At 45.3% G+C, this 144,179-nt stretch overlaps 2 protein-coding genes and 1 long non-coding RNA gene across 6 annotated transcripts; 2 read left to right on the plus strand and 1 right to left on the minus strand.

Moving 5' to 3' along the window:
• The first annotated feature begins 11,526 nt into the window (after positions 1–11,526).
• On the plus strand, positions 11,527–19,015 carry LOC124690832 (nuclear pore complex protein NUP1-like). Its single transcript, XM_047224160.1, has 8 exons — positions 11,527–11,608; positions 12,293–12,730; positions 13,063–13,109; positions 13,502–13,620; positions 14,968–15,130; positions 15,438–15,704; positions 16,014–16,097; positions 18,449–19,015. The coding sequence occupies exons 1-8, from the start codon at positions 11,527–11,529 to the stop codon at positions 18,557–18,559; spliced, it is 1,311 nt and encodes a 436-aa protein (XP_047080116.1). The 3' UTR covers positions 18,560–19,015.
• A 33,446-nt stretch (positions 19,016–52,461) lies between these two features.
• Positions 52,462–56,312, plus strand: LOC124693337. Of its 4 annotated transcripts, none has more exons than XR_006999985.1 (6): positions 52,462–52,910; positions 53,282–53,450; positions 53,737–54,075; positions 54,175–54,309; positions 54,446–54,520; positions 54,789–56,312. It is a non-coding gene; the product is annotated as an uncharacterized LOC124693337 (long non-coding RNA). The 4 variants fall into 4 exon arrangements; XR_006999987.1 differs by having other exon boundaries at positions 54,175–54,241; XR_006999984.1 differs by having other exon boundaries at positions 54,175–54,520.
• Positions 56,313–70,742: 14,430 nt separating this feature from the next.
• Positions 70,743–79,953, minus strand: LOC124690833 (RRP12-like protein). The gene is made up of 20 exons (XM_047224161.1): positions 79,741–79,953; positions 79,411–79,584; positions 78,757–79,279; positions 78,371–78,625; positions 77,550–77,641; positions 77,089–77,286; positions 76,799–76,990; positions 76,484–76,705; positions 75,914–76,080; positions 75,723–75,816; positions 75,573–75,629; positions 75,348–75,476; positions 75,178–75,252; positions 74,654–74,767; positions 74,282–74,443; positions 74,059–74,187; positions 72,135–72,236; positions 71,947–72,023; positions 71,641–71,763; positions 70,743–71,559 (listed from the first exon to the last, which is right to left on the minus strand). The coding sequence occupies exons 1-20, from the start codon at positions 79,951–79,953 to the stop codon at positions 71,007–71,009; spliced, it is 3,651 nt and encodes a 1,216-aa protein (XP_047080117.1). The 3' UTR covers positions 70,743–71,006.
• Between the last annotated feature and the right edge of the window lie 64,226 nt (positions 79,954–144,179).

Consider the following 144,179-nt stretch of genomic DNA (forward strand, 5'->3'; position numbering starts at 1 on the left):
TCTTGATATGCACATCTCCATACCATGCTTGTTTCCTAAAGATATTGGGGGAGCTTCTCATGTTCCACAAATGGTGCACTTTGCATTCAAACGCAAATTCTCCAAGTGCACACATTATGGGGGAGCTGTCGTAATATCTTATATGGAATCAAGGTTTAGAGCTTATCATAATATCTATTTGTGACTATAGCTCGGTTTGTCATCGTATACCAAAAAGGGGGAGATTGTAAGGGTATTTTACCCTTATCCATTATTTTGGTAACAATGACACCGCGCTAGAGTATTTGACCTAATATGTTTATAAGGATAATCTCAGGTATTAGGCAATGAGGCATAAATGGTGTATCAAAGGAACAAGAAGGCTAAAGGAGACCCCCCACTTCAACAACAATCAAAAAGGGGTCTACAGCAGGAATCCGGTCTGCAGCCCGGTCCAACCGGGCCAGCAACCGGACTGTCCGGTGCCCAGCTCGGTCAACCGGTCGCCAACCGGGGAAGTCCGGCGTAGGACCTGGTCGACCGGCCGCCAACCGGAGTCTCCAGCAGAACACAAGAAATCCGGTTGCCGACCGGTCAACCGGCCTACTGACCGGCGGGTCCGGCGCACGGCCCGGTCGACCGGTCGCCAACCGGGCGCCAACCGGCCGCCAACCGGAGGAGCTCCAGAACCAGCAAATGGAGTCCGGTCACTGGTCCGGTCAGACCGGTCTCTCCACCGGGCTGTCCGGTCTGTGGCCCGGTCAAACCGGGTTTCTCGAGGAAAATGCTGAGGTGGCAAGTGACCAACGGCCATATTTCGAAGAACACTATAAATAGGTCTTCTCCTTCCTCTGAACAGTTAGGCAACATACTACAAGCTGTTCTTGAGCTCTCTCTCTCTCTCTTACTCCATTGCTAGAAACACCAAAAGCCTCAGATCTCCCTCCTCCTCCACCCAAACTCAAATCCCTCTGGGGAATCATTAGAGGAGGACCCGATCTACCGTTCTACCAAGCCAAATCTCATTCCCCCTTGTATTCATTGAGAAGCTTGCTTCCTAGGGTTCCTTGGAAACCCTAGGTGGGCAAGAGGAGTCCGGAAGCATCCGGGCTGTGGATTTGCTCCGGGCAAGATTGTGAAGGTTTGGAGGCTACCTCGAAGTCTACCACAAGTGAGTGAGCTATTCCTTCGTGGGATAGGCTCCGGAGAATAGGGTGAGCCTTCGTGGCGCGGGAATCCTTCGTGGGACCTCCACTCCTCCAAACGTGACGTACCTTGTTGCAAAGCAAGGGAACACGGGAATACATCCTCGTCTCCGCGTGCTATCGGTTATCTCTAACCGAACTCCTTACTTGTGATTTAACTGCTCTGTGAGAGCCTTCGTGCTCGAGTTAGTTGTATCCTCATATAGGTTGCTTCACCTAGTTTGCATTAGGCTCACCTTTATATTCCGCAAAGCCTAATATTGCAAAGAAAGAATTAAAATCTGTAGAAACCTATTCACCCCCCCTCTAGGTTTACTATCTCTATACTTTCACTCGGGTGCCTTCCAACATTCACATACCATGAAGGAGTGTCTATTTGCAAAATTAAGTTGCTTACTGATGAATCAGAGAAAAACATGTGAAGAGAATTATTAATGAAGGTTGATTAATTGGGGGCTGGGAACCCCATTGCTAGCTCTTTTTGCAAAATTATTGGATAAGCGGATGAAGCCACTAGTCCATTGGTGAAAGCTGCCCAACAAGATTGAAAGATAAAACACCACATACTTCCTCATGAGCTATAAAACATTGACACAAATAAGAGATAATAAAGTTTTGAATTGTTTAAAGGTAGCACATGAAGTATTTACTTGGAATGGCAGGAAATACCACATAGTAGGTAGATATGGTGGACACACATGGCATAGGTTTTGGCTCAAGGTTTTGGATGCACGAGAAGCATTTCCTCTCAGTACAAGGCTTTGGCTAGCAAGGTTGTTTGAAGCAAACACAAGTATGAACCGGTACAACAAAACTTACATAAGAACATATTGCAAGCATTATAATACTCTACACTGTCTTCCTTGTTGCTCAAACACTTTTACCAGAAAATATCTAGACCTTAAGAGAGACCAATCATGCAAACCAATTTCAACAAGCTCTACGGTAGTTCTCCATTAATAGGTTTAAACTACATGAAAAAACTTAATCATGATCTACTTGAGAGCTCAAAACAATTGCCAAGTGTCAAATTATTCAAGACAATATGAGGCATTTTCTGTTTCCAACCAAATAACCATAAGTGATGTAGCTTCCAACTTTTATCATTGAACATTAAAAGTAAAACGAAGAACAAATGTTCATATGAAAAAGCGGAGCGTGTCTCTCTCCCAAACAAGGATTGCTAGGATCCAATCTTATTCAAACATAAACAAAAATAAAACACACGAGACGCTCCAAGTGAAGAACATAAGATGTGACCGAATAAAAATATAGTTTCAATAGAAGAAACCCGATAAGTTGATGAAGAAGGGGATGCCTTGGGCATCCCCAAGCTTAGACGCTTGAGTCTTCTTGAAATATGCAGGGATGAACCACGGGGCATCCCCAAGATTAGACTTTTCACTCTTCTTGATCATATATCATCCTCCTCTCTTGACCCTTGAAAACTTCCTTCACACCAAACTTCTCATAAACTTCATTAGAGGGGTTAGTACTCAAAAAACTTGAATTCACATTGGTCCTGTAGTGACACATTGCAAGAACTCAATAAAACATTAGCTACAGCTCTCCACGTCTAGAAAGCCTTGCTTAAAGTCCGCAAGAGACAATGCAAAAAACAGAGACAGAATCTGCCAAAACAGAACAGCCAGTAAAGACGAATTTTAAACAGGTACTTCCGTTGCTCAAATCAGAAAACTCAAAACTAATGAAAGTTGCGTACATATCTGAGGAACACGCACGTAAATTGGCATAATTTTCTGAGTTACCTACAGAGAAAACAGCCCAGATTCGTGACAGATAGAAATCTGTTTCTGCGCAGAAATCCAAATCTAGTATCAACCTTCGATTAGAGGCTTCACTTGGCACAACATTGCAATAAAATAAAGATAAGGAGATGTTGCTACAGTAGTAACAACTTCCAAGACACAACAAAACAGTAGCAAAATAAACACATGGGTTATCTCCCAAGAAGTTCTTTCTTTATAACCATTAAGATGGGCTCAGCAGTTTTAATGATGCATTCGCAAGAAATAAGAGTTGAAGCAAAAGAGAGCATCAAAGAGCAAATTCAAAACACATTTAAGTCTAACCCACTTCCTACGCATAGGAATCTTGTACACAAATAAATTCATGAAGAACAAAGTGATAAGCATAAGAAGATAAAACAAGAGTAACTTCACAATTTTCAGCATATAGAGAGGTGTTTTAGTACCATGCAAATTTCTACAACTATATTTTCCTCTCTCATAATAATTTTCAGTAGCTTCATGAACAAACTCAATAATATAACTATCACATATAGCATGCTTTTCATGATTCCCAAACACATAATTTTTATCAAGCTCAAAAATAGTGCGATTAAAACTTTCAAACACACTTTTATCAATAATATAACAAGATGGTTGATCAATCTCAAGAGATATGAGACTCATAGATAATGTCAAGACCTCTCCAATCCCATTTTCATTAGTAGTACAATTAATATTATCAAGTAACATAGGACCATCATCAAGAGCTTTATCATAAACATTTGCTACGCAAAATTCTTTAGTACCATGCATTTCGACATCGAGCACAAACAAAGCATTATCATAAGATTTATCAAAGTAGCATGGATTATCATAAATAACGAGTAGCATAATTATTCTCACAAGTTTTACTCATAGGGAAAATTTCAAGAGAATCCACAGGAACATAACATTCAACCTCTTTCGGTAAGCATGGAGGACAATCAAATAGGGTAAGAGATAAAGAGTTACTCTCATTAGAAGGTTGGCATGGGTAGCTAATCCATTCTTCCTCCTTTTGTTCATCACTCTCCTCTTCTTTTTCATCCAATGAGCTTTCAGGTTCATCAATTTCCTCCTCTTTATCATCCAATGAGCTTTCAAGTTCATCAATTTCTTCCTCCACGAGTCCTCGCAAATTGTGAGTGCATTCTTGTGCATTAATGAGTCTCTCTTTATAATCAATGATATAAGGATTATCAGTGTAACTTTCATTGCAAAAATTAAGGATAGAAGAGACATAATCTTTAAGGTCCTTACAAACAACACAAGTTTCATAATTTTTAACCATGAAGGATTCTATCTCGAGAGGCTCCCATAAATATGACAAATTGTTCTACCTCTTCAAACCCAAAATGAATATAGCTATTCCGATTATAGTTCTTAATTAAAAATTCCTCACTAAAGCCACATTGAAATTTAAGATGTTTAGTGTCCTGTTGAGAGCAACAGTTTATATCATGGCGTTTAAGCAAGATTTTAGCAATTGTATTCAATTTTTCTATCACGGCACTCATCACTTTTCCCGCTCTTGATTCTCTATAATTATTATAATATTCTATAAGCTCCAAGTAGGTTATGGGTTCTCCCATAACAGCAGTTTTTAATTTTTAGGTTTTTCAAATTTTTATGGATTTTTGGGTATATGAGAAAAGAGAGGGGATTTGGTGACTAGGTGTATACGTGAGCATCCTCTAGATGCCACACGATCTGCGTTGAGATCCGGTTCTCGTCAATTGGATCTGTTGCCTTGACGTTGTCTTATCCATCGCTAAGCGTACTTGGCGTGGGTCCTACGTGATTTGAAAGTGCATCTAGCCCACTATTTGAATTCAAAAATGTGGGTCCTACGTGATTTGGAAGTGGTGTTAGTGGTTTACTAACCCAACAATGATTGTAACAGTGGATTGCTAGATGTGACACGTGTCAACCAATGGATGCGTGCTCACGTATACACCCGGTCACCAGGCTTCATCCGTATGAGAAAAATAAAACAAGACAAAAAGAAACTAGAAAAAAGTAAACTAAGAAAAATAAAACAAGACAGAAATAAACTAAGCACAAATAAACTAGGCAAAAGTAAACTAAGCAAAACAAAGTAAAACAAAATAAAAACAGAGAGAGAGGTAGAGTGTACTCCCCGGAGTGAACTTATGAGTAGAGCTATGCCTCCCCGCAACGGCGCCGAAAACGAGTCTTGATAACCCACAAGTATATGGGATCGCGGCAGTCTTCGAGGAAAGTAAAACCCAAATTTATTGATTCGACACAAGGGGAGGTAAAGAATACTTATAAGCCTTAACAACTGAGTCGTCAATTCAGCTGCACCTGGAAAAGCACTAATAACAAGGATGATGTGAAAGCAGCAGTAGTATGAGAGTAATAGTAACAGTAACACAGCAGCAGTAGCAATAACACAGGAGCAATGGCACCGGAAAATAGTTGATACTACTTCCAATGACATGTAGAACGAGTATATGATGATGAAAGATGGACCGGGGTTCCCAGCTATCTACACTAGTGGTAACTCTCCAATAACAAGTGTTGGGTGAACAAATTACAGTCGGGCAATTGATAGGATTGAAATAGCATTAAGACAGAATATCAAGATCATTAATCATGTAGGCATGTTTTCCAATTATAGTCGTACGTGCTCGCAATGAGAAACTTGCACAATATCTTTTGTCCTACCAGCCGGTGGCAGCCGGGCCTCTAGGGAATCTCTTGGATATTAAGGTACTCCTTTTAATAGAGGACCGGAGCAAAGCATTAACACTCCGTGAAAACATGTGATCCTCACATCACCGCCATCCCTCCGGTTGTCCCGATTTCGTCACTTCGGGGCCTTTGGTTCCGGACAGTGACATGTGCATACAACTTGTAGATACAATCTAAGCAATAAGTATAGAGCTTAAATCTAAGATCATGCCACTCGGGCCCTAGTGTCAAGCATTAAGCATAACAAGATTGCACCAACAATAACTTCATAAACTTTGTAGATAGACAATCATAACGTAACAATCCATCGGATCCCGACAAACACAACACCGATTACATCAGATGAATCTCAATCATGTAAGGCAGCTCATGAGATCATTGTATTGAAGTACATGGGAGAGATGATACCAACTAGCTACGGCTAGAACCCGTAGTCCATGGGGGAACTACTCACGGAGCATGATGGAGGCGGTGGCGTTGATGGAGATGGCTTCAGGGGCACTTCCCCATCCCGGCGAGGTGCCGGAACAGAGACTTCGTCCCCGAATTGGAGTTTCGCGATGGTGGCGGCGCCCCTGGAGTCTTTCTGGAGTTTCGTCAAAAGGTCCTGCGTTTTTAGGTCGAAAGGGCTTAAATAGGCGAAGAGGCGGCGCAGGAGGGGCGACAGGGTGGCCCCACACTAGGCCGGCGCGGCCAGGGTGTGGCCCGCGCGGCCCACGTGTGGTGGCCCCTGGCTCTCCTCCGACTCCCCTTCGGTGTTCTGGAGCCTCCCGGGAAAAATAAGAACTTTGGCGTTGATTTCGTCCAATTCCGAGAATATTGCCCGAACAGCCTTTCTGGAACCAAAAACAGCAGAAAACAGGAACTGGCACTTCGGCATCTCGTTAATAGGTTAGTTCCGGAAAATGCATACAAACATTATAAAGTGCAAGCAAAACATGTAAGTATTGTCATAAAACAAGCATGGAACATCAGAAATTATAGGTACGTTGGAGACGTATCAATATGCTTCTGGATACAATCATAAAAATGGTTTATATAATTATCTGTGATTCAATTATTGCTTAACTGTGGCTGTTTAATTTATATGATTCATGTGTTGATGCCAGTGATGCCCTAGCATGCCCTGGCATGCTCTTGCAAGCTTCTGATGATCATATGATCATCAGTTGCTTGTAAAAGCTACTGTGTTTCTTCAGTGCTTCAATTCTGTTCAATCTATGATGTATGTGTATCACACAGGCTGGTCCTGGTGTGTGTTGGTGCTTACTAAAGCAGTAGCTGTTGCTTGCAATGATCCATTGGATCATCAGCAAAGCCCTGGTGCTTTGATTTATTTGTTTTGTTCACTTATCTGTATTGCCTGAATTTTACTGAAGTGGATAAGTGATGTGAGCTGCTTTGCAGTTGTGATCATCCTATTAAATGTGTTAGGGCTAGATGGATGCCAACACTCAGTTGTGTACCTTAGCCCTCTACTGAATCCCAAATGGATAATGATGTGTGGTTCTTGTGCTGGCTCAGGGTTGAGGTGGCCCTGACAGCACTTGTGATGCTGTCATGGTTGCTCCCCTCTCTGTGACTTGCTATGATTTATGATTGCTTCTTTGGATTGGGATAACTTTTCATTGGCTTGATCCAATATTGGACTTCCAGTGACCCTTTTGATGTTGACAAAGTATATAGACAAAAATTTGTCTATAGTCTGATGGCATAAGTAGATGTAGGTGCTAAGTGTGTGGCTAGGCTAGCTGTGACTTCATCTTTTCTTTGGATTTCTTCAGTTATGCATTAATTTGCATAAGCTCGCTGTTCCCATAGGATGATTGCCTAGTAGTCTATGCCCAAATTTGCTTGCACCAAATGGCTTTACGACCAAATGATGATACAAACAGGGTTTCCTACCCTTTTGGTGTGCTTGAGACCATGCCTGTGCAATTTATGAACAAAACCCTCTGGTTTGTTCATGATGATATGTATACCTCACTCCAGCTCCTAGATTAAAGTGTTGTTGTAGAGGATTTGCTTTTGTGATGTGCTTGAGCTTGCCCTGCTCCTCCTTGTGAGTTTGATACTTGGTTAATTTCTGGTGATTGGGGAATAGGTGAGACAGCTCTGGCTGTTCACCTGTTCTTGGTGTTCTTGAGCTGTTCTTGCTATCTGGTGACTTACCCTGCTGCTGTGTCGATGAATGAGCTAGGGTTTGGGCTATGAAAAGCTTATATATGATCCCTGCAAGCTCTCCTGGTCGACAGCTGAACCTGGCACACTTGGGTGACTCACTAGCTGTGTGTGTGTGCTGTGCTCCATGCACAGAGCCTTGTGAGCAGGCTGTGTGTGTGTGTATCCTGATGCTTTGCATCTGGCTTGGGACTTGGCTGGGAGCTGATCAGCTCGGCAGCTTTGGTCATATCCTCTCTCTTTTCATTTAATTTCTAACTTGCCAAGTGGCTATGCCACTTGGCATAACTTGCTTTCTTTGTGTTTGTGTGCAGGAACAAGGTGATGCTCTGGATGAAGATCAAGATCCTATTGGCAAGATCTCCATGATGATCATCTTGTGTAGTTTAGGGTAGATCAATCCCTTGTAATTTTCCTTTATTTTCTTTCTTCTATTTTGCCAATTTATGTAATGGGTTGTAATGATTCATATTACTATTCTGGATATTGTAAATAACAATGTATTATGTGTGATTATCAATAAAGCTCCAATTTTCCTTAATGAGCTTTATATAATTGTTATACTATTTACATTCTTGATTACTTATAATTGTTTATTGAATTATCTCAAGTTTGAATTATGGAATAACAATTTTGATGTTTGAATTTGAAATTCAAATTCAACTTTAGGTTTGAATTCAATCATGCAACTTAATTTTGAATTCAATCATGCAACTTAAGTTTGTGATGCAACATCCCTTCTCTCTTTTCCAAAACCCTAGTTTAGTTGAATAAGAGCAAGTTTGTCGCACTCTCGAAACCCTAACTCTGTAAGGTGTCGAGAGAGAAACTTGTCCCCCTTCGATGCAGTTTTTGTTTAAAAGCGCGAAATTTCCCCAGAATTTACGATGCAATGCACATCCCTTTCTAAATTCTACCCCTCGATCGTCTCTAAACCTGGGACATTACATGTTATTACTACTATTACGTTCAGCAAGTCCCTTTTCTCCATTGTTGTGAATGTGAATGTCTCGGCGTGGCCATCTGAAGGCTGTAACAAATTGAAGTATAAGTAAGTTTCTAACATGATGTAAGGTCGTTTTGTTCTATTAGTTTGTTTCTAAATTTAGATTAGATGTTCCGTGCCTGCTCTGAATATGCATTCTTTGTCTGCTTCCAACTAGAGAAACACTTTCATGTACTGGTCATCTAAAACACTACAAGTACCCTAGCTGATATAGTATTGACAATTGGTATTACTGGTGGAGTCATCGCTGCTGGTTGATTTGTTCCTTGCTCTTTATCCATGTCCTTCTTCTTTGAGATACAAATGGTAGTTTTTAGTAATCAGTAGCAACAACAATGCAGACTTCAGAAAGAGATTCATACTATTGACTTATTGTGGCAGCAAGGTCAAGCTCTATGGAGGTGTGCAAGGTCACTATCATCTTAAGAATTCATGTTGGGTGTTTTTCTCTAGGTTGTTTCTTTGTACATATACTGTTGACGTTTTGTTTTGAGTATACCCATGAATCAGATAAAAGAGACTTTAAATGTATAATAGTGGAAAGAGAATGATCTATTCCAGTGTGAAGTTAACTGAGATAAATCCGCTCATTGTTTCGCAATGTATGTGTCGGTGATCCCCACATCCGTTTTTGGTACATGTATTAGTTACTTGTTGATTTGCTCTAGCAGCGAGTGAATGGTTGAGATAAGTTAATAATTTTAGTACAAGGTTGTATCTTTTGGTGGAATTCCAGTTGCTACTTGCAGATGGTGAATGTGCAGGTGTAGGCGTATGCTTTGATGTATTTCTCGAAGTGTTGTACCAGCCGACGTCTTGGAGCATCCGTCGCCTCGAAGCTCCACCGTCGGCATGTTCTCAAGCTCTTAGATTTGTATGGATTTAGTTGGTTCTACATAGTTCAACTTCTGTATACTAGAAGATATGCATTTTTCCAGATGGTCCTGATGCATTTTTTTAGATAGACCTGATTATATTTTAAACAGTGAATGTTTATATGCAAGTGAATTCTTAGTCCTATGTGGTCCTCTAAATGAGCAAGCTCCAGCAGTCAAGCCCGGATTAAACTCTAGCATCGTTGATCGGTTCCTGGCGCCTTGTGATGCAGATGACAGTACTCGTTTGGCTGCTGATGCTGTATCAACTACTATCGAAATCACCATCAGAAGGCAAAATGATTGGTAAAATTTGCTTGGCTAATATAATATTATTTTCTTAAATTTCCAAGCCTGGCATTTAGAGGGCCTTGTATACATCATTATATTATGCATGATTTATAGCTTGTTCCAACCGAAGTGGTGCCTTTACTGGCTAATATTGCATTCTTTTCAAAAAAAAGTGCTAACCCAGAAGGTATACCCATGATTGCAGAAAATGTAGGCAAGACCATTCTACGCGACGCATAAACGCACTCATGCTCCATGTAGGTGCACTCCTGTGCACGAGAGAGTTTCTTTCATTTTTTTTGTGTGCCTCCTGTAGATGTATAAACTCTGTATGCATCAACTACTGAATCTAATTGGTAATTTTTCATTTTTTTTTTGTATAAACAAAGTCAAGATTTCTTTTGCATGAGAAGATTTACTTATATTTAGGGTTACCAATTACATACAGTAGTCTGTCTTTATTATTGCAAGAAATTGTATTCTATATATGAAACCGTTGATTTATGTTTTGCTGTTTTACACTATTCTCTGCTTTCTTTAGAAGGTGAGCATGCTATCCAATAGTAGGCTTTGTTTTTTTTTTTTTGGTTTCTCCTTTTTGGGGATGAGATTATGGTGTACATGGAAACATAACTTTTCATTTTGTAGTCCGGGATAATTAAAGCAAACTTATTTGGCTTTTCAGTTTTCTGATATTGTAGATCTTGAAGTGTGAAACTAATTTTCGGTGAATACTGAGATATTGTCGGCCAGGACGAGTGTCGACACCAACATTGGAGCCTAGAACGCTTAGCTGATAATCAGAATTTATGGAAATTATTTTTATGAACTTAAGCGCCTGCATAAGCAGCTAGCCTTGTACATGCCCTAAAACCTCTGAATCTTAAGTCTACTTTTCAGTAATGTTGCCTAACGAGCCTTTTTATCCTTTGCTATCGAGAGATGCATTTATTTCCTTTTCAATTATTCTGTTAGAAGAACAGTAGCACCATCTGACACTAACATCCTGCCTTTTGATTTCAGACTCGTTATTCTAAGAAGCACATGCATCAGCTTTCACTAAAGAAATCGGGACCTTGGAGATATATCACTTTACATAGCCTTTAAAGTACATTTAGTTACAGAATAATCATCGAAGCATTACACTCTTTAATCAACGATAGTGTCCCCTCTTAAAAAAAAATCTGCGTGTGTGTGGGCGCAGACCATTAGTTCTCTCAGGTCCATGTGATGTCTGCAAAGAGCTTTGTTTTACCTTGACATGAAACATTTAGGTTGAATCAATATTTGATGTTGTATGTACGGAAAGTTGGAAGCCATGTGAACGGAAATCACAAGACATCAAATTCGGTTTACATTTATGAAATTAGAACAATTGTTTGCAATTGTGTATATATTTTTTCGTTATTCCGTGGCAAAGCACAAACATTTGACTGAATTGTGGTACTCTCCATCCAGATGCGATAGGGTTGGGGCTTGCCATGGATGCAGTCGCTGATGTTGCTAGGCCGGGGTGCATTGTTCCCGGCCAGCAGGCGCAGCCGCGACTCAGCAGAACAATGTGTAAAGTTTGCGAGTGTGATCTTCGTGGAAATTTGTTACCAGTGTCGTTTACTTCTCCTTCTGAGCCCTACAAGCTATGAATACAATTTACACTACATCTATCTAATATGTAAATGGTTATTATGTAGTAACTACTTTATGATGACAAACTCACTCTTTGATGTGCGTTTATCCATTCGAGTGCGGGGAGGTAGAGGAATCGCGTGGTTGCCGCGACAGCAGGGCCTCCTTCTGTTTTCGCTGCACTCGGGGAGCCGTCTTGGTGAGTCACGGTTTAAGTTGATGCATTATGTTTGTTTATCTTTCAATAACCAGTCACGGTGTATCTCAAAATATCAGTATTTCACTATTTCTCAAATAATAGAAAATAAAAAGGTCGCATGCTAAAAAGTGCTCACTCGTAACCAAAAAAGAATAGTGCATTAGAAAAATAAATCTTCATGTTGTTCAACAATTGTTCACAGACAAAAAAATGTTCATTATTTAAAAAAATGTTCTATTTCCGAAAAAGGTTCACCAAGTTGAAAAAAAATCATGCATGTCAAGAAACATACATGTGTTGCATTGAGAAATAAAATTTGAGAACCCGTAGAAAGCGCACGGGCAGATTTACTAGTATATAGTTAATTAATACTAATAGATATAGATACGTTCACAATTTAAACCTTTCCAAGCCCTAATCAGCATTCCACCCCTCCCCTCTTCGATTTTCCCCTTCTCGTCTCCAAAATCCTAGCCCACAAGATCCTGAAACCCTAGCCCCACATCGACGCCGTTACATGGCGTCCCGCGGAGGCTACGACGGCGGCTTCACCGCCGGGGGCAAGATCCGTAGGCGCCCTGCTTCCCGCGCCGCAGCTGCATCACCATACGCACCCCCTGCTGCCGCCACCGCCACCGTCCCGGCGGCGCGCGGCGGTGAAGGGAGCGGCTGGCTCACTCGTCTCGTCACCGGCAGCGCCGCACGTCTTATCTCCTCGGTGTTTCGCAAGCCGCCTCCGCCTCCGCTTCCGGAGCCGTTCAATGCGCAGCCTACGCGGCCAGAATCGCTTGACGCACGGCCCTCGCAACCTGAGTTGCTCGACGCACCTCACTCGCCGCCGCCGCCGCCGCCGCCTTTAGGTTGGTGAATGCATTCTCCGGTAGTTCTGTTTGCAGTTGGTGTAGTCTGATGGGCGCAGCGATTTCTATCATCTAGTAAAGGCCAAATTATCTCCAAGCTTTTTTCAGCTACTCAGCATAGCTTGCTGATGCGCATAACGGCCGAGAGGTCAAGTTGATGGCGTGGACCATGTTTACTGTCTTTAACACATTAGCGGTTAACGATTTATCGCCATGAATCTGGAAATTAGGTGCTAGTGTAGTCTATCCTGTGAGATGAGAGATAATTCTAGCCATTTGTATTGTCATTGGTTTCCACCAAATTTCACACAGCTGTTTTTTTTCATGTATAGAGGATGACATTCCAGAAGGAGAAGAAAATGGCGGACAGACTGCTAAAGTAAGCTTGTTCTGCAGTCCAGATTGTACTTGTTGCGTGGCCTACTATTCTTTATTTAGTTATAGTATACTATCCTGACTAAATGCTTAATCTAAGCTCTTTAAGTGCCTATAGTTTACTAAATTGCCATTTATCCTGCCAGGCACTGAGTTTAACTTTGATCAGTGTTTTGCAAGGATTCTCAAAAGACAAATGCCTTTTCAATTCTTAGTTCTTAGAGCAGCTAATAACATGCCCAACACCAGGAAAAAGCTGCATTATTATTATTATTATTATTATTATTTTAGATTATTTTTTTGTCATGTCACTCTGCTAATTACTTTACTTAGCCCGTTGGATTTTTTATTTCAACGTATAACTGAACCTCCGAGCATTTATCGGTGTCCATGCAGAACCTGTATACTGATAATCCTGAAAACTCTATCAAGGATAGAGATGTCATGCTCAGAAGTTCTGATTGCCATCGTGGTATTGAACTTGAAGAATTATTGAAACAGACAACGTCTACAAGGCAAGTATTGGATAATCTAACTTATCATTTGAGCACTATCAACATGGTACTTACCTCAATTTTTTGTGAGCTTTTCAATCATTCAACATTCTGCAATCTAAGGAATAATGATACAATATGTGGGAACCTCACAGCACCACCTTGGCCATATGATCAACAGATCAAGAATGTTTCTGCCAACATGCTACAAAGAACTGTGGATTATCCTTGCCTGATTCTTTTGATATTTTGTTGATATTTAATGGAATCAGTGATAAAATGCTTATATTTTTCATTTTGGTGACAAATGCTATTTCGGTGCGAGTGACTCGGAACCAAGATGTGGAAGGTTCTCTGTTATTTGCTTGAAGGACAATTGCAATTTTTGACAGGTGTATACATGTAATTTTGTGTTGTTATCTGTGTATGTCAGTTCAGTCACCGTAGCTGCTGATTTTCATTTCCATTTTCCTCAAATCCTAGTCTGTATTGCCATTTAGAGCAGAGATTCTCTTTATTTATTTTTTTGAATTTATCTTACGTCCTTTCGGTGCTTACAAAGATTTTTTCTGTTTGTGCACTTGGGAGTTCATGATTTAGTGATTTAATGTAGTTCCTTGAGTCTGGAGTAGCTGGGCACAAGCTGTAAGAAAGTTATTGCATTTTCTACAAAGCAAGATCACCAACTGCTGAACTAAGTTCTCGGTTCTTTTTTTGTGTTGCAATTTTTGAATACTCCCTCCGATCCTAAAAAAGTGTCCAACAGTTAGTACAATTACTTTTTATAATTAAATCCTTCTAAAACAAAGCATATTGCCGTCGTTCCTGCCGGAGTCTACGCCGCGCGCATGCGTGCGCCCCTTGCCGCGATGCCCCCGCGTGAGTCTGCCCAGGTCAGACTTCAAAGTGTACCCATGGCTCCATTCTCCACGCGCGCGAGCCAGCTACGGTGTCCCTATCCCTTTCCTGATCAGTGCATTTGGTGGAGTGCGGGTTGAGACCAAATAATTTTCGAGGTTGTTTTTGCGAAATGTACCATCAGACATTTTTTTAGGATCGGAGGGAGTAGTTGTTATGCGTATGGCATGAATAGCAATATCACTAGGGAATCCCTTATTGTCTGATTCCATGTTTATCATTCATCTCTATGGGTTTTCCTGTTTCTATAACTCAAATCTCACACTTCGTTTTTGCTGATTCCCCTATCTGTTAATGTTGATCTCCAAGTCCGTGTTCTTCTGTGTTGCATGCATTCTGCAAGTTACAAATGTATAAGTTGGTTTGGGTGTTGTGTTTCACAGTGTTTTGTTTATCTTTTATAAACAACTTACATATCTCTCTTCAATAATTGTCTGTTATGTTTTGTAGGAGTGAGTTTGAATATTTGGCTGGGCTGTTGCGATCCAGAACTGTTGGATACAATACATCGCAGGCAGAAGTTGGTAATATAAAGCAAACAGAGTCCGGCAAGAAGGAAAATGGATCTAGAGGCTTACCTGTTGATTTCTCCATTAGATCATACAGTGTTGCTGTGAGTATGCGATTCATGCGGTCATTCTTCTCTTAAATTTTGAGGCTGACTTTCTTGCTGTTAACCATATTGTATAATATCAAATTGCTTCAAACTATCCAACTACAATTATAATTTTCTACTTAGAACTCAAGTGCACCATATTATGTATTTGGACTTAACTAATAGGTATCTCATATTTCCATCCTGTTGACAGAGATTTTCATCTTAATCAGTAGATATCTTCATGTCCTGACACATTGTTACTTTTATGTTGATATGTTCCTTTCTGATCGCACTCTTAATGTAAGCTTATGGATCCCTGCAGGATCAAGTTGCTTCACCTGCAGAACTTGCAAAGGCATATATGGGTTCAAGATGTCCAGAGGGGTCACCCTTGCGCCTTAGATTGCATGACCCCTCTTTTCTACCTAATAAACCAGTAGAAGCGATCACAGTAGATAAATCTCTGAACCCCACACTTCTCCAAAGTTCAAGATTGTCTGCTTCCACGTCCTTTGATCATCTTGGAAGCAACTATATGACTCCAAATAAATCAGCAATACACAAAATGTCATCGTCTTCTTACTTCAAGGTTTTTATTTCTCATTTACTCTTTTAGTATATTGCTCAGGCATGCTTATGGTATGCTCAAGAGTACACCCAATTTCTTACGAGACTTCTCTGTAAAAAAAATCAGAATAAGCTATCATAGACTAATTGTAAAGTCAGTTATTTATGTATTGTACCTTAATCAAATTCTTCTAAGAGCAGTATCGGAAGTTTGAAAAGACTACAATTTACTGTTTCTGTATCATAGTCTGTTTTTTTTATTGCACACACTATCTTAATTTTATCCATATAAGCAATAGTCTTTGTAACTAATGTTCATCAATCTATTCAGGGTCCTGTTCCTTCAAGGGACATGTCTGGTACCGTATCTTCATCTTATCAGACCTCAAACAGTGTCCATACATTTGGCAGGCAGGTACTCATTATTGAACCACAATCTACCTTCTTATTTCATTGTAGGGGGTTAGCCATGAGATGAAATCTTAGAATCTGAATGCAGCACTTCAAGTATACAAACTCATTTCTTTTTATCACCAGTTAATGTCACTCTTTCAAGCCTCAGGAGGATCCATAAACCATAATTTCAGATTTTGTTGTCTGCAATCAGCCTATCTACCTGTGTAAAATAAGCTCTAAATACCGACGTAAAAGGCTATTATTTTAAAATTCTTTGAGCATTTGTTCTTGACACCCTTAAGTCATGATTATGGTATGCGATATTGAGGTCTTAATAAACTATCTTTCAATCGTTAAATACTTAATTGACATGATTTAGCTGAATCATTTCTCATTTAGACATTAAATATCATTAGCAGCTAATGATATTTCTCATTTCTACATCGGAGAGGCCGCCCACGTCGGCGCGGCATTGGAGCCACCAGTGCTGCTGGTGCCGAAGCCGGAGGGCGACGACCCGGAGATGCGCGCTGGTTTGGCGCCGTCCAAGGCGGAGGACGAGGCCAACTGGAGATGCGCGCTGCTCTGGCATCTCGCGGCGGTCATCCGCACCTCCGCAATGGAGGAGGAGGCCCGGCAGGCGGTCGAGGACGCCGAGGCCTAGGCGTTGCTCGACCAGGCCCGCCGGGAGGAGGAAGCGAGGAGCCCAGGCTCCGGCGCGAGGAGAGGCGCCTGGCGGAGTAGGAGAGGCTCCAGGAGGCCAGGCGCCTTGCGTGGCAGGAGAGGCAGCTCCGCCTCAGGGATGAGGCCAAGTGGTCGCCGTGGCCGGACTCCCCGGCACGGCCGAGCCACAGCAGCGCATAGCCGCTCGGGGACGTCGTCGACGCCCACGGCGACGAGGCCCACAAGACTAGGCGGCGCACCGGCGGCCACCTCGTCCTCCTCAAACCCTAGGATAGGGTTTTATTTAAGTTTAAAGCCCATATAGAGGGCTTTCTTTTGTAGTTTAAATTTGCCCAAAATAGGACATGTATAAATTTGCCCAAAATTGGGCATATGTTTAATGAAATATGGTTTAGGTTTAATTGTTTCAATTTTTTCCTTTTTACCTAAACGGACCGACGGCTAGGTCCACCTGTACGCGCGGCCACCCAAACGGCCCAAAACGGACGGCCCAATGCAGCGACCCAAATGGACGCGTTGGGCCGTCCGTTTTGAGCCGTTTGGGTGGCCGCGCGGACAGGCGGACCTGGCCGCCGGTCCGTTTGGGTCGCGCACTGCGCCCAACGTGCGGACGCACCCCATAAGTGAAATACAACAAAAAAAGGAAAAAACTAAAACAATTAAACCTAAACCATATTTCATTAAACATATGTCCTATTTTGGGAAAATTTATACATATGCCCTATTTTGGGCAAATTTAAACTACAAAAGAAAGCCCTCTATATGGGCTTTAAACTTAAAAAAATATATAAAACCCTATCCTAGGGTTTGAGGAGGACGAAGTGGCCGCCGGTGCGCCGCCTAGTCCCTGTGGCGGCGATGGCGATGCGCTGTTGTGGCTCGACCGCACCGGGAACTCCAGCCACGGCGACCACTGGGCCTCTTCCCAGGCCGAGTGGGGGTCCGGAGCCGCCCGCTGCTCCGCAGCAGCCCGTAGCTCCGCCTCAGGAGGCGGAGCTGCCTCTCCTGCCACGCGAGGCGCCTGGCCTCCTCGCGCCGCCGCCTCGCTTCCTCCTCCCGGCGGGCCTGGTCGAGCAACGTCCAGGCCTCGGCATCCTTGACCGCCTGCCGGGCCTCCTCCTCCATCGCGGAGGTGCGAATGACCGCCGCGAGATGCAGCCAGTTGGCCTCGTCCTCCGCCTTGGACAGCGCTAGAGCGGCACGCATCTCCGGGTCGTCGTCGTCCTCCGGCTTCGGCGCGGGTTGCGTCAATGCCGTGTCGACGCAGGCGGCCTCTCGCCGGGAGCAAAAGCCCTCTTCGGGGCCATGGCGGCGGTTTGCGCGTGCGTGGGGAGTTGTGGAGTGTAGTGGGAAAGTGGACTGGACTGGACAGATCCCTCCCAGTCCACATTTAATAATATTCGCGCCCCCCACCGACAGCCGGGCCCAGGGAGGCGAGCAGGCGGACACGAGAGGACGCCGCGTGCCATCCGCGGCCACGCAAACCTGGGCCGGGTTTGGGTCATCCCGGACACCGCGGCCATCCGCATTTGCGATGCGTGGCCGCGTTGGGCCGCGGTTTTGTCCGTTTCGACCCATCCGGACGCGCGGGCGTGGGATGGTTCGCCGCGTTGGAGATGCCCTTATGCAATATGTGCCTTTTGAAGTTCTATGCAACATTGCTGGCTTTGCCTTGCAAATCAGAAGATCCTGAAGAGGAAGAGTGTTGCTCTCAACAATGAGACTTGCTCCGTCATTTCCATCACCAGCCTCGCCTCCTCGGCTACTACATCTCGTTTGCTTTGTCAGAGGGGCTAGATCCCCCTCGTTTTGTCCCAATGCTGCCACAGCCCCCAGAGCTTGCCGCTGTCATCCGACACGTAGCGGGCTATAGGTTTGATGCCCAGAACATTATGCACTGTCGGAACAGCAACATCTTCACCAGTCTCCATGAAGAAGGGGGATTAGCACCTGAAGTTCACCACCTGCTGTGCCCAGATAGAGGCATGCCCATCATTCCATCATTCCCACACTTCCATGACCGCAGTCTCGAAAATTTCCGTTCAATCCTCTCCAAAGAAGAAGGCAGATCGTCCTACTTGTATGTGTTTGGGGAAGTTACCAAGGAGGTAGGAAAGACCATGACACGTGTATATATGTTGCAAGATGGTGTTTGGGCGCATGCTTACCTTGGTCACATGCCAGCTCCCTCCTCTGGTTGGACCCGAAAGGTGTGCTGAGGTGCAGATAACCCAGGTGAGAGACGATGGTCAGTGTGTAAAGTCTATGAGAACACTGTAAATGGTCCACTTATTAGTGATATCCATCCTTTTATGATGATCTGGCCACCCACATTCTCTGCCCTCAAGGATGATCGTACAAGGTTTGCCTTCTGATCAATAGAGATATATGTTGTGTGCTTGGACGTGACAGAATGTAACACTGTGCATCGTCCATCGCACTCTTTGGTATAGTTGTGTATTGGTGTTAGCTGCATGATCGATTACTTAGGTTATTTTGGCAATACTAGTTAAGTGACATTTGAGAATTCTTGTGGCAAGATCATTTGAAATCACTTGTGTACTGATTCCTTTGGGCCTTTTGAACAATACTAGTTAATAAACACTAGAGAATGCTTGTTGTAAGATGATCTGAAACCATTGCGTAGTGGGGTAAATTAATATTACAAGGCGTTTACTTGTGGGCTTGTGGCCATAGTAGGGGACCCTCACATGTGGGTGTGCATTACTTCTGTTAAAGCTTGTTTGGCACCCGACAACATATTTACTGAACGTGTTATTATCCTTATAGGGCTTCATAGTACCAGTACCAGTATGCAATGGTGCTGAAAAGGGACTTGTTTGGTGTTTTAGCATGGACATCTCGTTGGACTGTATCACTGTTTTCTGAACTATCAGCGCGAACTGCAAATATGGCTTACAGAACTACTCATAGTCTTGTTATCATGCTGGCATGTGTATTTTCTTGTCTTGAAATATTATCAAAGACCCAACAAGATGCAACTTTGACTTCATGTTTCTTAAATATAATCATCATGTAATTTTTTGCTGCCTACATTTGAAATCATCAATCTGAAGATATGTTTGAGATTGTCAGTACTTATTTTATGTGAATGGTTCTTAGTGGATATCATGTTTCTTTCTTGAACACAACTTGACCGTAGATTATACTTCTACGCCGGCATGCTTGAGCTCATGAATTATAAGTGGCTAATTTGAGTTTATGTGGCATTTCTCCTTCTGTGATCAGAGTTTGTTTTCCTTGTTGTATGATAGAATTTTTATTTCGATATGAGTGCACATTAACATTTGACTATTGTTGTATCAGCCACTGGCTTTGTTAGTCTGTTTCATGCATTGATGCTTAAAGTGGTAACACATGTCCTGATCTTTCCTCTGTTTTCTCTGATAACAGAAATGCCATGTGAAGAAGTATATCAAGAAGTTTTTGGATGGTCAGTGACAAGGGGTGCTCGCGAGGACAGGAAAAGCAGAGAGCTGCATTTTCTTAGTATCAGTTCTAACCGGGTATGCTATAATTTGGACGGGATTAATTAGGATGCTATGTAGCCAGAGCATGTACTCCTGTCATCCTATGATAGATAGGTCTGTATGTGACCGATCCTTATTCTGTGCAGAAGACTCCCTATGTAATCAGCTCGCGTCCGCACTGCTTGCCTGCTTGTCATGTTTGATGTCCGCAGAAGTTTCTTCATGTACCTTTGCAGAATCGGTATTAGTTGGCAATATGTAGTCTGTAACGTGAGAGTAAGAGTCTGTTATGGAATTTCTGAATTTGCATAAGTGTCTTGTGCATCGGAGCTAATTAAGTTTGAGGTGTAGGCGTGTAGCTCTTATGCAACAGTAACTAAAACGGCCATTTTTCTTCGAACCATGCAGGAGAACTGCATGTATTATTTACAGGCCACATGCCTACTTCGCATGAACTGTGATGCAGCAATTGTTCATTAAGGATCGGATATCAGCCCTGTGGTAATTTTGCTTGCATAGTATGATACAATGATCTGGTAATGGAATGAAGTGTTCTATATTGACGAAAAACCCCAGTAGGTGGACTGCCTTTTTTTGAAGGATACAAGGAACAGAACAGCAGCCAACAAGCTCTGCTTGTGAAAGTTTTATTCTTTTCAGGAAATAGGACATGTATAGAACCAAAGTCAGATCCATGGAAAAAAACCTTGTTTCCGTCAAACTAAGACAGGTTTGCGTTCCTCGATCCATCATATCGTACCGGAGTCATCCTACCAGAATTGATTGAATTGCGTATTGTCTGTTGAGGAATCATTCTAGAGATGTATACCCTCACCGTTTCCTATTTTTCTAGCCTCCGACTCTCGTCCCGCATTCCCGTCCGTCGACCCCATCGTACCGGAAACATGGCTACTATTTGCAGTGCAGGGAAACCAATAGTACTAGGATGAAAACCTGAACTGACTCTTACTTTCTCCATGGCTCTCATACCCAAAGGCTCAAAACATTTCTCCCTTACAAAGAAACAAGAGGCCATACACGCACCCCCTATCCCCCAATTTATACTCTCCTTCAGGTTGCGAGGAAAGGACTAGACGAGGGAGAATCGGAACCAAGCATGAGATGCATATGAAGGTGAGAGCAAAGAGATTAATAGGAAACCAAGGACCAATGTAAGATAGCTAGGAAGATCACACGGAGCCAAGCATATGCTTTAGTTCAACTATAGCAGGTGTGTGATGCAAGGAGGAAGAGGAAGTTTTCTAGAATGTAGAGCTCGGGAAGGTGTGCGACAGTGCGAGGGACATGTACAAGCTACGACCTATATAGTGGTGTGGATGGACTGGAGTCAAGTGTTGTAATTAAGCGTCAAAATTCATTTCACTTGAGCATGCATGTATGATCAGTTCTTACATTTTCAGGTAGTACTACTCTATCAAGGGTGGTCTCATAAGTTATCAAGACCCAGCTAACATCAAACAAACCTGCCACGGGCCACTACCTCTTCTGTTGTTGTTGTGTTGGAAGAGGACGACACACCATTACTTCTTCATGTGTTGCTGCACTGGTGATGCTTAATGACTTTTGTTAATGGTTCAACAACTATTGTATTCATTGTAATTATGAGAAAACCAAGTGTGACCAACAAACTCATTATGTAGATCGAAAGTGTGTCATCACCGCTGTTTCACCACCTTTTACTGAAAAGTCCGTTTACACTCTCAGGAAACAAGATGAGTGAATGAAGACGACCATTCAAAGTTTCAAACACATCGTACACGATCCTGCCAGTTTGAGAGCAGCCGGGCCATTGTTAGTTCTGTGTTCCCGTTATCCCGTTATCCCGTTATCCCGTATACCCAATTACCCATGGTACCTGGATGAGTACCCCTACCACATTTGTTGAATTGTTGTTCTTATCAGCCGATCTCCTCATAGCATCCATAATATGAGTAGCAGAAGAAGCCTGAAGTTGTCTAGTCATCTGGTTACCCCTGCGTCGCCTCCCCGATATAGGCGGCCCTCCTCCCCGCAGCGCCAAAGCGCCTCCCCACCCTCCTTCCCTCTTGTCGCCACCGGTGGGTGCCGCCAGGCATTGCCTGCATTGTGTCGATGCAAAGCTGACGGTGGCAGATCCTTCTCCTAGTCGGCGCCGACAGCTTTGGCTTGGGAGGGCACAGCCTGACGGTGGTGCAGCAAGGCCAGCGGTGTTCCGGCATAGTTCCAGGTGGCTTCTTGGTGATGGCGCTGCCAGTTGGCGGCTAGGACGGCTTGTTCACGAGCATGATCAGTCAGTCCTGCAAGCCCAGATGTTGGCCCTTCGGGCCCGATCTAGATAAGGGCGAGCTGGGTCGGGCTCAGACGCGCCGCCTCCGGTTGGATTGACATTGACGAGCAGCTCATGATGGGGGTGGCGGTGACAAGGCCGCGTGCTGCAGCGCGGGAAGCTTCACGGACCCGATCTAGGCTTGCTTGGAGTGGACCTTTGGCGCCGAGCTCGAGGGTAGCAGTGGTGGTGTGGATTTGTTCTTGCTGCCGCGTCCGTTCTGCACCTGCCGATGGCGGTGGAGGAAGTCCTCCGGGAGGTTGTGCTACTGCCAACCTTTGGTTCTAAGTGGTCTGGTGTGCTTCTACTACTACCTCCTGCCGGCCTCCATCTGTGGTGGTGGAGGTTGTTCCCTTGGGCGTGGTTGCAGTATTGCCGCCTCTTGTCTACGGCTGTCTGTACTCAGTCCGGCCGGCCTCACACCTTCTACGTTTATTTATTTGGCAAAAAAAAATTTAAATGGGGAAACATAAATTTTTTTAGTGTACTCACCCTCTAATTTTTTTCCTACGTTCGCCGCTAATGACTGAAGAGTGACACATTATTAGGCCAATTGGGAACCAAACCTTAACCAAACATTTACCTCTGGAAACTGTGTCATGATTTTTTTGAGGCCATAGCTGCTCGATCTATAAGCACATTTTACATTTGCATTGCTAAAGATTTTTGGCGAGGCTACAGGTCTCTACCAATATTGCCAAAAGCAACATTCTCCCCAATTCATGTCTCCTGCTGATCTTGCCTTCTCTGAAGAGAAAGCTGGATGCCCCTGTACCTATTTAGGCCTCCCTCTCTCAGATAAGAGGTTGAAAAGTTGAAAAGAGCTCACTTTCAGAAGCTTCTTGACAAATTCATGAAGAAGCTGCCCCCCCCCCAGTGGCCGCTCAAACAACTGTACAAGTTGACGCGTGCATTCCTCCGGGCTTCTAGCGACACGGTCTCGGGAGGTAAATGTTTGGTTAATTTAAAGGCGGTCTGCATGCCTAAGGAGATTGGGGGATTGGACATGGAAAATCTTCAATGAAGCAGGTGCGCATTGCGCACCTTCAAGTTTTTCACATTTTTCTTTTTCATTTCTCTTAAATTATGTAATATTTTGATTTGATTTTTTTTCAAGTAGCTCAAAAATAACAAATAGAATGCGGGAAAAATAGTTTGGAATTTTTTTTGCAATTTAAAATTTCAAATTATTTTAAAATTCAAAATAAATTCTTGAAATATATATATTCATATTGACATAAAAAATCCAAAATATTTTTCCCGCATTCTATTTGTTATGTTTAAGTAATCTGCAAAATTTCAAATTCAAAGATTGTTTGGTGTGAGAGATACAAAAATGAGAAGTTGTTTGAGAGAGCAAAAAAAAAAAAGCTAGCACGAATCTTGATGCAATATTGACGGTCCTGATAGGGGTGCGCACCAAGCACCTGCTCTAAAAGTCCACTCTCGTTGGACATTCCTAACTTGCACTTACAAAGAATTTCGCTTCGGCTATGGACAACACGAAGCCATGTCAAGGGCGGCCTCTTCCTATGGATCTATTAGAGAAGTGTTCCGGTTTTTCACGGTGATCAACATCCATGACGGCAGATCTACAAGTTTTTGCAAAGGGCACTGGATCACTGGGTTTCCCCTCAGCTGTCAGTTCCCAAACATGTTTAAGGCTTCAAGCACTGCCGCCGTCGGAAGATTACAGTCAGAGATGCCCTTCCGAACAGAGCTTGGATTTGGCTGCATAAAACCCAACCCGTCTGACTAGGTTATCTCTGAACCTTTGGCAGTTGTTGGAACAGGTTCAGAAATTTCTCCTTTGATGATCAGCCGGATGTGATTTCCTGGCGTTGGACAAACAACGGAGTTTACTTTGCTTCTTCTGCTTATTCTGCTTAGGGCATCTTCAACGCACGACGCATTTCAGCGTCCGAAAATATCCGCGCGCGCCGTTTGCGTGGGTCGAAATGGTCGAAATCGACCACGTGTCCGTTTGCGTCGGGGGTGGCTCCAGCGGCACGACGCATTTTTTGCTTGAATTTCCATTTTTTATAAAGAAAACATAATTTACATAGTTGAACACATGGAAATAAATCCTAAACGCCCGCGCCTACTGCTTCTCCTCGTCGTTGTCGAGCACGACGAGCTCCGGTACCACCCACGGCCAGTTGGGAACCGGCGGAACGTACGCCGGGCGCGCCGGCGGTGCTGGAGGTGGAGGCGCCCAGGGTTGTGGCTGTGGCGGAGGTGGAGGCGCCCAGGGATGTGGCGGCTGTTGAGGAGCCTAGGGCTGAGGTGGGGCCCCCACGGGTGTCGTGGTATCGTCACGGCATATGCCATAGGGTGGCTAACGAAGGTGGTTCCTAGGTGATCTCACGGCGGTATCCGGATGCGGGTATGGGGACGAGCGACACGGCGACGTACCCAGGTTCGAGGCCCTCCGATGGAGGTAACACCTCTACTCCTGCTATGAGTGTATAAGATGATCACACAATACAATGATGCTCCTAGAGCTGAGTCCGGCTGCTCCTGGGAGGCTAAGGGAGATGATGATCTCTCTCATAGGGCAGCGCTAAGGGTGGAAATGGAGTAAGAGTGATCGATCCCCTGCACGAGAGGGGGTAGTGCGGCTTATATAGGCACCGGCACTTTACATAAAAGACCCTATAGTCTACTGGCCGGCTTGGCCGGCTCCGGCTTCCGCTCCTTCCCGAGGCAACGACGTCGGGAGCCGTTGAGGCCTCATGGCCTGTCCCATCCGGCTGCCGAAGTCAGCGGTATGGAGAGGAAGTGTCCCTGTCGCCGTCAAGCACTGTAGCCGGTACGGATTGACGTACGCCATGATGGTCTATCCGGCGCGTGGCACTATTGCTCCACGGTGCCCCGCGCCGGCCGGCTGCTCCGCGCCCATTGCCCTACCCGGGGTCTTCCCCCCGACATTAGCCCCCGAAGCTGGCAAGGTCCTGCGTTTAGAGGGACCTAGGCAGGTTTTTCTGGCTTTTTGATCTCTTGAATATACTTGACGGCACTCGGAGGGGCCGACTGAGAATTTCCATTCAGCCGGCTGCACCCTCATCCGGCTCGTTTCGGCCGGCTGCTCCTAGCCGGCCGCTATTTTTACTTCTGCAGCTTTTGCTTTTTCACAAGTCTTGGTGATGTCTCCGCCTTGCTGGGAAAGTTTGGGGCCGAATTGAATTTAATGTCCGGCTCCGGCTTGAGCGCGCCGAAGTCTCCGCCGCCTCGGGTCCTGCGCCCGACTTGACCGGTCTGACGTCAGGCCGCTGCTGCCGCTTCGTATGGTCACATCAATGTCTCCTCCGGATCCGGTGCGGTCGTGGGAGACGTGGTGTGGCGGTTTCCGGTAACTGCAGCGGTCGTGGGGGAAGTTATGGCGCAATAAATCCAGGCGACGTGGCCACGACTGCCACTTGGAGGCTAACCGCCCGCTGCGGACGGCTATAAATGCCGCGCGGGAGGGTACCGAGGCGGCCACTGCCCACTTCGTCCTCTCCGCACTTCTTCTCCTCGCGCTCGAGCTTCTTGCTGCTCCGGCGAGCGTTTCTCACTGGCGAACTCCGGCGAGCACATCTCCGCCGATCCGCCGCCGCTACTCCGACGAGCCGGCGCCACGGGGCCCCGCGTTTCAACGGTGCGTTCTCCGCCGCCGCCGTCGCCGCCGTCGCGAGGTTCTTCTTCGCCCTTCCGTCTTTCCTGGTCTTCTTCCTCCTCCTCCTCCTCCTCATCGATGGCCGGTGCGAGCGGGTCTTGGAGGGGGTCCTACATGAGGGAGGACGACATCGAGCGCCTGGTGCGCCTCCGCCGGATCCCGTCGACGGTGACTACGAGGGCGCCCGGCGCGGAGGTGGAGCCCAAGCCGGAGCCCGGCGAGCGCGTTGTCTTCGGCGCGCATTTCGATCGCGGGTTGGGCCTGCCGGCGTCCAACTTCTTCCGCCAATTCCTCGACTACTTCGGCCTGCAACCGCACCACCTTCCGGCCAACGCCTGCATCCTCCTCAGTTGCTACGTGGCTTTCATGGAGGCGTATGCCGGCTTGTGGCCGGACATCGACTTCTGGAGCCGCCTCTTCTTCATCAAGGCGCAAACGACCGATGGCCATCTGCGGACCTGCGGCGCCGCCTCGATCTACTCCCGGCCGGGTACGCCCTTCCCCAAGATTCCGACTGTCGACTCGGTGAAGAACTGGCAGATGTCGTTCTTCTACGTGCGCAACGAGAATCCGGGCTTCGACCGGATCAACCTGCCGGAGTACAATCCGGCTCCTCCAGTCGGCCGGATCAACTGGGGCTACAACGCCCAAACGACGGACCCGGACGCGGAGGTGAGCCAGCTCTGGGACTTCCTAGGGGCCGCCGTCGCAGGCGGGCTGACTGCTGAGGACCTCCTCTGCACCGTCGCCGAGCGCCGGGTGCTGCCGCTTCAGCTGCGCACCCACAAGATCGGGCACATGTCCGGCCGGTTCGATCCGACCCGGACGTCCAAGGCGGAGCTCAACAAGGCCCAGGTGGCCCGCCGGGTGAACAACATCACCAAGGCCAACATGCCGGACGCCTGGAACTATGGGCTGGCGCCCAACAACCGGGATTCGCCGCCTGAGCTGGTAAGTTTCGCTGTTTTGGCCGACTTCCGGCTTGCGGCTGCGTGGCCGACTTCGCTCTTTGCCGACTTCCGGCTTGCGGCTTACTTATATTTCTTCTGTCTTCTAGCTCTTCGACCGCCGGAACGTTGAGGACGGCGACCCGGCGACAAGGAGGTGGACGCCGGATCACGCCGATCCGGCTGACCAAGCCGGCGACCGGGCCGGCGACGACGATCTGCCGCAGGCGCCTGACCAAGGCGGCCAAGGGGAGCACAATCCGCCTCCTTCGCCAGAGCAGCAGGAGGACGACGAGCCGGCGACGTCCACCACGGGGCCGATCCCCGCAGTGCCTCTGCGCGCGAGGCCGCCTAGCACCACGGCGACTTCGGCGCCCAAGGGGAAGAAGCGGGTCGGCGACCGCTCCACCGCCGCCTTGGAGGCGAAGGTGAAGAAGCAGCGCCGGCTGCAGCCGAAGAAGGTTCCGGAGCAGGCCGGGTGAGTTTTTCTTCTCTTCTTGTTTGATTCCTTTTCTTTCCTTTCTCTTTATACTCATCTTTTTCTTATTTGTTCGGCTAGGGCTCCCATCAAGTTCACCCAGGGCGGCGGCTCCCGGCAGGCTCCCCGTGTCGTGTCGCCGCCTCCGCGACAAAGGAGGGAGCCGACGCCGCAGCCTTCGGCGCGCGCGCCCACGCCGCCACCGGTCGTTGTGCCGCCTGCGGGCACTCCGCCTCCCGCAGGGGCGCCTTCTTTCACTGTGCCTCTGGCTTCAGCGCCTGGCCGCGGCGCACGGGGTGAGCCGACGCGCCAGCCGACTCTGGACGATATGTTCCCGCGCCGCGCTCGTCTTTCGGACCCGGCGGCTGGAGCCGGCAGGGGCATGCCGCTCGCGACCGGGGCCGGAGCCGGCGGGGCTGCGCCGCCTTGACCGGGATCGGTGGTAGCGCGCCCAGCGTGGTGGTGCTGGAGGAGAGCCCGGAGGGGGCACCTCAGGCGCCGGAGACGGCTGCCCCGACCGGGCCGACTGCTTCGCCCGGAGCGCCTCCATCTTCGGAGCCGACAAGGGAGGAGCCGGCCAGGGACGAGCCGGCGCGCACGGGGGACACCGGCTCGCGCGCGTTGGTGAGGATGGAGGGCCCGTCGGCGCCGTTGGAGGGCCTTCACGTGGCTAAGGGTGCCCGGCTTTTGCATGTGGCATCCGCCTCCGACTCCAGCCTTGGCTCGGCTGGCACTATGGAGCAGGCGTGGCTCAGCGCGGACTCCTACGAGGTGACCAGCCGGGAGGGGAACCCGGCGTGGCGTCGGTGAAGATGTTCTTCTCGGGGTTCCAGGCCAACCTCAAGGCCAGGGCTGCTGAGACCGCAGCCAACCTCACCAAGCTGGAGGAAGCCAGCAAGGTAAGTACTTCGTCTTTTTTGCAATTTGGTTATTATCCTGGTAGCCCTCCGAGGCGTGGGCCGGCTGCTTGGAGCCGGTCCGGGTATCGTCTGGTTGACTGATTCTCTTTTTCCTTAGGCGGTTACGGAGCGGCGTACTATCCTGTACAACCGCGTCGTGACCCGCTACCACAAGGCCAAGCTTGAGTGGGCCGACTTGGCTCGCGAGCTGGAGGCCGTCAAGGGTAAGGTCTTTTTCCTTCTGACTTGATTTCTTTTTTCTCGACCTTGGTTGGCTGACGCTTTTTCTGGCCGTCTTACAGCTGAAGCCGCCAGAGTCCCGCAGCTGGAGGCGGATCTTCGGGCCGCCCGCGCTTAGTGCGCCGAGAGCGAGGAGGCGGGCCGGGCTGCTGCCGCCAAGCTCAAGGTGGCTGATGGGGAGCTTGGACGGCTGCGCCGGCTTGAGGAGAACCACCTCAAGGATCTTGCCCTCCTCAGGACGGCTGAGAAGGAGAAGGTGGACGACCTGAGCAAGCGGCTGCATGAGGTTGAGAAGCAGCGGCTTGCGCTTCAGGAGGAGGTGACCACCAAGTCCGCGGAGCTGTCGGCCACCGCTAAACGCTGGGTGGAGGAGATTGGCTCGCTTGATCGCGGCTTGGCAGGTAAGCCCTTTATCTTTCTCTCTTCTTCCCCTTTGCCGACTTTCGGCAGTCGGATGCCGGCTTAGGTAGGCAGCCAGCAGCAGAAACTCTGATTTTTTTGCTATCTCCATCTTCGGGCTGGGGGCAGTCGGTTCGTGCCGGCTGCCGCCAGGCTTTTTCTTCTTCGAAATCTCCATCTTCGGGCTGGGGGCGGTCGGCTCGTGCCGGCTGCCGCCAGTCTTACTTTAGAGCTTCGGAATCTCCATCTTCGGGCTGGGGGCAGTCGGCTCGTGCCGGCTGCCGCCAGACCTACTTTAGGACTTCGAAAATTTGCATTTTTCAGCTTTTTTCGGCTTTGACAGACTTCTGACGTGTTTCTCCTTTGCAGCGGCCTTCCCGGAAGCGCAGGATGCGGCGCTAGCAGCCGTTGGTGCTGCGCGCGATGCTAGGCGGCGGGCGACTGGCGAGGGCAGCGCGGAGTACTTCACTATGGAAGATTATATGGCATCCATGGCCGCCCGCGTCGAGCCCATCACCAAGCTCGGCTGGGAGCTCCGGAAGGCGGCTGAGGAGCTGATCCAGCTGCTGTGGCCAGCGGAGACGTTGCCGCAGGATCTCTCCAACCTCATCGCCTGGCTGGAGCGGGCGCCCGACCGCTTCCTCGACTGGAAGGAGTCTGCCACGCGCGCTGGAGCCGACATGGCGCTGTCCTTCGTGCTCTCCTGGTACAGCAAGGTGGATCTTGGGCAGCTTGAGTATCGGCGGGCCGGCGTGGAGGATGCTCTCCCGGCTGAGATCAAGACAGCCCGGCTCGCCCGTGCCTGCGCCATCGCTGACTTCGTCGACAAGGGCCTCTTCATCCCGGACCCGAACCCGCCGTCTGAGGACGAGGACGAGGAGATGGAAGACGAGGAGGCGGAAGACGTGCCTGAGGATGACCCGGCAGCCGGCTCCGCTGACGCTCCTCCGGCTGGTCCTAATCCAGCCGACGCTTAGATGTACCTGTCTTTAGGTGTTGCTTTTGAAGAACAATTCGTTAAATCCCCGGAATGCCGGGTGCATATGTATGAATATTATTGTCCTTTTATTATGTCACACTTTTAATGTGTTTGTTAATCATTTGTGTGCCGACTCGCTTTCTTTCGACTTGTTCGCTTTTTCCCATCCGCCCCACTCTTTGGCTTTGCTCTTGCCGATCATACGTCCGACTTGCGATCCGTCGCCGGATCAAGAGCGGGCCGCTGAGTGAGGCCGACAGTATTTCAGTCGAACGAGCCGAGTTCGGCGATCCGGCACTTTTATGAAAAGTTGCAAGTCAATTCGCTTTCACTCTTTCCCCTAGTCGTCTTTCGCGTGCCGGCTCCCTAGGCCTTACTCCCGCCAGCCGGACAGCCGGGTTGCGGTCTGTAGCTGGATCGGAAGCCGGCTGTCGGAAACCGGATCACGTTACTTAGCCGGCCACGTGAGAGGGTGTAAGGCAACTGGCGAATAAAAGTGGAGTACGCGAAAAACTTGTCGGAAACGGCGCTCTTGGCGCATGCTTTTTTATAGCTTACAAAAAGGAGTACAAGGGATACATACATTCCTGCTCTCAAGTGTAAAATGGGCGGAGCAAGTTGATATTCCAGGGACGTTTAGTCTCCTCGTCAGCCTTGTCCGGCTTGTTTTCTCTAGCCTCTTGGGCATCTATGAGATAGTAGGAATCATTGCCTACTGCCTTGCTCACGATGAAGGGACCCTCCCATGGGGATGACAGTTTATGCTGTCCGGCTGTCCGCTGGATCAGCCGGAGCACTAGGTCTCCTTCTCGGAATGCTAAGGGCTGGACCTTCCGGCTGTGATAGCGTCGGAGACTCTGCTGGTAAATAGTAGATCTGGACGCGGCCAGCAGCCGGGCCTCTTCGACCAGGTCGACTCCATCTTCGCGAGCTTCTTTGGCTTCAGCTTCTGTGTAGAGCTTGATCCTTGGCGCGTCATGCTCGATATCAGTCGGCAGGACGGCTTCGGCCCCGTATACGAGGAAAAATGGTGTGAAGCCGACTGAGCGATTCGTAGTTGTTCGCGGGCTCCACAGCACAATGGGCAGCTCTTCAATCCAGCAGCCGGCTGCTCGCTCGAGCGGCTCCACCAGCCGGGGCCGGATGCCGGCTAGGACCAGGCCGTTAGCCTTCTCCACTTGTCAGTTAGACTCCGGGTGCGCCACAGAAGATAGGGCCATCCGGATCCCCATTTCCCCGCAATAGCGAGAGAAGATGCCTTGGGAGAAGTTGCTGCCGTTGTCGGTGATGATGCTGTGGGGGTAGCCGTATCTCACGATGATTTCCTTGAGGAATGTGACGGCTGTGGAGCCGTCCAGCTTCTTGATTGGCTTGGCTTCGATCCACTTGGTGAATTTATCAATCATCACCAAGAGATGTGTCATGCCGCCTCGCGCCGTTCTGAACGGGCCCACCATGTCCAAGCCCCATACGGCAAACGGCCATGTGATGGGGATGGTTTTCAAGGCGGAAGCCGGCGAGTGCCTCTTCTTTGCGAAACGCTGGCAGCCGTTGCATTTCTTCACCAGTTCTTCTGCGTCTCTGAGCGCAGTCGGCCAGTAGAAACCGTGCCGGAAAGCTTTGGCCACTATGGCTCTGGATGAGGCGTGATGTCCGCACTCTCCTTGGTGGATTTCTCGTAGGAGTTCAATCCCTTCAGCCGGCTCGACGCACCGCTGGAACACCCCACTTACGCTACGTTTGTACAGCTGGTGGTTGATGATTGTATAGGCCTTGGCCCTTCTCTCAATCTGCCTGGCCTGGACTATATCATGAGGCAGCACACCGTCGGTGAGGTAGGAGAGGAATTCTTGTGCCCATGAAGGTACGCATCTTATCTCGAATACGCTAACCAACAAGGCCTCCTGCGTGGGAGCTTCCGGATTCGACTGCATGGTCGCCGGGTTCGGCCTGCTAGCCGGCGGGTTCGACTTGCTAGCCCCCGAGTTTGGCGATGAAGCCCCGGGTTGGACTGAGAAGTCCCCGGGTTCGGCATGGAAGCCGGCGGGTTTGGCTTGTTAGCCCCCGACTTGGGCGATGAAGCCCCCGGGTTCGGCTGAGCAGCCCCCGGGTCAGCCGGCACGAATATTGAATCCGAGTCCGGTGACGGTGTGATGGACGGCTTCTTGAGAACCGCCAAGGCGACACCCGGCGGAATGGCTTGCCGGGTTGAGCCAATCTTGGACAAGGCGTCAGCCGCCTCATTGTTTGCTCGTGGCACATGGTGAAATTCGCAGCCGTCGAAGAAGCCGGATAGCTGCTGGACGTGGAAGCGGTACGAGGCCATGTTGGCGTCCTTCGCGTCCCAGTCGCCAGATGCTTGCTGTATAACCAAGTCGGAGTCGCCGAAGCAAAGTATGCGACGCACGCCGATCTCCTTGGCCAGCTTCAGCCCATGAATGAGCGCTTCATATTCCGCCACATTGTTGGATGCGGCGAAGTGGATCTGCAGGACGTAGTCCAGCCGGTCTCCCTTGGGAGAGGTGATGACGATGCCGGCTCCCAAGCCGTTGCGCATCTTCGAGCCGTCAAAGTGCAGCTTCCAATGTGTGGAATCCGGCACAGGCGGCAAGTATTGCATCTCGGCCCAGTCGACGAAGAAGTCCGCGAGGATCTGCGACTTGATGGCCGTGCGTGCCTCGTAGAGGATGGTGTGGGCGGCTAGCTCCAGAGCCCACTTGGCAACCCGGCCGTTGGCGTCCTTGCTGCCGATGATTTCCGCCAAGGGCGCTGTGGCAACCACCTTGATGGGGTGCTCTTGGAAGTAGTGCTTGAGCTTCTTGGCCGCCATGTACACGCCGTAGGTGACTTTCTGGTAGTGGGGGTAGTTTTGCTTCGACTGGGAGAGCACTTCGCTGAGGTAGTAGACTGGACGTTGAACCAGCTGTTCCCTGTCGGCTTCTTTGCGCTCCACCACCAGGACGATGCTAACCACCCGATTGGTGGCTGCGATGTACAACAGCATCGGCTCCATTGAAGCCGGCGTTGCGAGGATTGGCGCGGTTGAGAGCACGCGCTTCAAGTCACGGAAGGCTTCATCCGCCTGCGGTGACCAGGTGAACTTGTCCGACTTCTTCAGCAATTGGTACAAGGGCAGTGCCTTCTCCCCCAGCCGGCTGACGAAGCAGCTCAAGGAGGCCAGGCAGCCAGTGAACTTCTGGACGTCCTTGAGGCACTGCGGCAGTTCCATCTTCTCCAGGGCACTGATCTTCTCCGGGTTGGCTTCGATTCCTCGCTGAGAGACGAGGTAGCCAAGGAGCTGGCCAGACGGCACGCCGAATGTGCACTTGGCCGGGTTGAGCTTCATCCGGAATCTTCTCAGATTGGTGAAGGTTTCTCTCAGGTCATCAAGGAGGGTAGTCGTCTCCTTGGTCTTTACAACGACATCATCCACATATGCGTGAACGTTTCTGCCGATTTGATCCTGCAAGCATTTTTGCATGCACCTTTGGTAGGTGGCGCCCGCATTTTTCAAGCCGAACGGCATAGTCGTGTAGCAATAAGCCCCATACGGGGTAATGAACGAAGTCTTTATTTGATCATCCGGATTCAAAGGAATCTGGTGGTAGCCTGAATAGGCATCTAGAAAAGACAACAGTTCACAGCCGGCAGTTGAGTCTATGACTTGATCTATGTGCGGCAGGGGGAAGGGGTCCTTCGGGCACGCCTTGTTCAGACTGGTGTAGTCGATACACATGCGCCAGGAGCCGTTCTTCTTCAAAACCAGGACCGGGTTCGCCAACCAGTCCGGGTGCAGCACTTCCATGATGAAGCCGGCTGCTAGCAGCCGGGCGATTTCTTCACCGATGGCCTTCCTTCTTTCTTCGGCGAAGCGCCTGAGAGGCTGCTTCACCGGCTTGGCTTCAGGCCGGACGTGGAGGTGGTGCTCAGCCAACTCCCTCGGCACACCCGGCATGTCTCTTGGAGTCCATGCGAAGATGTCCCGATTCTCACGAGAGGAAGCCTGGTGAGCTCGCTTTCCTATTTCTTGCTCAAGCCGGCACCGATGGTGACGTACTTGTCCGGCTGCGCCGGGTCCAGCGAGATCTTCTTGGTGTTGTCGGCCGGCTGGAAGTGAGTCGTCCCAGCCGGGTTGCCTGCAGCCGGCATGTCCGTCTGCGCGGCCTTGGCGAGGGCGACGGCGTCGTGGATGAGCTGCTTCTCGGTGGCGATGACCATCGTCTGGGCCATCTTGGAGCTCTGCGTGGCGCAGTCCATGGAGCGGCGGTAGTCGCCGGCTATGGTGATGACCCCCTTAGGGCCAGGCAGCTTCATCTTCAGGTACCCATAGTGGGGCACTGCCATGAACTTGGTCAGGGCCGGCCTGCCCAGGAGCGCGTGGTAGGGACTGACGAGGTCCACCACCTCGAACTCGATCTTCTCGGTGCGGAAGTGATCCGGCTTCCCGAACATCACCTCCAGCGTGATCCGGCCAATCGGCTGGCAGCAGTGGCCCGGCACGATGCCATGGAAGACGGTGGGGGTAGGACGCAGCTCGGCTTCTTGGATGCCTAGCTTGCGGGCGGTGTCGCGGTAGAGGATGTTGATGCTGCTGCCGCCGTTGATGAGGACGCGCGAGAAACGCACACTGCGCCGGGTTGTGCCAATGGTGGGGTCGAGGACCATGGCGTAGCTGCCCGGCTTCGGCAGGACAGCCGGTGTGTCGCGGCGATCAAAGGTGATGGCCTGCTCTGACCAGTTTAGGTACTGGGGGACCGGCGGTATGACCGCGTTGACCTCGAGCGAACGGCTCTGCTGGCTCGTCCTGTCCTCGGGCTCGGAGGTGAAGATGATGTAGGTAGCATCTTCGGCCAGATATCGGCCATGGTGCACTTGGTTAGCCTCGTGGTGCTCGAGGTTGGCGTTCTCTGCGCCGGCTTGGCCACCCGGCCCGCCGGCTGGAGGGGGCGGGGGTGGAGGCGGGAGAGGTTCGCCGCTTGTCAGCCGCTTCATGAAGTGGCAGTCGCGGGTGGTGTGGTTGGAGGGGTTTTTGCCGCTGTGGTACTTGCACGGCGAGTCGAGCATCTGCTCGAAGGTGTACTTCGGCTTCCATTGCCGGTCTTGCTTCTGGCGGCGGCTACCGCCTGCCGCGTTGTCTGACACGACTGCCACATGGGCAGAGCCGTACCGGCGGTCCGGCTGGTCGCTGTGACGCTTGCCGCGGTAGTTGTCCTGCCGGCTACCATGAGAGGCGCCGTCTGCCGGCTTGTGCTCAGCCGACTTGTGGTGGTGCCGCCTGGAGGGAGCCGGCGTTGGCTCAGCCGTCGCCTTGCCGGCTTCTTCAGCCAGCGCGTACTTGTCGGCGATGGCCGTGAGGGAGGCCATGTGCTGGAAATATGCCCAAGAGGCAATAATAAAAGTGATTATTATATATCTTTATGTTTATGATAAATGTTTATATACCATGCTATAATTGTATTAACCGAAACATTGATACATGTGTGATATGTAAACAACAAAGAGTCCCTAGTATGCCTCTTAACTAGCTTGTTGATTAATGGATGATTAGTTTCATAATCATGAACATTGGATGTTATTAATAAAAAGGTTATATCATTATATGAATGATGTAATGGACACACCCAATTAAGCGTAGCATAAGATCACGTCATTAAGTTATTTGCTATAAGCTTTCGATGCATAGTTACCTAGTCCTTATGACCATGAGATCATATAAATCACTTATACCGGAAAGGTACTTTGATTACATCAAACGCCACTCGCGTAAATGGGTGGTTATAAAGGTGGGATTAAGTATCCGGAAAGTATGAGTTGAGGCATATGGATCAACGAGTGGGATTTGTCCATCCCGATGACGGATAGATATACTCGGGCCCTCTCGGTGGAATGTCGTCTAATGTCTTGCAAGCATATGAATAAGTTCATAAGAGACCACATACCACGGTACGAGTAAAGAGTACTTGTCAGGAGACGTGGTTGAACAAGGTATAGAGTGATACCGATGATCAAACCTTGGACAAGTAAAATATCGCGTGACAAAGGGAATTGGTATCGCATGTGAATGGTTCATTCGATCACTGAAGTCATCGTTGAATATGTGGGAGCCATTATGGATCTCCAATCCCGCTATTGGTTATTGGTCGGAGAGAGTACTCAACCATGTCCGCATAGTTCGCGAACCGTAGGGTGACACACTTAAGGTTTGATGTTGAAATGGTAGAACTTGAATATGGAATGGAGTTCGAAGTTTTGTCCGAAGTCCTGGATGAGATCCCGGACATCACGAGGAGTTCCGGAATGGTCCGGAGAATAAGATTCATATATAGGAAGTCATATTCCAAGTTTAGAAATGATCCGGTGCATTTATGGCAGGTTCTAGAAGGTTCTAGAAAAGTCCGGAAGAAAGGCACTATGGAAGGTGGAGTCCCGGAAGGACTCCACACGCTTGGCCGGACAAACCCTAAGGGAGGAGTCCCAGGTGGGCTCCACCTGAGGTGGCCGGCCACCCCACCTAAGGAAAAGGTGGGAGTCCCACCTTGGGTAGGACTCCCTCCTTGAGTAGGTTTCCCACCTTTGGGAAGTTTTGGTGTTGGGGTCTTATTCGAAGACTTGGACTACAACTCTTGGGGCTTCCACCTATATAATGAGGGGCATAGGGGAGGGGGCCGGCCACCACAGAGCCATAGCTTGGCCGCACCCTTTGAGGCCGGCCACCCCCTCTCCCAAACCCTAGCCGCCCCTCTCTCCTCCACCTCTCCCGCACACTTAGCGAAGCTCCGCCGGAGTTCTCCATCGCCACCGCCACCACACCATCGTGCTGCCGGATTCAAGGAGGAGCTACTACTTCCGCTGCCCGCTGGAACGGGGAGAAGGACGTCGTCTTCATCAACACCGAACGTGTGACCGAGTACGGAGGTGCTGCCCGATCATGGCACCGTGATCAAGATCTTCTACGCGCTTTTGCAAGCGGCAAGTGATCGTCTACCGCAGAAATAAGAGCCTACTCTTATAGGCTTTGGAAATCTTCAAGGGTTAGTATTGATCATCCCCTCGTTGCTCCCGTCTTCTAGATTGCATCTTGGCTTGGATTGCGTTCTCGCGGTAGGAAATTTTTTGTTTTCTATGCAACGAATCCCTACAGTGGTATCAGAGCCGTGTCTATGCATAGATGGTTGCACGAGTAGAACACAATGGTTTTGTGGGCGTTGATGCTCTTATTGTCTTTAGTTTGAGTACTTTGCATCTTTGTGGCATAGTGGGATGAAGTGGCCCGGACTAACTTTACATGACCGTGTTCATGAGACTTGTTCCTCGTTCGACATGCAACTTGTATTGCATAAGAGGCTTTGCGGGTGTCTCGTCTCTCCTACTATAGTGAAGATTCAATTTACTCTTCTATTGACAACATTAGTATCACCGTTGTGGTTCATGTTCGTAGGTAGATTAGATCTCTCTCGAAAACCCTAAACCACGTAAAATATGCAAACCAAATTAGAGACGTCTAACTTGTTTTTGCAGGGTTTGGTGATGTGATATGGCCATAATGTGATGATGAATATGTATGAGATGATCATTATTGTATTGTGGCAACCGGCAGGAGCCTTATGGTTGTCTTTAAATTTCATGTTGAGTAGTATTTCAAAGTAGTTGTAATAGTTGCTACATGAGGTAAACAACCATGAAGACGGCGCCATGAACCTTGACGCTACGCCGACGATGATGGAGATCATGCCCGTTGATGATGGAGATCATGTCCGTGCTTTGGAGATGAAGATCGAAGGCGCAAAGACTAAATGGCCATATCATATCACATATGAATTGCATGTGATGTTAATCCTTTATGCATCTTATTTTGCTTAGAACGCGACGGTAGCATTATAAGATGATCCCTCACATTAATATCAAGATAATAAAGTGTTCTCCCCTCGTATGCACCATTGTAACAGTTCGTCGTTTCGAAGCATCTCGTGATGATCGGATGTGATAGACTCAACGTTCACATACAACGGGTGTAAGCCATGTTGCACACGCGGAATACTTGGGTTTGCTTGACGAGCCTAGCATGTACAGACATGGCCTCGGGACAACGGAAACCGAAAGGTTGAACACGAGTCATATGGATGATATGACCAACATGTTGATGTTCACTATTGAAGCTACATCATCTCACGTGATGATCGGTTTTGGTGTAGTGGATTTAGATCGTGTACCACTTAACAACTATGAGGGATGTTGTATTAAGTGGGAGTTCATTAGTAATTAGATTAAAACATGAACTAATTATCATAAACATAGTCTGAGTAGTATTTTGAATTAATTTTGTAGTATTGGCATCCGTTTTCTACCATGCGCTAGTCTTGTAATTGAGATAGAAATACTGTTAAGTCTGATAAGAAACTTTACAGACTGGTACCGTATTGTTAAAGAATCAAGAAATGATTAAGTCCTATTGCAAACTTTTAGTAAACCTCACATTGTTGATTTATAGAACTATGGTTTCAATTAGTACCTAAAGTTATCTTGTCTCCGTGAAACTTGAAGTTCAAATTTGTTTGAAAAGTAAGGAGCTGAAAATTTAGTTTTCAGAAATAATCAAGGTATGAGATATATGTGATATCTAAAATGTTATTGCAAGATGATAGAATATAATTTGGTGAGACTACATAAACTCATAAGTTTTATGGGAATGTACGAAGGTTGAAGACGCAAGGCGTCCCAATCCTCCAACTATTGGGGCACTAACAATACTCGCATATCCATAAAGATATCGTCCTTAGTATGCACCGTTGCTAAGACTCGTCGTATCGAAGCATCACGTGATGATTGGGTGTTATAGATTCTACGTGTGCATACAACGGGTGCAAGCCAGATTTGCACATGCGAATACTGAGGTTAAAACTTTACGAGTCTAGCATGTACAGACATGGTCTCGGAAAGTCATCATGATACAATGGATAAAATTATGAGTGAAATTGTTCATCATATTACAAGGTTACTAATAGTGAAATCCGGAACACTTGTCATATGATGATCAACTTAAAGTAAAAACCTCAAGGTTATTGGTATTTGACCAACAAACCTAGAAGTTAATAATGTTAAAGTGTTTTTCTGAATAATGAGGAAAGCTAAAAGAGAAACTGCAAAAGATATTTTGGCAAAAAAAGAAAAGAAAAGACTAGAAAGTCTAGCTCAGGTGTATATAAATGATATACATGTTATGGTTGTATTTCTAGTTAAGTCACACTATGAAATTCTTGGGTATTAGTACTATATTGGTTGGTATGAAGTGTCATACAAAACAACGCAATACAAGAATACAATGGCCTAAGTGACTGACAAGGAATATGATAGGAATGCACGTCTGGAACAAAATAAAATGTTATTATGTTCGTCGTTGGCATTCTATCTAGCCCTTAGAATTTATAATAAAGAACTTAATAATTGTTATTTTGCTCTTGTCAAATAAAAACAATGAGTTGTTCAAATTATGACATTACTCCATGTACGATGGATAAGTTATTATAAATTTTAATGGTGAAACACACATACATAATACTGACACTAAAATATCGTAAGACAAATGATTTGAATTCCACTTATTTGTGGAACCGCCATTTAGGTCATGTTGGAAAGGAACGCATGAAGAAACTCCATGCAAATAGATTATTGGAGCCTTTTGATTTATGAATCATTTGGCGCTTGCAAATCTCTTCTAAAAGGAATGACTGAAATACCGTTCATAGGCCAAGAGTTGAACGGGCAACTAACTTAGTGAAAATACATGATGATGTATGTGGTTCACTAGACATAGTTGTGTGCGGTAGATTCTTCTACTTCATGAAAACTTTCAACAGTGAATTGAGTATATGTGGATATATTCGATAAGGAAGAAGTTTGAAATATTTGAATGGATTCAAATAATTTTCAGCATGAAGTGGAAATCATCGTAATAGAAAAGTCAAATATCTATGATTGGATCATGGTGGAAATATTTGAATTACGAGTTTTAGCGAACATCTAAGAGAGTTATGAAATTGTTATACAACTCACGTTTCTTGGAATATCATAGTGATGATGAAGTATCCAAGAGATGTATCCAAACTTTGTTGGATTAATGATGAGATAAAATAAAATAAAGCCATTATATTTTTGTGGATTATGCTTTAGAGACTACCGCTTTTACACTGAATAGAGCATCATCATGATCCGTAGAAATGACACCATACGAGTTATGGCATGGGTATGAACCCTAATAGTCCTTTCTTAAATTTTGGTATGCATAGCATAAGTAAATAAGTTTACAACCAAAATCGGATAAATGTCTTTGTTGGTTATCCCAGAGAATTGATTGGGAATTCTTCCCACTATGGAGGCAAAGACAAAAGTGTTTGTCAATGTTTCTTATTTCCAATAAATTGTTTCTAGCGAAGTTTTTGAGTGGGAGGACAATAGAACTTGATAAAGTTTATGAACCTGAGCATAATGATCAGAGTAGTGCAGCATCGGAATTGGTTCAGGAAGCGGCCACGACGATCATGGCTCCCATGACTACAAAGTGTTTTAGCCATGGAGATCGAAGTACATATTGAACCTTGTAGGTATGGTTTACTTTGTGATCAAACAAATGATTTGTGGACAAAGTATTGATTTTGAACAATGATAAACCAACTACAAACAAAGAAGTTATGATGGGCCCTGACTCCGTTAAAATGGCTATACGCCATGAAATCCAAGATAGATAAATACTTTTTGAAAGTAAATAGATCTATAAAATTGATGGACTTGGATGAAATATCCTTGAAGAAGCTCGACTTGTCGAAAAGTTGTTTATGACAAAGTTCAAAAGTTGACTACGATAAGATTAGATCTTCCGTAGCAATGCTTATAGTCTATATGGATTATTCTAGTAATCACTACATATTTCTTTTATGAGATATGTTAGTAGGATGGCAAAATACACTACTTAACAGAAGTATATATTAAAGGTGTATACAAGATACAACCAATTGTTTTGCTAGTTCTTGGAATACTAGATAGGTATACGAACTTCAATTGGATGAAGTGAGTATCACGGAGTTGGAATCTTCACCGGATGAAATAGTCAAAGAGTTTTTGATTTCATTAGAGACGATGAAGAGGCTTGCATTTGCAAGAAATTAAGTGGGAGCGCTGAGACATATTTATAATACTTATGTAGATGACATATAGTTGGTTATAAATTATGTAATTATATACTTGATTAAAAAGGTTTCATTGAGAAATTAACTTCAATGAATGAATATGGACTGAAACAAATTTTGTGTCAAGATCTATGAAGATAGATTGAAACACATAATATGTTTAAGTCAAATTACATAGAATGGATATTGAAATAGTTCAATATAGAAATATTAAGAAAATATTCTTGTCATGTGAAGTTTTAACAAGACTTAAGTGTATCTGACACTTGATGAGTAAAAACACATGAGTGATTTTAGATCACGAAGAATATGTACAAAAATCAGATGTCCTGTGCTCTAAAGAGTTAGGAGCATATACCAGAATGATTCATGTGATGATCATTGAAAAACAGTAAAGAATATTCTTGAGTACTTAAGAAGAACCAAGGATATATATATATAGTTTTGTATGGAGAAATGACAAACAAATCACTGTAAGATGTTGCACCGATATTTGTTTTGTCACATATGAAAATAAAATTTCAATCTCAAATTAGACTAAGTGTTGTTTAAAAGGTAGCACAATGAGCTAGAAGTTGTCTATGCTAGATTTAGAAGAGTTCTAAATATTGTGACGGATTCTACAAAAGAAGGCAGAGTATGTCATTGTTTTGACAATGACAAAGGATGTTAAGTCAAGAGGTTCTTTTAGAACTTGGTGTAGTTCCGACAGAGTCAGAACTTTGAAGCTATATTGTGTGTGATAATATTAGTGACATATTTCAGACCGCGGATTTAAGGTTCCACCAGAAGACCAAACATATTTAATGCCGACTCATTTGGAAATGAGTGATGCGTTGAGACGAAAATGAATTACAAAATACATACGGTTCTGAGCATATCAGATCCGTTGACTAAAACCTCTCCCGTGAGCAAAACATGATAAAGCACCGGAAGGCCAAGGTGTTATATCTTTACAAATGTAAACTAGATTATTGACTCTAGTGCAAGTGGGAGACTGAAGGAGATATGCCCTAGAGGCAATAATAAAGTGGTTTGCGTCGGGGGTGGCTCCAGCGGCACGACGCATTTTTTAGGACGAATCCTTTTTTTAACATGAAACATAGTTTACATACTTAAAACATAAACCTAAAACGCCTACTGCTCCTCGTCGCTGTGCTGCTCCTCATCGCTGTCGAGCACGATGAAGTCCGGTACGACCCAAGGCCAGTTGGCATCCGGGGGAGCGTACGCCGGGCGCGCTGCCGGTGCTCGAGGTTGAGGAGGTTGCGGCTGTGGCGGCGGTGGAGGGGCCCAGTACTGCGGCTGTGGCGGCGGTGGAGGCGCCCAGTACTGCGGCTGTGGCGGCGGCGCCTAGGCCTGCGGCTGTGGCGGCGGTGGCGTAGCGGGGCAGCGGTGGCTGCACAGACGCGTCGTGCTCGGAGACGAGGACGGCGACCTTCGCCATCTCGTCGTCCATCATGTTCTCTGGGAACTCGAAGTTCCGGCCCTCCGCCAAGGCCTGCTGCCATTCGTGGAAGACAACAGCGACGTAGTCGTCGCTGTCGTCCTTCGCCTCCTCGCTATGGTACGCGAGCGCCTCGACGTAGTCGTCGTCGTACACAGCGTAGGCTTCGTCGTCGTCGGCGGCGTCGTTGTGCTGCGTCTAGTCATCTACTGTGACAACATGGGTGCCATCGCCAATGCACAAGAACCAAGGTCACACCAGAGGCTGAAGCATATCAAGCTGCGTTATCACTCGATTCGCGAGTACATAGAAGATGGAGAACTAAAGATTTGCAAAGTACACACTGATCTGAATGTAGCAGATCCGTTGACTAAAGCTCTCCCTAGGGCAAAACATGACCAACACCGGAATGCCATGGGTGTTAGGTACCTTACAATGTAATCTAGATTATTGACTCTAGTGCAAGTGGGAGACTGTTGGAGATATGCCCAAGAGGCAATAATAAAAGTGGTTATTATATATCTTTATGTTTATGATAAATGTTTATATACCATGCTATAATTGTATTAACCGAAACATTGATACATGTGTGATATGTAAACAACAAAGAGTCCCTAGTATGCCTCTTAACTAGCTTGTTGATTAATGGATGATTAGTTTCATAATCATGAACATTGGATGTTAATAACAAGGTTATATCATTATATGAATGATGTAATGGACACACCCGATTAAGCGTAGCATAAGATCACGTCATTAAGTTACTTGCTATAAGCTTTCGATACATAGTTACCTAGTCCTTATGACCATGAGATCATGTAAATCACTTATACCGGAAAGGTACTTTGATTACATCAAACGCCACTACGTAAATGGGTGGTTATAAAGGTGGGATTAAGTATCCGGAAAGTATGAGTTGAGGCATATGGATCAACAAGTGGGATTTGTCCATCCCGATGACGGATAGATATACTCTGGGCCCTCTCGGTGGAATGTCGTCTAATGTCTTGCAAGCATATGAATAAGTTCATAAGAGACCACATACCATGGTACGAGTAAAGAGTACTTGTCAGGAGACGAGGTTGAACAACGTATAGAGTGATACCGATGATCAAACCTCGGACAAGTAAAATATCGCGTGACAAAGGGAATTGGTATCGTATGTGAATGGTTCATTCGATCACTAAAGTCATCGTTGAATATGTGGGAGCCATTATGGATCTCCAGATCCCGCTATTGGTTATTGGTCGGAGAGAGTACTCAACCATGTCCGCATAGTTCGCGAACCGTAGGGTGACACACTTAAGGTTTGATGTTGAAATGGTAGAACTTGAATATGGAATGGAGTTCGAAGTTTTGTTCGAAGTCCCGGATGAGATCCCGGACATCACGAGGAGTTTCGGAATGGTCCGGAGAATAAGATTCATATATAGGAAGTCATATTCCAAGTTTAGAAATGATCCGGTGCATTTATGGCAGGTTCTAGAAGGTTCTAGAAAAGTCCGGAAGAAAGGCACTATGGAAGGTGGAGTCCCGGAAGGACTCCACAAGCTTGGCTGGCCAAACCCTAAGGGAGGAGTCCCAGGTGGGCTCCACCTGAGGTGGCCGGCCACCCCACCTAAGGAAAAGGTGGGAGTCCCACCTTGGGTAGGACTCCCTCCTTGAGTAGGTTTCCCACCTTTGGGAAATTTTGGTGTTGGGGTCTTATTCGAAGACTTGGACTACAACTCTTGGGGCTTCCACCTATATAATGAGGGGCATAGGGGAGGGGGTCGGCCACCACAGAGCCATAGCTTGGCCGCACCCTTTGAGGCCGGCCACCCCCTCTCCCAAACCCTAGCCGCCCCCTCTCTCCTCCGCCTCTCCCGCACGCTTAGCGAAGCTCCACCGGAGTTCTCCATCGCCACCGCCACCACGCCGTCGTGCTGCCGGATTCAAGGAGGAGCTACTACTTCCGCTGCCCGCTGGAACGGGGAGAAGGACGTCGTCTTCATCAACACCGAACGTGTGACCGAGTACGGAGGTGCTGCCCGATCGTGGCACCATGATCAAGATCTTCTACGCGCTTTTGCAAGCGGCAAGTGATCGTCTACCGCAGCAATAAGATCCTACTCTTATAGGATTTGGAAATCTTCAAGGGTTAGTCTTGATCATCCCCTCGTTGCTCCCGTCTTCTAGATTGCATCTTGGCTTGGATTGCGTTCTCGCGGTAGGAAATTTTTTGTTTTCTATGCAACGAATCCCTACAGCATGGACTTGGGCTCGCTGCGGCGCAGCTTGTGCCACAGCATGGTGTTGGGCCGGCAGCCGCCCATGAAGAAGCTGATGGCCTGGATCTCGTGCACGCCCTCGCAGGAGTTGCGCATCTCGCACCAGCGCGTCAGGTATGCGCGATCCGTCTCGTCCGGGCCCTGCTTGCACATCTCTAGATACTGGGGGCGACCCGGCCGGCGGTAGGTGCCGGTGAAGTTGCTGATGAAGGCCTCCTCGAAATCAAGCCAGCCGTTGATGCTCGCCGGGCTGGCAGTGTTGTTGAGCCAGGTGCGGGCGGAGCCGACCGAGCATCGTGGGGAGTATCGCACCGCCCAGCGCTTGTTGCCTCTGGAGATTCCGACTGCGGTGGTGTAGTCCTGCAGCCAGTCCTCCGGCTTGGCGGTGCCATCGTACTTGGGCGTGTCGCGGGGGAGCTGGAAGCCGTCGAGCATGGGCTCGTTGGCGATGCGGGGCCCGAAGCACTTGGGGCAGGCCGGCGCCTCTTCTTCCGCTATGCGGGATTCGACCAGCCGATCGAGGCGGTCTCTGGCGTCGGCGGGCTCGATGCGGGGGCCCAGCCGGGAACGTGCCGGCTGGCGAGTGCCGGCTCGCTCTGGAGCCGGCCTGTGCTGGCGCCTTGGCGCCGCCTGCTCGGAGTCATGCTCCTGGTTCCGGCTTGGTGGTGGCCGACTGCGGCCACTATGGCCGCTGTCCAGCCGGCTTGTCCGGCTTGAACCTGCGTGCGTGGCGCGGGAGTCCTTGTGCCGGCTTCGTGCAGGCGAGGCGGACTCGGCCGTGTCCCTGTGGGGGTCCTTGCTGTTGCCTGCAGCAGCGCGGACGTGAGGAGCTTTCGGAGCACCATACCTGGGGTCCTTGGTCTGCTCAGCTGCAGCCCGGCACAGGTCAGCTACGCGCTGCGTCTGGCGGCGCAACTCTTCTACTTCGAGGAGGGCCAGCTCCTTCGCAGCGGCTTCGGCTGCGAGGATGTTCTTGTCGGGGGTGTTGTAGACGGGTAGCTCCATTGATGGAGCCGGCGCTTCCGCGCCGTCGCGCTCGATCTCGGCGCCTAGGCCGCCTCCTCGCCGGCGGATCATGCCGGCTCGGCTGGGGTTGTTGCCGCCTGGCGTGAAGCCATGGGCGTGGTCGTACTCGCGCTGGGTGATGGCCAGCTGGCGCTTGGCGGTAGCCAGCTCGTCAGCCTGCTGGAGGAGGAGCTGGCGATGCGCCTCTAGGTCCGCCTCGACGGTGGTGGCATCGCCGCTTGCGGTGAGCGGAGAGCTCAGCTTCGCCCGGACTTCGTCCAGCCGGGATGGTGGCGGTGGCGCCTTTGGGCCCGAGCCGGATGCGTTGGGGTCGACGTTGCGCTCCAGGTTGGGGCCGCGGATGCGCGTGGACTTGATGGGGGGCTCCTCGCCAGCCATCATGACTTGCACGACGGCGGGGCTGGCGGGAGCGCTGCTGGCGCCGGCTCGCGGAGGAGGGCTTGCGCATCGCAGCACCTGCCGCGGGTAGCGCGGCGGTGCGACGGTGGCGACGTAGACGTCGTGGCCGCCGAAGGAGATGACGCTGCCGCCGGCTGGGAAGGGCCGGTCGGCGAAGCAGCCGAGCGTTGTCGCCGATGCGGCCGAGGGAGCCGAATCTCCGGATCAAGCCTCGAAGCGACTCGCTCGCCGGTGGTGATGGTGAGGCCCGTCCGGATGAAGACACCGGCCGAGGATGCCGAAGGCCCCACGGTGGGCGCCAAATGTCGTGGTATCGTCACGGCATATGCCATAGGGTGGCTAACGAAGGTGGTTCCTAGGTGATCTCACGGCGGTATCCGGATGCGGGTATGGGGACGAGCGACACGGCGACGTACCCAGGTTCGAGGCCCTCCGATGGAGGTAACACCTCTACTCCTGCTATGAGTGTATAAGATGATCACACAATACAATAATGCTCCTAGAGCTGAGTCCGGCTGCTCCTGGGAGGCTAAGGGAGATGATGATCTCTCTCACAGGGCAGCGCTAAGGGTGGAAATGGAGTAAGAGTGATCGATCCCCTGCACGAGAGGGGGTAGTGCGGCTTATATAGGCACCGGCACTTTACATAAAAGACCCTATAGTCTACTGGCCGGCTTGGCCGGCTCCGGCTTCCGCTCCTTCCCGAGGCACTGACGTCAGGAGCCGTTGAGGCCTCATGGCCTGTCCCATCCGGCTGCCGAAGTCAGCGGTATGGAGAGGAAGTGTCCCTGTCGCCGTCAAGCACTGTAGCCGGTACGGATTGACGTACGCCATGATGGTCTGTCCGGCGCGTGGCACTATTGCTCCACAGTGCCCCGCGCTTTACGGGAGATGAAGTCAGCGTGGACTTACGAACCCGGACCACCTACCCGGTTCCTTCTAGTGCAAGACTCGCCAGCCTCGAGTCGGTCTGAGGTACAAACCCCCAGTCGGATATGGCTTGTAGAAGCCGGCCCAGCTACAGCATTGGTGGCCGTAGCCAGGCCGACTAGGACCTAGAGCCAGCCGGCTTCCGGACCAGCCGGCCACGGCTCCAGCCGGCTGCTCCTCAGCCGGCCTTTGCCGCGAGCCGGCCGGTGGCCAGCCGGCTGCTCCGCGTCCATTGCCCTACCCGGGGTCTTCCCCCCGACAACGGGTTGTACGGCGGCGGTTGTGGCGTGGCCGAGCCCTATAGCGCCGGTCGTAGGGCTTCATCCTCCAGTGTCAGATAGGCCCGGCGGCATGATGCCGGTGGCGTACCAGGGCAGCGGCGGCTGCACAGGTCGGTCGTTCTCGGAGACGAGGACGCCAAGCCTCGCGATCTCGTCGTCCGTCATGCTGTCCGGGTACTCAAACTTGCGGCCCTCCACCATGGCAAGCTGCCATTCCTTGAAGACGACCGCGACATAGTCGTCGTTGTCATCCTTGACCTCCTCCTTGTGGTATGCCAGCACCTCGATGTAGTCGTCGTCGTCGTACGGCGCAGGCGTCGGCACCTGCTGTCTTCGAGGACGAGGCGGCGGTGGACGGTCGAAGGGAAAGTCCCTATCGCCCATGAAGCCCACCCTCCTCCTCCGATCCCTCTCGGACACGAGATACGTGCGCCAGGTGTCGGAGACGATGGCGTATGCCGGATTGGCGCGGATAAGGATGCCAATGGGCAGGGTATGGGCAGGATAGAGCAATACCATACCCATGCCCGTATAGTCAATGGGTACAAACTTCCACCCATACCCGTACCCGCGGGTATAAAACTTTACCCATACCCATACCCGGCGGGTATCCGTACCCATTGGGTACCCGGTGGGTAGGTCAAATTGTATACAAGTCACTCGTAATTCTAAATTTCTCGACAACAAATTTCATTGAAAAAATGAATTATCTCAACTCAATAATAGCTAGTTGAGTATATAAAAATTAACAAAATATAAAAAGCACATTCTTATATTTTAACTCATAAGTTCACAAAATTAGACGTATCAATTGATAATAAACGGGCAGGGTATGGGCATACCCGCGGGTACGAGACTATACCCGTGCCCTACCCATGACTTAGTGGGCAGGGTATGGGTACTACCCATGGGCATAAAAGTGTACCCATACCCTGCCCATATGGGTATGGTACCCGCGGGTACCCATACCCGTGGGTAAAATTGCCATCCTTAGGCGCGGAGGTCCGGCGGCAGGTACTGCCTCCTTCGCCGGATCTCGACGCTCCTATCTGGCTCGGGCGCAGGCACGGGAGGGACGGGCACCCGGCGGTAGCTGAGCCGCCAGCCGCCAGGCATGTGCACGTCCCTCCAGGCGTCGCATGGCATCCAGTGCGCGTGCATCAGCCTCCCCACGCTGACGGGCAACGCCACCCTGTTCGACCGCTCCTCCTTCTTGGTGCTGCTGCCGGAAGCCTCGAAGTCGTTCTTCTTCTTCTTCCCCATGGTGCTGCGGCGGTGGTGGTGGGAGTGAAGGTGTGGGCGATGGAGGAACGATGCCGGTGGACTTTTAAGGCCGGCCGCACATGGGAAACGATGCCATTGAAGGCGGCGCAGAAGCCCAGCCGCCGCCCGCCAGTGCGCGCGCAGAAGAGGCATCCGCGACATTGATGGTGAAGGTTGCGGTGCAGACGCGGAAGCGCTGACCGCGGAAGCGATGCCCTCGATAGAGGCTCGCTGCTAGACGGGCCCGGTGGAGATGCGAGCGGTCACTTAAAGAGTCCGCGCGGCGTCCGCCGCAACGCATTCCAGGCGCAAGTATGCGCCGGGTTTGCATCGCCACGAATGGCCCGGTCACGATCCGTCGCCCACTAGAGGTGGTACCAGACGCATTTTCGGGCCGGATGGACGCAAACGGTCGCTGGAGTTGCCTTTATAGCGTCCTGTTTATTGGGCATACTAGTTCTGATGCTCTTCGCAAATTTTGGAGCTCACGTGTGCCATAGCGAAGTGCAAACCATGCTTGGTTGTTGCTTCTTAACAAGGTGCTGACTGCTGACAACTTGGTGAAGCCAGGCTGGCCGCATTCCCCGATGTGCAAGCTTTGCAATGGTAGCCCTGAAACTGGAGTTCATATGTTCGCCACTTGCCCGTACAGCGGCCAGGTCTGGAGCAGCGTTCTGGGCCGTGTAAACCTGTCAGCGTCTCTCTCTTCGAGCAGCAACCATCTGAACCTGCAGGATTGGTGGATTTCAGTAATTGACAATCTACCCTCTCAGCTAAAAGACAGATGGAAATCCATCACTCTCCTCACCCGGTGGATGCTCTGGAAGGAAAGAAATAGCCGGATTTTCGACAACAAAGAAAAAAGACCTACAGCAGCAGAGAAGATCTTTGTTGAGCTTAAAGAATGGAGTGCTAAGCGAGTGGTCAAGCAGTTGATCCCCCTAGGAGAGTAGTTGTTATTCTGGTGGTGGTCTGATCAAGGCAAAGCATGATCATCACCTTCTTTTCTTTTCCCTGTATTTAGCATTCTATGACTGTACTTGTATTTAACCTTTACCCCTGTACACTCTCCGGCATTTGTCCCGGTTCTCTCTTAATGAAACCAAGAAGTGTTGTATTTGTATTTAACCTTTACCTGGCCATGGGAGACGCCGGTCTTCGTCGACCTGACCAAGGACGAAGATGACGAACAGTAGTCACGAACAGTAGTCATCGGTGCGTAGGCTAGGGTTTGTAGGCATTGGAGGCCCGCTTTATTTTTTCTTATGTTCTTCATTTTTTAACCTTTCAAAATTATGTTGTTTGACAAAAAAAAATACGTCGAATCACTGGCCTACCCTGGCCCAAACAAACAAACGAGACCGGGCAGTCATTACTGTATCCTCTGCCGCAAACGGATCAAATCGGACACTTTTGGTGACCCAAATGGGCAAATGAGGCCATGCAACCATTTTCGTATCCGTGGCCCGCGGCAAAGGAACCAAAATTGACACTTTGGGTGTCAGTTTTTTGTTGGGCCGTTGGAGATACCTTAGTGACTAAATTAGTGATTAAGCTCTGGACTTTATGGTAGGAATGACATATGCTTTGGCAAAATTACTTTATTGAATTTGCTGGTGTTGATGTGGAAACTGATAAGAGCTCCAAAGATGTGTACTCATGTCTTTCCAATTCTGAAAAGAACTAACTTGTGGAGCTGCATATGCGCTTAATTTGGAAACCAGAGCAAAGAAATATCTAGGATGATTTGCCTATCTTATTTTGATGAGATTATAAAGTAAGCTTAAAAGGTAGTAACAACCAAGGTTTCTCGTTTTCAATGAAAAGTTGGAAAGGCGTGATGGGTCGCTGTCACCCTTTTGATCTATGATAATATTAGTTACTGTCCAATTTCAAGCGTGGGTTTGACGTGATGGAATGCATCACTTGCAGACAAGGGCAGCAAAGACTCGACGAGGGTGGTGAGGAAGATACATGGACCATGATCTGCCCAAAGAGATTGTTCGTCGTCTAGAACCTCGGATACTGTAGCCACTGTCGATGTCGGGTGCTACTTTGTTTCGCAATCCAGACATGATAAAGTTACAACAACCAGTGTGAGCGTTGGTGAACCGTTAACAGACATAATTAAGCATCAGCGATCTAGCAAAGCATGGAGGAATAATGATGTCGTCCTCTTCGAACACAAAAGCAGACGAAGTTGCATGTGGTAGGCTTGTTTGATGTTAGCTGAGGATTGATGACTTATGAAACCAGCTTTGATGGAGTAATACTACTTGCATGTGCCAGAACTGGTCATATCTACATGCTCATCTGAAATACATTTGTAGGCATGAAGTGCTTGACTCCATCCACACCGCCACATAGGTCCTAGCTTGTAGGTAGCCTCACACACCTTCCCGGTCTCTACATTGTAGTTAACTTCTTTTTTTCTCCTTGTGTCGTAGTCTAGCTATAGTTGAACTAAAGCATACACTTGGCTCCAAATGATCTTCCTCGCTATGTTACCTTTCTCCTTATTTCCGTGTTAATCTGTCTCCCCTCACCTTCATATACATCTCATGTTTGGCATCGATTATCTCTTGTCTAATGGTCTCCTCGATACGTGAAGAAGAGTGTGAATCAGGAGATCGAGGCCTAATGGATGGACTCTATAAGATGGAAATGTTTCGAGCCCGTAGGCATGGGAGGAACAGGGAAAGGAAAAGTCACTTCACCCATTCTGTATTGTACCTGCGGCGAGTATGCGTGATATGTGTATAGGGCTCAAAGATGTGGAAGATTGCTTTACCGTGAGATGAAAACCATAATATGTGATTAGAATTCTCGAAAAAAATAATATGTGATTAGACGAGTGGCCACACACCTTTGTTGTGGGTTAACATAACATTTTGTCTAATAATGACTACACTAATATATGGGGTTTACATGATAACATACTACAATTTGATAACTATGAGAACTGATTTTTTTTTTGCGAAGTTATGAGAACTGATAGAATTGTGTCATTTGTATGCTCAATAAGTTGTGTTGGTTTCAATTGTTGCTTCACTCCCAAACTGCTCAATATTCAATGATTGTTTACATATATTGGTGCTAATTTAGTTAAAATGATGGTACTATACAACAATTATAACCTATATAAAAGTCAATCAACTTAACGTCCTTCTTATTGATTTGGCCACTGTAGATGTGCAAATTATCCCTTCGTTTCTTCAATTGTATCATGACACGTACCCCTTAAATAGTTTCTACGGTGGGTTGATTTCTTTCCATCTGCATTTATTTTGCTAGATCCGTTACCGGTTACCGGCTGTATGCGTTGTCCTTCTTTCTATCGCTATGCACCATTCCGGTAAATGCGTTTTCCGTCCAAAAAAAAACTCCCACAGCAAAAAAAGAAACCAGGATAGACGCCACCTTCCGCCGTTTAGACTGCTCCTTCCATCTGCATCTCCAGTTCTCCACACCGCTTTGACCAAAAAATCTAGAAGCACCGTCTCTTTCCTCGATGCAGGCCATCCACTACCCCACCTCCCACACCATGTCGCAGCTATGGACCTCAGCTCTAGGGATCCCTTCCGTCGCTCGGAGATCGGCCCTGCCGGCGCTGCGACTCGGGGCAACGCGTGGAGAGCGGCCTGAAGTTACATGGGCGACAGTGGTGGCCGTGGGTGGCGAAGTGCCGCTATGGCCGGTGCCAGAGGGAGGTCCCTTCGTTCCCACCCTTTCGTGCTTGAGCCGACGCCAAATCGAACCTCCTAAGATGGGATCCCTCTTGAGTAAGGCACAAACTGATGTCATCGCATTCGACTGCCAGCCCCGTCTGCGACTGCAGTGTCGAGTCTGGCCACCGCGCTACAACGGCAGGTCGCGGCAGCTCGATGAGACTACAAAGGCGACGACATCTTCGATTGGATAGGCCAAGGTTCCCTGTACGACCTCCTCTTTCTCTGCTCCTTTTCCTATTCCTGAAAAAAAACGTTGACCAACGGGGGAATGATCCCTCCCTTGGCTATACGTTGTTAGGTAGAAATGAGACTCTCCCCGCGGATGGACGCTAGGATAATAACCCGATTAAAGTTCGCCCCTCCCGCAAAATTACCGCGTGATGGGGATTCGAACCCGGGTGGGCTGGCTGCGCACTCGCCTTTTCCTATTCCTGATGCTCGGGAGATTATCCATCTTTAGATGCACAAGAAACTGCGTGTTTTTCTGAGTTCAGTTGTTTACCATTTGATAATTGATATCCCATTAAGCAGTATGCCTCTCCGTTCTAAAAATATCCCGTTCTCATATATGTCAGGAGAGGGGAAGTGCATATTTTGTTGGGGCGGCCATTTTGTTGGTTAAGGATGTCTCACCCCATAACTATGAGTGGAATATTCTTGTGCGCATTGCACGAGCTGGGAATACAGAGATTAACCGACGCCCCAGCTTTTCTATGAACTAGACATATATTCATAGATCACGAGGTATGTCTTCAGAAAATAAATTACTCAATCTGTTTTCTTTCAGATACAATGGATGTGCTGTTTGTGTTGCTGTTAAATAGAAAAACGATCTGTCCGAGGCATTGGATTTAGAAAAAAAAGCCATCTGCAATGCACTTTAATCGAATATTTGGTTACACAGTATTAGTTAATTTGATTTCCCTTTGTAAAAAGTAAACAGACTAGCAATCTTCTTTCTAGGCGACAACAGCCAAGGGAGTTCTCCTCCTGACTTTATTTTTCTCCTTTCCCCCTTTATTGCATATAGGGCGAAGTGGTCATGCCCTCGCACTTTTCGACGGTGCGAGACCAGCCGCACAGAGGAAGATGATCGGTTTCCACCGCCGCTGACCTGCTTCTATTCTCATGGGAAGCGACACCATTGCTGCTTTTCACACTGTCGCCTCATGCAGCCAGTGATCCACCACCCCTAGCCGACTAGGTGTTCCGTGCAGGTGCCTAACTGCAAAGTCCCACTCAGACCCGCCAACTCTCTGATTTGATTGCAGCATTTCCAGCGACAAGAATCCTGAAATAACGATCTCAACATCAAAATTTTGTGTGATATTGAACAACGACTTTGAAGAAAAGGATCCATGAAATAAAAGTGTGTTCTCTTCCCCTTTTTCTGCACAGAAGCACACCCTCATTTGTCTCGCTTACTTGCTTAACTGATGTCTTAACATATCATATCAATCCACTGCAGGTGCATACATGTCAGAGGTGTCTAATGGGAAGAATTGCATCAGATGAAAGCTGCTTCTGTACCAGAGGTTAATGGCGTGTTGGATACTCAAAGATTTGAGAAATTCCAATTCAGATTATTGATCTTTGCATGGCAGTTATGTGTTTATAATTTTATACCACCATAAAAGCTTTTTTGTCCCATGCATTAATTATCTATTTTATCTTCAAATTTTAGACCTCCAGTTCAGATAATGGTCTTTACATGCCATCTTCTTTAACTTCTCAAACAGGTAATCTTACAGGGAAGAACCTCAAGTTTTAGAAATATGGAGGGAAGATCACATGTACGAGCAACGGTGAATATGGTCAGTTCTTTCCATCTAAAATATGTAATTAGCTTCATGTTTATACATGTGCATTAATACAAATATTACAGTTGCACCACATGCCCAATATGATATGGCGTCAAGTGTATTATACCATGATGAAGAGAAACCTGTAGTATCTGGTAATTTATTAACTGGTCTTAACTTTATCTGGCCAAAAGAATGTGCTTTTTATCAACTGAAAAACTGATTAAGAACCTGACAATTTTCAGAAAAGCCAATACTAATTTCGTTTCTTGCATTTCAGACAAAGATTTAAAGCATCATAGACAGTTGTGTTCCTCTGCTCGATCAAGGAAAGAAGAGGGAGGTGTTGATGCATCTGATCAAACAATAATGTCTGTACCAGGCACAAGTGATACTTCATGGGAAGTTTTGTAAGTTGGTCCCATCAATGATCAATCCAGTGAGTCGACTAAACCGCTTATTCTGAGCCGTAAACAGGTTCTCATGCTGGACTTCATGAATCACATGAATGTCCAAATACTGATGCACATCAGACTGTTGCTGATGAAGAAAAACCACCACCTCTGGTCATCTAGCGAAGCACGCAGTTTAGTTCCTACAAGTGGTGATGAGCCAGTTCTTTGTTTGTTTCTATTTGTTCGCTTTTTCTAGGATGTATCGTCAGCTGTTACTTGGCTGTTCGAGGAAAAAAAGGTTGCTTTTCTCCAGATCTCAGAAATCATGAAATCGTAAAAGTTCTGTTAAGAATTGGATTATTTATTTGCAAAAAGTTGTTCTTTTGTTAGTTGTTAGTTAGAAAATTTGACTTAACAATTCAAGTTTCATTGCAGTTTTACACAACTTCTCTTACATATATACATAACATCATATTCTTGCATGTCACAATGTCCCACTTTCTGAATTCTCACCTCTTGGGTTTTCTCTTTTTGGCAAATCATTATCTTAAATAGTCAGCTGCTATACACAGATTGTATATCAATCTACCTAGGTAGTTCATGCATGGTCTTATCATTTCTTACCGAATACAATACTTGAAACTAGAGTTCACAGTACCTATGTACTTCCTGATAAGCCAACCGGTAAGATAGTGCTAATATGGATCCATGTGTGTTTACTTTCTCGGCTCTTCTCCTCTCTCTCTCTCTCTCTCTCTTCTCTTCTCTTCTCTTCTCTCTCTCTCTCTCCCTCCTGTGTTTCCCCAGGCTTGCATGGGAATCCTTTCATTGCTGCTGCTTTTACCTCCTTGATTCATGGTTTTGCTTTTTCTGTCAGTTTGCTTCGTATGGGTAATTCTGCACATGCGCCCTCCCAATGTCGGGGTTCTTGGTCTGTTGTCCCTTCAGTGGCTGGTGATTTGGGTGGGTCGTCTTCGCCTACATATGGTTGCATATGGTTCTCAGGTTTCTGACCCCGCTCATTCTTATGCTCCTGCTGTGGTCGATCTTGCCATACCAGTTGATCCGCTGCTTCACACTTTGTGCACTTTCTGCTTTTTCTGTACATGTTTTATTTTTATTGGTTGTTTGCTGATTCTTCTTTGTTTTTTGGTTTTATTATCTGCTACTCCTTTCACAACTTCTCACAGGCCTGTTGCAAATCGTTGGCGGCATTTTGATGTGCGTCTACTTACTGCTTCTGTAGGGTTGTGCTTCCGGTTTATTGATTATAGAATCTGCAATTTGCTGCAATGGAAAGAGAATATCAGAAAGTTAAGATCTATGATGTGATACAACTACACTTTGGGACTATGTACACCCAAATATACTATGTTCTGGATCTTTTGAGCTTAGCTAGATATAACCATTGACACACCATCGTACCCGTTCTAACAGACCATTGTTGATTTGGTTTCATTCATGTTACTCATCAGTATTAGTATACCATCAAGGAAATATCATAAGAGCTCACATGGGTCTATAATAGAAGCTCAAAGTAGTGTGATTATTCTAAATTAGCTAATGCAGCCCCTTAGATTTCTTTGTTTTTTGTATTTTTCAGTCAATGTGTTGAAGACCATCTTAAGGCTGTCCTCTCTACTTCCTGTTCTTATATTGCTGTTTACCAATTCGATTAGTTAACTTAGTGATGATCCAGCGTCATTGTGTAATTTGTTTTTACAACTCTTCTGTGTTCATTTATTCATCAGGCTGCCAAAGAGAAGCTTTAGTGCAATGAGCATACTGGAAGTAGAATTCAGAATGTTATAGTGTGATAGTTGTTCATTTATCCATCAGGCAACCAAAGAAAAGCTTTAGTAATAGTGAGCACACTGGAAATAGAATTCAGACTATTATAGTTCAATAGTTTCGAACACGCAGACATGACGTACGTTTCAGTTGGTGACCAGCTTGGTCTTGAGAAGTACCTAGATTAGCTTATTTTTAAGAACTGTCCAGATCAATTCAGAGTCCTTGGAGCCCTTCTAATCTACAACCACACAAACCATTGAAGATGCACTTAAGGGTAAACTGAACATTTTTTTGTGTGCTGTCACGGACTCACGGGATTCTTCCAACAGGAGATACAACTACAGATTATAAGCCATGCATATATTTTTCAGCTTATGTCCATCAAACTGTATACAACCTATGCTTCGAATTGATTATGAGAATGAAAGCAGTTTACCTTTTGCATTCTTTTGAGCTTTTCATGTTTGTACATGTCCTCCTATACTACATGAGGTATAATGTTACAGACGTGGATGCCTGATTAAGTTATCTGCTTGGCCTCCACCGTGTAATGTATTGTACATACATATGCTACAGTTACAAACTACATCGATGTTGCCTTTCATATTATGTGCCACGTCCACTTCAAACTTCATAGAAAGATCAGTCTACACACAACTCTGTCATCATTGTTCAGATATTATGCACACGGGTGCGGCGTGCCGTCGCGCCAATGCCTCCTAGTGTACGCTTATCAGCCTAGTATCTTTATGCAATCATCAACTCGCAACGTAGTTAAAATGTAAATGTACTTATGGTCATGAAGTTTGGAAGCCACTAGTGTCTCACAGAGTGCCGGTGTGGTAGTGGTTGACTTACAAGAAAGTGCTTGCTCATCTTGACCAGTAAACAGCATCTATCTACTCTGTCATGGTGTTTTCATCAATGGTAATGGAGGAGAGGCGTTAGAGCATCTCGAGCCGTTTGGGCTCCCCACGCCCAAATCCGGCGATATTGTCGTCCGGATTAGAGGAAAATTTGGCCTGGGGAGGCCCATTTTCCCAGCCGCGAGCCCAGGATGGATGTAACGGACTTCGGCGAATTCAGACAAAATTGGCGAGTTCGTTCAAACATAAGCGAAATTTAATGATATTTAACATATAGAGGCGAGTTCGTACATATATATTTGAATTCGGCGATTGGCAAACTAAAACTTTAAACTAAAGAACGGCCTACTACATGCCGAAATGGCGGTAGAAGGACGTGTAGTCACCGCCGTCGTCGTCGTCGCTCGAGCCGGCGTCGTCCTGGGGCGGCGGCGCCTCGTACCAGCGGCTCGTGCCCTGGCCAGCGTCGCCAGCGCGTGGCGGCGACGGACGGTAGATGTCGTCGTCGCTGTTGTCCTCGAGCTTGACCACCTCCCTGGGCGCGGCGTTCCGCGCGGAGGACGGTGTGGCGGCGCGGGCGGCGAGTTGACGCGCGGCAGCCAGATCCAGCAGCCGCTGTTGCTGCTCCGCCTCCTCGCGCTCCCAGTCCCGCCTGGACCACTCCAGTGCGGCGTCCTCGGGGAGGTTGTTGTCGGCGGGCACCAGGTCCTTCAGCGACCTGGCGATCGCCTCCGCCACCGCGGCGTCCTCCGCGCGCTTCGCCTCCTCCTCGGCGAGCTGGTTTGCGGCGTCCTCCTTCTTCGACGCCTTCCTCTTCCGCCCGCTTTGCGGAGAGGAAGGCCGGTCGCGGATGACGAGGGCGCCACTGCTGCGCCGTCTGCTCGGTGGTGGCGACGCCGGTTCCTTCTTGACGGTCGAAGGAGACGCCCATTCCTGCTTGACGGTGGCCGGCGTCGACCCGCCGGACCTGGATGCCGACCGCGAGCCAGACGAGGAGGAGGATGGCGCCATCCTCATCGGCATCCAGGAACTACCGTGCCGGCGCGACACGGGTAGCCGCCACCGGCGGCGGCATCCCCAGGACGGGGGAGTTTCCGTCCTCGATGTGCGTGAGCACATTCTCGAGGGTGTGTCCAGGCGCGCTCCACCATCGTTTGCGGCCGGCGGCGTTGTTCCTTGCCGGAGGAGGAGGAGGGCCGTCGTAGGCCGCCAGTTTGCGTTCATACCTGCGCCGGAAGAACGCGATCCACGATTCGTGGTTGTCGGGGAAGAAACGCAGATCCGCGCGCTGCTCGTCACTGAGAGTGACGAGCACCTCGTCGATCCCCGCTTCGAGTAAGGCCCCACCCGTTGGCGGCGGCGGGATCGGCACGCCTCCTGCGCTCAGCCTCCATCCCCCCGGTGCGCGGAAGTCCGGCGGCGCCGGGTAGCCCGCCGCGTGGAGGAGCCGTCCCTCCCATTGGTGGAGAGAGCGGTGGCCGAAGCCGTTGTTGGCCGCACCGTCGTTCGCCATTGCTCGTTCCAGTTCGGGGAAGATTTGGTGGAAGGCGAGCGAGGTGAATGCGGGGCAGACGCGGTAGTTCGGCGATAAATAGAGGTAGGCGCGCGTGATACCGAGGCGACGGCATTAACTCGCCGCGTGGAAGCTACGCGGCCGGCGAATACTGACCGGCGGCAGGCTTTACAGCGCGCGGAAGACGATGCGATGAGGACGACGATCGGTGTCTCTCGCCGACAAGTTGGGGCCACCAGACGCGCGGGAAGTTTCCTCGACGTTTCGCGCGCTTTTGTTTCGTCCGGAGTCCCCGAGAGCTCCCCGGGGGGGGCCGGGGATGGCGTGGGATCGCCGGATGAATTTAGGCCCAAATCCGGACGATATCGAGGAACCGGGGGCGCGACTGGACCGAATTTCGCCGTCCGGATGGAAAAAACGTCGTTCGGGGGCCTCGTCGGGGAGACGAGTGGAGATGCTCTTAGTATCTTCATGGAGTTATATCTAGACTTGCGAGTCCGTAGAAGAAGCGAAAACTCTAGCAATGGTCTAGCAGAAATATGCTCACTAATTTTTAATCTGATTATGTACGTAGTGATAGGGTCCATTACCCTCACAAACGAAGACTGCAAGGTATAAAGCTTCATTCGGAGGAAAAAATGACATTTGGGTCTCTTCGCGATACCGGAGTCCGAAAGAGTGTAAATTACAAAAAAAAACACCACAATTCGACCAAAATTACCAATGTTTCAGTAAAAAACCTACCACTTTTGAAACATTTTGGCGGGTCTTTTACAACTTTGCCTGAATTGTGGTGTTTTTTAATTTATTATCTGAAAAGTGAACAAAAACTGTAATAGAGTAGTAGCTCACAAACTTTCTCTGCAGATAAAAGTGATGTGCACATTGTGATTTGGTGGTTGCTGGGTTGATTTACAATGTTTTGGAATATCTAGAAGTCCAATAGCTTACGATTTGGCAAAATAACTTGGCCGAATCTGCGGGTGTTTAGGGGGAGGCCATTAAGAACCGTAAAGATCAGTTGGGTGCACTCATCTATCCAACCATAAAAAAAACTTTGCTGGAGTTTATTCAACAAATAAAAAACTTTGCTAGAGTGGGAACTTTTTGATGCATCCTTGAAATTTGAAATTTGAATTGTGGGTATAAGAGCATCTCTAGGAGATCCCGCATCCGACCCCCATCCGCATAATAACTGTCGATTTTCGGTTTGGAGGCGAAAAAATGAACCGTTCAGATCCCGCATCGGACCCCTATTTCTAAAAAAAAATCCAGCTTGCCCCGATTCGCATCGCGCAAACCTCAAATAACCAGTTCCGCGATGCCTTTCGAGAGCGAAGCCCATCCCAACTCTCCTGTTGGCGCCAAGAAAATTTCAGCCTGTACGCTGGAGTCTACCAAAATTCGCCTGAGTCGGGCTAAAATTCGCCGGAATCTGGAGCGGGAGGCCGGCAGGAGCGGACGGGCTTGGTGCTGCTTGGCGTGGGGTTGTTGGGCACGGCGCGGGGGCGGCCAGCTAGCGGGCCGGCGGTGCGCGTGAACGGGCGGCACGGCCGCAGGCGAGGCTGGGGCGGGTCAGGCGAGCCTGGGCCGGCGGGCACGGCCTGGGCACAGGCGTGGCCTGGGCGCGGGGCGGCGAGGCTTGGGCGGGCGCGGGCGTGGCCTTGAGCGGGGCAGCGAGGCTTGGGCGGGAGCGGGCGGAGGCGCGGCCGGCGGTGGGTGGGGGCGGGCTCGGCCAGCAAGCGCGGGCAGCGGCGGGTGGGGGCGGGCTTGGCCGGCGGCGGGTGGGGGCGGGCGGTTGGGGGCGGGATCCCCGGCAGGTAAAATTTGAAAACATCAAACATCTATCTTAAAATTGAAAACAGAGTCTCAACGCAATAAAATCACTATTTCCTCCTCCTTGGAGTTAATTTTTTCTTGCAAGCATTTGAACTTGAAGGCACATCAAAAGTAGGTCTCGCTGGAGATTTAGTAGGTGTCACAGGTGGCGGTGATGCACCATCTCCAGCCATGGCCATAGCAAGTCTCCTACAATTGAACATTAGGTTAGAAAACTTCTATTTCCCATGGTTTTGAGCATATGAAAACAAGCAGAAGCGTTACCTTCGTGTAATAACCCCAGGGCTGTAATGAAGGCTAGGGGGCAGTGTGATTGTGTCTCTTTTCGGTGTCCCAACAACTGTTGAAAGTAACTCTTGCTCAAGTACCTCTCTAGGTAGTTGATCGTCACCTTCATGAACTTTTTTAGCCCTCTTCTTTCTGTTTCAGTACGCAATGAAATAAGAGACTATTACAGATGTGATACTAATACAATAATACAAATATTACCTTTCTCCAGGTTCATTTTCTGGACATTTTGTTTGCCTATGCCCCAACTCTCCACATTTTTTGCATCTGTTTGTTGTGCCAAATCTCTTTTTCTCTTTTGGCTTCCCTTTGACTCCATTTTTTTGTGCCTTCTCTTCACCACCATCGTCCTTCTCCTTTCCTTTGTCATGTAGCTTTTTCTTCCCTTTACTGCTACTACCACCGTCTTTAAGGCAACCTTTGATTCTAAGTTTCCTCTGTCTCCCTATAGGCCTCTTTGAAATCGGTGGCACCATATCAAAATCTAATTTGACCTGAGGCCACTGAGACTTGTCTGTGATGGGTTCAATCTCTCTAGCATATGCTTCTTGGAACATACTCACTGATGCACATATGGATGAAAGTTTGTATTTGCCGTCCCTATAAGGAATGCAAGTGCATGATCGCAAGGTTTCCCGGTGTGCTGCCATTCTAGGAAAGTGCACTCTCGACTACCTATCTTCACAACATGCCTAAGATTATTCTTGTTCGTGTCCTTAACCTCACAAATTTCTCCTGTTGATCTTCCAACATCGAAATGATCAAGTTCTCTGGTCCTATTATTTATCTGTTGAATGATCGCAGGTAGTATATTTCCACTGAGAATTTTCCCAACCTCTCTCCGCCTATGAAAAAGTTTCATGATTTTCTCTCTTAGTGTGTCAGCTAGCTCATCCGGAGGAAGGTCCTTCATTCCTTTAATCCAGCTATTGAAGCTCTCAGCTAGGTTATTGTGAATGTAATCACACTTTATTTCAGTGTTGAAGTCACATCTCATCCACTTCAAGTTATGATAAGTACTCAAGTAGGTAGCTACCTCGGGTTTAGCTTCAAATACCTTTGCCATATGGTAGTTAAATGTTTCTACACGATAAGCCTTGGCTGTTGGCCACATCCGACCAAAAACGTCTCCATGAAACTTTTTTTTTGAAGTTTTCCATTAGATGCCTAAAGCATTCCCTCTACTCAGCTTGAGGAAACACTTTATTAACTGTATTCTCTAACCCTTTGCATGCATCTGTACAAATAGCAAGATTTTGAAGATGTCCTATTGCCCTATGCAATTGTTGCATAAACCAAGTCCCATTATCCTCCGTCTCTGAAGCAAAGAATCCAAATGCCAAAGGAAACATCCAGTTCTGTCCATCTAGTGCTTTACATGCTGCTAATTGACCATTCCACTTTCCGTTCATGAAGGTGGAGTCTATACTAACATATGGTCTACAACCTTTCAAAAATCCATCAATGCTTGGCTTGAGTGCCATAAAAAATCTGCAGAAATACACTTTACCTCCTTCACTCTTCACATCAACCTCTACAATGCTACCCGGAGATCTCTTCTCAATCTCAGCTTTGAAGTTACAGAGATTCTGAAAGCTCTCTCCCCATGTACCATATAATTTATCCATGGCCTTTTCTTTGGCCCTCCAAATAGTTTGATATCTAGTAGTAACTTTGTACTCGTCTTTTAACCTTTTTTGGAGATCAGTAGCACCTATATTTGGTTCAGTTCGAAGTATGCCAATTTACTTTTCTACCACCCATGCTTGATCTGCCATGCTTGAGACCGGTTCAGCTGTTGATGAACAATTATGAGGCTTTACTATTTTGTTAACCTGCATGAAAACACAATATAATCTGTAAGTTGCATGTAACTTTATAAAATAGTTGCAACATACAACATCAAAGTTGATGCTAGATGAGTTACTACCCTCACTGTTTTTCCATCTTCTGTTGTCCTAGCCGTTATTCTCCAACGACATATATTTTCTTTACAGTGGCCTATATATCGAGTAGTGTCACTATCCTGTATCTGAATGTCAAACTTGCCTCTAATAGCAAATGTTCTCAAGAGCATCCTAAACTCTTCCATTGAAGTAAATAAGGAACCTTCCTCTATCACAGGATGCTCTTTGTCATACCAAAAGTGTTTCTCTTCAGGCATATGGTCAGGCACAGGGAGAGCTGCATCAGCAAGTAAATGTTGGTCAATATCATCCATACTGACATTGATGTTTGCAATGGAAGCTTCGATCGCTGCTCCAGCTATAGCTCGTTGATGCCCGAATTTATCGTCAATTCCAAGTATCACGCACAAGTTCTCTTCTGCTACAGGAACTTCAATTTCATTTTCATTCGCATGTGCTATCTCAATTTGAGACCAATCGATGACTCTATCAACTGAACTACTTTCATCATTGGATTGGGCAATATTCAAAGTAGACAAGTCGGTAGTATCTATCGTCGATGCCCTAGTCGAAAACAAAATAGCAATTCATTAGTTTATGCGGAAACATAAGTGAGCATTGAATGTAATATTATGCTACTGATACTGACATCTAATATCTAATATGCACACACAGGAACACATGCCGGTATGGTGCAGTACAGAAACAAAGGCATGATGAGGATCTTGGCAAGGTGATGAGATTTCTAGTAAGTCAATTATCTTCCATGCCATAGATCGTGGCTGCCATTCAAGGGAAATAGGGCAAATAATGATGGGAAGGAGGGAAGATCGGGAGAACATTGTGTTACATGGACCGTGGATGTCCTTCATGATCGCTGATCATGGCTGCGCCACCGGTGGTCCGGCCGCTGCCGCCGGCGGTGATCCCACTCAGCTTCTCTATTTCGCGGATCCTGTTTCTCCGCTGCTGCAAAAGGAATAACTGTAGAGGACGGTTTTGTTCCGTTTCAGGATTGATTTGGTTGACCAATTGATTGAGTGCAGATCTAATCCGTTAGGTTGATCGTTCCAGCCACATACGTACAGTTACGGTATTTCACAAAGTATTTTGGAGTAAAAAATTCTAATAGAGCTGTAAAGGGAGGTATAGGGCAAATTATAAAGAAATGAGTGTAATGTGTGGCAAATGGTAGAAGATAAAGTAATGTGTGGCAAATTATAAAGATCTAATGTAATGTGTGGTAAATTATAAAATATCCCGGCAGGTTGGTTGGGGCAGAGGTTGAGGAAGAGGTTTGTGAAGAAAAGGAAAGAAAAAATCTGACTGTGGGCCTGGATGGAATATACTATTTTGGAGGCTCTATTTACGGTGTCTAGACTGCGAGCTATTTTTTCGATCCCAAAACGCGTTTGGGGTGGCCTGCATACACCGATTTGAGGTTTGCGGTTTGAGGATCTGTTAGAGATGTTCTAGAGGATAACTACAACCCGATAACCCACTTCATCGTCACACATCTCCATTTTTCCCGCACAAAATAAGACACAACCCAACGCATCGACCCAGTTCAACCAGAGTACACATATTGGTTTGTTCAAACGCATTTCGAGACATGTCCTCCCTTGGCACAGAATTTGGAAATCCCAGACCACCATTTCCAATCCAACCTCTCCCAAAAGAACCCGCCCACCCTAATTCAGTGGTCGTAACAAGAAAACCATGGAGGACGTGCCGCTCACCGTTCCGCCCCCCGCCAGCCGCGCCCCAATTGAAGCTGAAGAAGGAGCTGTGGGCCTGTGGCCTCATCTGAGATTCAGTGATACCAATTCAAGAAGCAGGCGACTATCTGGAGGAAGAAGGAAAAGCTTTGGGAGATACAAGAAACTGCCGATGTTGCCCTGGCTCTAGCCTTGCAAAATGACGGTCGTGCGCACCCATGCGTTTATTCCGACCGTTTGGTTCTGGAGGGAGCGACGCGAAGCTCTTTTTCTGTGTTGACATCAAGTGACTATGGATCCATGATGAAAGTCGGAAGAAGAGAATTTCATGAAGGCCGGAGGGGAGGACTAGCTAAGGGAGGTTCAAGTCTCCGCGCTATTGAGGGGCTTGCTTGGTGTCCCGGCTTCACAGCAGCGGTATGAAAGTGGGGGCGACAACACAGGTGAAGCGCAGAGTCCTACCTTTCAGGGTGAAAACCCAAGGTCTGGCCTTAACCTGGTTGTGCCCGGCGGTGACCTTGGTGGAGACATTGTTTTGAGAGCGGGGACTATCTTCGGGGTGAAAACCTAAGATCTTTGATCGGGCGACGACGGTGTTTGAGCACTCGTTCCCTTCTTGGAGGCGTCGTTTTTTGGAGAGTCCGTAATTCAGGTGTTGTCATGGCTGTGGATGTATTGTTGTTGTTAGGCCCGAGATACTCGTAGCGGGACTTTTGTTTCTTAGTTTTCTTTTCCTTTTTTTGGCTGTGTGCATCCGTAGTGCCATTAGGGTGGTGCGTTGTTGCAGAGGCTGGGTGTAATTGGTATCTTCTTGATATTAATATATTCCCTTTATCGAAAAAAAAGCCTTGCAAAATGTCACCGCTCTTAAGGACCACTCTATCGCCGCCCAAACCCTGCAGCAGGATATCCTCGTCCTAAGGAGCGTGCTCTCTTCCATGCCATCGCCAATGCCAACACCACGAGCCATGATAGGTAGAGGACGACACAGTGTGCAACGATGATTTAGGAGTTGACGCCAACAAGGAGCCTCATGCTCCATCACATTACCGAGCCTAGATACCTCGAGCTTCTGCTCAATGACGCCAGCCTCTTGTCGGGTCAAAAGAACAAGCAAAGACGAAGAAAGGTCCCCAATCTGATCAGAAGAGACACACCTCATAGCGGCACAACCTATCGCGGTGAGGTTTTGAATTGACCACCACCGAAGTCCTCTCTCTGATCCCTAAAACGGTTCGGGGAGCTCTCAAGGACCCTAATTTTTTTTTTCGAAATGAAGGACCCTAATTGGTGTGCCTCTAACTGTTTCCAAACAAAAGTTCAGAGCAAGACATGACTTTTAGATATCCAGGCAAGCAAAAATTAGATCAGAGCAAAGCAGGGAATCAATTCTCGTGACTTGTAATGCAGAAAAAAGTGCTACAATTTCCAATAAACTGAACAAAACGTGCCGTAGCAAATCTACTTTGTAAACGAATCTAGAAGTATTGTCATGAAAATCATCATCTAAGAGAAGCTACAAGCCACTCTATGGAACAATGGATCAAATTGAGTAGTAGAAGAAACAGTTTTGCGAAATAAGGTAGCACAAGCACAAATCGGTAACTCAATCTTGTGGTTGGGAAGAACATCAGTCCATCTCCATCCGTTCTGACATACTCCGTATATGCTAGAGAACCTCTTCCTAGTGTATTCTTGGTTGTTCTGACCGTGTTGTCCCAGATGATGGAAACTGAAGTCCACTCCTTTCCTAAAAGCTAATCTACATTTAGTGGTCAAAGATTTTGCAAGAACTTAGACATGCCTCGGCCATCCATCCCCAAATTGCGACGGGTCAAGTACACCGAGAAAAAACAGGGGAAGGTTGATCGACTAGTTTGTTGATCAGTTATGTCTAACTTTGTGGTGTTTCACCAATTCATTTCATTCAAAAATCAGATTCTCATAAATTAGTACGTTTGAAATTGGGCCTCTGAATTACCTATATGTTTGAACCACAATGGTTAGTGGAACATCTAGAATAAAAGAACTATGAATGTACATAACAAAAAGTAATTGGGCGCATTTCTTATTTGTTCTATGTGAATGACAATGTTTCTCTCGGCAACGAGACCTCTATTCGGTCTCCTCTCGAATTTTGAATCTATGTACTATAGTTTTTACAGTCGAAAGCTTTGGTATTCTTTATAATCAACGCAGCTCCACTGTGTTGGTCTTGCTGCAGTTTGAAACTGTATACATCTATCGGCTGCAATCCCGTAGTAATCCCACTCCGTCTGTTTTATATGCTGGAGTCTGATAAAGAAAAGTTGCTTCGACATGTCAATATCACTAGCTGGTCAAGGTTCTCATTAGTGGTATCTCTATTACTCCCTCTTATTTGAATAAGTATCGAAAACTTAGTGCTCTCTTCATCTATAAAAGATATCTTAAATTTATCTAAATTTGAATGTATCTATACATTAAACAATGTATACATACATCAAAATATAGATAAATATGAGACATTCTTTCATGAACAGACGTAGTCTAAAAGTTATACTTCTTAGTATTAAATCCCAACACTTTAGTATTAAATTGCAACACTTACTATGGATTGGAGGGAGTAGAATCAATTAGTTGACAATATTGCTAGGTATAGTTTGCTTTCAAGTGTTTGTTGCAACTGGATATGCTGTTCTATCTTAGGTGCACACACCAAGCATTTATTACCAGACCTTCTGAAGTGGGTGACTAGGTCGGAAACTCGTTTCGGCTCTCAGGTCCATCTAGTCCCGTTATCTGTACCGCTCAAGAGTAACAAGATTCGAGCCAGCGCTTGTATTCCCATCATATTTTGGATACTCCCCTGACTTTGGAACAGTAACATGGCCCGCTGCAGTAGGACCAATTAATGCTACCGTCGCCGTTTGTTTCAACGGAGCACGGCAGCTAGAGAGTTGAGGTCGGCAGTTAGTCAGAAAAATGGTTGTGTAGGCTGAGAGGGATGCACTGAACGAGAAGAAAGCATGGCCTGGTCCACCGGCTCACCGGAAACGGTCGAGGCGACAGGATCACGCCGGAGACGAAGAAGACAACTCGTCATCGGGATCCCGTGCATCTCCGTTACCGGCTTACCGCTACCTTGCAGGTGGTCACTCAGGTCAATACTTTCGAGGACGCCGATTCCTCTTTGCAGTTTGCCTACCTCGTAGCACCATGACATCATGATTCCCTATGTTAAAGACATCTCTAATAAGGTGACGTAAAATCGGATGTTAAAATTGTTGGCTACTTCAGCATGCAGACACGAAAATGATTATTTTAGCAGAGCGTCTGATTGCGTCTAGGTGTGTCTCCAGTCGCCCGACGCATATTATTTTTCCAACAAATTTTTCATCCAACTAAAAAACATAAGGTACATACGAAATAAAGAAAAACAGGAAGGAACAAGGCCCCTAGAATACATGTCGCCCTCGGAACAGTTGGCGACTCAGCCATGTCGTTGCCTCCCTCCCTCCCCAGCTTCTCCGCCGCCCGCCGCTCCATCTGCCGCGCGGTCGCAAGACCTCGGTGGGCCACCGCGTCGTCCAATAGCCGCTGCTGCAGCCCCTCGTTGGCGTCATCCTCGACCTTCTTCAATATCTCGAAGGACGCGACTAAAGCCCTTTGCTCCACTGCCTTCTCCTCCGAGTCAGGCTCGCTCTAGTCAAATTCGTCGTCGTAGTCAGACTACTCATGTGCGGCCGCCACCTCCCTGCGGTGTTGCTGCTCTGCGTCGAACGCCACGTGGGCCACCGGATCCTCCTCTGCCTCGTGCTCCGCGTTAGCCATGAACTTGGCGTTTATGGTCGCGTCGATAATGTCATCGGCTATCATCGTTCTTGTCATCGAACTCCTCGGTGTTAGAGTTGTCGGTCGGGGGAGGTGCAGTCGACGGTGGATACAGAGGTGGAGGCGGAGTAGCATTGGCGCCGCTGGCGCTGCTCATCGTGGAAAAGTTGGTGGCTACGGTGGAGGGTGTGCGGCGGCTAGGGTTGAGGATGGCATGAGGCAACCGAGCGCACGCCCCTCTTTATATACATCTGAGGAAGGCGGGGGGCGCGACACGTTTGGCAACGGCATTAATTTCCTTGGTAGAGGTGGGCGGCGGCAGTGCGACACGTGAGGCCTCGCTATTAACATGGCGCAGACTACCAAAGCGATGCCTCGTCGCCAATACTGGCGCGCTTGAGAAGATGCATCGACCTAGGTCGCTGCCAGGCGGGCCCATTGGAGAAGCGAGTGGCCACGTGGCGCGACCATGTAGCGTCCGCCGAGACGCATCCAAGGTGCATATTTGAGCCGTGTTTGCCTCTCCGCGGACATCCCGGTCACTATGCACCGGGCCGCCGGGCCTAGGTATAAGCCCATTTTTTGACCACACGGTCGCAAACGGTCGATCTATGGTGGAATCCCGCGTACGTGGTGGATCACCCTCTGCGGGGCAAGTGGTTTGAGGCCGAGCCTGATGCCGAGCGTCAATCCATCGAGGCCCACCTATAGATCCTCGAGATCGACTACGAGGCGCATGAGGAGCAGGCGGCGGCTCCATTGTCAGTGAATGAGGAGGCACCGGAGCACAAATAGGAAACCTAGGCTGGGTACGCATTCCCTATCTCGCATCATGTGCACCCTGTTTAGTCACAGTACCACGGCGTTGACATGCGGTACATGGAGCTACCGCCATTGGTGTCGGCGTGCTCGTACGAGCCAGCTAAGGAGGAGGCCGAGGACTCGCCAGAGGATGACCACAACTACGAGCCCGTGGAGGACGACGCGCTGCTGCTAACGGAGGTAGTCGTGCACTCGTGCGCGCGCCGTCGACCTCTCCAAGCAGGAGGAACTCACAAAGTGGATTAGCCTCTCGGAGGCCATCCATCTGTCCCAGCAGGCCACGACGACACCACCAATGCCGCCTGCTCCGCAGAAGCTTCCTCCCCCTCCTCCTGTGGCGAATGAGTGGGCACCGCCGCATGTCTTCATCGACCTTGGTGAGGAGGACTAGGACCTGCTAGCAGCACCGCCACCATGCTGGCATTATCTTTATGTTTATTAAGAAAATGTGGACTTCGGACCTGTAAATGGACATATGACGCAGGCATATCGGCTGGGCTAATACAAACAAACCGATCGGGCACCCGTAAATGGATAGATGCAGCAGGCATATCGGCGGGGCTAATACAAACGATCCGAGCGGACACTTTTGGTGTTTAAAATACAATGAGGCTTTGTTCGGTTAGACCCGAGCTGGGAGGGATTGGCATGGAATGGCAGGGAATGCTGTTCAATTCCCGGTCGATACCTACCAATCTGTGTCATCCCCGGTTAAACTGAACAGGCCCTGACCAGTTGAAGATGCCCTAATTCCACAATGAAGTGCCTCGCCTCCTAATAATTCAATTAAGTCGGTTAACACTAGCTAGCTAGCCATCAACGAGAAGCCACAAGCCAAGCCAGACTAGCCAGTAGTTGCTAGCTGCCGCCAAGCGTGATTTGAGGTAACTTAGGGTGATATCTCGACGGTAAACATACACCTTGAAGGCGAACAAAACCTGGACCACGGTACAAACATAGTGGGTTTTTGACGGACCAGCGGACCAACAAAATTGTGTGTCTAGGCTAACGGTGCCAAACGGTGAAGTGCATTTATTTCGAGTCCCACCTTCTGCAACAAGAGTACGCATTGCTCTTTACGTCTTTTACTGCATGCACGTATATCTAGTCATTTCCTTCCCAGCACAGATCTCTTAGGTCTCACCAGTGGTCTAGATAACGAGATCATCTAGACCCCAGAGCCAAAACGCCATGCCCGTGACTAGGTCTACTAATTTATTGATAGAATGGATGCTATTTTAGTGTGACGGGATTTAGTTTCACCTCAACAGACACTTCAAAAGCAAAACCATAACCTCATGAAGATTAAACCCAATGGTTTAGATCATTACACACCACTACAGGTGAATTGTTGTCCCTACCAATAAAAAAGTGTAGAACTCCAGAAAATAGCATCTTGCGTACACCAAAGGGTCAAAATTTGCCTTAGAAAAACAATAAGAGAAATTGCAGCACTATAAATACGCCGGTACAGGCGCAACAAGTGCTAAATCCTCACGCTGTACACTCACAAAATTTTCCTGCATCTTGTCTCACTGGTCTCTTATTTGTTCTTTTTGTGCTTGTGTTTCTGCGTCCTCCTAGCTGTGAGGGCACCGGAAGCACTCTTCCCCTCAAACCTTTTCGCCATCTTCATGACACTGGACATGCCCTTGCGTGCGGAGGCCTTGCGATCCGACCTGCGGTTGAGCAGCTTCCGATCCAGTGGCCAGTAAGCATACGGTTCCATCTTGTCTTTCTTCTTAAGATCACCACCAGCCTTCTTGCTGGTGTACTCGTGACCAGTGTAGGACCAACCAGCGCTGGCCACCTTTCTCCTTTTCACCGACTGGCTTCGAACGGAGCTCTTGTCATCGGCCTCCTCGTCACGTGAAATGGGCTTCTTTTTGCGATATTCTCGTTCCTCGCGTATGATCATACGACCTTCAGGGTCCAACTCAATCTCATCGTCGTCGTCATCGGGTGCATCCCTCTTTTTCCCTGTCGATTTCAGAGCTAACCGCATTGTCTTCTGGTCAAGTAAATCTAGGGGCTCACCAGTTGAGTGATCAATGAACTTTTCCTGTAAGTTCCTATCTTGGCGCTTTCTGTTTGACCTAGACATTAGTACAAGAAAATGTAAGAAATTATGAAGCTTCTCAGGCTGCTTTTGGGTGTGGAATTGTCATGGCACGTACCGTGTTGAAGCTTTTGATCCATTACGAGAAGCAACAGTATGCTGGTTGGGAAATGAACCATTCGAGTCCTCATCGTCACTTCCAAAATCAGAAAACATTTGTGTGTGATTCCATCCACTGCGCCTGCATCAACATGGATCAGTCAGCTCAACACACAATGAGGATACTCTTGATTTAAACCAGATTAAACACAATTCATTTCTATCTGAACTCAAAATTGTCCAGCTAAAAAATGATATTCATAGCTTAAAAGCCTTGACAATACTTTTGTAAGAATTCAATTATGGCATTATTGTGCAGGTATACCTTGTGGCTCCTGATGCCACAGACATGGCTTCCCCATCCTCAGAAGATTTTCCTTTCCGCATTTTCCGCTCATTAATCTGGTAAACATTTCAAAACAAATGGTTGAAATAAGAGAACAAGACGGTAAAGTAGTTACTTCTCACTGTGAAGTTTGAAACTCTAACTATTTGTAAAACATCAGAACTTACCTTCCTGATATTGGTGAGCAGTTTCATATGTTCTTCAGGCATCACAGCCTTCACCGCATCTAAACCACATTTTTTCACAAGAATTTCCACAAGTGACTTGACCTAATAATAATACAAGTGGAGTTATTAAGAGGCAAAAATATGTAGTTATCAGATGAGTAAGTTATTGCAGGCTCGAATAAAAGGACAACAGTTCAGTAGCATACAAAAGTAGGCATTCATTTCCCAAACACTTCCTTTCCTGGTATTACAGTAAGGCAGCCACTGAAGAGAGTAAACACTACCATGCAAAAGTACGCACTCATTTCCAAGTGTTGAAATTATGTTTTACTGTTTTTTTTAACTTATTGGGCATTCCAATTAACAATGCACCAGCACAATGATTGTTATGGTCGGGCTCCAGTATGCATGGAAGAGGCCCAATAGTGGGCCAAATTAGGGGCTTAGCCCAAGTTATCTATGGTTTAGAGGAGCTGTCCTCCTATATGAACACATATGTACCCCTTCGATTATAATCAGACAATAAACATATACTGTGTTGTCGTGTCCCTCGGGAGACAGGAGCCCCAAGCCCTAGCCCTGCCCTAGCCGCCTCCTCCCTCTCGCAGCGACGGCGCCCAGCCGCCGGCGTCTGCGCCTCCAGCCTCAACGCCCTCACTTCCATCGCTATAATCTACGCCCGAGACCTGGTATAACCGTAGTCTCTACCAATTTGGTATCAGATTGCGCTGGTTCGATGAGTTCTTCAGGCCTCCCCACCACCGCCTCCACCGGCGCGGCCACCACCACCTCGCAGCCGCCGCCGCCCTCGGGTCCGCCCGCCTCGGGCACCGAGGCCATGGCGGCCGACGCGGCCCCCCGTCCTCTCTCCGGCGGAGATGTCGTCGGTGATCCGCGACCTCACCCTGGCGGTCTCGAACCTCCGGACCTTCCTCCAGGCTTCCTACGCGCCACCGCCGCCACCACCCCCGCTGGCTGCGCCCTTCGCGCCACCACCACCGTCGCGCCCCAGGGACTCCCGATCACCCAGATCAGGTTCCCGTCGTCGCCGTCCCCGCTGCCGACGTGGATCGACACGCCGACCTACACGACAGCGCCGCCACAGCCGACGGTGCTGCAGCCGCCCGCCACCACCTTCAGGGGGGCCACGATGGGTCGCCACGAGGGCGCCTACACGGCCTCGCCGCACATGCAGCAGCCGCCTCGCTTCACCAAGCTGGAGTTCGCCACCTACGACGGCACCATCGACCCCTGAACTGGCTCAATCAGTGCGACCAATTTTTCAGGGGGCGGCGGACCATGGCGTCCGACCGCACGTGGATCGCCTCCTACCACCTCCGTGGCACCGCACAGTGGTACTACGCCCTCGAGCAGGACGAGGGCAGGATGCCTCCGAAGGAGCGCTTTCGCAACCTGTGCCTCCTCCGGTTCAGCCCCCATACGTGGGAGCTGCCTGGCCGAGCTCAGTCGCCTCCCCTTCACCACCTCGGTGCAGGACTTCGCCGACCGCTTCGAGACGTTGGCCTGCCATGCGCCTGGCGACACGGCTCGCCAGCGCGCCGAGCTCTTCGTCGGCGGCCTCCCCGACCACATTTGTTGTGGTCGGGCTCCAGTATACACGGAAGAGGCCCAATAGTGGGCCGAATTAGGGGCTTAGCCCAAGTTATCTAGGGTTTAGAGGAGCTGTCCTCCTATATAAACACATGTACCCCTTCGATTATAATCAGACAATAAACATATACTGTTGTCGGAGACGGGAGCCCCAAGCCCTAGCCGCACCCTGCCCTAGCCGTCGCCTCCTACCTCTCGCAGCGACGGCGCCCAGCCGCCAGCGTTTGCGCCTCCAGACTCAACGCCCTCACTTCCATCCCTATAATCTAAGCCCGAGACCTGGTATAACCGTAGTCTCTACCAATGATCATACCTTCGCTTTTAAGGAATTCTTCTTATCACTTTGCCAGCTCAACAAACCTTCAACGACTCCCTTCAAGTGCTCGTCCAACACGTCAGCTTTAGATTTAGCCACTAGCGCTTTGATAAAGCCTAAGTTGGCCTGAACACAATATCAATCAATGTAAGTGAAAGGAGTTGATATGAAATTATAGATCAGCTAAATTCATGAACTGGAAGAGTGCAGTGCACTTTACTTTGACAAGTTCACGGTTGTTCCTCTGCATAAGGAGAAAAGTCGACGGGAGGAGCTTGTATGCTACTCCAATAAGGTCTGAGAACTCATAGGTCAAGCGAGCTAACCCAGTCACAGCGGCACTAATAGCATGTGGGGTTTGACCAGCCAGACCGCCAGCTACCTAAACATGAAAGCAGACAAAGTTAGACCAAACTATGTAACACATTTTGTTATATAGAGGAAGACAAAGGTTCCAATTGTCACTGGGTGACAACTGAGCACGCTAAGGCAATGCTAGGGAGGTAATAGTGGTGTGGATAGATTGCGACCACATGGCGCTGAAGCTTCCCATAAATGATTAAATATGATATGCATAATGACATAGAAGTACCATGTCAAAGAACTGGTGCAGGTTGGCCTTCCTCCCATCATTTTCAGCATCTTCACAAGCATGGCCAATTTCGATAATCAAATCATAAGCTCTGTTTCTGGTTTTTTTGTTAGCCTGTGAACAAACATAAACTCACCACCATTAATCACACATCTGACTTTCCTACAACATATAAGTACATTCAGAAGCTATCCTATTAGAAAGAATGAGAGCTTTGCTTCAGTAACCAAAGTTAGGCAAAAGCATTATGTTATTCAACACTTGGAACACTTGACCAATATAAGCAGTATACTTACAAACTCTGTTCTCAACAGAAAAGCTTAAGTTAATATATTTTCGTTTTAACAAGATAAAATAACAACCCTTCTGAATAAAACAAGAAACTGTAGTTATGTATAGCGCATTTCAAAGGGAGTGAGAAACCAAAACATCAAACGTGGCAGCATACTACTTGAGCCTTTTAACAACTATTCCTTGTTACAAAAAAAATAATGTGCAGAACAATAGTATACTATTTCTATTACCTCCTTTAAGGCAAGAAGTATTTCAGTGAGGAATGAACTAACAATTTCCCTCTTTCTAAGCTTATTAGATGGATCCTGCAGACAAGAAAGTGATGCACATTTGTTACTGCTCTACCAGATACAGATGAACATTTGTCCAGAAACTGTCACGATGTGTTTGTTTTACCAACCTTGAAAATGTGAACAATAAGGTGATGCAGGCACTCAAGCCTGTACCGTTTCGATGGAAACTGACATGGCAACGATGAAATCATCAATTCCAACAGGACATCTAAGTTTCTTTCAATAAATTCAGCATCCTGAAATAATCCAGCATTAATACATAAAAGGTTCAGATGTCATCTTGTCATGCGCAATAGCCCATAAAGAGTAGCAAACTGAAAACAGAAACAAACCTTAAGTAACATTGAGAGAACCTTGTATGCTCTCTTTTGGTTCATTGAGTCACTATCCTAGAAACAGAAAAAGAAATGTAAGGAAATGAGCAATATAAGTAGCATATTGGACAAAAGTGGCGTTGAAACGATATATTGATATATATGTACCTTAATAGCAGGTTTTACATAGCTGAATAGCACATTAATTGACTTTGGAGCTAATCCAGGCATTAATGAAGCTGCAAAGTCCAAAAGGAGAGCCCTGAAAATTCAAATCAAAGTTTAAAACCAACACCGGACTTCAACTAAAATCTAAGGGGCACAGATGAGAACCAACAAAAATATGAACTCTGTGAAACCTCATCATGCTGTTTGTATTGGAATTATCTTCAATCTCCATTGAAGAGTCATCCACTTGCTGTGCATTAACAGCTTTTGTGGCAGCCAGCAACTTCTTTATTGTACCAAGGAAGAGGTTGCCCACTTCGTCTTTGTCTGATATGGATGCAATCTCACTTATCGCGGGCTATAGGTCCAATTAAGAGGGCAAAAGAATGTAAGTTATGTGTTTTCAAGTGATAAGTGAAATGTAGTCAATCAAGGAAATAATGCAATCATTAACATTCTCCAACGAATACTGAAATTGCACTCCAGAAAACTGAGGCTTTCTTAGTAGAGCCTTGGGTCATTTTTTATTAAAACAATAATTATTTTGACACATAGCAGTTTAGCAGCACAAATCTGAAAGATATCTCAGTACTCAGCCATAAAACTGGATCTCTCAACCACAATAAAATCTTGAATAATCCAAAAGATAATCTATATTGCAAAAAGCTAGGCTCCAGAACATATTTACAGAAAGGGTAAAACCAGATCAAGACCCAGAACAAGATGACAGCACATCTATATTGCAAACAGCAACAGTATACCTGTAAGAATCCAATGGCATCCTTTGAGGATGACAAGAATATAGAACACAATATGTCCAAGAATTCTTTAGAGAAAGCATGTATTTCTTTCAAATTTTCCTCTGCAAAATCTTTAGTATAGCGATTCTTTGCTCTTCTTTCAGATTTGCTTAATTCATCCTCGACAAGAATGTCCTCTTCACTAGTGATTGACAAAGCTTCCTTGTTTTGTTTAATTAATATCTAAAATGAGAACAAGTCAGAAAGGAAATTTACACACAATATATGAAGTACATAGCAGTTCTGTGTAACATGAGCAGAGGCAATGTGACAAACCTGAATACTGGAACAAATGATGCCACGCAAGTCGGGCTGATTTTTTAGAGTGTCGCATATAACATTCTGTAGAATTTTGAAGGTGTTTGAAGTATCACATGGATAGTTGCAACAAGATGGTAACAAAGACCAAAGTGAATACACATAACCCTCTGCTCTCTTGGCAGAGAAAAGCTTATCGTCTTTCAGAAGCTGTTTCATTGCAGATATCGGAAACATAATTAGGGTGAAGTTCAAAACGAAAAGGCGTAGTCTATTTTTAAAGCAAATGATCAGTATTTGCAAAATACCTTGGGAATACTCTTCTCTACAGCTCTAACAATGCCCAGAATATCTCTCAAGAAAAACTGTAAACTAGCACCAACAATGTGCCTTTCTAAAATAGGGAGAATCCATTCATTTTCAGCACATATTGACTGAATGTGTAGAATATCAAGAACATTCTTTGGTCCCATTGCAGCAACTGCTGAACCAATACATGCATTGAGCTGCAAAAAGAAAATTTTGAAGGTGAGCCAGGAGTTGACTAATCTCAGAATGTGTTGAATAAATTATAGTTGTATGGAGGGCATGCAGGTTTACAAACTACAGCTTTATATATAACACCTAAGCCACTGCTTTCTTAGCATTAGCAGCATTAGTTTTGGTAAACCTAAATCTTCACCAGAAAGTAATTCCAAAAGGAGTAGAACATGTGGAAAGACAGGTAGGCAAGTAAGATTGAAGTGTATGTGTGGTTAAAAAGACATACCTGCTTCCGGAACGAAAAGTCATCATCTGACAAGTTTTGCATATCTGCCAGGTTCTTAAGTGCTTCTGGCAATAAATAAGATGAAGATTCTCCTATTGTTTCCCAAAGAAATGATTTCAGAAACTGAGACAACTTAATATCTAGCACCTAACTAGCAATAGCATAAAAAGTAAGGCTGTCATGTCTAACATTAAACATTCAAAATAGATTGCTACTTGCACATAACAATGGTAAACAAGAAGTATGCTCAAAGATTTATATTCCCTCCATACACACAAATGAGTGCCTAGATACTTGCATATCTAGACAAATCTAAGTCACTTATTTGTGGACGGAGAGAGAAGTATATTCATGACCAGATGAGACATCACGAATTAGGAACTCCAATATTGCTAAGCTACTGAACAATAAAAAGCAATCTGCAGAATTGACAGGATAATGCGGAGGCCAATTTTAGGCTGGTCTGCGGTTGCTATGTTGTATTGTGTTGCGGCATGGAAATTACTAAGTTAGGGGGATCCTTACTGTCCAGTAAGAGTTTCCTATTACATGTAAAAAAAATGGTTTCAAATTTTAACATATTATTACATCCAAAACAAAAAATTAATGCGGATCTGCAGAATTAAAAGGATAATGTGGAGGCAAATTTTAGGTTGGTCTGCTGTTGCTATGGCGTTGTGTTGTGCTGTGGAATTAGTAAGTTAGGGGGTCTTTATTGTCCAGTAAAAGTTCGCTAACTAATGAGCATTAAGAGCTTAGACTAACAACACAAAGCCAACACATATGTTAAGCCTGATATGTTGAAGCAATAGCATACTTACCTAACTTGTCAAATGCCACTGAAATTACATGAAATGATTTGTCCCAGACATCAGTATAACGGACATCTAGCAAGCCCTCTAGGATGGCACATATCTTCTCTATGACAGTGGGATCAGATCTCATTCCTTGATGCCTAGCCTTAATCTGGGTGATTCCCTGAGACACCAAGTTTTCATCAATACAATTATCTATTAATCCTTTGAAAGTCTCCACAGCACAAAATCTCGCTTCTTCAAATTCACTTGCCAATATATCTGTGAAACAATTTTCAAAAAAAAGAATTAGAAACAAACCTAAATATGGTTTTCTAAGTAACATATAACTTAGAAATGCCAGGCTTTGTTGGAATAAACTTAGAAATGCCAGATTTATGAAAATAACCAACCTCCGAGCGAAGTAAATATTAGTGGCAGCTTTACAACAAATATGTTCTTATTCTGCCTATATACTTTTCTGGTGCCAACATTTAGAAGCCGTGCAATTGAAGCCAGCTCATCTCCTGATTTTCTTTCTGTGGAGACTGATAACCCCAAAGAGCAGATAAGATCCAATAGCACATCAGGTTTAAGCTGTAGAGTTGGACTGTCACCAACAGCATGCAGAATCTCCAATATACTCCTCGTCAAAATTGGTTGATGCACATTCAAGAGTACTTTGAAGTACTTTAAGATGTCATTGGAAGGCTTGGATGTCATGAGATGAAGGCAGCCCTTGAGAGCATCTAAAATGCAGATGATCTCATTAGCCCCCTTAGGTCCTTCTGCTGCTGAACCGTTATTGGATCCTCCAGCAAGCAGCATAAATCGTTCGAAAGCTCTTGAGATTGCTTGGCTCGCCAGGACCAAAACAGGTTGCCTCTGAAAACTCAGGAGAATATCTCGCAGGCTAGAATGAGATTGCCTCCTCACCTGCAGCAAATTGAAGTGAAATGTGAATAATCTTCTACGTGATGATGGGACACTTGCGTTTTGGACTGAATAAAGCCAAGTATATTGCTCGAAAATCTGAAGTCGGTTCAACTCGAACTGCGGTGGAGTACCTTGAGGCGTTGATCGGTGGCGAGCCGTAGTACCACGGCGTAGAGCGGCTCCACTGCCTCCCAGCTGGACTTGTCTCCCGCAGATATCAAGTGCGCGAGGCACCTCAGCCCCGCCCTCACGCCGGAGTCGGGCGTGGAAGGGAACTCGAGGACGCGCGCGACGTCGTCGGCGACCTGACGACCGCGGGCGCGCACCACGGCGAGCGGGAGCGCGGGCACCGCCGCGGAGAGGAACGCGAGGAGCGCGCCCGCGACGTTGCGGTCGGCGGCCCCGGGCCCCGCGCGCGCGAGCGGGGAGAGCGCGGCCGCGGCGGCCGCGAAGTAGGCGACGGTGGTGGCGGCGACGGCCTGGTCCCTGACGGCCTGCGCCATGGCGGCGGCGGTGGCGCAGAGGTGCTGGTCGTCCTCCCGCTGCGAGCGGCCGAGGCGGGTGAGGATGGCCGCCGCGAGGTCGGCCTCGCCGGAGAACATGGAGAGGTCGGGGTCTTCGCCGGCGACGGAGCGGGGCGTCTGGGGTAGGTCGTCCATGTCGACGTCGGCCATGGTGTGCGGCGGGAAGGAGCTAGGGAGGCGTTAGGGTTTTGGGGAGGTTGGAGGAGACGGGCTGGCTGCCTGTTTTGTTCCGTTTCGCGCAGCTCCACATGGGCCTATTTTGCAGGATTAGTGGGCTGGCTGCAGCTCAAATGGCTATTTTGGGACTTTATTTCATTTGGGCTATCAGTGAGAATGGAAAATATATCGGGCCTTAACCTAAGCTGCATCGTGGAAGCCTTCCTCAAAAAAAAAAAACTGCATCGTCGAAGCAAGATATGATCCAGGAGTGTTTTGTTCAGGCTCACTGTGATGTGATCTTGGGTATGCCCTTATGTATCCGGAATATAAACCATTTCTGGTCATGGAATTTTAACAAACGTGGTATTTTCACAGTCAGGCCGGCTCATAGGTTGTTGGTGAATATAAAGAACAGTAGAGAAGCTTGGTTGGAAGGAAGGGCCTCTAGTCTGCACAGTTAAAGAGCCGAACTAATCTTTGGAAGGTTAATGTACCTTCAAAGATAAGAGTTTTTCTTTGGAGACTAGCTAAGTAGTCCCTTCCCACTGGTGATTTGTCGCATCGACATATTGCCACTTCTAGTTCATGCTTGTTATGCGGAAGGGCAGATTCATGGCCAGTGGCGGATCTTGCAGAAAATCTTTGGGGGGGCGAAGCTACAAAATAACATGTAAATTTTATTTGGAACACCAAATTATACCATGGCAATAAGTATATTCAGAAACATATATAGTTATATTTATTTGTCCACAAAATATATTTTTAGAAGCAATATATGCATAAACTACTCCAAAACAAAAGTACAGATACTACCGGATATCATGGAACTATGTACTATTGTAGTTGATCACACTACAGGTCGGTTCTTCATGACTTTTTTGTTCAAATTCATGACTTTGTTGTTCAAATTTGAGCAGCAAAAGAGGGGTTTGGACATGAACATTGGGCTCTTCAGGTTCAGGAACAACTAGTTCATTTGCTTTACAGTCATCTCTTTGTTTTCCGAATCAATGGTTTTTCCTTTGCCCATCACTGCTTCCTACCTAAACAGAGAAACAACAATCCAGCAATTTCAGTTTCTGCAACACTCCATGACCTAGCTAAAATCTTCCCAAATTTAAGATCCAAGAATCAGAACGAAATTTTGCCAGTAGTAGAATTGGGACACCAATAGAAAAGGAGAAGTTGCCAGAAGTTGAACAGAAACAGGGAGAGCCAGAGACTGAGAGGGTTCGCCTCGCCTGTGGCCAGTCGGCTGGAGGCGGAGACTGAGATGGTTCGCCTCCCTGTGGCCGGTCGGCTGGAGGCGGATACGGAGAGGGAGGTGCGAGCGGGGACGCTGGAGGAGGAGCTCGGCGAGCAGGGGAACTGGAGGAGGAGCGGCGGAGGAGGGGCGCTGGAGGAGGAGCTCGGTGAGAAGAGTCACAGGAGAGGACGAATGGATGAGCATCGGCGGCGGTCGGTGTTGTTCTCTAGTCGATTGATGCGTGTAGTTGACACGTCCGTTGGGAACCCCAAGAGGAAGGTGTGATGCGCACAGCGGCAAGTTTCCCTCAGTAAGAAACCAAGGTTTAATCGAACCAGTAGGAGTCAAGAAGCACGTTGAAGGTTGATGGCGGCGGGATGTAGTGCGGCGCAACACCGGAGATTCCGGCGCCAACGTGGAACCCGCACAACACAACCAAAGTACTTTGCCCCAACGAAACGAGTGAGGTTGTCAATCTCACCGGCTTGCTGTAACAAAGGATTAACCGTATTGTGTGGAAGATGATTGTTTGCGGAAAACAGTAAAACAAGTATTGCGAGTAGATTGTATGCGATGTAAAGAATAGGACCGGGGTCCACAGTTCACTAGAGGTGTCTCTCCCATAAGATAAAAGCATGTTGGGTGAACAAATTACAGTCGGGCAATTGACAAATAGAGAGGGCATAACAATGCACATACATGTCATGATAAATATAGTGAGATTTAATTGGGTATTACGACAAAGTACATAGACCGCTATCCAAGCATGCATCTATGCCTAAAAAGCCCACCTTCGAGGTTATCATCCGAACCCCTTCCAAGTATTAAGTTGCAAAACAACGGACAATTGCATTAAGTATGGTGCGTAATGTAATCAATAACTACATCCTTAGACATAGCATCAATGTTTTATCCCTAGTAGCAACAAGCACATCCACAACCTTAGAACTTTCTCGTCACCGTCCCGCATTCAATGGAGGCATGAACCCACTATCGAGCATAAATACTCCCTTTTGGAGTTAAGAGCAAAAACTTGGCCGAGCCTCTACTAATAACGGAGAGCATGCAAGATCATAAACAACACATAGGTAATAACTTGATAATTAACATAACATAGTATTCTCTATCCATCGGATCCCGACAAACACAACATATAGTATTACGGATAGATGATCTTGATCATGTTAGGCAGCTCACAAGATCCAACAATGAAGCACAATGAGGAGAAGACAACCATCTAGCTACCGCTATGGACCCATAGTCCAGGGGGTGAACTACTCACTCATCACTCCGGAGGCGACCATGGCGGTGAAGAGTCCTCCGGAGGTGAATCCCTCTCCGGCAGGGTGCCGGAGGAGATCTCCAGAATCCCCCGAGATGGGATTGGCGGCGGCGGCGTCTCAGTAAGGTTTTCCGTATCGTGGCTCTCGGTACTGGGGGTTTCGCGACGAAGGCTATTTGTAGGCGGAAGGGCAGGTCAGGGGGCCACACGAGGGGCCCACACTATAGGTCGGCGCGGCCAAGGCCTGGGCCGCGCCGCCCTATGGTTTGGCCACCTCGTGGCCCCACTTCGTCTCCTCTTCGGTCTTCTGGAAGCTTCGTGGCAAAATAGGACCCTGGGCGTTGATTTCGTCCAATTCCGAGAATATTTCTTTACTACGATTTCTGAAACCAAAAACAGCAGAAAACAAAGAATCGGCACTTCGGCATCTTGTTAATAGGTTAGTTCCGGAAAATGCACGAATATGACATAAAGTGTGCATAAAACATGTAGATATCATCAATAATGTGGCATGGAACACAAGAAATTATCGATACGTCGGAGACGTATCAGCATCCCCAAGCTTAGTTCTGCTCGTCCCGAGCAGGTAAAACGATAACAAAGATAATTTCTGGAGTGACATGCCATCATAACCTTGAGCATACTATTTGTAAACATATGTAATGAATGCAGCGATCAAAACAATGGTAATGACATGAGTAAACAAGTGAATCATAAAGCAAAGACTTTTTATGAATAGTACTTCAAGACAAGCATCAATAAGTATTGCATAAGAGTTAACTCATAAAGCAATAAATCAAAGTAAAGGTATTGAAGCAACACAAAGGAAGATTAAGTTTCAGCGGTTGCTTTCAACTTGTAACATGTATATCTCATGGATAATTGTCAACATAGAGTAATATAATAAGTGCAATATGCAAGTATGTAGGAATCAATGCACAGTTCACACAAGTGTTTGCTTCTTGAGGTGGAGAGAAATAGGTGAACCGACTCAACATAAAAGTAAAAAGAATGGTCCTTCAAAGAGGAAAGCATCGATTGCTATATTTGTGCTAGAGATTTTATTTTGAAAACATGAAACAATTTTGTCAACGGTAGTAATAAAGCATATGAGTTATGTAAATTATATCTTACAAGTTGCAAGCCTCATGCATAGTATACTAATAGTGCCCGCACCTTGTCCTAATTAGCTTGGACTACCGGATCATCGCAATACACATGTTTTAACCAAGTGTCACAATGGGGTACCTCCATGCCGCTCTGTACAAAGGTCTAAGGAGAAAGCTCGCATTTTGGATTTCTCGCTTTTGATTATTCTCAACTTAGACATCCATACCGGGACAACATGGACAACAGATAATGGACTCCTCTTTAATGCATAAGCATGTGGCAACAATTATTGTTCTCATATGAGATTGAGGATATATGTCCAAAACTGAAACTTTCACCATGAATCATGGCTTTAGTTAGCGGCCCATTGTTCTTCTCTAACAATATGTATGCTCCAACCATTAAGGTGGTAGACAAGACGGACATGCATAGCAACTCACATGATATTCAACAAAGAATAGTTGATGGCGTCCCCAGAAACATGGTTATCGCACAACAAGCAACTTAATAAGAGATAAAGTGCATAAGTACATATTCAATACCACAATAGTTTTTAAGCTATTTGTCCCATGAGCTATATATTGCAAAGGTGAATGATGAAATTTTAAAGATAGCACTCAAGCAATTTACTTTGGAATGGCGGAGAAATACCATGTAGTAGGTAGATATGGTGGACACAAATGGCATAGTGGTTGGCTCTAGGATTTTGGATGCATGAGAAGTATTCCCTCTCGATACAAGGTTTAGGCTAGCAAGGTTATTTGAAACAAACACAAGGATGAACGGTGCAGCAAAACTCACATAAAAGACATATTGTAAACATTATAAGAATCTACACCGTCTTCCTTGTTGTTCAAAACTCAATACTAGAAATTATCTAGACTTTAGAGAGACCAAATATGCAAACCAAATTAGCAAGCTCTAGGTGTTTCTTCATTAATGGGTGCAAAGTATATGATGCAAGAGCTTAAACATGAGCACAACAATTGCCAAGTATCAAATTATTCAAGACATTTTAGAATTACTACATGTAGCATTTTCCAATTCCAACCATATAACAATTTAACGAAGAAGAAACTTCGCCATGAATACTATGAGTAAAGCCTAAGGACATACTTGTCCATATGCAACAGCGGAGCGTGTCTCTCTCCCATACAAGTGAATGCTAGGATCCATTTATTCAAACAAAAACAAAAAACAAAAACAAACCGACGCTCCAAGCAAAGCACATAAGATGTGACGGAATAAAAATATAGTTTCAGGGGGAGGAACCTGATAATGTTGTCGATGAAGAAGGGGATGCCTTGGGCATCCCCAAACTTAGACGCTTGAGTCTTCTTGATATATGCAGGGGTGAACCACCGGGGCATCCCCAATCTTAGAGCTTTCACTCTCCTTGATCATATTGCATCATACTCCTCTCTTGATCCTTGAAAACTTCCTCCACACCAAACTCGAAATAACTCATTAGAGGGTAAGTGAACAATAAAAATTAACATGTTCAGAGGTGACACATTCATTTTTAACACTTCTGGACATTGCATAAAGCTACTGGACATTAATGGATCAAAGAAATTTATCCAACATAGCAAAAGAGGCAATGCGAAATAAAAGGCAGAATCTGTCAAAACAGAACAGTCCGTAAAGATGGATTTTATTGAGGCACCAGACTTACTCAAATGAAAATGCCCAAATTTAATGAAAGTTGCGTACATATCTGAGGATCACACACGTAAATTGGTTTAATTTTCTGAGCTACCTACAGGGAGGCAGGTCGAAATTCGTGACAAGAAAGAAATCGAAACTGCAGCAGTAATCCAAATCTAGTATGAACTTTACTATCAAAGACTTTACTTGGCACAACAAAACACAAAACTAAGATAAGTAGAGGTTGCTACAGTAGTAAACAACTTCCAAGACTCAAATATAAAACAAAAATACTGTAGTAAAAACATGGGTTGTCTCCCATAAGCGCTTTCTTTAACGCCTTTCAGCTAGGCGCGTAAAGTGTAAATCAAGTATTATCGAGAGACGGTGAATCTTCAGCGGGGTTTGGAGTTTTCTCAACCATGCATAGTATATTGGATACATAAGTTTCAGCGGCTCCCTTTTCATTAGTCTTGGGCTTGCTACTCTCATCAAACAAATTTTCAGGAACAAGCCAAGCATAGTTATTTTCTAGCGCTTCATTTATCGCTAGGAGCTTACATGGTATCGGCGCTTTGATCTCCCCACCATCATTAATATTATCAGTGTACCTCACTCTCTCCATGTCCATCTTTTCAAGGATACTAGCAAAATTGGTATAAGAACCAAGCATCTTATATTTACTAAAGACCTTTCTAGCTTCTCTTGCTATACCACCAAATTCTCTAAGAATGGTTTCTAAAACAAAATCTTTCTTTTCCCCTTCTTTCATATCACCGAGTGTAAGAAACATGTGTTGGATTATAGGATTGAGATTAACAAATTTAGTTTCCAACATGCGAACTAAAGCAGCAGCAGCAATTTCATAAGTAGGAGCAAGTTCTACCAAGTGTCTATCTTCAAAATCTTCAACGGTACTAACATGATTGAAAAATTCTTCTATATTATTTCTCCCAACTATAGACCCATGTCCTACCAGTATGTCTTTCGTGGTAAAATTAAAAGGAAACATGATGAATCAAGTAAAGTAAATGCAGTAACTAATTTTTTTGTGTTTTTGATATAGAGTGCAATAAAGTAAAACTAGCAACTATTTTTTTTTGTGTTTTGATATAATGCAGCAAACAAAGTAGTAAATAAAATAAAGCAAGACAAAAACAAAGTAAAGAGATTGGGAAGTGGAGACTCCCCTTGCAGCGTGTCTTGATCTCCCCGGCAACGGCGCCAGAAATTTTGATGGCGCGTAGTTGACGAGGGAGTTAGAAATCTCTGTGGTGTAGCTTTTCTTCGTTCCCCGGCAACGGCGCCAGAAATTTGCTTGATGCGTGTAGTTGACACGTCCGTTGGGAACCCCAAGAGGAAGGTGTGATGCGCACAGCGGTAAGTTTCCCTCAGTAAGAAACCAAGGTTTAATCGAACCAGTAGGAGTCAAGAAGCACGTTGAAGGTTGATGGCGGCGGGATGTAGTGCGGCGCAATACCAGAGATTCCGGCGCCAACGTGGAACCTGCACAACACAACCAAAGTACTTTGCCCCAACGAAACAGTGAGGTTGTCAATCTCACCGGCTTGTCTGTAACAAAGGATTAACCGTATTGTGTGGAAGATGATTGTTTGCGTGAAAACAATGAAAATAAGTATTGCAGTAGATTGTATGCGATGTAAAGAATAGGAACGGGGTCCACAGTTCACTAGAGGTGTCTCTCCCATAAGATAAAAGTATGTTGGGTGAACAAATTACAGTCGGGCAATTGACAAATAGAGAGGGCATAACAATGCATATACATGTCATGATAAATATAGTGAGATTTAATTGGGCATTACGACAAAGTACATAGACCGCTATCCAGCATGCATCTATGCCTAAAAAGTCCACCTTCAGGTTATCATCCGAATCCCTTCCAGTATTAAGTTGCAAAACAACAGACAATTGCATTAAGTATGGTGCGTAATGTAATCAATAACTACATCCTTAGACATAGCATCAATGTTTTATCCCTAGTAGCAACAACACATCCACAACCTTAGAACTTTCTACATCACTTGTCCCGCATTCAATGGAGGCATGAACCCACTATCGAGCATAAATACTCCCTCTTGGAGTTAAGAGCAAAAACTTGGCCAGAGCCTCTACTAATAACGGAGAGCATGCAAGATCATAAACAACACATAGGTAATAACTTGATAATTAACATAACATAGTATTCTCTATCCATCGGATCCCGACAAACACAACATATAGTATTACGGATAGATGATCTTGATCATGTGAGGCAGCTCACAAGGTCCAACAATGAAGCACAATGAGGAGAAGACAACCATCTAGCTACTGCTATGGACCCATAGTCCAGGGGTGAACTACTCGCTCATCACTCCGGAGGCGACCATGGCGGTGAAGAGTCCTCCGGGAGGTGAATCCCCTCTCCGGCAGGGTGCCGGAGGAGATCTCCGTAATCCCCCGAGATGGGATTGGCGGCGGCGTCTCGATGAGGTTTTCCTTATCGTGGCTCTCGCATGCGGGGTTTCGCGACGAAGGCTATTTGTAGGCGGAAGGGCAGGTCATGGGGCCACACGAGGGGCCCACACTATAGGTCGGCGCGGCCAAGGCCTGGGCCGCGCCGCCCTATGGTTTGGCCACCTCGTGGCCCCACTTCGTCTCCTCTTCGGTCTTCTGGAAGCTTCGTGGCAAAATAGGACCCTGGGCGTTGGTTTCGTCCAATTCTGAGAATATTTCTTTACTAGGATTTCTGAAACCAAAAACATCAGAAAACAGCAACTGGCACTTCGGCATCTTGTTAATAGGTTAGTTCCAGAAAATGCACGAATATGACATAAAGTGTGCATAAAACATGTAGATATCATCAATAATGTGGCATGGAACACAAGAAATTATCGATACGTCGGAGACGTATCATCGATGCAGTCTCTTTTCCTCCTTTTTTCCTTAACGGATGATAGAGCTGTGAGAAGGGCAAAAGGGCTAAGGCCTTATGGGCTGGAAATACTACTAGGTAGTAGTAAAATCAATATTTTGCTGGGGGGGGGGGCGACGGCCCAATTCGCCCCCACTAAGGTTCGCCTGTGTTCATGGCGTCATTCTCTTTTCGAGAGTCCAATGGCGTGGAGTGTTTGGGCCTTAGCTGATGAGGAAGTGGTTGAACACATGCATGCTACCGTAGAGCCAAACGCAAAGGAGTTGGTTGTTTAACATGATGGATTCTCTCACCTCGGAGCATTTTTTTCTAATGGGTGTGTCGTTGTGGGCTAAATGGACGACGCGACGGAAGGCAATCCATGAAGGGGAGTTCCAACGTCCGTTATCAACCCACTGTTTTGTGAGGCGTTTCTTGGATGAGCTATCATTAATCCCTAAACTCTCATCCGGTTGAGTGGCTACAGTTCACCGTGTGAGTAATCAAGGATGGACCCCTCCGGGTGAGGGTCTAATTAAGGCAAATGTTGACGTTGTTGTTTCTAGGGATAAGTCTACTGGCTCGGTAGCAGTGGTGATGAGGAGAGGTCATGGGCAGTACATGGGATCATCAACTGTTATTTTTAAGGGTGTATCTGATCCTCCTACTCTGAAAGCTCTGGCATGCCGCGAGGCTCTTGCCTTGGCTACGGATCTTGCACTTCATCGTCTTGTCATCGTGAGTGATTGTAGACAGGTGGTGTTAGATATTGTTGCTGGAACTGGAGGCCAATATGCTGCAATAGTGCAAGAGATAAATATTCAAAGATCGGATTTTCAAGAGGCATCTTTTACGTTTGAGGGTAGAAGCTCAAATATGGAGGCTCGTAGTTTAGCTCGTTTTGTTTTATCGTTAGATCAGGGGCGCCACCTGTGGCTGCTTCAGCCCCATGATACTATGTCGATTGCTGTAATTCTAAATGTTGATCAATAAAGTGGTAGTTACTCTCAAAAAAAAACCTAACTTGCTTGTAATTGAGGGACTCTTCACATTAAAGATTTAATGAAATTCTGGCAATTCTATTTCTAAAGAATCTTTTCTGTAGGGCATATTTGTTTTGTAGAATTGAAATCTATGCAAGTCCCTCTATGGTCTACTTTGTATGCAATTTTAACGCAAAATTTTCTTTGCCTTAGACCACATGCAATTTTAATCTCATGACTATTATTTATTCCTATATTAACCAGGGCATGCATCTAATCCTTTACAAAAGTGCATGTATTGTTTTTCCTGATTCAACCGAGCAACATGTGCCACATATTCATGTCTTTCTTTTCACGCAGGATTTCATATGGCATGACATCACTGTTCGACCTTCATTTCAAGGGTATTTGGATCCAATTTGTGATTTTTTTGCTTCGATCCTAATAGACATGGCATGCATCTAATCCTTTACAAAATTCGACTATTCAAAAAATGGCCGAATCATTGATTAATAGGCCATTAATAGTTACTTGGAACCTGATCATATAGATTACCACTAATAGTTTGTGTTAATCATTAGCCTGACTAATTGCTCTCACAGTTCGATTACTATGTATGTTCCCGATTAACTACTACACGTGTGTTAAAAAGTTGCAAAAAAATTCAACGCATATCACTCCCTCTAGCTTCTACCCCTCCCAAATCAAGTAGGCTTGTGAAGCTCCCGCTCGATTACCGCCTCAGGGGGATCGGTTCCCACCGTCGTTGGCCAATTCCTCGCAGTTGCCAACCAAATCTCGGATATAGAAGCTCGACCGCCTTGAGAGGCTCGTCTGGGAGCTTGATGCCGCCTCAATAGCGTAGCTGGTTGAGGTTCACAGGTCATATCCTTGGTAGGTGGTGGGAGAACAGAAACTTCAGATGTAAGAGGAGGAGAAGCGGAAAGAACGAACATGGTGTCGTCTGGTGAATCTTGAGTCACTCATGACCTTGAAGATTAGCTTAAGGAGGAGAAGCATACATGTTTTATTAGGCTTTTGGACTCTAGAGAAGTAAGGTCGGGCATATAGAGGCACATATAATATCTCTATCTTAAATACATGTGCTTTAGGTGCTAATTTGTGTAGGTTGCACCGATTAATAGCTGGCCGATTAAATTACTTATTCGTCTAAATTCCATTTAATCGCTACTCCAAAGCCTACCGAGCGGTTAATACATTGCAAAATTCCATGAATATTTTATAGTGACTCAAATAACATACGCACATTCATGGTTTACGTGTCAAGTAGGCATATGGCATGACATCGCAATCCCATGTGTTTTTCTCTTCATCATGTGTTTTTAGAATCTTGCATAAAAAAGGGGGCCCTAAATGTTGTACACTAGTTTGCTAGTCGTAGGAAGAAGACAGTCAAGAAAAAAAATCTAGGCGTAGTTTCCCTCACCTATTTGTGCTTGTTACCGGAAACCACATATCAAATATTTTGGAAAATAGTACAATTCCGTATTCGTATGTTAGACTTGTGTATCATTGACTGCAGCGACATCTTAGCAGTTGAGGTGATGTTACGAAATGAAAATCTCAAGACTTTCATTTGTATGGTTGTTGTAGCCTGTGCGCCATTGGGAGCATGTGATGCCTTATTCATGCGGTTTGGCGGCTCTTAGACTAAGGAGTGTTGTATGACGCTTCAACATGTCTCAGTGGTGTGGACGGGGTCAAAATAATTGTGGTAAGTGGTTCTACCACTTCGCTTTGCACTGTAGGGCATTTACTTGGCGGTAATGGGAATCATTCTTGGATGTGTCCTCAACTAAAATGCATTCGAGGATCATAGGTCCCCACCTATTGGGGTGGGCGGCTAATTGGACTATCCAAAAAAAATAAGGTTAATCTATCTGGTGCATAACTGTTGTTACATGGCCTCTTCTCCAAAGGTACACATGATTGTTAGAAAGAGCTAGCACCTAGCCCTTCATATCGACCCCAAAAAACAAAAACAAAAGATGTAGAAGGTAGAGGTAGTGATGTGACTTTTAGTTTTATTGCAGTTCTTCGCCTCATCTTTGTGTTGTTTCTTCGATTGGATGTACTTTAGCAAGAAAAATGATGAAGTTGGATATTGTTTTGCTAAAGTAGCTTGATTGTGAGCATCCAGGCCCTTCATATGCGCTTAGTCCTAATTAATAACGTTATTGGCAAAGCCGGTGTATCTATTCTTTACCTACGCGATTACTCTAAAAATTTAGATTTGTCTCAATGGTACCTTTCATGGATGTCAAAATTGAGGCTGATGTTGAAGAATAACAAATGATTATTCTACCTGGAGTTGTGAATTCAATTAACAGGGAGGATGAAGAACTTGCGTTGGCTGAGTTACGAAGTTAAAATTTATAGGTGATCAACAGAGCTAAACTAGAGACGATGCCGGTAAAGGGAGCTCTTCAAAGCAGAGCTCACGAGAGAAAGCTCAATCGACAAGAGTTTATGTTTGTTAAAGAGCAATTGGGGACATCAGGGTTTGATGGGCTTCACCCAATATATATGAATCGGGAGGGACTAGTTTGTAATTAGTTATGGCAGTTATGAGATCAGAATGGAATTACAGCTTTGAATTTATGACATTCCAATAACCAATATGAATCACCATTCTAATTCTTCAGGTTTCACAAGCAATTCATTCCTACAAAAGCATGAAAAGATCCGACTTTGATGGAAGCCAGGGTGGTGAGTTAGGATCAAACATTTTGAAACTATGATAGTTGGCTACTTCAAAACTAGCTAGACTATACTAATTAGATATTTCCTTTTCAAGAGAAAACACAAGTGGATGCAAATGCAGCGCGTGTGCCATTTTGGATGCTAAATATTGTGGGCCTGAAAATTACCCAAGTCACGTCAAATATCTCACTAGTTTTTATTTTCGAAAAGGAGGTTGAAGCACTGGCATCTACATAAAAGTGATGCCCACACACATGTAGATGACGAAGACTTTCGTCTTGATAATAAGTTTTTTTGTCAAAATGGAAGATAACCATGGTATCTACATCGATTGATGCACACATTCGTATATTAATTAAGCAATATCAAACATTGATGCCAATTATAGTTAGGTTACATAAAATGGAATTCATGGCGCCCATCTTTTGTGACACTTACACAACTTATCGTTGAGTCCATCTTTTGTGACACTTACACAACTTATCATTGATGACAGACAACCGAAACAACGACAGGAGTCCCAGTAAAAGTACGTTACTCCAAGAGAAAGCTTTCAAGGCGGGAATGTAGCATGTGTCCTGAAGCTGTTAGATCCAACCAATTGTCGAACTTGTGATCACCATCCTAGAATCAGAGGTTTGAGCTAACACCTTGAACAATGGTCTGACGAACACACGTCAACATTCTATGATCTAGCCGAGGATTAGATCATGTGATTTCATCCTGAGAATCTACATACTTGAATCCGTTGCTATTGATTGACGTATTTGGGCATTGAGAGAGCCCAATGCATGGCCACGTCGCTGGTGAAAGCATCATCAATTGATTGACGTATTTGGCCATTGTCATCGCACAACCTTCAATTTCCCATCGATGGGCGAGGGGAGGGCACTGAATGAGAGATCTTTTACGGTACATTTTACTAGTCCTATGGACTAGTAGTATTTTGGTTCATTTACATGGTAAGAAAATCATGACAGAGATTTGAGTGCATTTGTTACCATCTAAATGCAATTATGCCACGCTCAGAATTTGCTATCGTGATGCTACCTCCCGCGCATGCAGGTGACACGATTTGAGCCATCACTATTTTCTTGTCCACTAGATTTTAACCTACTCACACCAAGCACGTGGAGCATAATTTAGGTGCAAGGTTATTCCTGTATTGAGCATCAGGCATCTTTAACGGGGCGACGCAAACGAACGCTTTACGATTATTTGCGACCGCACGGTTAAAAATGCGTTTGGGACCAGACCCAGCGGCTCGACGCATAGTGATCGCGCCGTCCGCGGAGACGCAAACGTGGCGCATATATGCGCCTCGGATGCGTCCCCGTGGACGTTGCACGGTCGCGCCGAGTGTCCGCGTGCTTTTCTCACGGGCCCGCATGGCAGCGACCTGTTTCGAACGCATCGCTTCCGGGCTGTTGCTTCGGCCGTCATTGCTTCCGTGTCTGCGCCGTTGCCTTCGCCATCAATGGCGGCGTTTCCCCTTCTGCACCAGGACTGGCAGACGGCGGCTGAACTTCTGCGCCGACATCAACGGCATCGTCTCCGGCGTGCGCCCGTCCTTTAAAATTCAAGGGGCATTGTCCCTGCCATTGCCCATATTGTAGGATAACGTTGCATAGAAAACAAAAATTTTCCTACCGCGAACACGCAATCCAAGCCAAGATGCAATCTAGAAGACGGTAGCAACGAGGGGGTATCGAGTCTCACCCTTGAAGAGATTCCAAAGCCTACAAGATGAGGCTCTTGTTGCTGCGGTAGACGTTCACTTGCCGCTTGCAAAAGCGCGTAGAAGATCTTGATCACGATCGCTTCCGGCGCCACGAACGGGCAGCACCTCCGTACTCGGTCACACGTTCGGTTGTTGATGAAGACGACGTCCACCTCCCCGTTCCGGCGGGCAGCGGAAGTAGTAGCTCCTCTTGAATCCGACAGACACGACGGCGTGGTGTCGGTGGTGGTGGAGAAGTCCGGCGGAGCTTCGCTAAGCGTGCGGGAACTATAGAGGAGAGGGGGCGGCTAGGGTTTGGGAGGGGGGCGCCGACCATCTAGTGGTGCGGCCACCTTGTGGTGCTTGGGGTGGCCGGCCCCCTCCCTTGGCCCCTCATTATATAGGTGGCTCCCCAAGTGTTGGTGTCCAAGTCTTCGAATAAGACCCGAACCAAAAACTAAGGATGGCAATGGATCGGGTTTGGACGGATATACCAAAACCAGATCCATGTCCAAATCCATCATCCTTGCTCTGTCCCGCCCACGAAAGTATCCATGGGCATGGATGTCGCTCCAAATCCAGATCCACCGGATATCCGGATATCCATGGATATCCATGTGCTTACGCACTATGTACATGAAAATAACATATTTGAGCATCACACCAACATTTTAGCAGCATTTGAACAACATTTCTGTTGCATTTCAGCAATAATTATGTAGGCAATGAATAAGTAGAGGAGAAAGGACAACGGAATGAGAGCAAGCCCACTGCCTGCCCATGCATCACCTAGGCGGAGGAGAGCCGCACTACCGGAAAAGTGGAAAGGAGGGCCTCTGGCCAAGCCCTCTCTCAAAGAGTGCGAGAGACACAGAGGGCGAGGCCATGAAAGAAGTGGTAATCGGTGGTTACATGTTAGACTTACTGATTTTAGCCTCAAGGTAGGGGTTGCTAGGCCTAGGTGAAATCCCATGTCTCACTGGCATGTGGGACTCACATGTCAGTCGGATATCTATTGGATATCCATGGGGCAAAACCTCAACCCATGCCCGCCCTATGAGTTATCGGATATCTGCCCCATGAAATCCGTGGGCATAATCAACCCTCCATACCCGTGTCCATTGGGTCGGATATCCGTGGATACCCGGATCCGTGGATAAAATTGCCATCCTTACCAAAAACCTTCCATAAGAGGGGGAAACCTAGCCCAACTAGGACTCCCACCAAAGGTGGGGTTTCCACCTCCCATGTGGGGGGATGGCCGGCCCCCTAAGGGGGAGTCCACTTGGGACTCCTCCCCCACTAGGGTTGGCCGGCCATGGAGGTGGAGTCCCATGTGGACTCCACCTTCCTTGGTGGTTTCTTCCGGACTTTTCTAGAACCTTCTAGAACCTTCCATAGAACCTTCCGCGACATTTTAATTCACATAAAATGACATCCTATATATGAATCTTATTCTCCGGACCATTCGGAACTCCTCGTGATGTCCGGGATCTTATCCGGGACTCCGAACAAATATTCGAACTCCATTCCATATTCAAGTACTACCATTTCAACATCCAACTTTAAGTGTGTCACCCTACGGTTCGTGAACTATGCGGACATGGTTGAGTACTCACTCCGACCAATAACCAATAGCGGGATCCGGAGATCCATAATGGCTCCCACATATTCAACGATGACTTTAGTGATCGAATGAACCATTCACATACGATACCAATTCCCTTTGTCACGCGATATTTTACTTGTCCGAGGTTTGATCTTCGGTATCACTCTATACCTTGTTCAACCTCGTCTCCGACAAGTACTCTTTACTCGTACCGTGGTATGTGGTCTCTTATGAACTCATTCATATGCTTGCAAGACATTAGACGACATTCCACCGAGAGGGCCCGAGTATATCTATCCGTCATCGGGATGGACAAATCCCATTGTTGATCCATATGCCTCAACTCATACTTTCCGGATACTTAATCCCACCTTTATAGCCACCCATTTACGCGGTGGTGTTTGGTGTAATCAAAGTACCTTTCCGGTATAAGTGATTTACATGATCTCATGGTCATAAGGACTAGGTAACTATGTATCGAAAGCTTATAGCAAATAACTTAATGACGAGATCTTATGCTACGCTTAATTGGGTGTGTCCATTACATCATTCATACAATGACATAACCTTGTTATTAATAACATCCAATGTTCATGATTATGAAACTAATCATCCATTAATCAACAAGCTAGTTAAGAGGCATACTAGGGACTTCTTTGTTTGTCTACATATCACACATGTACTAATGTTTCGGTTAATACAATTATAGCATGATATATAAACATTTATCATAAACATAAAGATATAAATAATAACCACTTTATTATTGCCTCTAGGGCATATCTCCTTCAGTCTCCCACTTGCACTAGAGTCAATAATCTAGTTTACATTTGTAAAGATATAACACCTTGGCCTTCCGGTGTTTTATCATGTATTGCTCACGGGAGAGGTTTTTAGTCAACAGATCTGACACGCTCAGAAACGTATGTATTTTGTAATTCATTTGCGTCTCAACGCATTACTCATTTCCAAATGAGTCGGCTTTTAATATGTTTGGTCTTCTGGTGGAACCTTAATTCCGCGGTCTGAAAATATGTCACTAATATTGTCACACACAATATAGCTTCAAAATTCTGACTCTGTCGGAACTACACCAAGTTCTCAAAGAACCTCTTGACTTTAACATCTTTTGTCATTGTCAAAACAATGACATACTCTGCCTTCTTTTGTAGAATTCGTCACAATATTTAGAACTTTTCTAAATCTAGCATAGACAACTTCTAGCTCATTGTGCTACCTTTTAAAACAACACTTAGTCTAATTTGAGATTGAAATTTTATTTTCATATGTGACAAAACAAATATCGGTGCAACATCTTACAGCGATTTGTTTGTCATTTCTCCATACAAAACTATATATATATATATATTCTTGGTTCTTCTTAAGTACTTCAAGAATATTCTTACTGTTTTTCAATGATCATCTCATGAATCATTCTGGTATATGCTCATAACATTTTAGAGCACAAGATATCTGATTGTGTACATATTATTCGTGATCTTAAATCACTCATGTGTTTTTACTCATTGAGTGTCAGATACACTCAAGTCTTGTTAAAACTTCACATGACAAGAACATCTTCTTAATATTTCTATATTGAACTATTTTAATATCCATTCTATGTACTTTGACTTAAACTTATTTTGTGTTTCAATCTATCTTCATAGATCTTGACTCTAAATTTGTTTCAGTCCATATCCTTTCATTGAAATTTAATTCTCAATGAAACCTTTTAATCAAGTATATAATTACATCATTTATAACCAACTATATGTCATCTACATAAAGTATTATAAATATGTCTCAGTGCTCCCACTTAATTTCTTGCAAATGCAAACCTCTTCATCGTCTCTGATGAAATCAAAAAAAACTCTTTGACTATTTCATCTTGGTGAAGATTCCAACTCCGTGATACTCACTTCATCCAATTGAAGTTCGTATACCTATCTAGTATTCTACGGACTAGCAAAACAATTGGTTGTATCTTGTATACATACTTCCGTTAAGTAGTGTATTTTGCCATCCTACTAGCATATCTCATAAAAGAAATATGTAGTGATTACTAGAATAATCCACATAGACTATAAGCATTGCTACGGAAGATCTAATCTTATCGTAGTCAACTCTTTGAACTTTGTCGTAAACAACTTTTCAACAAGTTGAGCTTCTTCAAGGATATTTCATCCAAGTCCATCAATTTCATAGATCCATTTACTTTCAAAAAGTATTCATCTATCTTGGATTTCATGGCGTATAGCCATTTTAACGGAGTCAGGGCCCGTCATAACTTCTTTGTTTGTAGTTGGTTTATTATTGTTCAAAATCAATCCTTTGTCCACAAATCATTTATTTGATCACAAAGTAAACCATACCTACAAGGTTCAATATGTACTTCGATCTTCATGGCTAAAACACTTTGTAGTCATGGGAGCCATGATCGTCGTAGCCGCTTCCGAAACCAATTCCGATGTTGCGCTACTCTGATCATTATGCTCAGGTTCATAAACCTTATCAAATTATATTGTCCTCCCACTCAAAAACTTCACTAGAAACAATTTCTTGGAAATAAGAAACATTGACAAACACTTTTGTCTTTGTCTCGTGGGAAGAATTCCCAATTAAATCTCTGGAATAACCAACAAAGACATTCATCCGATTTTGGTTGAAAAACTCTTAGACCAAAATTTAAAGAAAGGACTATTAAGGTTTATACTCATGCCATAACTCGTATGGTGTCATTTCAACGGATCATGATGATGCTCTATTCAGTGTAAAAGCGGTAGTCACTAAAGCATAATCCACAAAATATAATGGCATCAATATTTTATCTCATCATTGATCCAACAAGGTTTGGATACGTCTTTTGGATACTTCATCATCACTATGATACTCCAAGAAACGTGAGTTGTAGAACAACTTCATAACTCTCTTAGATGTTCGCTAAAACTCGTAATTCAAATATTTTTACCATGATCCAATCATAGATATTTGACTTTTCTATTACAATGATTTCCACTTCATGCTGAATTTATTTGAATCTATTCAAATGTTTCAAACTTCTTCCTTATTGAATATATCCACATATATATACTCAATTCATTGTTTGAAGTTTTCATGAAGTAGAAGAATCTCCCGCACACAACTATGCCTAGTGAACCACATACATCATCATGCATTTTTCCACTAAGTTTGTTGCCCGTTCAACTCTTGGCCTATGAACGGTATTTTAATCATTCTCTTTAGAAAAGATTTGCAAGCGCCAAATGATTCAACAATCAAATGACTCCAAAAATCCATTTGCATGGAGTTCCTTCATGCGTTCCTTTCTAACATGACCTAAATGGCGGTTCCACAAATAAGTGGAATTCAAATCATTTCCCTTATGGCATTTTAGCGTCAGTTTTATGTATGTGTGTTTCACCATTAAGATTTATAATAACTTATCCATCGTACATGGAGTAATGTCATAATTTGAACAACTCATTGTTTTCATTTGACTAGAGCAAAATAATAATTATTAAGTTCTTTATTATAAATTCTAAGGGCTAGATAGAATGCCAATGACGAACATAATAACACTTTATTTTGTTCCAGACATGCATTCCTATCATATTCCTTGTCAGTCACTTAGGCCATTGTGTTCTTGTATTGCGTTGTTTTGTATGACACTTCATACCAACCAATATGGTACTAATACCCAAGAATTTCATTGTGTGACTTAACTAGGAATACAACCATAACAAGTATATCATTTATATACACCTGAGCTAGACTTTCTAGTCTTTTCTTTTCTTTTTGCCAAAATATCTTTTGCAGTTTCTCTTTTAGCTTTCCTCATTATTCAGAATAACACTTCAACATTAATAACTTCTAGGTTTGTTGGTCAAATACCAATAACCTTGAGATTCTTACTTTGAAGTTGATCATCATATGACAAGTGTTCCAGATTTCACTATTAGTAACTTTGTAATATGATGAACAATTTCACTCATAATTTTATCCATCATATCATGACGACTTTCCGAGACCATGTCTGTACATGCTAGGCTCGCAAAGTTTTAACCTTGGTATTTGCATGTGCAAATCTAGCTTGCACCCGTTGTATGCACACGTAGAATCTATCACACCCGATCATCACGTGATGTTTCGAAACGACGAGTTTTAGTAACGGTGCATATTAAGGATGGTCACTTCATGGATATGCGAATATCGTTAGTGCCCCAATATTTGGAGGATTGTGATGCCTTGCGTCTTCAACCTTCGTACATTCCCATAAAACTTATGAGTTCATGTAGTCTCACCAAATTATATTCTATCATCTTGCAATAAGGTCTTAGATATCACATATATCTCATACCTTGATTATTTACGAAAACTAAATTTTCAGCTCCTTACTTTTCAAACAAATTTGAACTTCAAGTTTCACGGAGACAAGATAACTTTAGGTACTAATTGAAACCATAGCTCTTTGAATCAACAATGTGAGGTTTACTAAAAGTTTGCAATAGGACTTAATCAATTCTTGATACTTTAACAATACGGTACCAATCCGTAAAGTTTCTTGTCGATTTTAACGAGTATTTCTATCTCAATTATAAGACTAGCGCATAGTAGTAAACGGATGCCAATATTACAAAATTAATACAAAATACTACTCAGACTATGTTTATGATAATTAGTTCATGTTTTAATCTAATTACTAATGAACTCCCACTTAATACTGTAGGATAACGTTGCATAGAAAACAAAAATTTTCCTACGGCGAACACGCAATCCAAGCCAAGATGCAATCTAGAAGATGGTAGCAACGAGGGGGTATCGAGTCTCACCCTTGAAGAGATTCCAAAGCCTACAAGATGAGGCTCTTGTTGCTGCGGTAGACGATCACTTGCCGCTTGCAAAAGCGCGTAGAAGATCTTGATCACGATCGGTTCCGGCGCCACGAACGGGCAGCACCTCCGTACTCGGTCACACGTTCGGTTGTTGATGAAGACGACGTCCACCTCCCCGTTCCGGCGGGCAGCGGAAGTAGTAGCTCCTCTTGAATCCGACAGACACGACGGCGTGGTGTCGGTGGCGGTGTAGAAGTCCGGCGGAGCTTCGCTAAGCAATGCGGGCAATATGGAGTGGAGGAGCTTGGCTAGGGTTTGGGAGGGGTGGCCGGCCACTCTATGGGGGCGGCCAGCTTATGGTCTTGGGTGGCCGGCCCCTCCCTTGGCCCCTCATTATATAGGTGGATCCCAAGTGTTGGTGTCCAAGTCTTCGAATAAGACCCGAAACCAAAACCTTCCATAGGAGGGGAAACCTAGCCCAACTAGGACTCCCACCCAAAGGTGGGATTCCCACCTCCCATGTGGGGGGTGGCCGGCCCCCTATGGTGGAGTCCACTTGGGACTCCACCCCATCTAGGGCTGGCCGGCCATGGAGGTGGAGTCGGGACTCCACCTTCCTTGGTGGTTTCTTCCGGACTTTTCTAGAACCTTCTAGAACCTTCCATAGAACCTTCCGCGACATTTTATTTCACATAAAATGACATCCTATATATGAATCTTATTCTCCGGACCATTCCGGAACTCCTCGTGATGTCCGGGATCTCATCCGGGACTCCGAACAAATATTCGAACTCCATTCCATAATTCAAGTGCTACCATTTCAACATCCAACTTTAAGTGTGTCACCCTACGGTTCGAGAACTATGCGGACATGGTTGAGTACTCACTCCGACCAATAACCAATAGCGGGATCCGGAGATCCATAATGGCTCCCACATATTCAACGATGACTTTAGTGATCGAATGAACCATACACATATATTACCAATTCCCTTTGTCTCGCGATATTTTACTTGTCCGAGGTTTGATCTTCGGTATCACTCTATACCTTGTTCAACCTCGTCTCCCGACAAGTACTCTTTACTCGTACCGTGGTATGTGGTCTCTTATGAACTCATTCATATGCTTGCAAGACATTAGACGACATTCCACCGAGAGGGCCCGGAGTATATCTATCCGTCATCGGGATGGACAAATCCCATCGTTGATCCATATGCCTCAACTCATACTTTCCGGATACTTAATCCCACCTTTATAGCCACCCATTTACGCAGTGGTGTTTGGTGTAATCAAAGTACCTTTCCGGTATAAGTGATTTACATGATCTCATGGTCATAAGGACTAGGTAACTATGTATCGAAAGCTTATAGCAAATAACTTAAATGACGAGATCTTATGCTACGCTTAATTGGGTGTGTCCATTATATCATTCACACAATGACATAACCTTGTTATTAATAACATCCAATGTTCATGATTATGAAACTAATCATCCATTAATCAACAAGCTAGTTTAAGAGGCATACTAGGGACTTCTTGTTTGTCTACATATCACACATGTACTAATGTTTCGGTTAATACAATTCTAGCATGATATATAAACATTTATCATAAACATAAAGATATAAATAATAACCACTTTATTATTGCCTCTAGGGCATATCTCCTTCAGTCTCCCACTTGCACTAGAGTCAATAATCTAGATTACATTGTAATATACCTAACACCCATGGCATTCCGGTGTTGGTCATGCTTTGCCCTAGGGAGAGCTTTAGTCAACGGATCCGCTACATTCGGATCGGTGTGTACTTTGCAAATCTTTACTTCTCCATCTTCGATGTACTCGCGAATCGAGTGGTAACGCAGCTTGATATGCTTCAGCCTCTTGTGTGACCTTGGCTCTTGTGCATTGGCGATGGCACCCATGTTATCACAAGTAAATGATTAATGGGTCCAATGCACTAGGAACCACACCGAGCTCTACAATGAACCTCTTCATCCATACCGCTTCGATGAAGCCTCCGAAGCCGCTATGTACTCCGATTCCGTTGAAGACTTCGCCACCGTGCACCGCTTCGAGCTTGCCCAGCTTCTATCGCAGCACCATTCAATATAAACACGTACCCGCATTGTGACTTAGAGTCATCGGGATCGGTGTTCCAACTTGCATCGGTGTAACCGTTTACAACGAGCTCTTGGTCACCTCCATAACAAAGAAACATATCCTTAGTTCTTTTCAAGTACTTCAGGATATTCTTGACCGCTGTCCAGTGTTCCATTCCTGGATCACTTTGATATCTGCTAGTCAAACTAACAGCATGTGCTATATCCGGTCTAGTACATAGCATGGCATACATGATAGATCCTACTGCCGAGGCATAGGGGATGTTACACATCCTTTCTCTTTCTTCTGCCGTAGCCGGTCCTTGAGTTTTACTCAATACCTTGCCCGGTAACATAGGTAAGAACCCTTTCTTACTTTCGTCCATTCTAAACTTCTTTAGAATCTTGTCCAGATATGTACTCTGTGATAGCCCTATTAGGCGTCTTGATCTATCTCTATAAATCTTGATGCCTAATATATACGATGCTTCACCAAGGTCTTTCATTGAAAAACTATTATTGAAATAACCCTTAACACTCGCTTAATAGTTCTATATCATTCCCGATCAATAATATGTCATCTACATATAATATCGGGAATGCTACGGAGCTCCCACTCACTTTCTTGTAAATACGAGGCCTCTCCATGACACTCGTATAAACCCGAAGTCTTTGATCACCTTATCAAAGCGTCGGTTCCAACTTCTTGATGCTTGCTTCGGTCCATAGATTGAACGCTCGAAGTTTGCATACTTTGTCAGCATTTTTAGGATCGACAAAACCTTTGGGTTGTACCATATACAACTCTTCCTCAATATCTCCATTAAGGAACGCCGTTTTGACATCCATCCGCCAAATCTCATAATCGAAAAATGCAGCTATTGCTAACAAAATCCTCACAGCATTTTAGCTTCGCTACAGGTGAGAAAGTCTCATCGTAGTCAACTCCTTGAATTTGTCGGAAACCCTTTGCGACAAGTCGAGCTTTATAGACGAGTAATATTACCATCGAGCATCTGTTTTTCTCTTGAAGATCCATTTATTCTCGACAGCCTTTCGGCTATCGGGTAAGTCTACCAAAGTCCATACTTTGTTATCATACATGGATCCCATTTCGGATTTCATGGCTTCTTGCCATTTGTTGGAATCCGGGCTCATCATCGCTTCTTCATACGTCGCGAGGTCCTCATCATTGTTATCTACAATCATGACATTTAGACAAGGATCATACCAATCAGGAGTGGCACGTTCCCTTGTCGATCCGCGAGGTTCGATAGTTTCCTCGTTCGAAGTTTCATGATCATTATCATTAGCTTCCTCTCGTTGCCGGTGTAGGCGGTGCGGGTACAACTTCCGTCATCGCGCTACTCGATCAACGAGTATAGATTCATCAATCTCATCGAGTTCTACTTTTCTTCCAAGTCACTTCTTTAGTGAGAAATTCTTTCTCAAGAAAGGTTCCGTTCTTAGCAACAAAGATTTTGCCTTCGGATTTGTGATAGAAAGTGTACCCTATAGTTTCCTTAGGGTATCCTATGAAGACGCATTTCTCCGCTTTGGGTTCTAGCTTGTCCGGTTGTAACTTCTTTACATAGGCTTCGCAACCCCAAACTTTCGAGAACGACGACTTAGGTTTCTTATTAAACCATAATTCATACGGTGTCGTTTCTACGGATTTTGATGGTGCTCTATTTAAAGTGAATGCGGTCTGTCTCTAATGCATAACTCCAAAATGATAACGGCAAATCAGTAAGAGACATCATACTACGAACCATATCTAAGAGAGTTCGATTACGACGTTCGGACACACCGTTTTGTTGAGGTGTTCCCGGCGGTGTCAATTGTGAAAGTATTCTGCATTTCTTTAAATGCATGCCAAACTCATAACTCAGATATTCACCTCCACGATCAGATCGTAGAAATTTGATCTTCTTGTTACGTTGATTTTCTACTTCACTTTGAAATTCCTTAAACTTCTCGAAAGTTTCGGATTTATGTTTCATGAAATAGATATACCCATATCTACTCGGATCATCTCGTGAAGGTTAGAACATAACGATAACCACCGCGCGATGCTACGCTCATTGGTCCACATACATCTGTATGTATGATTTCCAATAAGTCAGTAGCTCGCTCCATCATACCAGAAAATGGAGTCTTTGTCATTTTAATCATTAGACATGCTTCGCATCTATCAAGTGACTCAAAGTCAAGTGATTCAAGTAATCCATCAGTATGGAGTTTCTTCATGCGTTTCACTCCAATATGACCAAGACGACAGTGCCACATATAAGTAGAATTATCATTAAGTTTAATTCGCTTAGCATCAATGTTATGTATATGCGTATCACTACTATCGAGATCTAATAGAAATAAGCCATTCTTTTGTGGTGCTCGACCATAAAAGATATTATTCATAAAAATAGAACAACCATTATTCTCGGACTTGAATGAATAACCGTCTTGCATTAAACAAGATCCGGATATAATGTTCATGCTCAACGCAGTACATAATAGCAATTATTTAGGCTTAAAACTAATCCCGAAGGTAGATGTAGAGGAAGTGTGCCGACTGCGATCACATTGACCTTGGATCCGTTTCCAACGCGCATCGTCACTTCATCTTTCAGCGAGTTGTCGTTTATTCTTTAGTTCCTGTTTCGAGTTACAAATATGAGCAACCGAACCAAGTATCAAATACCCAGGTACTAGGACGAGAACCGATGAAATGAACATCTATAACATGTATATCAAATATACCTTCTTTCTTCTTCTTGACAAGGCCGCTCTTCGGATCAGCCGGATACTTGGAGCAATTACGCTTCCAGGTGTCCCTTCTCCTTGCAGTAATAGCACTCAGCATCGGGCTTAGGGCCGTTCTTAGGTTTCATAGGAGGCGTGGCAGCTTTCTTGCCACCCTTCTTGAATTTTCCCTTAGACTTGCCCCTGTTTCTTGAAACTCGGTGGTCTTGTTGACCATCAACACTTGGTGCTCTTTCTTGATCTCAATCTCGGCAGCTTTTAGCATGCCAAAAAGTTCAGGTAACTCCTTGTTCATGTTCCGCATATTGTAGTTCATCACAAAGTTCTTGTAACTTGGTGGCGGTGATTGAAGGACACGATTAATCCCCGATCCGTTAGGAATCACTATTCCCAAGTCACCGAGTTTCTTCGCATGCCCGGTCATGGCGAGCATGTGCTCACTAACGGAGCTGCCTTCTTCCATCATACAGCTGAAGAAATGTTTCGATGCTTCATAGCATTCCATCTGCCGCATGAGTCTCGAATATAGCTTTCAGCTCATTCATCAACTCATGAGGATCATGGTGCTCAAAACGTTTTTGAAGATCGGATTCCGGACCGCACGGGATGGCACACCGAACTTGAGAGTACCGAGTTTTCCGAGTCGCGTAAACAACTTTTACTTCATCGGATTCATCTTCTCGCAGGAGGGTCACCTAGCGGTGCATTAAGCACAAATTGCAGATTTCCGCCGGAGAGGAAGATCCTCACATGACGGAACCGGTCGGTGAAGTTGCTACCGTTGCTCTTAAGTTTCTCTTTCTCTAGGAACCGATTAAAATTGATTGGGGACGCCATCTCTACAACATATATTTGCAATAGTTTAGACTAAGTTTATGACAAATTGAGTTCAAATTTTAATTCAACATAATTAAAAACCTAAGTGAACTCCCACTCAAAACAATATCCCTCGCATTGTCTTAGTGATCACACGAACCAAATCCACCGCACCTAAACCCGATCATCACGAGAAAAGGTGTGATTTCAATGGCGAACACTCAAAGTGTTCATCATATCAACCATATGATTCATGCTCTACCTTTCGGTATCACGTGTTCCGAGACCATGTCTGTACATGCTAGGCTCGTCAAGGCCACCTTAGTATCCGCATGTGCAAAAGCTGTCTTGCACCCGTTATATGTACTTATTGAATCTATCACACCCGATCATCACGAGGTGCTTCGAAACGACAAGACTTGGCAACGGTGCTACTAAGGATGAACACTTTATTATCTTGAGATTTTAGTGAGGGATCATCTTATAATGCTACCGTCGCGATCTAAGCAAAATAAGATGCATAAAAAGGATTAACATCACATGCGGTTCATATGTGATATGATATGGCCCTTTTGTTCTTGCGCCTTTGATCTTCATCTCCAAAGCACGGATATGATCTCCATCATCTTCGGGCATGATCTCCATCATCGTCGGCGTAGCGTCAAGGTCAATGGCGCCGTCTTCATGATTGTCCTCCATGTAGCAACTATTACAACTACTTTGAAATACTACTCAACATGAAATTTAAAGACAACCATAAGGCTCCTGCCGGTTGCCACAATACAATAATGATCATCTCATACATATTCATCATCACATTATGGCCATATCACATCACCAAATCCTGCAAAAACAAGTTAGACGTCTCTAATTTGGTTTGCATATTTTACGTGGTTTAGGGTTTTCGAGAGAGATCTAATCTACCTACGAACATGAACCACAACGTTGATACTAATGTTTTCAATAGAAGAGTAAATTGAATCTTTACTATAGTAGGAGAGACGAGACACCCGCAAAGCCTCTTATGCAATACAAGTTGCATGTCGAACGAGGAACAAGTCTCATGAACGCGGTCATGTAAAGTTAGTCCGAGCCGCTTCATCCCACTATGCCATAAAGATGCAAAGTACTCAAACTAAAGATAACAAGAGCATCAACGCCCACAAACCATTGTGTTCTACTCGTGTAACCATCTATGCATAGACACGGCTCTGATACCACTGTAGGATAACGTTGCATAGAAAACAAAAAAATTCCTACGGCGAACACGCAATCCAAGCCAAGATGCAATCTAGAAGATGGTAGCAACGAGGGGGTATCGAGTCTCACCCTTGAAGAGATTCCAAAGCCTACAAGATGAGGCTCTTGTTGCTGCGGTAGACGATCACTTGCCGCTTGCAAAAGCGCGTAGAAGATCTTGATCACGATCGGTTCCGGCGCCACGAACGGGCGGCACCTCCGTACTCGGTCACACGTTCGGTTGTTGATGAAGACGACGTCCACCTCCCGTTCCGGCGGGCAGCGGAAGTAGTAGCTCCTCTTGAATCCGACAGACACGACGGCGTGGTGTCGGTGGCGGTGTAGAAGTCCGCGCGGAGCTTCGCTAAGCAATGCGGGCAATATGGAGTGGAGGAGCTTGGCTAGGGTTTGGGAGGGGGTGGCCGGCCACTCTATGGGGGGCGGCCAGCTTATGGTCTTGGGTGGCCGGCCCCCTCCCTTGGCCCCTCATTATATAGGTGGATCCCAAGTGTTGGTGTCCAAGTCTTCGAATAAGACCCGAAACCAAAACCTTCCATAGGAGGGGGAAACCTAGCCCAACTAGGACTCCCACCCAAAGGTGGGATTCCCACCTCCCATGTGGGGGGTGGCCGGCCCCCTATGGTGGAGTCCACTTGGGACTCCACCCCATCTAGGGCTGGCCGGCCATGGAGGTGGAGTCCCTTGTGGACTCCACCTTCCTTGGTGGTTTCTTCCGGACTTTTCTAGAACCTTCTAGAACCTTCCATAGAACCTTCCGCGACATTTTATTTCACATAAAATGACATCCTATATATGAATCTTATTCTCCGGACCATTCCGGAACTCCTCGTGATGTCCGGGATCTCATCCGGGACTCCGAACAAATATTCGAACTCCATTCCATAATTCAAGTGCTACCATTTCAACATCCAACTTTAAGTGTGTCACCCTACGGTTCGAGAACTATGCGGACATGGTTGAGTACTCACTCCGACCAATAACCAATAGCGGGATCCGGAGATCCATAATGGCTCCCACATATTCAACGATGACTTTAGTGATCGAATGAACCATACACATATATTACCAATTCCCTTTGTCTCGCGATATTTTACTTGTCCGAGGTTTGATCTTCGGTATCACTCTATACCTTGTTCAACCTCGTCTCTCGACAAGTACTCTTTACTCGTACCATGGTATGTGGTCTCTTATGAACTCATTCATATGCTTGCAAGACATTAGACGACATTCCACCGAGAGGGCCCGAGTATATCTATCCGTCATCGGGATGGACAAATCCCACTGTTGATCCATATGCCTCAACTCATACTTTCCGGATACTTAATCCCACCTTTATAGCCACCCATTTACGCGAGTGGTGTTTGGTGTAATCAAAGTACCTTTCCGGTATAAGTGATTTACATGATCTCATGGTCATAAGGACTAGGTAACTATGTATCGAAAGCTTATAGCAAATAACTTAAATGACGAGATCTTATGCTACGCTTAATTGGGTGTGTCCATTATATCATTCACACAATGACATAACCTTGTTATTAATAACATCCAATGTTCATGATTATGAAACTAATCATCCATTAATCAACAAGCTAGTTTAAGAGGCATACTAGGGACTTCTTGTTTGTCTACATATCACACATGTACTAATGTTTCGGTTAATACAATTCTAGCATGATATATAAACATTTATCATAAACATAAAGATATAAATAATAACCACTTTATTATTGCCTCTAGGGCATATCTCCTTCAAATACAACATCCCTCATAGTTGTTAAGTGGTACACGATCCAAATCCACTACACCAAAACCGATCATCACGTGAGATGATGTAGCTTCAATGGTGAACATCAACATGTTGATCATATCATCCATATGACTCATGTTCAACCTTTCGGTTTCCGTTGTCCCGAGGCCATGTCTGTACATGCTAGGCTCGTCAAGCAAACCCAAGTATTCCGCGTGTGCAACATGGCTTACACCCGTTGTATGTGAACGTTGAGTCTATCACATCCGATCATCACGAGATGCTTCGAAACGATGAACTGTTACAACGGTGCATACGAGAGGAGAACACTTTATTATCTTGATATTAATGTGAGGGATCATCTTATAATGCTACCGTTGCGATCTAAGCAAAATAAGATGCATAAAGGATTAACATCACATGCAGTTCATATGTGATATGATATGGCCCTTTTGTCTTTGCGCCTTTGATCTTCATCTCCAAAGCACGGACATGACGGGCATGATCTCCATCATCATCGGCGTAGCGTCAAGGTTCATGGCGCCGTCTTCATGGTTGTTCACCTCATGTAGCAACTATTACAACTACTTTGAAATACTACTCAACATGAAATTTAAAGACAACCATAAGGCTCTCGCCGGTTGCCACAATACAATAATGATCATCTCATACATATTCATCATCATATTATGGCCATATCACATCACCAAACCCTGCAAAAACAAGTTAGACGTCTCTAATTTGGTTTGCATATTTTACGTGGTTTAGGGTTTTCGAGAGAGATCTAATCTACCTACGAACATGAACCACAACGGTGATACTAATGTTGTCAATAGAAGAGTAAATTGAATCTTCACTATAGTAGGAGAGACGAGACACCCGCAAAGCCTCTTATGCAATACAAGTTGCATGTCGAACGAGGAACAAGTCTCATGAACGCGGTCATGTAAAGTTAGTCCGGGCCGCTTCATCCCACTATGCCACAAAGATGCAAAGTACTCAAACTAAAGATAACAAGAGCATCAACACCCACAAAACCATTGTGTTCTACTCGTGCAACCATCTATGCATAGACACGGCTCTGATACCACTCGTAGGATAACGTTGCATAGAAAACAAAAAATTTCCTACCGCGAACACGCAATCCAAGCCAAGATGCAATCTAGAAGACGGTAGCAACGAGGGGGTATCGAGTCTCACCCTTGAAGAGATTCCAAAGCCTACAAGATGAGGCTCTTGTTGCTGCGGTAGACGTTCACTTGCCACTTGCAAAAGCGCGTAGAAGATCTTGATCACGATCGCTTCCGGCGCCACGAACGGGCAGCACCTCCGTACTCGGTCACACGTTCGGTTGTTGATGAAGACGACGTCCACCTCCCCGTTCCGAGCGGGCAGCGGAAGTAGTAGCTCCTCTTGAATCCGACGAGCACGACGGCGTGGTGTCGGTGGTGGTGGAGAAGTCCGGCGGAGCTTCGCTAAGCGTGCGGGAACTATAGAGGAGAGAGGGGGCGGCTAGGGTTTGGGAGGGGGGCGCCGACCATCTAGTGGTGCGGCCACCTTGTGGTGCTTGGGGTGGCCGGCCCCCTCCCTTGGCCCCTCATTATATAGGTGGCTCCCCAAGTGTTGGTGTCCAAGTCTTCGAATAAGACCCGAACCAAAAACCTTCCATAAGAGGGGGAAACCTAGCCCAACTAGGACTCCCACCAAAGGTGGGGTTTCCACCTCCCATGTGGGGGGGTGGCCGGCCCCTAAGGGGAGTCCACTTGGGACTCCTCCCCCACTAGGGTTGGCCGGCCATGGAGGTGGAGTCCCATGTGGACTCCACCTTCCTTGGTGGTTTCTTCCGGACTTTTCTAGAACCTTCTAGAACCTTCCATAGAACCTTCCGCGACATTTTAATTCACATAAAATGACATCCTATATATGAATCTTATTCTCCGGACCATTCCGGAACTCCTCGTGATGTCCGGGATCTTATCCGGGACTCCGAACAAATATTCGAACTCCATTCCATATTCAAGTACTACCATTTCAACATCCAACTTTAAGTGTGTCACCCTACGGTTCGTGAACTATGCGGACATGGTTGAGTACTCACTCCGACCAATAACCAATAGCGGGATCTGGAGATCCATAATGGCTCCCACATATTCAACGATGACTTTAGTGATCGAATGAACCATTCATATACGATACCAATTCCCTTTGTCACGCGATATTTTACTTGTCCGAGGTTTGATCTTCGGTATCACTCTATACCTTGTTCAACCTCGTCTCCAGACAAGTACTCTTTACTCGTACCGTGGTATGTGGTCTCTTATGAACTCATTCATATGCTTGCAAGACATTAGACGACATTCCACCGAGAGGGCCCGGAGTATATCTATCCGTCATCGGGATGGACAAATCCCACTCGTTGATCCATATGCCTCAACTCATACTTTCCGGATACTTAATCCCACCTTTATAGCCACCCATTTACGCAGTGGTGTTTGGTGTAATCAAAGTACCTTTCCGGTATAAGTGATTTACATGATCTCATGGTCATAAGGACTAGGTAACTATGTATCGAAAGCTTATAGCAAATAACTTAATGACGAGATCTTATGCTACGCTTAATTGGGTGTGTCCATTACATCATTCATACAATGACATAACCTTGTTATTAATAACATCCAATGTTCATGATTATGAAACTAATCATCCATTAATCAACAAGCTAGTTAAGAGGCATACTAGGGACTTCTTTGTTTGTCTACATATCACACATGTACTAATGTTTCGGTTAATACAATTATAGCATGATATATAAACATTTATCATAAACATAAAGATATAAATAATAACCACTTTATTATTGCCTCTAGGGCATATCTCCTTCACATATCACTGACACGTCCGCCCACCACCGCCTGCCGCCACATCCAAAGAAAAAGCACGACTATGAGGCGTTCGGCAGCGGCAAAGGACGCACAGGCAAACAGGGTGCCGCTCCTCATCGATATGGCGCGGGTGCTGCACGCCAACTGGTTGACGTGCAATCGTTGGAGGGACGTGCACCTTCCTGGCGGCGGCTGGCGGCTCAGCTACCGCCGGGTGCCTGTCGCAGGCGGGCTTACCTGCCGCCGGGCCTCCACGACGATCCATCAGTGGCACACCTGGCGCCGTACCAAGACTTCCCATTCGCGCACCCGTCGCTGCCTCGTCGTCGAACACGGCACCCACCCGCGCCTCCACAGTACGACGACGCTGCAGAACTCGGCCCCGCACCCGCCGCCGCCTCCACCTCCGTTGTTCAGCCCATGGGGTCCTCGACCTACAATAGGCGCTGCAGAACTCGGCCCCGCACCCGCCGCCGCCGCCTCCACCTCCGTCGTTCAACCCATGGGGTCCTCGACCTCCACCTCCACCACCGGCAACACCGGCGTACGTTCCGCCATTTGCCAACTGGCCGTGGCAGGTACTGGACTTCGTCGTGCTCGACGACGACGAGGAGGAGTAGGCTAGGCTTTTAGTTTTATATTTTATATTTTATATTTTCTTTTTTATTACTATGTAAATTATGTTTAAACAATGCGAACCCCAAAAAAAATCGTCGTGCCGCTAGGGGCAGGCCTCTACACAAATTGACACGCGGTCAGTTTCGACCATTTCGACCGATGCAAATGGATGCGCACGGACAATTTAGCCCTCAGTCAGCCAAAGATGTGCAAACAATCTGCCATTACGTTGGATTTTTTCGCATGAATTTACTAGTACCGTTTTCACTAGGCTGCAACAGAATTATTAAGTATACTTGCTTTGAAAATTCGAGGAAATTTCATGTAATGTTTTTAAAATTGACCAAGTTCTTGGTCATTATTTTGGCACTCTATTTCTACTTTCTCTATTCCCGTTGGCGATATATATATTTCTCTATATGAAATGTAATTAGATTCAAATTCTCTAGCACATGCACGGATTGTTTGTAAAGGAATAAAATAAAGATATCATAAGCTTCCCTAAAAAGAAAATCTATTCTAAGAAATGCTAAGCAAAGGAAAAAAAAAATTGATGTGCGCCTACCAAATTAGCTCTTGGGTGGGAAAATACTACTCTTGAAAACGAGTAGTATTGAGTAAACTGGACCATCGGATCTGCTGATTGGACGGCTAATATTTTCTAGTTCCTACCGTAAAAAGCCTCCTGAATGAAGGATATGCCACTACAACCACCCCATCCATACCATAGACACACTCAACTGTAGGGTCGGGAGCCGGACTACCGCTATTACCAGTCCTGAAACTGCTCGGTGCACCACCGGCCGGCCTCCCCCATCGTGCAGGTGAGGAGCATCGTCACCAGATCGATCTGCGCAAGTCGTCTCTCACTATCTCTCGTGAGCCACGTTAGTTGGGCCTCATATTTAGATGGAATGACTTGGATAGCGCAATCGGTAGTTAATGTTCGAACCAATCTTCTCTCTATTAGACTTTAGATTCAGTCGCCTGTTATACCGTTGCTGGGGAGAACCAGCTCCTACCATCATTGTAGACTGAGCTGGCGGCGTCTCCGTTGGTGTTGAGAGGAGAGAGGGAGAGGGAGGACCGTGAGCATACATACTCTTGGGAGGAAAACAACACGCTCCGGCCACACTATATCGCCTCATCTTCCCCAATCACTTTTAAGCAGGGGCCGGCTATATATTTGCAGCAAAACCCAGGACATTACGACAGAGTACTAGGCCGCACAACTAATTGAGGCACGCATTGACCCATCAACCTAGCGAGCGGCGCCAACTGGACGGCCTGGCGCGCTTGGCCATCCATCGACATCCACAGACAACAACCGGCCGAGCCGACCGAGCGTGCACTTGTTTTCTGAATCTTTGTCGTCTGCCGCACTGTCTGTGTCTGCATCCGATCGACGGCACTCACTCGCTCGCGTGGTTAGCTAGACGTTGGCACAACGCCACGACGCGTACATTTCGCCGATTAATCATCTGTAAACAAGTCAGCCTCCTAACCTCCCATTCCATCCATGGCGCCATCAGTCTCGCGCGTGCAATTGTTTAGTCAGCGGCGTTAGCAGATAGCCGCTGTTGTGTTTAGGTTCTGCACTTTTAATTTGTCCGGAAACCTAGCTATCCCATCGCCGTCCGTCATCTATGGCTCAATCAAGAATATTAATGCAAGGAAATGAGGTTGATTCTTCTTGGAAGGGTTAGAAAAGAGAGAGACGAACACGTGGAGGTAGCGTCGATGCTTGCGTGAGCGCAGCCGCGGTGCCGCCGGCCCTCTCATCACCTCCGGCCGGCAGGCCTGCGTGCTGCAGCAAGATAAGCTAGCTAAGCGCGATCTAGCGAGAGTCACCGATCGAGATTAGTTAAACAGGGTAAACGCGGGGTCTCGCCATTAAGAATCTAGACGCCCGCGACGAGGTAGCCGTCCCACCGGCAGGCGGTTAAAGTATCTAGCAGCTGCCGTCATCTCCAGTTAATTAGTCGATTGAGATAGTGACCAACTAAAGCTCCGAGCTAACTTACTACTTAGCTCTGACCAGATAGGGGTTGGAGATGGAGATGGACGACCTGAGGTTTGGTGGTCTGCCAGCCAGCATGATCTGATGATCGACGAGGGCAGGTGGTGCCGGACCGCCCAGTTCTCCCTTTCTCCAAAAGTTTTCTAGATGGATAGAGCAACCACGGATGGATTTCCTACCACCGCCTTTTGGTTGCACCGCGCCTATATATACTGCCATGCGCGGTAGTAGTAGCTTGCCAATCTCGCCATGCATTGATTCCTCTCTTTGCTTCGTCCTCGCTAGCTTCTGAAATCGTTCCTCTCTTCAGTTGATAGTAACGGTCGAGGCTGGCATGGGGAGCAAACCGTGCTGGAGAAGCAGGGCACGTGCTCGATCCATCCATCAACCGGTTCATCCAAGAGGTTGCAGCACGTGCGCTCCTTCTCCAGCATGGCTTCTCTCCCCGTCGATCGGCCGGCGCTCCTCGCCAGCGCTGCACCGAGTACTCACTGTAGTTCGGCACATCCATGGAAGGATAAGGTAAGTTGGCACTGTTCTCTAATCCCGTTTCTTGATTAGGCACGGCAGGGCTGATGTAGTAGCTGTAGTTAATCATATTATTTACATTTTGGTAATATCTACAGGGGCCACTTTGCTCAATTCATACAGTCAGAAGCAGAGAACGGTGTGGCAGCTTAATGCGTGAACCATCTTTTTTTTTTGATACAAACTCACTTGAGATTTAAAAATATTAGATAAGTTGTAACTGGATTTTTTTAGTTGCAACTCGACTTGCCACCTGATTCACAACTCAAATATCTGAGTTGCAACTCATAGGATGCATAAATTGTGATGCACATAAATCGATTTTGAACTTGAGTGAGCGCTAAGTTAATTTTTAGCTAGCTCTGAAGTCAATAGTTAGAAAGAATCACTTGCACATTTATTACATATAATGTCATCGATACAGACTATTAATACGAGTATATTGTGTAACGTGAAAAATATGTTATGAAAATTACACTGCAGATCGAGAGACCGTCATAACTATGTTAAGTGTAATCCGGGGGAGCCAACGGAAATCCTCTATAGTGGTATGATCGAGTGTTATGTACCACCCGAATCTTGTCGTACTTTCATGTCCCCTGCAAAAAAATTACATTATCCCCCAATTACATTATAGGGTCCTGCTAAACAATTGTTTATTTCATCTTTTCTATAATATTTAAGTCATTATATACATCTTTATTCAACATAAATTTCAGTCATAGCAAACATGTTTATTTTATTGCACCATAAAGTTTTAGCGCATATTTCTGGTGGTGATTGTTACTTTTGGTCCAGTTGGAGTTGTGCTTGCTGGATCGATGAAACACATATTCGTGGTCAAGTTGCAATGAAATTAGTATGATCTCCTAGTAATTATGTAGTAACATATTAAATTTACATTTGTATTTTTTACTACAAGACATTATATTGTGCTAAAATTCACACTTCTTGTGTTTATTATACTTATTGTTCGTACAATATCATTTTTTGACCATGTGTACCATATCATTTGTCGATTGGATATTAATACAAGCAAATCATAACACGTATGGTTCCTCGATAGTTCAATAGATAGCTTTAGATGTGTCCACACTTTATTTTATAGCAGAGATTCAATGGTTAGCCTATGGCAAATATCTCAAGATGACTCACGATGTATGAGTATATGGAATATCCTAATAATTCTTTTAGACTTGTTGGATAGAAATTAGTATCTACATTAGGTGCAACTAGTATAGTGGACAGCACAATTGCGCCGTCAACATTGTTATATCCATTTTCACACACATAATGAAAATATTTTCTTACTAGCACAGTGCCGTCTTGTGAAAGCTAGTGAGAAAATATGCATAGAAGCAAAATAAAAGTGGAATAGTTAGATGTGAATAACCATCAGTGCACAAAGAAGTGTGCTTACCCCATTTAGCTAGGGGGTGGGAAGGGATGTACAACCTAGCACGCTAAGTTCAAGTCCTCGTGGATACCAATTTTAGTTCTCATTATTTATTGATTTTTTTTTATTGTGGGGGCTCCTCCACCGCTTTCCTAAAAAACCCATCAATGCACATGCAAATTTTCATTTATATATGATTGGGATGGTATAATCATTTTACATTTTAGAGGACATTTGCAATAGTTTTTATTTGTTAAAGTTGTTATGAAACAATACAATTTTTGCTGGTACGATTCACATTCCAAAAATAAAATTTTAAGGCACTTATCAAGAAGCCTCCATTATCGTATTTTGTACCTTTATTTTGTCCAGAAACTCAACTGTAGTTGCTCTCCCCGTTCAAGGGACACAACATTCTTTTGCCACGGTCGGATTTCATATTAAAAAGACCCTTTTTCATCATAGTAATACATTTTTTTCAGAAAGCAGGATAACCTCGATATCTACATTGATTGATGTATACAACCGCATGTTACCTAATTAAAAAAATGTAAGCAACATCAAGCATTGATGCCAAACAACATTGACTTATATAAATATGTAATTCGGGTATCTGTCTTCTCCAACATCTACCACAACTTGTCGTTAGAGCGATGACAATAAGGTAAGAGGCCCAACAAAAAATACATTACACCAAGAGAAAGCCTTCAAAAATGGAACCTCGCATGTGTTTGACCCCTGATGTTATAAGATCCAACCAAATGCCGAAGTTGGGATCCTGCACCGGGAGGCGGGCGATAAGGTTTTTGGGGAGCGTCTCGGCGCGACTGCTCGTTGTTGCTTGTGTTCTTCTTCGTCGGTTCGACTGCTTCCTCCATGATGGCTGTGAAATACGTCATATTTTCTCGCGTTTAAACCCCTAACGAAGTTAAGAAATCGACTAAGTTTCGGAAAACCAAATCTGATCCCGGGTGCATATGCACCTGGTATGTATAAAACATATTTCCAAAACATAAAAAATTTAGTAAAAAAATTTAGCATATAGAGGGACATGTTCTATGTGTGCACGTAAAGTTTCACATAAAACCAACAATTTTTCTACCCTGTGTAAAAAAGACAAATAATGCCTCAAAAAATAGACTATTTTAGCACCAAAGATTTGTCTTTTTTGCATAAGGCACTGAAACATATCGGTTTTTGCTGAAACAACTTTGTAAGCATGTAATATGTCAAGGTATACACGGGGAATTTTTATTTGTATTTTTCTAACATTTTAAAATATGTTTAATATGCATTTCAAATAAAGGGTGCATATGCACCCGGGTGTAGAAACACCCTGTCCACTAAGTTTACCTTTCAACTTGCCACTAATGCCTAATCAATGCAAAGATGTGCGATCTTTATTTTTGGATGTTGTGCAGGATATCACGTCATAATGGAAAATGGACCTGCAATTACTGAAGAAAATCACGTCAGGAGCATGACAAAGTTGACTACGCTTGGAAAGGTGATTCTAGGAGCTTTAACGGGCATCGGTACGGGCAAGCCCCGCCCGTACCGTACCGTCAATTTATACATGAGGTAGCATGCCAAGTTCGTGATTTAGAACAATAGTATAAGAAGCTAGCTGAAAAACTTCCAGCTAAGCTTGATGATATATTTGAGCCCACTATTAAAATATATTTTGGAACAAATAAGGTGGCTGCACTTTGTGATCTTTGTCCAAGCATCTCCACAATTCCACTGAGCTAAGACTGCACTTAGTTGATTCAACATATAGATAAGCTGTAGGGATAAATGATAATATTGTAGTAAAAATTAGAGGATGTCCTGCTCTTATTGATCTAATTATTGTGGACCTACCTGAAGATCCTATAGCTCCTATAATCTTAGGAAGGACATTTCTTAGAACTATTAAAGCGCTGATAAATTTGAATAAAGGGAATGTGAGGATTGGACTGCATGTGCTTCCCAAGGTTCAATTAAACCTAGCTCTTGGAAAAAGCTTACCATACTACAATCTGTAATCCGGATCGGAGGTATCACTCCACAAATCCGACTACACCATTGGCGACATCAACGATGGCCATGGTGGTGGTGCTACTGCTACGTGCTTTTCCTATCTTACCTTGCACTGCTACTTGTTCAGTCTGATGTGTATGATTAAGTATGCTAGTGCTCTTGTAATATTGCTTTCGGTAATTAAACTCACTCGGAAATTGCCTAATAATCTAACAATCCAAAAACCTTATATGCTTAGGCAATTTTCACCGTCTGATTTTGCTGTTACGCTCAAACCGAACCCGTTTACGGCTTCTCATTTGAAGAGATGATAGACTAAGACCCTCTTGTAGCTCACTTCCATGGGATATCCGGATATCCTAATGATTTTTTTAGACTAGCCGGATAGCAATTAATATCTACCTTAGGTGCAACTAGGAAGGCAGGCGCCATAATACACCACGCCCTTGGTATGTAGATCGTTGGTTAAAATATTATAAAAATAGTACAATATCTAGGTTGAGAAGCGGTGAAAAATGGAGTAAGTATATTTTTCCGAAGACACTTTAGATGAAGACCATAGGATTTTCCCCATATAAAATAGGCGAAGGGCGGTGGAGTAAGTAAATTTTTCTGGTGGTACCGTAGATAAACACAATAATATTTTCCCTACGTAAAAGGCATTGGAGTAGTTATTTTCAGAAGTCAATTTAGAATAAAGAAGTAGTATACATTAGTTGTTTTTTCCAGATAAAAGATTCGACAAACGATAAAATAATTATTTTTAAAGTAAAGGTGGAGAAGAACTAATGTTAGAGAATTTCTGTGCATGCACCGAAAAATAATGTTGGGTAATTACCGCTGGAATATTTTTCACCGTGGCTGAATTAATGTCAGTTAATCACCATCTGGAACTACCGTTAAGATTCAAGAGTTGTGTAAAATATAACACCCTCGTGCATCATTGAAAAATAACTCTTACGAAATTACTTACTTCCTCTGTCCCAGTTCGCAAGGCAAAGTTCCAAAAAATATTTGTCCCAAAATGTCTCACCTCCTAGGCACATTTGTATTCAATATGGGAGTAAAACTTATTCATTATTGCATGCAAAAGACTCCTCCTTTCGTATCCCACCAATTAAAGGGTAGAAAATAAAGTTCTTTTTAATTTCCCAATTAATTGCAGTGCCGATGTTAACAGTTTTCCATTGAAATTTAGAGCCAATGAGAATTCACCTTGGGCCAAGATATTTGAAAACTTTGCCTTGCGAAGTGGGACAGAGGGAGTATGACAAATTTCGTTCCCTCCAAGAATTACTGTCACAACTGAACGTACATTATAAAATGGTTGTGAAATTATAGATGAAGAATTACGTGTCCTCAAGTATTTAATATTACATAAGTAAGTCCCTCGGAAGAAAATACATTTAAATAGTTAATGTCAACAAACTATTGTTGAAGCTAAAGATTTTGTAACAATAAATTACTTTGAAAAAAATATACTTAAAGACCCTCAAAAACTAATGTTAAATAGTTAACGTTGAAAAATTACTGTCGAAGATTAAGAGCTTCACTAACAAATTACTGTAATTGTTTTGCCAATTCCAAGGATTTCTACTGATAAATTATTGTCGAGAATTATTAAGAAAATCACTAGAAAATTTATTAAATTTTTTTGTCAAAAGGGGGAAAAGTCCGGCCCCAAGACACTGTTCATGCACGAGCACTGTTCACCCGGGCATGAACAATGCAATGGGGGCTGAGGAGCGAGCAAAAGGGAGAAGCTTTTATATTAGGAAGTTTGTCGTGGTAGCACGCCGCCCCCTAGATTGTTAAAGTGTTTGTTATAATATTTTAAGTATTACAATATATAGGTTATCCTTAATATTGTTAGAATCCCGATCGAACTCCTGGAATCCTACGATTTGACAATCAAATACCATCATGTCGATTCAAATCCCATTATGAATCCCAGCCTGGTAGAATCCATGTCGAGTCCCGATCCGAATCACATAATCCTGTACAATATTGCAAAATCTGGATCTTGTTTATGAACTTTCTCGATTCTACTGATTGATTAGCCGAGTCATCAACTTACTGTAGCAGCATACCATGTCAACCTCCCAAGCCATTTCCACTTGGCTCACAACTCTTTATTTACCTCCCAACCCCAAATAATTAGCCCATACGATATTTGATCCCCCTTAAAAAAATCTTACATCAAAGCTCTGCACTCCTCTTACAAACTCTCATTCATCTTTACAAAACATATTGCTAGAAAGTAGGCCTCATAAGAAGGATCCATCTACGTAGATTGCGAGAGACTTGAAGGTCCGACACTCTAGATCGGCTTGGCAAGTGACATGCTACTTGCATACTCTTTTTTTATTTAGTAAATTTGTGCTTTGATTATTCTGACGGTATGTACATTTTTCCTCTAATATATGTTCCATATTTATATACAAAATGAATAAATGTACACATACTTTTCATTGAGAAATTTACACAGTCTCTGATATATGTTCCATATTTACATACAAGTGCATGCTCTCTGTTTTGACTATGAAACTGTAGGGGAGACCCCCACGGTATTTTTTATAAATAAAATAAAGATTCTACAAAGTCTCACAGAGCCATAATTACATGGGACGGGTTGAGAGAATCAACCCAACAAAGAAGTAAAACAGAAGCAAAAACAAACAGAGAAAAATAACCTAAGGAGTTTATCCAAGCTTTTAGGCTCTCAACTCTTTAGCCTTTTTCACACGATAACAGGTAGTCTGCAAGTCAGGCAAAAACTTAGTTTTCCATGAAGCGAAGCTTGGCCTTTTATCCTCGAAAATAAAACCATTTCTTTCCTTCCAAATGTTCGATGCTGAACATATGATTATTTCAAAGAAATTAGGACCTGCAAAATCTCTCTTTACATTCATGAAAATATCACTCATAGAATAATCCATTATGGAGACAAAACAGACGAAGGAAAACACCAGTTCGCCAAACTGGAAACTGAAATAGAAAGCCAATCTCATAATGGTTAGGGCGACGTGGGCGTGGTCGTTTAGTCTTGCTGCTTGCTAGTTTCGCTTTATATCCTCTAGTTGCTCCCTTTCTCGCTAGCTAAGTTATATGCCGCAACATGTACCTTGAATCTTATTTGAACCGTGAAAGCTTTATTAATTTAAAGTTAAGTACTAGCTGTCTTTTATCTAAAAAAATGGTTAAGGCATAGTTCTTGGCTCGTCTTCCTCTACTCATCCACACAACAGTAAAAAGAAGGTATCCCGGGAAGCCGTGCAATCAGTTAGGACGATTACATTGTTATCATCCTTGACTCCTTGTTATCCCTTTGTGGGAAGGTCATGAGTGCATTAGAGCATCTCTAGCAGATCCCCATATCGATCCTCATATAGCAATTTGGACAGATATGAGGTTTTAGGCTGTTTTTTTTGGACAGGTCAGACACCGCATCGGTGGTCTGGCCCGGATATATTTTCCAGGTTGTAGCCCAAAACCGTTCTCGGCTGCTATATATCTCGGTCGGCGCCGCAGATGCAGGTCAAACCCTTCCGCCTCTCTGCCGCTTCTGCTCTCGCCGTCGAGAAATCCGCCCCCGCCACTCCACTCTTCGGCGGAGGTCGAGGAGGCTGCTGCGGAGGGAGGGTGGGCGGCGCCGGATCCCATTCGGCCCCCGCCCGTAAGCTGATCGCCGCTGTCGTTGCCTATTCGACGATACCCCGGAGGAGGGATCCTCACGGGGGGGGGGGGGGGGGGGGGAAGAATAGGGGCTATTTGGCGGAAAACACTTAGGGTGGTGGTACGCGATTTACCTAGCTTCAGAACACCTGCTCGAGGACAGGGCCTACTACTGCTTGTCTGGAATTATCTGGGCGCTTTCGCATTGTTACAATGAGTTGTGGTTGTGCTTCTAGGGCTCCCAGATTTTGGCTTATAAAGGCGTCAGGATATAGGTTTCTACAGAGAGTTCTAGCCGGAATACAAGATGCCTAAGTACGGAACTGTGCATGTCAAGAATCTACCTAGATCTATATTGCCGTCATGGATCCGGTCACTTCATGGGTCTTCATGGATCCGACTCCTGGCATAGGTCGGTAAGGATCCGGCTCCTGTTCCTGGGTTGGACTTCTTCCATCTTCTATCAATAGCAACTGGGCCGTCTGGTAGGCCATAGCCACCACCACCATCTGTGGGCTACCCGGGCTTGCCGGATCTAGACCATGTCGTTGACATACCCATAAAGTATACCCACAACATTAGCCCCCGAAGTTCTTCAAGATTCATCATTCCTCCACCTAGCTTCTTGTTTGGATCCGGAGAGAACCTCGAAGAGCTTCCAAAACTTCATCATTTCCTACTTCAGTCAACTGGAAATCATTCGTTCTTCTGTAACATAACTTCGCGGAATTTGCGCCCCATACCATGCATGGCTTCCTCATTTCCCGCGCGAAATTTCGATAAAGAGAATCTTCCCCGGGTAACTCGGATCCATGCCGTTAGGTCACCGCCGCTTCAGTTTCACCGCATTGACCTAGTACACGTGGCGGAAATCCAATGGCACGACCGCTCAGTTCCCACCGTAGGATCCGGCACACACATCTTTGTGCGACGTCTATAAATACCCCATCCGGGCGGTCATTCTCATTTTTTCACCTCCATCAACACTTCATCTTCTTCCTCGCGCCAGTGCCGCCCGACAGATCCCATCGCCGACGAGGTTCTCCCGGAAAAGCTCCACGTGCCACCCCTGCAAGGTCCTCCCTCGCCTGAGCTCCCCACGTTTGATCGAGATTTCTTCTCCGCCACTGATTCGTGGTTGTGTTGGGCGCCAGCACCTCATCTTCAAGCCCTCGATCAATGCCAGTGACACGGGGAACCGCCACGCCATTGCTGGTAAGTTCGTCGGACTTGAGAGAGAAAGAGCGATGTTGGATCTGGTTACTTAATCTTTTACTGTTACACTTTGATACGCGTACATCACGCGTCCGTTGGGAACCCCAAGAGGAAGGTGTGATGCGTACAGCGGCAAGTTTTCCCTCAGTAAGAAACCGAGGTTTATCGAACCAGTAGGAGCCAAGAAGCACGTTGAAGGTTGATGGCGGCGAGATGTAGTGCGGCGCAACACCAGGGATTCCGGCGCCAACGTGGAACCTGCACAACACAACCAAAGTACTTTACCCCAACGAAACAAGTGAGGTTGTCAATCTCACCGGCTTGCTGTAACAAAGGATTAGATGTATAGTGTGGATGATGATTGTTTGCGAGAAAACAATAGAACAAGTATTGCGATAGATTGTATTCGATTAAAAGAATGGACCGGGGTCCACGAGTTCACTAGAGGTGTCTCTCCCATAAGATAAATAGCATGTTGGGTGAACATATTACAGCTTGGGCAATTGACAAATAAAGAGGGCATGACAATGCACATACATGATATGATGAGTATTGTGAGATTTAATTGGGCATTACGACAAAGTACATAGACCGCTATCCGAGCATGCATCTATGCCTAAAAAGTCCACCTTCAGGTTATCATCCGAACCCCTTCCAGTATTAAGTTGAAAACAACTGACAATTGCATTAAGTATGGTGCGTAATGTAATCAATAACTACATCCTCGGACATAGCATCAATGGTTTATCCCTAGTGGCAACAACACATCCACAACCTTAGAACTTTCATCGCATCGTCCCGAATTTAATGGAGGCATGAACCCACTATCGAGCATAAATACTCCCTCTTGGAGTTAAGAGTAAAAACTTGGCCGAGCCTCTACTAATAACGGAGAGCATGCAAGATCATAAACAACACATAGGTAATAGATTGATAATCAACATAACATAGTATTCTCTATCCATCGGATCCCAACAAACACAACATATAGCATTACAGATAGATGATCTTGATCATGTTAGGCAGCTCACAAGATTCGATAATGAAGCACAATTAGGAGAAGACGACCATCTAGCTATTGCTATGGACCCATAGTCCAGGGGTGAACTACTCACTCATCACTCCGGAGGCGACCATGGCGGTGAAGAGTCCTCCGGAAGATGATTCCCCTCTCCGGCAGGGTGTCGGAGACGATCTTCTGAATCCCCCGAGATGGGATTGGCGGCGGCGGCGTCTCTGGAAGGTTTTCCGTATGGTGGCTCTCGTTACTGGGGGTTTCGCGACGAAGGCTATAAGTAGGCGGAGAGGTAGGTCAAGGGGCGACGCGAGGGGCCCACACACTAGGCCGGCGCGGCCAGGGCTTGGGCCGCGCCGCCCTGGCGTCTGGCCACCACGTGGCCCCACTTCGTATCATCTTCGGTCTTCTGGAAGCTTCGTGGAAAAATAGGCCCCTGGGCGTTGATTTCGTCCAATTCCGAGAATATTTCCTTACTAGGATTTCTGAAACCAAAAACAGCAGAAAACGGCAACTGGCTTTTCGGCATCTCGTTAATAGGTTAGTGCCGGAAAATGCATAAATATGATATAAAGTATGCATAAAACATGTAGATATCATCAATAATGTGGCATGGAACATAAGAAATTATCGATACGTCGGAGACGTATCAGCATTCCCAAGCTTAGTTTACGCTCGTCCCGAGCAGGTAAACGATAACAAAGATAATTTCTGGAGTGACATGCCATCATAACCTTGATCATACTATTGTAAGCATATGTAATGAATGCAGCGATCAAAACAATGGTAAATTGCATGAGTAAACAAATGAATCATATAGCAAAGACTTTTCATGAATAGTACTTCAAGGCAAGCATCAATAAGTCTTGCATAAGAGTTAACTCATAAAGCAATAATTCAAAGTAAAGGTATTGAAGCAACTCAAAGTAAGATTAAGTTTCAGCGGTTGCTTTCAACTTGTAACATGTATATCTCATGGATAGTTGTCAATGTAAAGTAATATAACAAGTGCAATATGCAAGTATGTAGGAATCAATGCACAGTTCACACAAGTGTTTGCTTCTTGAGGTGGAGAGAAATAGGTGAACTGACTCAACATAAAAGTAAAAGAATGGCCCTTCGCAGAGGGAAGCATTGATTGCTATATTTGTGCTAGAGCTTTGGTTTTGAAAACATAAAGAGAGCATAAAAGTAAAATTTTGAGAGGTATTTGTTGTTGTCAACGAATGGTAGTGGGCACTCTAACCCCCTTGCCAGACAAACCTTCAAAGAGCGGCTCCCATTTTATTTTATTTTTGTGTGGCACTCCTTCCAACCTTTCTTTCACAAACCATGGCTAACCGAATCCTCGGGTGCCTGCCAACAATCTCATACCATGAAGGAGTGCCTTTTTATTTTAGTCTTATTATGATGACACTCCTCCCCACCTTTGCTTTCTCAAGCCATGGCTAACCGAATCCTTCGGGTGCCGTCCAACAATCACATACCATGGAGGAGTGTCTATTTTTTTGTTAACTAATTTGGGACTGGGAATCCCATTGCCAGCTCTTTTTGCAAATTATTGGATAAGCGGATGAAGCCACTAGTCCATTGGTGAAAGTTGCCCAACAAGATTGAAATATAAACACCACATACTTCCTCATGAGCTATAAAACATTGAAACAAATCAGAGGTGATAAATTTTGAATTGTTTAAAGGTAGCACTCAAGCAATTTACTTTGGAATGGCGGAGAAATACCATGTAGTAGGTAGGTATGGTGGACACAAATGGCATAGTGGTTGGCTCAAGGATTTTGGATGCATGAGAAGTATTCCCTCTCGATACAAGGCTTAGGCTAGCAAGGTTATTTGAAACAAACACAAGGATGAACCGGTGCAGCAAAACTCACATAAAAGACATATTGTAAACATTATAAGACTCTACACCGTCTTCCCTGTTGTTCAAACTCTTACTAGAAATTATCTAGACCTTAGAGAGATCAATTATGCAAACCAAATTTTAGCAAGCTCTATGTATTTCTTCATTAATAGGTGCAAAGTATATGATGCAAGAGCTTAAACATGAGCACAACAATTGCCAAGTATCACATTATCCAAGACATTTTTCAAATTACTACATGTAGCATTTCCCGTTTCCAACCATATAACAATTTAACGAAGAAGAAACTTTCGCCATGAATATTATGAGTAAAGCCTAAGGACATATTTGTCCATATGCAACAGCGGAGCGTGTCTCTCTCCCACACAATGAATGCTAGGATCCATTTTATTCAAACAAAATAAAAACAAAAACAAACCGACGCTCCAAGCAAAGTGCATAAGATGTGACGGAATAAAAATATAGTTTCACTAGAGGAACCTGATAATGTTGTCGATGAAGAAGGGGATGCCTTGGGCATCCCCAAGCTTAGACGCTTGAGTCTTCTTGATATATGCAGGGGTGAACCACCGGGCATCCCCAAGCTTAGAGCTTTCACTCTCCTTGATCATATTGTATCATCTCCCTCTCTTGATCCTTGAAAACTTCCTCCACACCAAACTCAAAACAACTCATTAGAGGGTTAGTGCACAATTAAAATTTACATGTTCAGAGATGACATAATCATTCTTAACACTTCTGGACATTGCACAAAGCTACTGAAAGTTAATGGAATCAAAAGATCCATCAAGCATAGCAAAACAGGCAATGCAAAATAAAAGGCAGAATCTGTCAAAACAGAACAGTTCGTAAAGACGAATTTCTAAGAGGCACCAGACTTGATCAAATGAAAATGCTCAAATTTAATGAAAGTTGCGTACATATCTGAGGATCACTCACGTAAATTGGCATAATTTTCTGAGTTACCTACAGAGAATTAGGCCCGATTCGTGACAGACAAAGAAATGCTGTTTACGTGCGATAATCCAAATCTAGTATGAACCTTACTATCAACGACTTTACTTGGCACAACAATGCACAAAACTAAGATAAGGAGAGGTTGCTACAGTAGTAACAACTTCCAAGACTCAAATATAAAATAAAAGTGCGAGTAGTAAAAACATGGGTTGTCTCCCATAAGCGCTTTTCTTTAACGCCTTTCGACTAGGCGCGAGAAAGTGTGTATCAAGTATTATCAAGAGACGAAGCATCAACATCATAATTTGTTCTAATAATAGAATCAAAAGGTAACTTTATTCTCTTTCTAGGGAAGTGTTCCATACCTTTCTTGAGAGGAAATTGATATTTAATATTACCTTCCTTCATATCAATGATAGCACCAACAGTTCGAAGAAAAGGTCTTCCCAATATAATGGGACAAGATGCATTGCATTCAATATCTAAGACAACAAAATCAACGGGGACAAGGTTATTGTTTACGGTAATGCGAACATTATCAACTCTCCCCAAAGGTTTCTTTGTAGAATTATCAGCAAGATTAACATCCAAATAACAATTTTGCAATGGTGGCAAGTCAAGCATATTATAGATCTTTCTAGGCATAACGGAAATACTTGCACCAAGATCACATAAAGCATTACAATCAAAGTCATTGACCTTCATCTTAATGATGGGCTCCCAACCATCCTCTAGCTTCCTAGGAATATAAGTTTCACGTTCTAGTTTCTCTTCTCTAGCTTTTATGAGAGCATTTGTAGTATGTTTCGTGAAAGCCAAATTTATAGCACTAGCATGAGGACTCTTAGCAAGTTTTTGTAAGAACTTTATAACTTCAGAGATGTGACAATCATCAAAATCCAAACCATTATAATCTAAAGCAATGGGATCATTATCCCCAATGTTGGAAAAAAATTCAGCAGTTTTATCACAGGCAATTTCAACAGTTTTAGCAGTTTCAGGCAGTTTTTCGCGCTTTGCATTAGAAGTGGAAACATTGCCAACACCAATTATTTTACCATTAATAGTAGGAGGTGCAGCAACATGGTGAGCATTAGCATTACTAGTGGTGGTAATAGTCCAAACTTTAGCTATATTGTTATCTTTAGCATTTTCTTCTTTTTCCCACCTAGCACGCAATTCGGCCATCAATCTTATATTCTCATTAATTCTAACTTGGATTGCATTTGCTGTAGTAACAATTTTATTATTATGATTTTCATTAGGCATAACTTTCGATTTCAAAAGATCAACATCGACAGCAAGACTATCGACTTTAGAAGCAAGTATATCAATTTTCCCAAGCTTTTCTTCAACAGATTTGTTAAAAGCGAGTTTGTGTACTAATAAATTCTTTAAGCATGGCTTCAAGTCCAGGGGGTGGATTCCTATTATTGTTGTAAGAATTCCCATAAGAATTACCATAGCCGTTGCCATTATTATAAGGATATGGCCTATAGTTGTTACTAGAATTATTCCGATAAGCATTGTTGTTGAAATTATTATTTTTAATGAAGTTCACATCAACATGTTCTTCTTGAGCAACCAATGAAGCTAACGGAACATTATTAGGATCAACATTAGTCCTACCATTCACAAGCATAGACATAATAGCATCAATCTTATCACTCAAGGAAGAGGTTTCTTCGACAGAATTTACCTTCTTACCTTGTGGAGCTCTTTCCGTGTGCCATTCAGAGTAATTAATCATCATATTATCAAAAAGCTTTGTTGCATCACCAAGAGTGATGGACATAAAGGTACCTCCAGCAGCTGAATCCAATAGGTTCCGCGAAGAAAAATTCAGTCCTGCATAAAAGGTTTGGATGATCATCCAAGTAGTCAGTCCATGGGTTGGGCAGTTTTTAACCAAATATTTCATTCTTTCACAAGCTTGTGCAACATGCTCATTATCCAATTGTTTAAAATTCATTATGCTACTTCTCAAAGATATAATTTTAGCAGGGGGATAATATCTACCAACAAAAGCATCCTTGCATTTAGTCTATGAATCAATACTATTCTTAGGCAGAGATAGCAACCAATCTTTAGCTCTTCCTCTTAATGAGAAAGGAAACAATTTTAATTTTATAATGTCACCATCTACATCCTTATACTTTTGCATTTCACATAATTCAACAAAATTATTGAGATGGGCAGCGAGCATCATCGGAACTAACACCCAGAAAATTGCTCTCTCATAACAAGATTTAGTAAAGCAGGTTTAATTTCAAAGAATTCTGCTGTAGTAGCAGGTGGAGCAATAGGTGTGCATAAGAAATCATTATTATTTGTGGTTGTGAAGTCACACAACTTAGTATTTTCAGGAGTACCCATTTTAGCAACAATAAATAAAGCAAACTAGATAAAGTAAATGCAAGTAACTAATTTTTTTTTGTTTTTAATATGGAGTGCAAACAAGACAGTAAATAAAGTAGAACTAGCAACTAATTTTTTTGTATTTTGATATAATGCAGCAAACAAAGTAGTAAATAAAATAAAGCAAGACAAAAACAAAGTAAAGAGATTGGAATGTGGAGACTCCCCTTGCAGCGTGTCTTGATCTCCCCGGCAACGGCGCCAGAAAAAGAGCTTGATACGCGTACATCACGCGTCCGTTGGGAACCCCAAGAGGAAGGTGTGATGCGTACAGCGGCAAGTTTTCCCTCGCAAGAAACCAAGGTTTATCGAACCAGTAGGAGCCAAGAAGCACGTTGAAGGTTGATGGCGGCGAGATGTAGTGCGGCGCAACACCGGGGATTCCGGTGCCAAGCGATGTCTACTTCCCCCTCCTTTTCCCGTAGACGGTGTTGGGCCTCCAAGAGCGAGAGGTTTGTAGAACAGCAGCAAGTTTTCCCTTAAGTGGATCACCCAAGGTTTATCGAACTCAGGGAGGAAGAGGTCAAAGATATCCCTCTCATGCAACCCTACAACCACAAAGCAAGAAGTCTCTTGTGTCCCCAACACACCTAATAGGTGCACTAGTTCGGCGAAGAGATAGTGAAATACAGGTGGTATGAATATATATGAGCAGTAGCAACGGTGCCAGAAAATAGCTTGCGGGCGTGTAGTTGATGGTGGTGGTATTGCAGCGGTAGTAACATAGTGAAACGATGAAACAAGCAGCGATAGCGATATTTAGGAACAAGGCCTAGGGATTACACTTTCACTAGTGGACACTCTCAGCATTGATCACATAACAGAACAAATAAATGCATACTCTACACTCTCGTTGGATGATGAACGCATTGCGTAGGATTACACGAACCCTCAATGCCGGAGTTAACAAGCTCCACAATTTGTTCATATTTAAGTAACCTTATAGTGTAAGATAGATCAACGAGACTAAACCAAGTACTAACATAGCATGCACACTGTCACCTTCATGCATATGTAGGAGGCATAGAACTACTTTAATAACATTGCTAGAGTAGCACATAGATAAATAGTGATACAAAACTCATATGAATCTCAATCATGTAAAGCAGCTCATGAGATTATTGTATTGAGGTACATGGGAGAGATGAACCACATAGCTACCGGTACAGCCCCGAGCCTCGATGGAGAACTACTCCCTCCTCATGGGAGCGAGCAGCGGTGATGAAGATGGCGGTGGAGATGGCAGCGGTGTCGATGGAGAAGCCTTCCGGGGGCACTTCCCCGCTCCGGCAGCATGCCGGAACAGAGACTCCTGTCCCCCAGATCTTGGCCTCGCGATGGCGGCGGCTCTGGAAGGTTTCTGTGGTTTTCGTCGAACGTATCAGGGTTTTCGATCCAGGGGCTTTAAATAGGCGAAGAGGCGGCGCAGGAGGGTCGAAGGGGTACGACACCATAGGGCGGCGCGGCCGGGGCCTGGGCCGCGCCGGCCTATGGTCCGGGGGCCCGGTGCCCCCTCCGGTCCTTCCCGGGTGTTCTGGATGCTTCCGGTGAAAATAGGAACTTGGGCGTTGATTTCGTCGATTCCGAGAATATTTCGTTACTAGGATTTACGAAACCAAAAACAGCAGAAAACGAGGAACCGGCACTTCGGCATCTTGTTAATAGGTTAGTTCCGGAAAATGCACGAATATGACATAAAGTGTGCATAAAACATGTAGATAACATCAATAATGTGGCATGGAACACAAGAAATTATCGATACGTCGGAGACGTATCAGCATCCCCAAGCTTAGTTCCGCTCGTCCCGAGCGGGTAAAACGATAACACGGATAATTTACGGAGTGACATGCCATCATAACCTTGATCATACTATTTGTAAAGCATATGTAGTGAATGCAGCGATCAAAACAATGTATATGACATGAGTAAACAAGTGAATCATAAAGCAAAGACTTTTCATGAATAGTACTTCAAGACAAGCATAAATAAGTCTTGCATAAGAGTTAACTCATAAAGCAATAATTCAAAGTAAAGGCATTGAAGCAACACAAAGGAAGATTAAGTTTCAGCGGTTGCTTACAACTTGTAACATGTATATCTCATGGATAATTGTCAACATAGAGTAATATAACAAGTACAATATGCAAGTATGTAGGAATCAATGCACAGTTCACACAAGTGTTTGCTTCTTGAGGTGGAGAGAAATAGGTGAGCTGACTCAACATTGAAAGTAAAAGAATGGTCCTCCATAGAGGAAAAGCATCGATTGCTATATTTGTGCTAGAGCTTTGATTTTGAAAACATAAAGAGAGCATAAAAATAAAGTTTTGAGAGGTGTATGTTGTTGTCAACGAATGGTAGCGGGTACTCTAACCCCCTTGCCAGACAAACCTTCAAAGAGCGGCTCCCATTTTATGTTATTTTTGGGTGGCACTCCTTCCAACCTTTCTTTCACAAACCATGGCTAACCGAATCCTCGGGTGCACGCCAACAATCTCATACCATGAAGGAGTGCCTTTTTATTTTATTTTTATTATGATGATGACACTCCCCCCAACCTTTGCTTACACAAGCCATGGCTAACCGAATCCTTCGGGTGCCGTCCAACAATCACATACCATGGAGGAGTGTCTATTTTTGTTAATTAATTTGGGACTGGGAATCCCATTGCCGGCTCTTTTTGCAAAATTATTGGATAAGCGGATGAAGCCACTAGTCCATTGGTGAAAGTTGCCCAACAAGATTGAAAGATAAACACCACATACTTCCTCATGAGCTATAAAACATTGACACAAATCAGAGGTGATAAATTTTGAATTGTTTAAAGGTAGCACTCAAGCAATTTACTTTGGAATGGCAGGAAATACCATGTAGTAGGTAGGTATGGTGGACACAAATGGCATAGTGTTGTTTGGCTCAAGGATTTGGATGCATGAGAAGTATTCCCTCTCGATACAAGGTTTAGGCTAGCAAGGTTATTTGAAACAAACACAAGGATGAACCGGTGCAGCAAAACTCACATAAAAGACATATTGTAAACATTATAAGACTCTACACCGTCTTCCTTGTTGTTCAAACTCAATACTAGAAATTATCTAGACCTTAGAGAAACCAATTATGCAAACCAAATTTTAGCAAGCTCTATGTATTTCTTCATTAATGGGTGCAAAGTATATGATGCAAGAGCTTAAACATGAGCACAACAATTGCCAAGTATCACATTACCCAAGACATTTATAGCAATTACTACATGTATTATTTTCCAATTCCAACCATATAACAATTTATCGAAGAAGGAACTTCGCCATGAAAATTAAAAGCTAAGAACACATGTGTTCATACAAACCAGCGGAGCGTGTCTCTCTCCCACACAAGCATTTATTCAAACAAAAACAAAAATAAAAGCACACAGACGCTCCAAGTAAATCACATAAGATGTGACCGAATAAAAATATAGTTTCAAGAGAAGGAACCTGATAATGTTGTCGATGAAGAAGGGGATGCCTTGGGCATCCCCAAGCTTAGACGCTTGAGTCTTCTTGATATATGCAGGGGTGAACCACCGGGGCATCCCCAAGCTTAGAGCTTTCACTCTTCTTGATCATAGTATATCATCCTCCTCTCTTGACCCTTGAAAACTTCCTTCACACCAAACTTCTCATAAACTTCATTAGAGGGGTTAGTACATAATCAAAAACTCACATGTTCAGAGGTGACACAATCATTCTTAACACTTCTGGACATTGCTCAAAGCTACTGGAAGGTAATGGAACAAAGAAATCCACCCAACACAGCGAAAGAAGCAATGCGAAATAAAAGGCAGAATCTGTCAAAACAGAACAGTCCATAAAGACGAATTTTTAATAAATAATTCTGTTGCTCAGATCAGAAAACTCAAAACTAATGAAAGTTGCGTACATATCTGAGGAACACGCACGTAAATTGGCATATTTTTCTGATTTTTCTACAGAGAAAACAGCCCAGATTCGTGACAGATAGAAATCTGTTTCTGCGCAGAAATCCAAATCTAGTATCAACCTTCGATTAGAGGCTTCACTTGGCACAACAAAACACAAAACTAAGATAAGGAGAGGTTGCTACAGTAGTAAACAACTTCCAAGACACAAATATAAAACAAAGTACTGTAGCAAAATAACACATGGGTTATCTCCCAAGAAGTTCTTTCTTTATAGCCATTAAGATGGGCTCGGCAGTTTTAATGATGCACTCGCAAGAAATAGTATTTGAAGCGAAAGAGAGCATCAAGAGGCAAATTGAAAACAAATTTAAGCCTAACATGCTTCCTATGAAAAGGAATCTTGTACACAAACAAGTTATGTAGGCATAATGCAACAAGCATAGGAAAACTAGACAAGCGAAACTTCAAGATTTTTAGCATATAGAGAGGTGTTTTAGTAACATGAAAATTTATACAACCATATTTTCCTCTCTCATAATAACTTTCAGTAGCATCATGAGCAAACTCAACAATATAACTATCACATAAAGCATTCTTATCATGAGTCTCATGCATGAAATTATTACTCTCCACATAGGCATAATCAATTTTATTAGTAATAGCGGGAGCAAATTCAACAAAGTAGCTATCATATATAGGAGGTATATTGTAATCATAATCAAATTTTTCCTCCATAACAGGTGGTAACAAAAGACTACTATCATTATAATCATCATAAATAGGAGGCAAAGTATCATCAAAGTAAATTTTCTCCTCAATGCTTGGGGGACTAAAAAGATCATGCTCATCAAAACCAGCTTCCCCAAGCTTAGAATTTTCCATATCATTAGCAACAATGGTGTTCAAAGTGTTCATATTAATATGTTCCATGGGTTTTATAATTTTCGGATCAAACCATCCATGTCTTAAATCAGGAAATAGAGTAAAAAGCTCATTGTTGTCCATTATGCCTTACTAGTGTAAACAAGAAACAAAAAGATGCAATTGCAGGATCTAAAGGAAATAGCTTCGAGTACTTACAACGGCGAAAATAGCTTAGTAGCCGAGATCCGGAGTGTGAGTACCTTTTACCTTTCCTCCCAGGCAACGGCGCCAGAAAATAGCTTGATGTCTACTTCCCCCTCCTTTCCCGTAGACGGTGTTGGGCCTCCAAGAGCAGAGGTTTGTAGAACAGCGAGCAAGTTTTCCCTTAAGTGGATCACCCAAGGTTTATCGAACTCGGGGAGGAAGAGGTCAAAGATATCCCTCTCATGCAACCACTGCAACCACAAAGCAAGAAGTCTCTTGTGTCCCCAACACACCTAATAGGTGCACTAGTTCGGCGAAGAGATAGTGAAATACGGGTGGTATGAATATATATGAGCGAGTAGCAACGGTGCCGAGAAAATAGCTTGCGGGCGTGTAGTTGATGGTGGTGGTATTGCAGCGAGTAGTAACACGGTGAAACAATGAAACAAGCAGCGATAGCGATATTTAGGAACAAGGCCTAGGGATTACACTTTCACTAGTGGACACTCTCAACATTGATCACATAACAGAACAAATAAATGCATACTCTACACTCTCGTTGGATGATGAACGCATTGCGTAGGATTACACGAACCCTCAATGCCGGAGTTAACAAGCTCCACAATTTGTTCATATTTAAGTAACCTTATAGTGTAAGATAGATCAACATACTAAACCAAGTACTAACATAGCATGCACACTGTCACCTTCATGCATATGTAGGAGGCATAGAACTACTTTAATAACATTGCTAGAGTAGCACATAGATAAATAGTGATACAAAACTCATATGAATCTCAATCATGTAAAGCAGCTCATGAGATTATTGTATTGAGGTACATGGGAGAGATGAACCACATAGCTACCGGTACAGCCCCGAGCCTCGATGGAGAACTACTCCCTCCTCATGGGAGCGAGCAGCGGTGATGAAGATGGCGGTGGAGATGGCAGCGGTGTCGATGGAGAAGCCTTCCAGGGCACTTCCCCGCTCCGGCGGCGTGCCGGAACGAGACTCCTGTCCCCCAGATCTTGGCCTCGCGATGGCGGCGGCTCTGGAAGGTTTCTGTGGTTTTCGTCGAACGTATCAGGGTTTTCGATCCAGGGGCTTTAAATAGGCGAAGAGGCGGCGCGGAGAGGGTCGAAGGGGCGACGACACCATAGGGCGGCGCGGCCAGGGCCTGGGCCGCGCCGGCCTATGGTCCGAGGGCCCGGTGCCCCCCTCCGGTCCTTCCGGGTGTTCGGATGCTTCCGGTGAAAATAGGAACTTGGGCGTTGATTTCGTCCGATTCCGAGAATATTTCGTTACTAGGATTTCTGAAACCAAAAACAGCGAGAAAACGAGGACCGGCACTTCGGCATCTTGTTAATAGGTTAGTTCCGGAAAATGCACGAATATGACATAAAGTGTGCATAAAACATGTAGATAACATCAATAATGTGGCATGGAACACAAGAAATTATCTATACGTCGGAGGCGTATCAGCATCCCCAAGCTTAGTTCCGCTCGTCCCGAGCGGGTAAAACGATAACACGAGATAATTTCCGGAGTGACATGCCATCATAACCTTGATCATACTATTTGTAAAGCATATGTAGTGAATGCAGCGATCAAAACAATGTATATGACATGAGTAAACAAGTGAATCATAAAGCAAAGACTTTTCATGAATAGTACTTCAAGACAAGCATAAATAAGTCTTGCATAAGAGTTAACTCATAAAGCAATAATTCAAAGTAAAGGCATTGAAGCAACACAAAGGAAGATTAAGTTTCAGCGGTTGCTTACAACTTGTAACATGTATATCTCATGGATAATTGTCAACATAGAGTAATATAACAAGTACAATATGCAAGTATGTAGGAATCAATGCACAGTTCACACAAGTGTTTGCTTCTTGAGGTGGAGAGAAATAGGTGAACTGACTCAACATTGAAAGTAAAAGAATGGTCCTCCATAGAGGAAAAGCATCGATTGCTATATTTGTGCTAGAGCTTTGATTTTGAAAACATAAAGAGAGCATAAAAATAAAGTTTTGAGAGGTGTATGTTGTTGTCAACGAATGGTAGCGGGTACTCTAACCCCCTTGCCAGACAAACCTTCAAAGAGCGGCTCCCATTTTATGTTATTTTTGGGTGGCACTCCTTCCAACCTTTCTTTCACAAACCATGGCTAACCGAATCCTCGGGTGCCTGCCAACAATCTCATACCATGAAGGAGTGCCTTTTTATTTTATTTTTATTATGATGATGACACTCCCCCCAACCTTTGCTTACACAAGCCATGGCTAACCGAATCCTTCGGGTGCCGTCCAACAATCACATACCATGGAGGAGTGTCTATTTTTGTTAATTAATTTGGGACTGGGAATCCCATTGCCAGCTCTTTTTGCAAAATTATTGGATAAGCGGATGAAGCCACTAGTCCATTGGTGAAAGTTGCCCAACAAGATTGAAAGATAAACACCACATACTTCCTCATGAGCTATAAAACATTGACACAAATCAGAGGTGATAAATTTTGAATTGTTTAAAGGTAGCACTCAAGCAATTTACTTTGGAATGGCAGGAAATACCATGTAGTAGGTAGGTATGGTGGACACAAATGGCATAGTGTTGTTTGGCTCAAGGATTTGGATGCATGAGAAGTATTCCCTCTCGATACAAGGTTTAGGCTAGCAAGGTTATTTGAAACAAACACAAGGATGAACCGGTGCAGCAAAACTCACATAAAAGACATATTGTAAACATTATAAGACTCTACACCGTCTTCCTTGTTGTTCAAACTCAATACTAGAAATTATCTAGACCTTAGAGAAACCAATTATGCAAACCAAATTTTAGCAAGCTCTATGTATTTCTTCATTAATGGGTGCAAAGTATATGATGCAAGAGCTTAAACATGAGCACAACAATTGCCAAGTATCATATTACCCAAGACATTTATAGCAATTACTACATGTATTATTTTCCAATTCCAACCATATAACAATTTATCGAAGAAGGAACTTCGCCATGAAAATTAAAAGCTAAGAACACATGTGTTCATACGAACCAGCGGAGCGTGTCTCTCTCCCACACAAGCATTTATTCAAACAAAAACAAAAATAAAAGCACACAGACGCTCCAAGTAAAGCACATAAGATGTGACCGAATAAAAATATAGTTTCAAGAGAAGAAACCTGATAATGTTGTCGATGAAGAAGGGGATGCCTTGGGCATCCCCAAGCTTAGACGCTTGAGTCTTCTTGATATATGCAGGGGTGAACCACCGGGGCATCCCCAAGCTTAGAGCTTTCACTCTTCTTGATCATAGTATATCATCCTCCTCTCTTGACCCTTGAAAACTTCCTTCACACCAAACTTCTCATAAACTTCATTAGAGGGGTTAGTACATAATCAAAAACTCACATGTTCAGAGGTGACACAATCATTCTTAACACTTCTGGACATTGCTCAAAGCTACTGGAAGGTAATGGAACAAAGAAATCCACCCAACACAGCGAAAGAAGCAATGCGAAATAAAAGGCAGAATCTGTCAAAACAGAACAGTCTGTAAAGACGAATTTTTAATAAATAATTCCGTTGCTCAGATCAGAAAACTCAAAACTAATGAAAGTTGCGTACATATCTGAGGAACACGCACGTAAATTGGCATATTTTTCTGATTTTTCTACAGAGAAAACAGCCCAGATTCATGACAGATAGAAATCTGTTTCTGCGCAGAAATCCAAATCTAGTATCAACCTTCAATTAGAGGCTTCACTTGGCACAACAAAACACAAAACTAAGATAAGGAGAGGTTGCTATAGTAGTAAACAACTTCCAAGACACAAATATAAAACAAAGTACTGTAGCAAAATAACACATGGGTTATCTCCCAAGAAGTTCTTTCTTTATAGCCATTAAGATGGGCTCAGCAGTTTTAATGATGCACTCGCAAGAAATAGTATTTGAAGCGAAAGAGAGCATCAAGAGGCAAATTGAAAACAAATTTAAGCCTAACATGCTTCCTATGAAAAGGAATCTTGTACACAAACAAGTTATGTAGGCATAATGCAACAAGCATAGGAAAACTAGACAAGCGAAACTTCAAGATTTTTAGCATATAGAGAGGTGTTTTAGTAACATGAAAATTTCTACAACCATATTTTCCTCTCTCATAATAACTTTCAGTAGCAACATGAGCAAACTCAACAATATAACTATCACATAAAGCATTCTTATCATGAGTCTCATGCATGAAATTATTACTCTCCACATAGGCATAATCAATTTTATTAGTAATAGCGGGAGCAAATTCAACAAAGTAGCTATCATATATAGGAGGTATATTGTAATCATAATCAAATTTTTCCTCCATAACAGGTGGTAACAAAAGACTACTATCATTATAATCATCATAAATAGGAGGCAAAGTATCATCAAAGTAAATTTTCTCCTCAATGCTTGGGGGACTAAAAAGATCATGCTCATCAAAACCAGCTTCCCCAAGCTTAGAATTTTCCATATCATTAGCAACAATGGTGTTCAAAGTGTTCATATTAATATGTTCCATGGGTTTTATAATTTTCGGATCAAACCATCCATGTCTTAAATCGGGAAATAGAGTAAAAAGCTCATTGTTGTCCATTATGCCTTACTAGTGTAAACAAGAAACAAAAAGATGCAATTGCAGGATCTAAAGGAAATAGCTTCGAGTACTTACAACGGCGAAAATAGCTTAGTAGCCGAGATCCGGAGTGTGAGTACCTTTTACCTTTCCTCCCCGACAACGACGCCGTGAAAATAGCTTGATGTCTACTTCCCCCTCCTTTTCCTCGTAGACGGTGTTGGGCCTCCAAGAGCGAGAGGTTTGTAGAACAGCGAGCAAGTTTTCCCTTAAGTGGATCACCCAAGGTTTATCGAACTCGGGGAGGAAGAGGTCAAAGATATCCCTCTCATGCAACCCCGCAACCACAAAGCAAGAAGTCTCTTGTGTCCCCAACACACCTAATAGGTGCACTAGTTCGGCGAAGAGATAGTGAAATACAGGTGGTATGAATATATATGAGCAGTAGCAACGGTGCCAGAAAATAGCTTGCGGGCGTGTAGTTGATGGTGGTGGTATTGCAGCAGTAGTAACACAGTGAAACAGTAAACAAGCAGCGATAGCAGTATTTAGGAACAAGGCCTAGGGATTACACTTTCACTAGTGGACACTCTCAACATTGATCACATAACAGAACAAATAAATGCATACTCTACACTCTCGTTGGATGATGAACGCATTGCGTAGGATTACACGAACCCTCAATGCCGGAGTTAACAAGCTACACAATTTGTTCATATTTAAGTAACCTTATAGTGTAAGATAGATCAACATACTAAACCAAGTACTAACATAGCATGCACACTGTCACCTTCATGCATATGTAGGAGGCATAGAACTACTTTAATAACATTGCTAGAGTAGCACATAGATAAATAGTGATACAAAACTCATATGAATCTCAATCATGTAAAGCAGCTCATGAGATTATTGTATTGAGGTACATGGGAGAGATGAACCACATAGCTACCGGTACAGCCCCGAGCCTCGATGGAGAACTACTCCCTCCTCATGGGAGCAGCAGCGGTGATGAAGATGGCGGTGGAGATGGCAGCGGTGTCGATGGAGAAGCCTTCCGGGGGCACTTCCCCGCTCCGGCAGCGTGCCGGAACAGAGACTCCTGTCCCCCAGATCTTGGCCTCGCGATGGCGGCGGCTCTGGAAGGTTTCTGTGGTTTTCGTCGAACGTATCAGGGTTTTCGATCCAGGGGCTTTAAATAGGCGAAGAGGCGGCGCAGGAGGGTCGAAGGGGCGATGACACCATAGGGCGGCGCGGCCGGGGCCCGGGCCGCGCCGGCCTATGGTCCGGGGGCCCGGTGCCCCCCTCTCGGTCCTTCCCGGGTGTTCGGATGCTTCCGGTGAAAATAGGAACTTGGGCGTTGATTTCGTCCGATTCCGAGAATATTTCGTTACTAGGATTTACTGAAACCAAAAACAGCAGAAACAGGAACCGGCACTTCGGCATCTTGTTAATAGGTTAGTTCCAGAAAATGCACGAATATGACATAAAGTGTGCATAAAACATGTAGATAACATCAATAATGTGGCATGGAACACAAGAAATTATCGATACGTCGGAGACGTATCACCAACGTGGAACCTGCACAACACAACCAAAGTACTTTGCCCCAATGAAACAGTGAGGTTGTCAATCTCACCGGCTTGCTGTAACAAAGGATTAAATGTATAGTGTGGATGATGATTGTTTGCAGAAAACAGTAGAACAAGTATTGCAGTAGATTGTATTCGATTAAAAGAATGGATCGGGGTCCACAGTTCACTAGAGGTGTCTCTCCCATAAGATAAATAGCATGTTGGGTGAACAAATTATAGTTGGGCAATTGAAAAATAAAGAGGGCATGACAATGCACATACATGATATGATGAGTATTGTGAGATTGGGCATTACGACAAAGTACATAGACCACTATCCAGCATGCATCTATGCCTAAAAAGTCCACCTTCAGGTTATCATCCGAACCCCTTCCAGTATTAAGTTGAAAACAACAGACAATTGCATTAAGTATGGTGCATAATGTAATCAATAACTACATCCTCGGACATAGCATCAATGTTTTATCCCTAGTGGTAACAACACATCCACAACCTTAGAACTTTCCATCACCCGTCCCAGATTTAATGGAGGCATGAACCCACTATCGAGCATAAATACTCCCTCTTGGAGTTAAGAGTAAAAACTTGGCCAGAGCCTCTACTAATAACGGAGAGCATGCAAGATCATAAACAAACCATAGGTAATAGATTGATAATCAACATAACATAGTATTCTCTATCCATCGGATCCCAACAAACACAACATATAGCATTACAGATAGATGATCTTGATCATGTTAGGCAGCTCACAAGATCCGACAATGAAGCACAATTAGGAGAAGACGACCATCTAGCTACTGCTATGGACCCATAGTCTAGGGGTGAACTACTCACTCATCACTCCGGAGGCGACCATGGCGGTGAAGAGTCCTCCGGGAGATGATTCCCCTCTCCGGCAGGGTGCCGGAGGCGATCTCCTGAATCCCCCGAGATGAGATTGGCGGCGGCGGCGTCTCTGGAAGGTTTTCCGTATCGTGGCTCTCGGTACTGGGGGTTTCGCGACGAAGGCTATAAGTAGGCGGAGAGGTAGGTCAAGGGGCGACGCGAGGGGCCCACACACTAGGCCGGCGCGGCCAGGGCTTGGGCCGCGCCGCCCTAGCGTCTGGCCACCTCGTGGCCCCACTTCGTATCATCTTCGGTCTTCTGGAAGCTTCGTGGAAAAATAGGCCCCTGGGCGTTGATTTCGTCCAATTCCGAGAATATTTCCTTACTAGGATTTCTGAAACCAAAAACAGCAGAAAAACAACAACTGGCTCTTCGGCATCTCGTTAATAGGTTAGTGCCGGAAAATGCATAAATATGACATAAAGTATGCATAAAACATGTAGATATCATCAATAATGTGGCATGGAACATAAGAAATTATCGATACGTCGATGACGTATCACACTTGCTGCCGGAAGTATGTCGGAAATCTCCCCAAAAACACTGATAGCTCTCCGAGTAGTCCTCCACCCAATCCGTCGGAGCCCATATTCATCGAGCCTTTAGCATTTCTACCACCTAATATTTTCGACACACGATTAGCTCAACCTTACTCCGCATCTTCCAGCAATCTTTTTGGAAGAATTCCGACTGAAGCGGAATGCCCGAGGAGTTAGAAGGGAAAGCTCGAATGTCGGAAAAAGTAAATGAGAAGGAGATGAAAAAGGCTTCCAAGGCCTGGAACCGAGAAGGAGAGAAAGGCCAGTGGTGGCCCTGTGACATCACCGACTTCAAGTTCAAGGCCTTCCAACAAGAAGGATTCGTTGCTCCGGGCTCGTACCGGTTTACCAAGGACTCCTCAACTCCGGTTCCGGAGACTAATGAGCGGGTCCTCACAAAGGTCTGGGTGGAGCGAGGCCTCTCGCTTCCGCCCTCAGAATTCTTCTTGGAGGTGCTTAATACTTATGGGCTGCAGCCCCATAACATATACCCCAACGCCTATCTCCTCCTCTCAAACTTCGTCACGCCATGCGAAGGTCACCTCGAAGTCCGCCCGGATATCCGGCTTCTCCAATTATTCTATCGCGTGAAGAAGGAGACAAAGGAGAAGGTCATGGTCAATTGTGGTAGCATGACTTTCGTGCTCCACCCGAAGAGGGTGTATCCACCCCTTTCTTCCCACGAATCCGTCTGGTACTGGAACGCCGAATGGTTCTACATTAAGAACGAGACCGTTCCAGGTCGCCACGAGGGACTCCCCACCTTCGCCAACAACCGTCCGGAAGATCTCGACTCCTGGAGCTACATTCCCAACCTTGCCTAGCATCCGAAGATGGATAAGATGGCCTGGAGGATTTCAGAATTGGTCCACGGCGGTCTAACCGGAATGGATCTTACCTTGAGCTGGATTACCCGCCGGATCCAGTCGCTGAAGTTCAACCGGCGGCTCATCTGCGAGTACTCCGGCGCAGATGATCTGCTGCGGGTGACCAGGGACAACCTTCCCACGGATTCTCTGAATAAGAGGATCCAGACGCTAGTGAAGGTCACCCGCGGCCAAGTTGTTCCGGATATCGTCAAGGACATCTACATCAACAACACTTGCCCTCCGGTAAGTTTACACTTAGTCATTTTGCTATTTGGTCTTGCATTTCTTAACTTCATATATCTAACTTTTCGATACTTCTTTTCCAGCTCAACAATTTGGTTGAGGAAGATTTCAGACTGATATTCTACACTCCCGTCGTTGACTCTGGGAAGACGGAAGAAGCTCCAGAGGAAGAGGAGGAGGAAGAAGAAGAGCAAACGGATAAATATGCTCCTCGTCCCTCCAAACGTCCCCGAGGCAAATCCTCGGGACCCGACGCCGGAACCAGTGCCGAGAGCTCTGCCAAAAAGGCCAAGACCGCTCCGACCTCCGGCGCGCGTCGCTTTGACTCCAAGCGTGCGGACCGCGATCCATAAAGATGCTCGCGACCACCGGAAGAGGAACCCGACCTACACTTCCCGAAGCTAGGTAAGTTCCGACATATGAATCTCTTCATATTTTAAGGCTAAACAGTTATTTATTTTTCTTTGTTACTTGGATCAAGAGCCAGAAGGCCGTCACTTCTCGGGCTACAACCTAGAAGACAATCACTAATTTTCTGAAGACTTCTCCGGCCATTGGCCCCAACACCCCTGTCGATCCGCCTAGTACCTCTACCGCAGCTCCTGAAAAGATTCCGACCGAACCTCAGCCATCCGCCAGCCCTGCCACCGGAGAGCAAGCTCATAAGGAAATAATTCCTATCAGCAGCGGGCAAAAAGACGGGAGCTGCTCTGGAAAAAAAACGAACTGTCGCTGAGGAAGCCAAGGAGCAAGAGGAGGCGGAGGTGACCTATGCAGACAAGGCTGAAGCTCTGGCTGATGATGCCATCGTATTTCCTGCAGATTTTGGAGAACCCTCTGACATCCATGCCACGCCAAAGGCATATGCCACCAAGTTTTTCCACAAGCTCACCGTGGCGGAGAAGTGGGAACTCGAGCAGGACCTGCTAAATTCCATGCTAGAGAATGCATGGAACAAATCCGATGCTCAATCTTACCACATTGAGCAATACAAGAAAAAGACCTACGAGTTTCTCGACAACCTTCTCTGCAAGCGCAAGGTAAACAATTCTCCCAGTAGCCCCCCAAGTATCTTGGCGGAAATCAAATCTGATGTGCACCTTGATACTTTGAGT

This window comes from Lolium rigidum, chromosome 2, assembly GCF_022539505.1.
Source record: "Lolium rigidum isolate FL_2022 chromosome 2, APGP_CSIRO_Lrig_0.1, whole genome shotgun sequence".
Taxonomy (NCBI): domain Eukaryota; kingdom Viridiplantae; phylum Streptophyta; class Magnoliopsida; order Poales; family Poaceae; genus Lolium; species Lolium rigidum.

What these genes read in the sequence shown, in the direction of transcription:
- LOC124690832 (XM_047224160.1), top strand. Translation starts at nt 11,527, where the DNA reads ATGGATGCAGTCGCTGATGTTGCTAGGCCGGGGTGCATTGTTCCCGGC. An exon ending in GCGACTCAGCAGAACAATGT is followed by an intron (nt 11,609 to 12,292) that starts GTAAAGTTTGCG and finishes AGCCCTAATCAG; the next exon opens with CATTCCACCCCTCCCCTCTT. An exon ending in TTAGATCATACAGTGTTGCT is followed by an intron (nt 15,131 to 15,437) that starts GTGAGTATGCGA and finishes GGATCCCTGCAG; the next exon opens with GATCAAGTTGCTTCACCTGC.
- LOC124690833 (XM_047224161.1), bottom strand. Translation starts at nt 79,953, where the DNA reads ATGGCCGACGTCGACATGGACGACCTACCCCAGACGCCCCGCTCCGTC. An exon ending in AGGCCGTCGCCGCCACCACC is followed by an intron (nt 79,585 to 79,740) that starts GTCGCCTACTTC and finishes CGCGGTCGTCAG; the next exon opens with GTCGCCGACGACGTCGCGCG. An exon ending in GGATCAAAAGCTTCAACACG is followed by an intron (nt 71,560 to 71,640) that starts GTACGTGCCATG and finishes ACTAATGTCTAG; the next exon opens with GTCAAACAGAAAGCGCCAAG.